The sequence below is a fragment of the Antechinus flavipes genome, chromosome 4 (assembly GCF_016432865.1).
Source record: "Antechinus flavipes isolate AdamAnt ecotype Samford, QLD, Australia chromosome 4, AdamAnt_v2, whole genome shotgun sequence".
NCBI classification, from domain to species: domain Eukaryota; kingdom Metazoa; phylum Chordata; class Mammalia; order Dasyuromorphia; family Dasyuridae; genus Antechinus; species Antechinus flavipes.
In genome coordinates, this window is record NC_067401.1 from 137,325,799 (window position 1) to 137,469,977 (window position 144,179).

At 38.9% G+C, this 144,179-nt stretch overlaps 3 protein-coding genes across 7 annotated transcripts; 2 read left to right on the top strand and 1 right to left on the bottom strand.

The window, feature by feature from the left end:
- Positions 1 to 34,282: 34,282 nt before the first annotated feature.
- On the bottom strand, positions 34,283 to 83,254 carry TTLL6 (tubulin tyrosine ligase like 6). The gene is made up of 16 exons (XM_051994739.1): positions 82,267 to 83,254; positions 62,268 to 62,348; positions 60,593 to 60,784; positions 59,746 to 59,786; positions 57,854 to 57,972; positions 57,561 to 57,691; positions 56,505 to 56,661; positions 55,658 to 55,801; positions 53,356 to 53,441; positions 49,939 to 50,164; positions 47,612 to 47,787; positions 45,812 to 46,000; positions 41,472 to 41,631; positions 40,318 to 40,599; positions 38,375 to 38,729; positions 34,283 to 37,585 (listed from the first exon to the last, which is right to left on the bottom strand). Exons 5-16 carry the CDS (start codon positions 57,872 to 57,874, stop codon positions 37,326 to 37,328), a joined length of 2,187 nt encoding a protein of 728 aa, XP_051850699.1. The 5' UTR covers positions 57,875 to 57,972; positions 59,746 to 59,786; positions 60,593 to 60,784; positions 62,268 to 62,348; positions 82,267 to 83,254; the 3' UTR covers positions 34,283 to 37,325.
- Positions 83,255 to 83,421: 167 nt separating this feature from the next.
- Positions 83,422 to 110,394, top strand: CALCOCO2 (calcium binding and coiled-coil domain 2). Of its 4 annotated transcripts, XM_051994740.1 has the most exons (13): positions 83,424 to 83,538; positions 90,795 to 90,985; positions 98,137 to 98,239; positions 98,525 to 98,658; positions 99,579 to 99,704; positions 100,813 to 100,940; positions 101,501 to 101,591; positions 102,193 to 102,315; positions 102,584 to 102,670; positions 105,575 to 105,670; positions 107,607 to 107,742; positions 108,764 to 108,792; positions 109,341 to 110,394. In XM_051994740.1, exons 2-13 carry the CDS (start codon positions 90,806 to 90,808, stop codon positions 109,512 to 109,514), a joined length of 1,407 nt encoding a protein of 468 aa, XP_051850700.1. In that variant the 5' UTR covers positions 83,424 to 83,538; positions 90,795 to 90,805; the 3' UTR covers positions 109,515 to 110,394. The 4 variants fall into 4 exon arrangements, with proteins under 4 accessions (XP_051850702.1, XP_051850701.1, XP_051850703.1 ...); XM_051994742.1 differs by lacking the exons at positions 105,575 to 105,670; positions 107,607 to 107,742; positions 108,764 to 108,792; positions 109,341 to 110,394 and adding exons at positions 104,382 to 104,540; positions 104,754 to 105,016 and having other exon boundaries at positions 83,422 to 83,538; XM_051994741.1 differs by lacking the exons at positions 105,575 to 105,670; positions 107,607 to 107,742; positions 108,764 to 108,792; positions 109,341 to 110,394 and adding exons at positions 104,382 to 104,540; positions 104,821 to 105,016 and having other exon boundaries at positions 83,422 to 83,538.
- Positions 110,395 to 135,555: 25,161 nt separating this feature from the next.
- ATP5MC1 (ATP synthase membrane subunit c locus 1) lies at positions 135,556 to 138,500 on the top strand. 2 transcript variants are annotated; one of them, XM_051994744.1, is made up of 5 exons: positions 135,556 to 135,731; positions 136,609 to 136,660; positions 137,446 to 137,526; positions 137,719 to 137,897; positions 138,280 to 138,500. In XM_051994744.1, exons 1-5 carry the CDS (start codon positions 135,571 to 135,573, stop codon positions 138,392 to 138,394), a joined length of 588 nt encoding a protein of 195 aa, XP_051850704.1. In that variant the 5' UTR covers positions 135,556 to 135,570; the 3' UTR covers positions 138,395 to 138,500. The 2 variants fall into 2 exon arrangements, with proteins under 2 accessions (XP_051850704.1, XP_051850705.1); XM_051994745.1 differs by having other exon boundaries at positions 135,604 to 135,645.
- Positions 138,501 to 144,179: the final 5,679 nt, after the last annotated feature.

Genomic DNA, 144,179 nt, shown 5'->3' on the forward strand with positions numbered 1-144,179 from the left:
ATCAATTGAGGTTCTCTGTCTCTCTCAATTTCTCTCACACATATGTTTCTCCTCTTTATTTTTTAAAAAAAATTTTCTTTAGTTTTCTTTCATCTTTCTAGTTCTTCCTTTGTTTCCTTCTTTATAAAAATTTTTTTCCTTTATATTTCTCTGACATTTTCCCCATCATTTCTTCTCTCTCCCTTCTTTCTTCAGCTCTCTTTTCTCTTTCTTTCCTTGATCCTCTTTCCTTCTGGGTTATTCTTGCAACTTTCCATTGTTCTTACAGGAAGTGAAAAAACAAATATCCAAAGCCCTGCCCTGCCCCCCCCCCCCCATTCGGGCCCCAAACATCTGCTTGCCAAACCTCCACTCAGCTCTTACCTGATTCGGAAATGGGACTTCTCTAAAAGGCCCAGCCCAGAAAATTGATATTTATCCCAATCTTTAATTCCTTAAAAACTACGGTTATTAGTTTGCTATTCCAGGAGACCCAAGACTCCTTTATTTCTGTTTATCCACTAAGGCACATGGACCAAGCCAGATGGGTTTGGTTTTGAGATTTTTTCTTCCACCAAGAAAACCCTCCTACCCACGATCTGGCCGAGAGATCTGGCCAGTCTAATCCAGGGATTGAGCTGCCGAAAGTTTTCAGGAGCCACGAAGTAAACTTGGTTTTCGGTTACAAAGAGTTCGTTTGAATTTTCGAGTCTCTAATACCTGTCCTGGAAATTTCAGAGTAGCCAGAGGAAATCTCTGAAAGGAACAGCAAGTCAACTCTTTTCCAACCCTTCCCCGAGTCCCCCCTTGGCCTAGATGCACAAACTGCGATCGTCAGGTTTCCAGACTGGTCCATCGATACCCTAAAGTTGGACCTCTTCAGGCAAAGGCACGCACGCCAAGGGTGCAACAGAAAAACTACGAAGCAGGGAGGCAGAAAATTTAAGACAAAATTCAAAAAGAGGAACGTAAAAGAGGAAGAAGGAACATCAATGCTCCATCCTCCAGATTCTCCTAGCGAAGCTCGGGAAACCCCGGGGTAAGTAGGATCCTGGAACACGACATATTCCCCAATTCAGGCTGCAGCCTGTAGGAGCTGAAGGCTCCACAGCCCGGGCTCTTTGTTTTGGGAGTGGAGAGGCCAGGCCAGGGGACAGGGGACTGAGCTCCGAACCCACTCACGAGACAACGTGTTCCTTTCGGTCACTCAGGGGACTGTCACCCGGGAGGAGACTGACAAAGCCCTCATCACATTTTCCTGCCACGTGTGAACGGAAAGAGCTAAGGAGAGTTCCACCCCCACCCACCCACCCACCCCTTCCTTCCCATACTCCCACAGCTCTTGCGCTCGTCTCCTTTCCAGACTCGGGGCTCGGCAAGAACCTAAGAGAAAGGAACGGGAGAGAAGTTGGGTCAGGTCCCGAAACACTGGGGTCATGCCAGAACCCCCTCCTCTTCCCTATCTCCCTCCCCCATCAATCAGACCAAAAAGAAATAGAAATGTACTCTTGACGGGATTATTCAGGATAGACAGGATCTATTCGCATAGATTTAGTTTGGAGTAGGATTGAGCAGAGGGCAGTTATGAACGGGGAGAAGGGGGAGCAGTTGAGAGCCGTTGCAAATCTGGAGGAAACCAGAATTGGAGAGAGCCGGGTATTAGGGAAGTTGACGTTAAGGCTTCGATTTGAAGTTTGCAAATAGCTCTTTATTGGGTGAGAGGGTCGAATCAGACATAATTTATTCTACAAAATACAAACTTTCGGAGAACTGGGTAATCCATAAAGACAATAGGATCTGGGAGGAAGCCAGCTCTCGAGCACAGAGAATTCAGGATAAAACCTCCGCAGGTTGATTTCGGGTGAATAGTTCTGTACCGGGTTTAAAATCATTTCACCTTCATAACAATACTAAAAAATTGGCCCGTAATTTTGGGGGATAATAATAACCCCTTCAGCTATCCCATCCTAAATGCAATGTGTAGGTCAGTTCGAAAAGAAATATTCAGATTAGGTTTGTAGACCGAAGGGAATTAGTTGGGGTCAGGGAATGGGTTTTCAGTTAATATAGAGAGACTAAAGGGCCTGCAGCCACCTTCCCTGTTCACGCTGCAGGCCACAGTTTTCTCTAATCTCCGTTATTTGTCTGTTGTTCCTCTCCCGGGTCAGCAAAAATCCTAGTTCAGACTGGCTCAGGTGCTAAAAGAGATGAAGCAAATTTCCATTAAATCAGATTCAGGGACAAGACCCATATCATTCAAGACTTCTAACCTCGCTGAGCCCCGAACACCTAAACTTTTCCCCCACGAGGTGTTTATCTTGATAAATACTCACCACTCTTCGTTCTCCACCTCTAGAATGCAAGATTGGCCAGAGATAGCGTTTAGATATACATTTTCTAAATAAATGAAGTGGAGAAGAGCTCTGATCACATTATTCAAGCCCAAAGCAAAGTCTTTTGACCTGAAATCAATAAAACTTCCAGGACAATGTGTAAATTATATTACTTTGGGACAGATTTGCTCAGATTCTTGGAATCTTCTCAATTATCCACTCCTTTTGTCTCTAACAAAACAGAGAAATTCCCAAACTTGACAATGTTCCCAGCTTCCCGGGAAGAAATGACATTTTCTATTGTCCTTCGTTCTCTCCCCAGGTTTCACCATATCCTTATAGGGAAAAAAGTTCAACCTTAATGTATCACCAAGTCCTCTTTTCAAAGAAACAGAGGAGAGAAATGGAAAAATTATTTATATCGTATTGGGGGAGGGGAAGGGAATAGTTATCTGTTCCAAACCTCCAACCACTCATGCTATCGGTGATTCCCTCTTGTTCTCTTCTCCTAAAGAATCTAGCCCTAGGCAACCCACCACCACCACCACCACCAAAGATCTGAATCCATTTTTTGAAATCCAGCAGAAAAATTATTTTAAGACAAACAATGCCTCCTTCCTTTTTTCTTTCATTGCTAGCTGATTCCCCTAGTTTTCTGATATTTGCAGATTAATCAATACCAGATATATTTTGAGTATCTTTGAACTTTCCTGAAGAATCTATGCCAAGATAAGAAAAGTGACTACTCTTTGAATTCAGGCAAATCTGAAAAATCTGAATCTGCTCCCATCCCTTAGCTCATGTCTTAGACAGGCATTATTTGAATCATCCAGAGACACTGTTCTATTATTCAGTGGGAGTCCTGATAGTTCAGTCCCTACTATGTCTATATTGATTGTCTCTGGGACTGTAACATCACTTTCCTCTGGAAAATTATCTTCATTCCCAAATCTCATAAGTGGGTCTTTGATTTATTCTTTTGTCTGCCCCAAACAAATAGTCCCACTGGGAGATTTCCAGGAAATCCCTTTAGAGAGAAAGCTAAGGGTGGGAAGAAAATTAATCATACCTGTTATATTGGGAATTCCTGTTCCTTGCTCCTCCAGTACATCTATCTTGTGATTATGTTTGCACAGACTGAAAAAACCTAAAGTAACAATTCTATTCACAAAGATGAGAAAACCCTTGAGCCAGGAACTTCAATATAATTAAGTCATTGAATTATCTGTATCTTTCAATTCTCAGTATTCTCTACTTTTTGTTATATCTCAATATGGCAATCAGTTTCTCCCTTCTAAGGAAGAATGGTACCTAGTACTTGAGATCAGGAGACTATATATTCATATATATGTATGTATATGTGTGTGTGATAGCCTATCATAGTAGGTAGTCTTGCAATATCCTTGAACCCTTGAAGCTTGTATGTCAAGTACTAAAAATTTAAAGTGTGCCAGGCCTGTGCTAATTTCTGGGAAAAACAAGGAAAAGCCAAAAAAAAAAAAAAAAAAAAAACAAAAAAACAAAAAACCACACACACACACACACACACACACACACACACACACACAAAACAAACAAACAAACCATGGATCCTGTACACATTCTCATGGAAATAAGATGCAAATGATTCCTTTCATACAAGTGGAAATGGTGGATCATCTCAGAGAGAAGGCAGTGGGGGGAGAGAGGATAGAACAGAAAAGTCATCTTTCAAAAGATGGGATTTGAACTGAGGAAGAAAGAATTTGAGCTGAAGGAAGCAGAAGTAAACAAAAGCATTTTAACCATGGGGGAAAGGTGTCTATTTGAGAGTCCAGATAATAAGAAACTTTAAATAAGGATTTCTCTAAGATGGGTCATCTTGGTTTTTCAGATTCTTCTACAACAATTAAAAGGTTATGTTCCCCATAGTTCCAAGAAGAACAGCATTATCTGACTAGCAGTGTAACATTACAACAAAGCAAATTGACAAACATTTCTTAATGCTATACTCTAGACACTACACATATACAAAAAATGAGACATTCTAAACCCTTAAGGAGCTCATCTTCTAATTTACAAAGGGTCTTCAGAGGTCAGTTAATCTAAACTCATTGTATAGATAAGAAAATTGAGCCTAAGGAGGAAAAAGAATTTTTTTTCAAGGGACTAGGATGCTTATCCTTCTAGACTGCAAAGATAGTGTGTCTTTGCCTTCACCAAGCTGCCTCTATATGGAGATTTTTTCCCTCCTATCCATATTCCAAGTGAAATTTCTGGTGCAAAACCCTATCTACCTAGATGTTGCCTATGTCAATAAGAGGTTGATGTAATTCATGATCCCATTCCGACTATATGTCTGAGGCAGAATATGAACCCAAGTCTTTTTGGGCTTCAGGGGTATTGCAAGACTGCCTACTAAGATAGGCTGTCACACACATATACATAAATACACGTATACTTATATATTAATATTGTTATACTAATATTATTATATATTAGACTATGCTATGTAAATTATTAGATAATAAATTAATTTTATATATTGCACATAAATTTGTGCATGCATGTGTTCTCCATTTATAGTGATTCCCTCCTTTCTTCAACTAGTGTCTCAATGTCTCAATCAGGCAGAGACTTACCTATGACTCCTTCACTTTCAAGCAAGATAGAGAGAAAGGGTATGGGGGATGGGGAGGGAGGTGGGCAGAGAGAAAGAAATAAGGGGGAAAGAGAGTCCACAGAAACAGCAAGTAGTGAAATGGGCCAAAAAATGGGAAGCCCAGAAAAGGGGAAATCCCTTAGAACTCAAAAAGATAGCCATCGTTTTATTTTGGTTTTTCCCTCCATCTTCTGTTGTAGATGTAGATGATAAATCCTCATTACATCAAGGTCATTTCTTATTCTATAATCCCCAACTACAATTCCACCTCCTCCTCCAATCTTTCTTAAGTCCAGGGCCTTTCCTCTGTTAATTATTTTCTATTTCTTCTGCATATAGTTTGTTTTGCAAATATTTGTTTAAATGTTGTCTCTTCTATTAAACTTCAGACTCCTTGAGGGCAGGGATTGTCTTTTGCCTCTTTTTTGTATCCCCAGGATTTAGCATAGTACTTGACACATAGTAGGAGCTTAATAACTGTTTATTGAATGAATGAAGGAATGACTATTATATAGTCCTTTGTTCCTGCTGTTGGAGCTGCCTTCAAAGCTGGGGACTAAGGGAGAGTTTCAAATCTGAGTCTAGACATTCGATGTCACCTAAGCTGCAGAATCTCAGCACAAGGGTAGAAAGTTCAGATTTCTTCCCATCACCCTTCCTTAAAAAGAAAGAGGAGCATGACGAAAAAAAAAAAAGCAATTTGTTTTGCTGATATATATATATCGAGGCATGTATATCATATATAGTGATATGATAATAAATGTCTATAAAATGTTGTTTTTCTTGATTTTATAGTAGGTGTAGGGTAGGAAGGAAAGTGTGAGAAAATATGGACATGAAAATAAAACAAATTTTAAAAATATAATTCACACACACACATACACACATGAAGATAAAAAGAAAACTCTACCCCTAGGGTGGGCTGGGCCTAAGCCAAGGAGAAACAAAGTCCCTGAAGGATTTTCAAAGAGCAAAATATGAATCTAATTCTCTTCCACTTCTCTTTTCTTACTCTCATCCAGAGCACCAGTGAGTGCCTCAAAATGATTCTACTCCAACCATATATTCCCTCTTCATCTCTTGCCCAGTACAGCTGTTTTTCCCTTAGGTCCAATTAAAAATACAAAGTTGAGATGTAAGGTGTCCCCATTTCTAAGGAGAACATGTTAGCAAACTAATTCATACACACACATGCACATACTTCTGTTTACTCTCAGTTTTCCAGGTTCTTTGCCCTACTCCCTCTGGCTCTGGTCCCTTGGGGGAGAGAAAGAGAGAGAAAGAGAGAGAGAAAGAGAGAGAGAGAGAGAGAGAGAGAGAGAGAGAAGAGAAGAGAAGAGAAGAGAAGAGAAGAGAAGAGAAGAGAAGAGAAGAGAAGAGAAAATACAGAGAGACAGAGACAAAGACACAGACATAGAAACAGAGACTGAGAGACAGCGAAGGGGGAGGGAAGAAGAGAGAAAGAGGTTGAAAATTGAGAGATGATTCAGATAATTTAATTCAAGGGAGTAAATAATAGTCAAGTCAGATATTTAAAGAAACCCCAAGATTTTTTTCTACAGTAAAAGAGGGAGGTGAGAAACTAGTTCAAGCATTTTTTTCTCTCTACCTTCCCCTAGTTTTTTTTTTTCTTAAACTTTGTCTATGTAAATAGATCAGGATCTGTAGGGGTGTGTGTGTGTGTGTGTGTGTGTGTGTGTGTGTGTGTGTGTTGTGTGTTTATTGGGGAGAGGGGGAGACTGGGAGATAGACAATGGAGACAATTGTCCCATGAATCCAGGCAACTCAAGCCAAAAAACTATCCACTTGCCATCAATTATGAAGTAATGGGTCATGAAGAGTTTGCTCTGGGCCAAGCAGTTTAAGAGGAGATAGTAGGTAGTTCAGGTTCTGATAATCCTTATCTTAGGGTTAGTATCTTTGTAAGCAACCCACTGGACCATGGAGTGCTTCCTTCCCATATTGAGCCAATGTAGGCAGGCAGAATAGTGGAAGAAATTCTCCATGATTAATCCTTGTGAAAATATTCCCAACTCTTTTTCTCCTAACTCCTTCCAGGACCACAAGGATTCCCCTTCAGGTTTACTTGTTGGAAAGGATGAGACTAAGTTGGAAGTGAGGGGAGCTCTATAGATTCAAAACCTACTTATTATGTGGGCTCTCAACCACTTATTGAGAGACCCTTTGCAAGGTATTTGTCCCAGAGTGAATATTCTGGTGAAGAGATTTCTCGCCTTCAGCTTCAACTTCAACCCAAAGCAATGTTTCTTTCAGATTTGTTTGTTTATTTTTCAATTTTCCCCTTTTCTTTTCATTGAGATTCCCTTCCAAAGAGACAGAGAAGATGGCAGGGACTTGTCTAGAATCCCTGAGAATTAGGCTTCAAGAAAACTGCCATCTGGGCCCCAAATATACCTTAAGTAAAGATCTATGCCCACACTAAGAAATGGAGAAGATGTAGCACTATGGAAAATTCCATTTACTAAGGCCCAAATCTTTTTATTTTCAGATCAAATGAAATATGTGCAAAGTGCTTTTTAAATTTATTCAACCATGTTCATAATTGTTTAAGCAGCTACATTATCTTTCCAAATTGTTGTAGTCACAGAAGGAAAATTCTTTCTCTGGTAATAAGGTGCCAAAACATTAAAAGTCAGCAAGAAGACTCAGAGACGGAAGAAACCTTAAAAACCAACAAGTCCCACCTTTCAAGTTATAGAAAAGGAAATTAGGACATAGTAAATGACTTCTTCAAAGATACTCAGACTGTGAGTAGCTTGGCTGAACTACATAGAAACTATGCTTATTCAGTAAATTAATATTTTTGTCTACTAGTATCCCCAAACCAGTCGTCTCTCCCCATGTTGCTCTCTGCGCACACATGCAAGCATTATTAGAGAATTTTTGTAGCTTCTGTTGCAGTTATGTAACTTCAGAGTTCTTTCCTCCCCCAATAAATAAAAGATAACAAGTTAGAAGATGCTCTGGTCTTCGTATCTCACAGAAGGAAGGAGAGGTGTCCAAGGATACTCTATAGTTCGAAGGAGATTTTACCAGACTGATTGAAGTTAAATATTCCGTGTTTTCAAGAGGATAGGATATTGGGACAGATTGCCGAGAATAAAGAGAGCTACGCTCTGTCATCTGCTTCCGCCTACCTTTTCCTCTACCTCCTAACAAAAAGCTTAATCCCAAATCTATTTGGACACTGCTCCCGAAAAGAGTAGAAGAAAGTTTGGAGGGGGAAGAAAAAACAAGACTTCTAGATTCCTACTTGATGTATAGATAGAAACCCCTGTTTCTTCTCTTCTGATTGAGGAGAGGAACGAGTCTATCTGTCAGCTACCCCTAGATTCACCCTTTGCCAATCTTCTGGTATGCATCTGAATAGAGCGTGAGCTTCGTGAGAGTAGGTATTGTTTCTTTGGTTTGTTTCTGTATCCCCAGAACCTTGGTATTGTGTTTTACACATAGTAGGCGCTTCATAAATGTTTATTGAATCCAGCTAAATAATATCGAGTCCGTGGAGAACAAGAGTGGGGAAAAAGATATTGGTTAGAAAGAACCTAGATGCTTTTTTTTGTTTTCCAATTTCCTATAAATATTAAGACCAGATTCACAAAATGTCTGGTCCAGAAGTTGGCAGCTTTAAAATAATGTCGATAAAACATTTTGCTTACTTTAAAGCGCTATATAAATGTCAGCTGGTTTTGCTGGATAAGCTACGTCTTCATACCTGGACACCTTATTCTTGCCCTCCTTTTTCTCCTCGGTTATAACTCTCCCTATAACATATTTAATCACCTACCTCAGTCTCAGAATCACTGGGCGGGAGGGGCTATCTGCAGATAAATTGACTCATGTTTTTAACAGAAGAAAAATCGAGCGGAGGCGGGTACTCAGTGGTTTGAGAAATGAAGTGGAGGATGGAAGAGGAGTCTTCCTTCCCTTTTACCGAGACTTTAGAATTCAGAATCAACCTTTTCCTTGAAAGCTTCACAGAGCTGTTAGGAGACACTGTCATAGTGGAAGTAAATTAGCTATTAGCGACAATGTGTTCTTCATTAATTATCTGCTATCTCAGGTAACTCGTGTATAAACCCCAGACTTAACTCAAAACACTCCAAAAGCTGCTCTCTGGCAGCGATTCTTGCGAGCTTCCAAAGGAAGCTTGTTTTTCTTTATTAGTGGCTGATTGCCAATACAGGACAAGAACACGAAGAAAAAGCGGCACTTAACTCTGGAAAATGCCCTAATATCCAGTCACCTTCCAATCCTTGTAGGAGATTATGTGGAATTCTCATTAGAAAAAAAAAAATGGGAAGGCAGAGTAGAATTCTTTAGACTCATCATCCAGATCCTGTCATGTGCCTTCGCTGGGTTCCTTACTATAACTGTTATGCAGGACAATTTTCTTTTTCTGTTGTGATTTTGATTCTATTTGCAATTCCCTCCGAGAAAAATTAGCTGCCTACAGCCAGAAATCAGACTGTCCCCGCCCCCAAACCAGGGAGATTTTACACCCTAAAAAGAAGAAAAGAACTAAAATCTTACTACACTGTGTGAGCCTGGCCAAGTCTCTGAGCCTCACCTGAAAAACGAATATAATACCTATAGTATTTAGTCTCACGGGGTTTTTGTGAGGAAGAAATAAGATAATGTTGTGCAATATTCTTTGCAAAACTTAAATTCATATACACACATACAGAGTTGCTATCATCATTATCATTGTTATTTTGATTCAGGCCTGTGATTTCATTGTCATAGGGAATTCTCAGTGAAGTGAATTCCTCTAGTTTTGCAGATGCTGAGAAACAAAGGGATTCATTAGTGTTACACTACAGATTTAGTCATATATTCCTGACTCAAAAGTCCACTTTGTGTACACTAAGCTACAATGTCACTTTCCATCATCATTGTTTCCCAGAGCATTGCTTCTTCCCTGTTCTCATGAACATTGTCTCAATAAAAAAGAAACCTAGACCCACATGTGCAAAAATGGTTGTGACAGCAAAGAACTGGAAAACGAGTAGATGCCCATCAATTGGGAAATGGCTGAATAAATTTTGTTATATATATGAAAGTAATGAGATATTATTGCTCTATAAGAAATGACTAGCAGGATGATTTTAGAGAGGCCTGGAAAGATTTGCAGGAAGTGATGCTGATCAAAACAAGCAGAACCAAGAATAGATTGTACACAGTAATAGCAAGATTGTGCAATGATCAACTATGAAAGATTGTCTTCTCAGTGGTTCAATGATCCAAGGCAATCCCAACAAACTTTGGATAGAAAATGCCATCTGCATCCAGAGAGAACTGTGCAGACTAAATGTAAATCAACAATGCTTTATTCAGTTTTTTCCTTTTTCTTTCTTTTTTTCTCTTGTGGTTTTTCCTTTTTGTTCTGATTTTCTCTCCCAGCATGATTCATAAAGAAATGTGTTTTTAAAAAATGAATGTACATTAATAAACAGAAAAAAAATAAAAAGAAAGAAGAAAAAACAGTCATAAAAAAAAGAAAAAGAAAAGAAAGAAATCCAGCATGGGAAAGGATCACTCTGATGGCTATTTTAGAGATGACATAATGTATATAATCCAGGAATATCCTCTCTTGTCTCTGACCCTACCGGGACCTTCTAAAATTTAAGTGCATTATTAAACTGCATGTACCCTTTGACCAAAGGAAACTACTGTTAGACCTTTCTGGTGCTTACTTAGCACAATATCTGGCAAAAGTAATCACTTAATAAATGGCTTATTGACTTGCTGACTATATTGCAAAGAGCTCCAAGACAGAAAGGATCACTATATAGAAAAAGATTTACAACAGATTTTTTTGTTGTTGAAGTAAAAAATAAAACTGAAAACATGTTGGTGTTCATCAATTGGGGAAAGGTTTGACAAATTTTTGTATATGAATGTGATGAAGTATTAAGAAATTGACACTATTGAGGAAGTCAGAAAAACCCAGAAATGTTCTCATGAATTGGGAGAATAACTTACATCATCATTATAATAATTAATAATTTAAAATAAAATCACATTGAAAGATTACAAAACTGCTCAATACAGTAACTCATCATGATTTCAGAAAACTGATGATTAATCATGCTTTCTCCTCTTCACTGAAAGATAATAGACTAGAAATATAGAACAGGAATCCATTTTCAGACATGGTAAATGTGTTGATTTGTTTTGCTTCATTCTACTTATTTATAACAAGGGAAGACTTCTGTGGAGAAGGAGAGGAGAGAAATTTGTTGAGTAGCTAGGTGACACAGGATAGGGTAGTGGGCCTGGAGTCAGGAAGATTCATTTTCCTAAATTCAAATCTGGCTTTACTAGCTGTGTGATTCTGGGCAAGTCACTCAACCCTGTTTGCCTCAGGTTCTTCATCTGTAAAAATGAGCTGAAGAAGGGAATGGCAAAAAACAAAAACCCTCCAATATCTTTGCCAAGAAAACTCGAAATGGGATCACAAAGAATCAGACACAAATTAAATGACTGAATAACAACAAAGAGATACTTGGGGGGGGAAGGGGGAGACAGGAAGAGGGGGAAGAAAGAAGGAAAAGAAAAAAAAAGTATTATTAATGAAACACTAAACAAAATAAAAACGGCACAAAAAGAAAGTTCTGAAGACTTTCACAGTCAAACAAAACATTCCAGATACTGCCATGCTTAATTTAATATGCATTTTTTAAAAAATCTATATGACAAAAGTCCATAGCTTTTTAGATAATCTTCTTTTTCTGTTCCTTGCTAATGCTTTCACGTTGGCTGTTTGTAATTTTTTTAAAAATGTTTCTATTTTAAAAAATCAAATGCATTGGAACCTACAAAAAAATAGCTTCAAACCACAGCTAGAATTGCTTATTAGTTCTTGCTACCTTGTTAATTATCTTTTTACCATGCAACAGAAATGATGTTATGAATGCAAGGCAAGAAAGATTCATGATATTCATCTCAGGCTTGCTCTTCATCAAAGACATGGTGGGGAGGAATATCCTCCATGTGAGTATGGGCAATGGAATCAAGGTAGGAGGTAGGTAAGAATTCCAGAGATAGGGGTCCCAGTTCCATTCAATGCCCTGTGGTCTTTTTCTTTCACAGACAGTTTAAAAAAGGAACTTTTGGTTGAAGTCTCTCCTGTTCATCCCTATCCCTGCCCCAGACTATTCCAGGCTGGAATAGAGTCATATCCAAAAGCCCTGCTTCAATTCAAATGGAATTTTAAATCAGGAAAAGCATTCCTTCTTTCTCTTCTTCCTCCTTCTGCTTCAACACGTTTTCTCTATGTTTTTTACTTCTTTCTTTGAGCTGGAGTTAAGATTTCTGAATGACAATGAAGCTGTATCAGAAATTCAGTTGCCTAGGTTTTCTGATCTTCTCCCTCCTAGAGACCCATGTCAGTGGAACAGACTACTCCCAAGGTGGAAAACATCTGCTAATCTATGACTAAGATTTGAAGATAACTGAAATCTGTTCTTCAGTGTCAAGCTTTCTTTGAAGAAAAGGGTCCTCAAAACCCACGCAGGCCAAAGAGATTAGGAACAATTTTCTAAAAATCTTTCTCTCTCTCGCTCTCTCAATCTCTCTCTTTGTCTGTCTGTCTGTCTTATCTTTTTTCTTCTCTTTGTCTCTCTCAATTTATAAATTGAAACTAGAAATCTAGAGATATAGAATGGTGTGTATATAATACACATGCATATATGTATATTCAGACACTCATGTACACATAGGCAGAAGGGAAACCTGATGGATACATACACACAAATCGTTTCCTACTAAACTTTCTGTTCAATACAAACACCTGGATTTGGGACCTGGCATTGAAGTCTCAGTGGTTTATGATATATCTACCTGGCCCCCCACCTCCCACCCCCAGCCTCCCTAAAAGCAGATGTAGCCAGCCAAATAGATGAATAATAGACAGGCAGAAATTTGGGTAGAGGCTTTGACCTTTATAGGAAAAGGTGACAAAAATAGAAGCAAATAATTACCTTAGAAGCAGTCCAACTCCGAAGGCATTACAGAAAGGGAGGGAAGAAGTTCAAGTTAGCATGGGTTACTTGAACTTTCCAGGTAAGCCATCTGTGTGCACAGATAAGATTCAAACGACACTTGCCTAAAACTAGATGTCCAAGCTGGTCAAAACAGCCACACTCAGCCTGTTCAGTGGGGTGTGGGATGGGGACCCTTTCTTGTTTGGAATTGGAAATCAAACAACAAGCGGATTTACCAGTTCATAAGTTTCTTTTGTGTCACAAATCCCATTGGGAATCTGAAACCTAATGGACCCCTTCGCAGAATTTATTTTAAATTCAAAATTGAAAGAAAAGCTAGAAGTGGGGGGAGGAGGTGAGTTTTTTCCTTCTCTATCCAAGTTCATCGATCCTCTGAAAGTATCCATGAACCTGGTGGGTCCCAAAACTACTCCTAATCTAGATTTTTCATCTTTTAAAGGATTTTTGTAGTTTGGTATAAAGAAATCCATGGCTGTGATCTTGTCCACACCTTGTAGGGGAAGACTAAAGAGAAAGCAAAAATCTGCGTCATTCTTTAAGGGAAACACTCTCAACATTTTGGAAGCCTGGGGTAAAAGAGTTTAACATTGTCCTTCAAAACCCTTACCACCAGTAAGTAAATCAGCTATTTCAACGCCACACTTGTCTGGGTATATGTAAAAAGTCTTCACTGAGCTGAGATAGTGGGATTTATGGAGCTTTGGGAAGTTTCCAGCGATATAAAAATTATCCCCCCCTCTCTCTGTTTTATTTCCTCTAGTTTTCTCAGGTTTGCTTGATGAGAAGGGAAGCAACCTGCTTCTCTGCTCAAAAGAAACTTAGAATTAAGGCAGCATTGTGGAATTTAGAGGTCCCCTGACTGCTATGCAAATCTAAACATACACAGGCCAAAGCAACTAGGTCAATTACACCAACCACATGATCAGAATGAGGGAAAATTCCTCAGACTGGTTACTGATGTACATGTAAATTTAAATTTGTTTTGGAATTTGAGGGTCTAAAGGAATTTAGATCTTTGTTTCAGTTTCACTCTATTTTTGCTGTGTAAAGGATGAGCATGGCTTTGAATTTATTTATCTGTGGGCATCTATGGCTTCCCTCCAGTTAAAATATAGGCTGCTTGAGAGAAAGGATTTTTATTTTTGAACTTGTATTCTCCTCAATTAGCACAGAGCTTTTCTAGCACAAAGTAGATGAACAATAAGTGTTTATTGAATAGACTTTGGTGAAAATTTTCTAGAACTGAAAACATGAATAGGAAAAAGATTTGGGGAAAGAACTAAAGGGATGATTTTGAAGTGAGGAGGGAGGTGTTTATAACAAAAAGTTTTGAATTTAAGTAATTATCAGAATCACAGAGTCTTCCTGAGGATCTTTTGGACAATGACTCAGCTAATTTGTAATTTGGTCTTCACATTACAAGAGAGGAAAGGAATACAGGGTAGTTGAATTCTAGAAACAGAAAGTTCCTGGGCCACAGAATCAAGAAAGGAATTCGAAAAATAGGCTCCCAGATATTGGAAGAGAGCTCTGTTAGGGATTTTCAGAATGGATCTTTCCTCAACAAATGAAAGTGTCCTGGAGAGTCCTGGAGAATTGGAGTTCTTCTCCCACTGAAACCTGAGTCTGCAAAGTGTGGTGCGTTGCTATATTGTCCAAACCAAATGATTCTGAATCCCTCTTACATGAACATTCAGAGGGACCACCACAGGGCCAGGAAAGCTGAGGTTCCCTTACTATAATTTCTGTGCCCCTTTTCTTTTCCAGCCCATTTATGCCAAATCTCCCTTCCCATGTCCTTGCCGCCAGCCTCTAAATAAACCTGCTTTCTGAGATCACCTCAATCGAAGTCACCCAGGAGGTATCAAAGTAATGTGGGATAAGTTGTAGAGTTGGGGTAAATTGAGATCAGGGAGGAAGAGCACTCTAAAACCTCGGAAGGCAGGGTCCAATTTTTGTACACACACGTACACACACACACACACACACACACACACACAAATACAAAGAGATCTTGTGGCCGCAAGGATAAGGATCTGGCAAGCAGAAAATATCCCTTCCAGACCGCATCCTGTCTTTGTTCCCTTTTCTGTTCCCGTTTATTGTAACACCTACCTCCTCCGCTTCAACCAACCACCTATCCAATTCCTATGAAACATTCGGATAATGTTCTACTTTTCACCTTCCTGGCGAAATCCCATAAGGCAAAAAGACTTGTGCACCAGATACTGAGAAGAAAGCGACCCTCGAGATTGACTTGTAGTCGTCCAGAAATCTTTTTCTCCTCTGTATTGCGGCTATCCTCCCGGTTATCAGACCTTTCCTCTGACCATCCTCTAAAAGATAGAAAGAGGCGGCGATGTTGGGAAACCTCTTTTTCTTGACCTTTCAAAAGTGTTTTCACTTAGTTAAGAAAGGGAAGAGGAGTGGGAGGTTCAATTGGTGTGGAAAACGTCTGACTCTTTAATTTCAGATTAATTTGCCTTGAATTTTCTTCTAGGCCTTCTCCATCCCCAGGAAGTAATGAACCCTCCTCCCCTCCTCCTCCCCGGCTATCCCCACGGGTTGAGGGTAAAGAAGAGTGAAAAAAAAGTTCCTTCAAGCGCCAGTTCCGGATTCGCATCCTGGAAAATTATCCTGATTCGCGTTCCACCCTATCGAGTTTCGTGAAGGTCTCTAACCGTTATGAAGGTCTACTCAGCCACATATTCGGAAAATTCAAATGTACAACATCAGCAATAAAATTCTTAAGCATGAATTTCCTGAAACTTTACCTAAGGATACGATCCGAAGACGTCGAAAGCTTTCTGGCTTTGTGAGCAGCTAGCTATTTGAGCTGTAAAGACCCAGTGCGCGAACAAAATTTCCAAATATTGAGACTAATAGTTTAGTCGGAACTATACAGACAAGACACTTCTCAGTTCCCTCTCCCACCCCTTAATCAGTTGAGACAGACGGTGTAAACTCAGTTAGAAAAAAAAATCCTGTATTTTTAAAACATGTTCATGATAATGATAATTTAATCCAACCCACTGAAGTAAGAACTATAGAGTCCCTTCGTTTTGTTAGCGAAGAACTAAGTCATGTAGCTTCATCCTCAAATAAAACCGTTATTTTAAAATAACATCCCTGAATAACTCTGGCTGTGAAGATCATTTATTAGTATAAACTCTGATAGGAAAAAACAAGTGTTTGAAATATATGTATTAAAGCATAAAGTAAAAAAAGTAATTAATAAATAGGAGATGGATTATTGTGGGGGGAGGGTTGGGGGAAAGATGGCAGGTTGCAAATTATCTATCATAGAGAAAGGGAATCTAGGTCGTTCTTTCCCTTGGATGGCAAAGTCCTTATTATTTTGGTTTTCCTGACTCCAGGACTTGTGCTCTATCCACTAAGCCATCTAACTGCCCCAATTTTTTTTATTGGGCACTATGAGTTTGGGACAGGGTTTTACACCCCACCGTCTCCTTTGCCTACTTTTAAATAATTTCGGCAGATCCCTTCCTGAGTGCTCCCATAGACCAGGGAGACAAAGGCCCAAATCTCTAGTCTTGGGTTCTCAAATTCTTACTTACTTTTGAAGCAATAAGAACAGAAATCAGTAAACAATTTATTCCGTCTCCAACACCAGCCCCCTCCCCATCTAACTACTTCATACATTCCCTTCTATCAATGGACTCGGCTGTCTAACCCCAAGAATCCAGGGTCCAGTATCGGAATAAATTAAAAAAGAATGAAGAGGAAATCTAAAAGGTCAGTTCCACTAAGCTACTATAATGGCAGGAAGTGTATTTGGGGATCTTTTAGAGTGCACTTCACAGTTCAAAGCCTGAAAGGGGAGCACAAATGTCTTCCTAGACGTCTAAGCAGCCTGGTGGACTCTCCCAGATCTTCAATCTTCCCACGGCATAGTTGGAAAGAGAAAGTTAATAGCTATGAGTAAGCAGCAACTCTGGGCTCAGGTTGTGAGGAGCCTCAAGTTTCGGAGGGATTTGGACGAGTAATGAGTGGGTTCTCCCCATTTAGCTAGAAAGAAGTTTACTCACTTGGGACACTTTGCTCGATTGAATATCAGAAATAACCCACACATTGAGGGATATGTAGGTGCAAAGGGGGAAGCTGAATATGCAAATATGATGTGCATCAAGCCACTGTTCTGAACATCCCTTCCCCCACCCACCTCACCCCTTTCCTTTTTCGATGTCTCTGCTGGATAAAGTTTCTCAGAGCAGTGGAACAGCTTTCGTTGAAAACATGGTGAAATTTAGAGATACTTCTTCCTAGGTGCCTTATGCTAAACTGGAACATAACTAGCCTAGGGGTTTCTGATTCCATTTCTGGAGACAGGCTCAGGAAAAAAGACCCTTTTTCCCAATTCCCAGTTCTTTCTGGAAGCCCCTCTCCAATGAAGAGAGATGGACGTTGACTTGATCTAGTTTGGAGTGGAGGATCAGGGAGAGAAGATTGGAGTAAAGGTAGTAGAGAGAATATAGCATCTTGGGTTCGCTCATTGCTTTAGAATTCTGACTTTGATACTTATTACAAGCTATGGGGAAATGTCACTTCACTTCTCGGAAATGTTTTCTTCATTTGTAAAATAAGATAAGGCCGTTTATAAAGTTACTATAAACTCCTGGCAGTATGAAAAGGAATGAGTTATTCAAGGCCATGTATATGTGCTTCAAGTAGGAGAATGATTTCATTTTGTCACAGCCATAACAGACAACACAGCAAAGTCTTAGCCGTTTATCTACAGGCACACTTAAACACACCAGAATGATCAAGGTGCAATTTCAACACTCTTTTTAAAAAGAGAGTATTTAAAGAATTTTCTTATTGTGATCCCCTGTACTTTAAGTGTTAGGCAGCCGCCTATCCTGAGAACTGGCTCAAGAGGAGACGTCCATAGGACGGTACCAATAGAACTGGGAGAAGAAAAGAAAAAAGAGAAAACGAGCAAAAAAAGAACTCAAAGGAGGAAGGAAAAAAGGAAGGAAAGGAGGAAGAGAGAAAAGGAATGTGAGAGGAGAAAAAGAAATATTTCAGTGGGGGAGATGGTAGAAAAGTTTGAATTGAATTAGGTTTTTTTTTTTGTTGTTGTTGTTTGTTTTCCTTTAGTTACTTTGGAAAATTGTCTCAATTCTCTATTCTGTTTTGTGGCCAAGGATACCTCAGTGTGGAAGCAATGAGGAATACCTCATATTTAACATTTTGTTTGTAATGATCTGGACATTTCCGACGAAAGATGTTTTTTGGGGGAGGGGGCAGAGAATAAGGCAAGATTCATCAAGCAGTCTTTTATTGAATTGAATCCAATCCATTCAATCAACTTAATTCATCATTCTTCAGGGCTAAAGTACCATACATCTTAGTAGGATGTGTACTTCTTCCTTGGTATTTCTCCAAGATAGTGACTAAGGTTAGGAGTGGACACTTTGAGAACCATCCTATTAGTCTCACAGAGTGAAAGTGGATGAGGCCTTGAACTGACCCTCATGCTCCTCTTTTTTCGGCAATCCCAGCCCGGAATGAGAAGACTCTTTTTAAAGAGTTCAGAAAAGAAACAGAAAAAGAACCCAGGAGTTCCGACTGCAGACAGAGCAAGCTTATTCCTGACACTCATAAAAACAGACTCTTCCAGACAGCAGTGAGAACTGCTTGTTCTCATTAGCCGTCAAGGATTTAACAGCTTCAGTCCCTCTTCTCTTTGTTAGTTTCCCACTGCCACCGCCCACCGCCAGCCCCTGCCACCAGATGCATAGACGAACGGCAGGTCACAATATTAGCCACCAATACTATGAACCAGATTGGATTTAACTATGGAATAGATAACCAGAAGACTTGGTTGAGTAGAAACAAGTATCCCCAAGAGCAGTATAGACCTGGTCCTAATCTCCCATCAATGACTTTCCGGGAGGACTCTTCTCGCCTCAAAGCCTACCTCCCCAGTCTGAGACTGAGCTCAGGGGCCAAAAGAACAACAATCCAATCAGTGTGTTCAAGATTTCAATTACAGGGGCATTTTCGGCAGCACCAATACAAGGACAGATCTTAATATTTAAATTTTTTAAAAGATAGCGCCCAAAACCAAGCTCCCCATCTCCACTCTAATCCCACCTCTTCCCATTGAGAATGTGATTCTTCAATTTCTGGAATATTTGTAGGAAGTTTCTGGGTTCGACTCTCGGATTAACACGGCGAAACTAATTTTCAAAACACCTCGGAGCTGTTTCCAAACCAAGTCTACAAAGGCAAAGCGAATTAAAAGGAGGAAGTGATTCCTGGAGCCACTTCCGAATTTGCTGCGGAGGAAAAATGAGCAATTGATCTCGGAAGTAATAATGATAACACGCGTTTGTCTCCAACTTCAAGATTTATAAAGTACTTCCACGAGGTGGGTCGTCTACAAGGGCCGCATTCGCTGGAGAAATACTCCTTGCCCGAGTTTATCCAGTGTAGCCTAATTCAAGTTAGTAGTCTTGGCCCGGGGGGTCGGGGAGAGTGCAAAGGGGGAAGTTCCCCACAATACAAAGAAATTAACGATGTTTGGCTGTCTCGGATCCGCCGGCTGGGATGCAAGAAACGAGGTCAGCTTCTTATCAGCAGATGTGGGAGTCAACTTGGGACTTGAAAGACGTTTGCTTTCCTAGAGGATCCCAGACAAGGCCCGGGGCTCTGTGAGAGGCGCAGGTGCGCGGTCTGACTAGGGAACAGCCGATTTATAAGGTCAGAGGTGGCGGGTTTCACCAGTCTGACCTCGCCACACCCCCTCCCACCTGCTTGGGTTGCATACTGGGTCAGCTCCGGCTGCTGGGAAGAGAGACTCGGAAGCCCCCCACCCCCACTCAGAGAAGAGGGGTCGGCAAAGGGCCTCCTGGTAAAAGATTAAACCCTCAAGAGGTGCGGAGAGCGGCTGCGGCGCCACAGAGAGTCAACTTCAGAGTTATTCCCGGGGAAAGACTGACTATCTGGAACAAGGGATTCAAGGCCAAGCCAGAAAGAACTCGTCTCTCCTCCAGATTTGATCCAATCCATAAAATTTACCCTAATCTGATTCCCATCCCCAGGTCATCTCCCCAAGCAGGAAACTTTCACTCTCTGCCTAGGACTCCCGACTCCTATTCCGTCTGGGGAACGAAAGATTCTACCTCGTCAGATCCAGGCGCTCTAGACACATCACAAAGCAGCCTGTTACACTTCCAAAAGCGAAGTGAACATTGGAGGGTAATAGTAGATAGCCTTTCCGGATTCAATCTGGCCCTCCCCAAACTGGATCGAGCCATCACATTATCCTGAGTAGAGTCTCCACATTTTAACTTAAACAACCTTACAGGGAAAGGTGTTAATCAATCCTATAGACTTGGCTTTCCTCGCTGATATTCGAAATTTTCTCACGAATTAGTGGGCACTAGAGATTCCGGAAACTTTTTTTTTTTTTTTTAATAAGAGATGTGTATCATAAGGTCCTGGAGCCTAGCTTCGGAAAAGCTGTAGTGGCAGAGGGAGATAATTTATAGAGGGGAATGCTAATTTTAAGTTCACACCAGAAGAGAGGGTGGAAAGCAGAGAGGAAGGGAGGAAAATCTATTTCTCTTGAAAACAAGAAATAACCTATTGTGGAAATTTTAGTGGGAAGTGGAGGAGAAATGATATGGTTTTCCATATTTCTTTCTTTCTAAAACAAATGCGTCCTAATGGACAAATTTTCGTTTTCAATTAAATGGAAACACGTTAAACGAGTTTCAGAAATGAAGGCTATTGAAAAAGCTTGTGTGGACAAAGATGAAGATGGAAGATGATCGTCTGTACTGTTACTATCGATCTGCGTCAAGTTCTGAACTGCTTCAAAGGGAAGACATTCTTATAATAATAAAAAAGCTTCAGAGCTGGGGAGGATAAGGGACTAGAATAGTTTTGGAAAAAGAAATAGAGGTTTCATTTTTCGGTTGTGAGAGAGGATATCATCGGGTTTTAAGAAAATAATTTTGGTTGTACTCGTTATTGTTAATGCAAAGATTAAGTGGGAGAATATTTTATTTGGAAATCGAGAATAAAAAATTCGGACAGCACTTAACATCTCAGAAGCAGCTCTGCAGACAAGCCACGGCCTCGTCTCTCCTTTGGTCGTTCTGAGATTTCTCTGTAGCCTTGGCTGCTTCTGGGTTTATCTGAATCCCTGCACCTTTGGAATATGCTACCCCGAACTAAGTGATTCAGTGGCTAGATTTGAAGTCGGGAAGACCTATACTGGAATCTGACCTCGGACACTTAATATTTACTTGATATCTTTTGGCTTTAGAGGTTCTTCTATTGTAAAATGAAGAGGTTGGATTCGGTGGCTTCTGAGGTTCCCTTCAAGCATTAAATATAGCGTCTGACGGACCGACAGATTTAGCCCCTTTCAGTGACTGAGATGCATATATAAATCCCTTATTAAAGGTATCCCCAATTCTCGGTTGTCTTTCGCCTATAGCCTGCTGCACAGTGGGACACACGAGACTCGCTTTTCCAACCAGGCCGACTCTAAGAGTCAGGAGTGGATAGGTCATCTAGGCCCCAGAAGCCAGGTATCTCCTGTGACCCAGGTTTTTTCTTTTGGATGACGGCGCTACAGGCAAGATTAGTGGTCTGCGGCCTCAGCATTCCTCTCAGCTGCAGAAAGGACACCAGCCCTAGTGCCCTCATTCTATGCTTCTGGTCCTTAGGAAGCAAATTTATTCTGGAAACTATCAGGGTCCTGGGATTTGAAATATCTGGACAGCCGCCGAGTCCTCTCCAATGCTCTGATATAGCAAGTTCCAAGCTTGCGACAATTGATGGTCAAGAAAGGAGTGGGGGATGGGGAGTGAGAAGAAACGAGGTGGGGAAGATTTGACCGAACTGGGTATGTAGAAGAAGGAGACGTAATAGAATTTGTAGGGAGACACAGACGTTTTGCGTGAATTGCTAAGAATTTTCTTGGATTTCCGCATAGCCTCGCTCCTATCCCCTTTCCATAGAAGTGGAAATATAATAGGCAGAAAGAGCGCGCTAATTCTCCGCCCACCCCCTTCCCAGTCCGGGTTGATCACTCAGTGCCCGGCTGCCCCGAGGAACAAAAAGCCTTCTTTCTACTGGCAGTCTTTCCAAAGGATTTGTCTCACTTTATATCCGTCTGCAGCGTTTCGTGGAGGAGTTCGGTGAGCCCCCCCACTCCATCCCCGCTCCCCACTGTCCCCGCCCCTGCTCCTGTCCGGTCCCAAGCTCTTGGGACGCCCTCTTCTTCCACCCCGAGCTAGGAGCCGAGCAAAAGAAACTCCCTCTTTATTGATCCGATGCTTGGCTGCCAGCCTCGCAGGTAAATCAACTCGAGCGTAAGTACACATCACTGAGAGGAGAAAGCGAGAATAGGATTGGGATCTGGCAGTTGCGGAAAGGTAGGCCCTTGGCCATAGAAGTTCCTGACTTTAGTGTTTAAATTGTGAGGGGAAAGCTACATTTCAAAAGTTTGTTATAATGTTACCCCGTTGATCCCTGCAAGAAACACACCGAGCTCACACTGTTTCCCAACTACACCGGAAAGGGTGAGGATTGACTCCTTCCCCCTCCCCACCTCGGTTCTGCCACCCGCAGTTGCCTGTCTGTAGCTTCACCAGTCCAGCTATCACCGGATAGAATCTAGCCCGGGGTTCTCTAACTAGGGGATTTCCATCCCCCATCCCCGCAGCATTTCCAGGAAGACTAGATTAGGCAGCTCACTCCGACTCTGCAAAAGTGTCTGGAGAGTGCACAAAGAAGAAGCGAAGAAGAGCACTGGGAATTAACTTAATCCATTGATTTAATGTATTCCACCCACTTGAATCATTCTGCAGTTCTCACTTTCCTTTAGTTTTTCTTCTATTCCATTAATTTTTTCCCCCTCGATTGTTTTAGTCTGCTCCATTTCAAATAGATATGTAAAAGAAAGGGGGGAAATAAGAAACTTGGTAATTGTTTTGGTAGGCTCATTGAATAATTTTAAAAAATGTTAAAACTGTCTACACAATGTGATCTATATATGTCCATGGAGAAATCAAGGATTCTTAATTCAAGATCTCGAAATGGCTTTGTAGGAAAAAAATTTGTTAACTATTTCAACATAATTGGTTTCTTTTGTCATTCAACTATTTTATTTTATGAATTTTAAAACACTATTCTGTGAAGCAATACATGCGTTTCATTAGATTGCCGAAGGCCTCCAAGAGATTAAGAACTTTTGCTCCAAATGGATATGCAACCCTCCCAACCGTTTATGGAGCGGGAATAAATGCTTAAATGCGGAAAATATAGTCTCCTCTTAGAAGTTATAATGTATATACTTTAATAGGAACATAGATCATCCCCAGAAGACACCCAGTCATGTCTCCCATAATGAAGGAATTAACTTGAGACTCAGTCCACCACACAAATACCTACCAAATGAAGCATAGATTTGAAGTCAAGATCAAGATTAAGTTTGTTTGTTTTTTTAAAGCAGCAAACACGTGGTTAAATACCGCAAATAGCAGGTTATTTAAAATACCTCTCCAATTTTCTATTTTGTGGGTGTAGAATAACAGAATACATTGGTAACATTCCCCATCTTCCCCAAATAAGACTTCTTTTGGGGCATCTCTCCAACAGGATGGAAGGAAAGAGCCTGTTTTAGGGTAATTAGTTTTTGTGGGAGGCCTGTCTGGAAAAGAACTGCAGAAATAGTTTTGGAATAGAGATAGGTTCCCGGGAGGGGTAGAGTTGGGGTGGAGGCTGAGAAGAAGGATTACTCTACTTTTTAGGGGCACAGGAATTGGGGGGGGATGTAAAAACACATATGACATGATAAAGTCTTCAGCCAGAGCTATTCCAGAGATTGGAGACCAAAATAGAAAATGACCTAGGAAGGTCATCTATTCACCAACTTCCTAACAATGTCATCACCTGTGCTGAGCTGGTTCTTCAGCTCAATCTGTGTCCACTTCAAGGGGGGCGGGGAGAGATGTAGGCGTCTCTTGCAGCAAATCCAGAACTACCCTTATTTGTCTTGGCAAGATTGCAAGTGTTCGGCAGTAGTTGCCAACAGGATTTTTGTGTTTGCTCTCCTGCCTGGCATGGCTGCTGAGGCAGCTGGCATTCTGCTCCATTTTATCCTTGCTGGCCAATCCCCTGTTTGCTTCCCTACCCCAGGAGATAATCTGAACCAATGGGATGAGTCTTTGGTGCCCTGGATCCTGGTAATTCCTCTTTTTCAATCTGGGTTGGTTTCCTTTTCTTTGGCCTCCTGGAGACAAGCTTTTAGGCTTGGAAACTCTCACCCACTAATGGAAAAAAAAGTAGGAATCAAGGGGACCAACATTACCAGATCTCAAATTATACTATAAAACAGTCATGATAAAAATATCAGTTGACTAATAGAAGATTTGATTACTAGATAAAACTCAGAAGAAACAATTGACACATCATTAATATTCAGTAAATTCAAAGTCATGGACTTGGACAATAGCAAGGACAAGGACAAGAGACATGATCTCTGTGAGAGAAAAACCACTGAGACAACTGGAAATCAGTTTAGTAGAAGTTAGATACAGACCAACTACAAATGGATATATGGCCTACATGTAAAAAGTCATATCACTAAAAAATTGTTAAAAGGAGGAAATTTACTTTAATGTCACCTTTGATTAGGAAAATGATTCTCAATAAAGAATAGAAATGATCATAAAAACATAAAAAATTTTAAAATAATATTTTATATCTTTCCAATTGAATGTAAAAACAATTTTAACATCTTTTTTAAAAAAATCTTGAATTCCAAATTCTCTCTCTCCTTTCTTTATCCCCTCCCTAATATGGTAAGAAATTTTATACATATATACAAGTGCAATCATGTAAAACAATTTCCATATTAGTCATGGTGTAAAAGAGAAAACACACACACAACCCACCACAATACACACACATGCGCATGTGTGCACACACATATATATATAGACACACACACACACAGAGTAAAAAATAATTTGTTTTGATTTGCATGTAGACTCCATTAGTTTTTTCTCTGAGGGCATATATAATTTTTCATCATGAATCCAAGGATTGCCTTGGATCATTGTTTTAATGTAAATAGCTAAGTCATTCTCAACTGATCATTATACAATATTGCTGTTACTTTGTACAATGTTCTCCTGGTCTGCTTGCAATTGGGGTTTACTCTGCATCAATTGATACAAATGGTTCCAGATGTTTCTGTCATCCTACTTAGCATTTCTTATAGCACAAAAGTGTTCCATTATAATTATATACCACAACTTGTTCAGTCATTCCTCAATTGATGGACATCCCCTATATCTGCAATTTGTTGCTACCACAAAAACAGGCACTATAAAATATTTTTGCACAAATGGCTTATTTTCTCTTTAAAATGGAAATTTTTATTATGTAAAGTTTAAAGGCTTTTGCATGACAAAAATCAGTGCAGCTAGAATTAGAAAAGAAACAGTTAATTGAAAACATTTTGTAGCAAATATATTTGATAAAATTCTATAGGCAAGATATGTAATCATTGATACAAATTTATGAGACCAAGAGCCATTCCTCAAAGGATAAGTGGTCAAATGATGTGAACAGTTTTCAAAAAAGGAAATGAAAGTTCTCAACCACCATTTTTTGAAAAAAGGTTCTAAATTACTAACTAAAACATAAGAAAAAATGCAAATTAAAACAACTGCGGGATCACCTCATTCCTGTCAGATTGGCATGACAACAACAATAACAAATGACAGAAGGGCTGTGAAAATATATTCTTGTGAGTTTGTCCAATCATTTTCGAAAAGAATTTGGAAACACACAAAAATATCACTGTGGCATTTAATTATAAAATCCCTACTAGGTATGTACAAGAAAGGAACCGCATCCCTTTTTTTTTTCTTGAGGCAATTGGGGTTAAGTGACTTCCCCAAGGTCACATAGTTAGGAGGTGTTAAGTATCTGAGATTAGATTTGAACTCAGGTCCTCCTGAGCTTCAGTTTTATACTGATAACAATAATCCAAACTGTTTCCTCAATGCCTGAAATCTATTTATGGACCAAAAAACTATGGCAAATCTCAACTACTCAGTGCTAATGGAGCCACACTGATCAATGATAAGGATATGCTCTTGGAGAGATAGGCTAAACACCACCTAGCTGCCCTATCCCTTTTTTATAATAAAGATTTTGAAGGAAAACGAGTGTCTGGGGAAAGGTTGAATAAAGTGATGTATGAAACTATTGTAAAGTTATTGCACAGGGAATAACAGTGAATATGAAGAATTAGAAGTAACTTGAAAAAAAACCTGAAAGAGAATGAAGTGGAACTAAGAGAACAATTTACATGATAAATGCAATAAGGTAAGAAGTGCGGGAACCATTGAATTCAGACTTCAGAAAACTAATTAATGCAATAACCAATCATAACTTCAGAGGATTTAAGCCTACATTAGTTCTCTCAACAAAAAGGTAATGGACACAGCAGGTACAGAATAAGGCATATATGTTCAGCTATGATTTACTTTATGTGACTATACTTATAATTTGTTTAAAAGAAGAATCCCAGAGGCCACACCTTAGTTTTGGCTCTGTCATACCTTTTTCTTAAAGCTTTTAGAAGAATGGGAAGGGGGGAAGGGGAGAGATTGAGGCTTGGACATTGATTTCTGAAAGCCCGTTGGTATATCAGGTCAGTATATGGAGAAGAATATATTTAGCAGAGAGTCCCTGTAAAATATTGGCTGTCCACTGGTTTTGTAGGAGCAGGAATCCATCTATCTAGGAATCCATATCCTACTTTCCAACCACTGCTCCCTGGGTTATATTTCCTTTCAACTACTTCTCTACAATGTCCTGGTTTCTTTTCTGCGGGTGTACAAACACACACTGTATATGCTGGGGAAACACTGAATAACCATCATATGGCATATTGCCTTATTGGCTTTCTTGAGACACCAGTTAATAGCATGAAGTCATGACTGAAGAATGCAAAATAATTGAACATCATGCTTAGTAAATTACAGTATTGCCCTACCCAACAATTTTCAAACCTTCTTTATTGCTTTAACTGATTTTCCTCCTGAAAATGGCTGTGTTTAAAAAGAGCCATTGTACCAGTTAGTGAGGCAAGACTGCTATGAAAAAAAAAATTGCTGTGAACAATTACCTCCTTTAAATCATTCAGCATTTCAAAAGCAGAAGAAAAAGTGTGAGACTGATAAACGAAATACTGCTTAGGTTAGATTTCAGGAACACCTTCTTGCCAGAATAATTGACCCTCCCTTCACCCTATTTCCACCCCATCCCTGAATTTTGATTTCTTCCACCTAAAAAGTACTATAATCAGAGCATAGTGATCAGGGTCTTGTCCCAGCAGATTTGGAGAGAGAAAGAGAAAGAAATTCAAAAAGCATTGACTGCAGGACAGAAAAAAAACTTAGCAGTTAGACAGCTAGTTGTCAAAAAAGGAAACTATCAAAAGGCTGATGATAAGAGCTCCTCTCCTATTCTCCTATGCTTACAACTTCCTCCTACACACCCTCCTGGACTATATCTGTTCTTCTTTCATTTGGTGCTTTGACTGTCCCCACATCAATTGAGAGCATTTTCCCTGTAGTTTGTCACTTACGTTACTTATGGTACTTGATCCAGGCACAGAAATTTACAATTTGTCTCTGGATATGAGTACTCCTTCTAACAATGAAGATTGCAATTTAATTCAACACATTTTTGTTTTTATTAAATATATTAAATTTCCCCCACTTTTTTTCAATAAAGTGTAAAGCTAGTTTTCAATATTCATTGTTATAAGAATTTGAGTTCCAAATTTTTCTTGTTCTCTCTCTTCCCTCCCCCTTCCCTAAAACAGCAAGTAATCTGTTACAGGTTTTACTTGTACAATCATTCAACACACTTTTTAAAATGAAAACTCCCTGCATCTATGGTGGGATGGGTTAATTGTAAATGTAAAAAAAATTTAGACAGCTCTACCCTCATGGAGTTTATAACCTAGTCACAAAAAAAGACAGAATGTATATAATGATAATATAAGAAATAATAAATTGCCAGACCCTGAAACACCAAGAGGAAAGAGTTCTCCTTAAAGCTTAAACAATACAGTCTTAGGTCAGAAAAGAGAAAGTGCACAAAATACAATAAATTTATGTTTCTTCTTACCTTGAAAATAATTTCAAGAAAGATTAGACAAATTAAAGGACAATTAAATTCATAATAAATTCTTATGGAGGGAACCATAATCTTGTAGAAAGAACTATCAAATTTGGGATCAAAAGATCTGAATTACATCTAGGTTCTTGATTGAGTCATTTAGTTATTTCTCTTCCATTCAGAATCTCTACTGGACATTCTCAATGACTGTGGCAAACATCTTTGACAACAATCAAGATTATCAGAATAACTTCTTCTTTAAAAATTATTTTTGGTTATCTTTTATTTTTACTTTCCCCTAGCTTTCTCCCTCTGTGCCTTCCTCTTCCTCTTCCAGAGAACCATTCCTTCTAACAGTCTTTTTTAAAAAGAAAAGAAGTGGAAAAAAGAGGAAGAGGAAAAAATTAAGCAAAACCTATCCACACTGACAAAAATCTGGTGTAGTGTTCTATATCTTTTAACCTTTCACCTCTGCAAAGGAGTAGAGAGAGATGTTTCTTGATATTTCTTATTCTTTGGAGCCAAGATTGTTATTTATATTTTGGCAATTTTTGTTATCCTTTCTATTCTTTATATTTCCATTAGTAATCATTGTATATATTTTTTTCTGGCTTACTTCCTCTTGCATCAGTACACATATAGTCTTTCCATGTTTCTCTGAATTCATCATACTTATTTCTTACAACATATTACATGCATATACCACAATTTATTTACTATATTTACCATTACCACAATTTGCCCTTCCCCAATTGATGGGCATTTACTTTGCTTCCAGTTTTTTGCTGCTAGATGGCACGGTGCAAATCACTTAATCTCTGCCTGCCTCAGTTTCTTCTATTGTAAAGTGGAAATAATAAACACCTACTTCAAAGTGGTTGTGAAGATCATCTGAGAATATTTGTAAAGCACTCAGCACCATGCTTGGCATAGGTGTTTAATAAATGTTTGTTCCTAAGCTATAAAACTATGCATTATCCTTTGATCCAGCTGTATCACTGCCTCGTCTATATCCTAGAGAGATCATAAAAGGAAAAAGGATCCACATGAGCACAAATATTTGTAGCAGTCTTTTTGTGCAAAGAATTGGAAACTGAGTGGATAATCATCAGCTGAGAAATAGCTGAATAAGTTATGGTACATGAATATAACGGAATATTATTGTTCTTTAAAAAATGATGAGCAGGCTGATTAAAAAAAAAAAGCCTAGAAACACTTACATGAACTGATGCTGAGTGAAGTGAGCAGAACCAGGAGAACACTGTACACAGTAACAGCAAGATTATGTGATGCTCAACTATGATAGACTTAGCTCTTCTCAGCAATTCGGTGATCCAAGACAATTCCAATAGATTTGGGGTGAAAAGTGCCATCTGCATCCAGAGAAAGAATTATGGAGAGTGAATGTAGATCACAGCATAGTATTTTCACTATTTTTTTGTTTCTTTGGTTGCTTTTTTTTGGGGGGGGGGGCAGGAAGAGCCTTTTAAGGAAACATATTACCATACTGAATTAAATGCTTATTAGGAGTTTATTTAAAAAAAAAAATGAGCACAGATCTTCTATTTTCTTCACCCTTTTGGTCAGTAATATAATTGAGAAGATAGTGCTTGTTGTAGAATATCCTGCTCCTGCTCCCCAAGTTATTTTCAAAAGTACTGCCATCCTTTTCCTGTCACCCAAGTTCTTTACATCTTATGTTTTCATCAAGGATGCCCTTAATTCATGTGTAAATCATTTTCATGAAGATTTTGTAGAGAGAAGTGGTTATTGACAAACTCTCAACTGTCTTTTAGTAATACAATAACAATAGAAATAGAATCTGTAATTTCTCTCCTAATTTATCCCCCAACTTATCCCTATCTTTTTTCATATTTTCACAATGCAATCAAAGTTCTGTCACTGCCAGCAGGGACCTCTTTATCTCTGCACTAAATCTGATCCAGCTGCTCTTATATTTTCTTTCATGTCATTTCTACTTTCTCATGCAATGTACCAGGGACTAATCATGTTATAAAACTAATTCATTTGTTTCACTGTGTTTAAGCATGAGGAATGTTAGTCTGGTAGGGAAATTATTGTTGGATTAGTTGAATTTGGGGAGGGATGGATAAAAGAAAAAATAGGAAGACCCATTTTAGTTTCCATGAGGGCTTATCCTATTTGACTATTTGTACTTCTAAACAATAGTGAGAATGAGAGAAAGAGATGACTGAAAGATATTTTGTCCAGATAACATTAACAGAACTTAGTACCCAATTGAATATGTGAAATGGGAGAGGAGAAAAACAAAAAAATGTAACAATTTTTCTAACAGAAAAACCGAGTCAACAATGGTAGTGAAAGCAGCAATTTTAGAAGAAGGATAAACTCTGTATCTGTTAAACACCTAAAAAAAAGCAATTTATTTTTCTCTCATTGTTATCTAAGCCACCGGCAATATAACTTCCAACCTCAACATTCAATTGAAATTTTCTTCAAAGTTAACAATTTCTTACTTGCCCCATTAAATGACTTCTAAATTCTTATCTTCCTTGAGCTTTCTGCAGCATTGTATCCAGCCGTTTTGAGCACTTGTTGAGCACCTTTTCAATATATTGTTGAGCATTTTTCTTCTGCATATTTTCTCCTCTCCAGGTTTTCATGATATTATTCTTAGTGTTATTTATCTGACCATTCTTTCTCAGGGGCCTTTGCTGGATTATTTAAACTACTAACTTTGGGTGGCCTTCAAGGCCCTCTTCTAATTTTTCCTCAGGTTCTCTCACTTAGTGATCTTATTGGTTCTCCTGAGATCAATTGTCATTCAAATGCAAATAATTCCTCGACCTAATTATCCAACTTGGGTTGTCTCCTGACCTTTAATATCATCATCACTTATTGTCTTACTGGGGCTTTCTTAACTGGATGTTCTCAAGATGGTTCAGACTCAACAGTCCTAAACAGAACTCATATTTCTCCCCAGATTCACTCCTGCTCCCCAAGTTATTTTCAAAAGTACTGCCATCCTTTTCCTGTCACCCAAGTTCTCAACTTTAGATAGCATTAAGTTATCCAAGTCCTCAGTCTCGATCACCTTGTATAACCAATTGGTTTATCAAATATTGTAATTTTTCTCCACAAAATTTTCAGATACACCCCTTCTTATCATTCCCATTCACCCCTCAGGCCCTCATCACCTCTTCTCTGAACTATTACAATTGCTTCCTAATCAGTCACTTTGGATCAAATTTCTCTCCACTGCAATCCATTCTCCACCCAGCTGCCATATTGAATCTCCCAAACATAGGTTTAACCAAGTAACCTTATCACCTAACTCAATAAACTTAGTGGCTCCCAATTACTTCTAAGATCAAGTACAATCTCCGTTTTGCATTTGAAGCTCCTGGCCCCTTTCTGTCTTTCCTGGCCCCTGTCTTTCTAGTCTTTTTTCACATTATTAATGCACTATATGGTTCAGCCATACTGTTCTACTTGCTGTTCTTTGAGCATCCTGCCTTTGTAATGGCTGTCCCCTATTCCTGAAAAATTCTCCCTCCTCTCCTCCATATCTTAGAATTCCTTATTTCAAGTCTCAAAATCATCTTTTGCAGAATTTCTAGAAAACCTAGGATTCCTCCAACTATAGCAAGTACATTTCTTCCATGGTTTCTAGGTCTAGGTCTAGGTCAGTTCTTCTGAACTGTTCTGGTAAAGGGGAAAGACACTGAAAGGACTATTCAACTCATTATTTGAATTGTAAATTGCTCATGGATCACTTTGATCATCCACTTGAGTTCTAGTGGATATCTGTATATCAGGAGAAAATAGAAGTCTCACAGAGAGAAAAGACTTGATTCCAATATATGTATTCCAGAACTAAACACAAATTATTTGAGGATAATTCTATTTTTATTATTCATGCTTATTTGCTTTTATGGAAAATTAAGGCCTTAATTAGGTTGGTGGTCTTTAGATTTCTGTTTTCTTGGCTCATCTTAACTGAGATGACTTCCACTCAGAAGCCTTACATAGGTAGCATACTTAACTGGCCCAAATATGGTCTTTAAGCACAATTCCCTTCTGCCCCTCTTTTGGTGTTATAGTGGGTGGGGAGGGGAAGCAGTGATTATGGAGTAATGGAACAACCGGATTCAAGTGTTGCCTCTGAACCTTACTGTGTGATCTTGAACAAGACCAACTCCCTGTGCCTGTTTCCATAAATTTTAAGGGGATTGGATTGGATAACTTTGACATTCTCTTCCAATTATTTATGGTCCTGTGATCTTTATTTTCCCAATCTTTCACCACAAAGAAAACCTATAAAAACCTGTTCTCAGATCTTTCAGACTACAATGTAAATGTCAAATTATTTCTGCAAAAAGAATTTTCATATAAATCATTAGTAGGGTCGTCAGCTTAGGGTTGGAGGTTTGATTGTTAAAACAATCAATGGGTAAGTTCACAAAAGAGGCATTCTACCTTAAAGATGGCCTTTGGAAGAACTCGTTTACCTGAAATTAAGAATATTACTTAGTTTCAAAAAACTAAAACCAATATACACTGAACAAGATGGCAGCAATAGCCATTAAATCACTGGCAAATTTTTCTGCTTCCCAATTTCATTTCAGATTTTGTGAAATCAAAATGAGTTGTACAAGAGTAGTGATGCTACTGGGATGGCGACAGGAATCAGGTGTCATGGTCCTCAGTCACATTAAAGCATGGTAAGCCAAGGGTTAGAGCTTTCAGTCATCAAAGGAACAAAGGGGTCCAGCCACTGTTTGAGCATTGAGAATAGGAGTCAAGACATCAACACTTGGCCTAGAGGCAGTGTGGGTATAATGGAAGGTGTGCTAGATCTGTAGGAGTAAAGAGTTCTTGGGTTCATTTTCTTAACTTTTCAAAAGTTTTTTTCCAGTACTAGATCTCTGGTCCTATTATACAACCTTATGATTCTAGGATCCCAGAGTTGGAACATAGGGAACTGCTCTTGCCAATAATTTGCTTTTCTTTTCTATGACTTTAAAAGAACTGCAGTTCCTTCTGTGTCTAAACTGTATTTCATAGTTCTAAGATTCTAACCTAGAAATGGATGTTTTGTCCCAGCTAAAAGAGTTGTTCCTTATACTTGCTTTCCCCCTTTATTTGGGAAACTGTGCAAGGGATCTTCCACTGTCAACTACCCATTTGGTGGTCTACTTGAGAAAAAGAATAGGATGGGTCTTTTAACTGGGTTTTCCCTATGAATCATTGGTTCTTGACACCTCTGCAACTAATGTATACCTGTCTTATTGAGAGAAGACCATTTTTCTTACCACATCCAGGGGCCCAATCTCTTTAAGCCCCATCCCTCCCAATATTTAGAACTTAAAAAATTTCCCCCCCCAGTATTTAGTACTTTTAAAATTTTATTAAATATGTAACAAGAGCAGGCAAAAGGTTAATTTTCATAAAATAAAACTTTTAGCTGCTTTATCTCACTGACAGCACCTTCCCTTTCTCTTTCCATTCTTTTTTCCCCATCCCTCCCCTCAAAAAGAGCAGGGGAGGTCTGTAGCAGAAAGATGACTACCAGATTAAGAGCTAGTCACTGAGCTTGGGGAAAGGAGCTAATTTTTTACCTGTGTACGACCTCCCAAGAATTTCTCATCAAGTCTCTGGTCTTGTACCTTTCCTTCAAACAAAGACATAGAACTACCAAGAAATTTCTGGAGAGCATAATTCTTTCTCCAAACCCTTTCTAAGTGGGAAATTGCCCCCTCGGACAAAAGCTGGGCTGATGGTGCCATTCAAGGGGCCAGTAGGCTGATTCTTGTCAGCAATGCTGGAGATTTCCATAGGCAGCAGCTGCAAAGTTGTAGTCCCTGCTCAGTCCAGGAAAGGCATCTCCTCCAAAGAGTTACATTTCTACAAGACCAGCTTAAGTCTGGCCAGACAGCTGTCAGGATGTCAAAAACACACCCACTGGCCTCAGTGGTACTGTTCTATGCTATAGGTAGTAGCTACTAAGGGAGTTATCTACAGTTTCAGACTTTTGAAAGAGAAAAAGATTTTGTTTGTATGCACAGTGTAGGAACCCTAGGAAAAGATCTCAGGCCTGCGGGGAAGGTGAAAGAACACGAGGGTTGGAAAACAGCAGCTGGGATTCTTTCATCAAAACATCCATACAGCACTTGGTTTTTGAACAACACAGACACAAAAATGAAAAATAGTCCCTTACCCATAAAGAGCTTACAATCTAATTTGACTTCCCTTTTCTGTTGGTTGTGTCCATAAATCATAGCCTGGTCTGTTGGTCAGAAGAACTGAAGCTTGCCCCCACCCCCACCCATGCTAAACCTTAGTGTTTTGGGGTGCTCATCCCAATTTGTTGTGTTCTAAAGACCCTGGGAACTACTAGTACATTGACTCCAAGGCAAACTGGTTTGGTATTTCCAAGGAGGCCAAAACCCATCTGACTCCCTAAGCCCCGAGATATTCCCGCCCCCAATCCCAGAAATAGCGTTGGGGGGGATAGCCTGCTGCTCCCACCCCTTGTAGCTGAGAAACTGTGAAGATAGCACTGGAGAATCTTCCTCGGTAGACCAACACAATAGAAGGTGGAACATGAGGAAGTCATAAGAATGTAGGGGAGAAAGCGTTGCACTTAAGTGTCAGAAAACCTGGGTTGGTCTCTCAGCTCTGCTTCTTCTTAGCTGCTTGGACTTAAGCAAGTCACTTTACCTCTGAGCCTCAGTTTTGCCATCTGTAAAATGGAGATCATTTGCACTACCTACTGCACATAGTTGTGAAAAAAGTGCTGTGAATACTTTAAATTGACATGGAAAGCATGGTTATTATTATGAGAAGCAAAGTATTCAAAATATTGGGAAAGGGCCTAAAGCAAGGTGTGACATTCATTAAAAAAAATTATCTTCAATTGACTTCTGCTTTCTCTTATTTGCTCCAAATTCATAGTAGAGAAGGCAAGAGGTTCCCCACTGAGATGAACCCCTAAATCTAGGGCACATTGAAACTCTATGCAATTCAAAGGAACCTCCCACCCCTTCCCAATCATATATTAGTTCATCTCACGCCAATCTTCCCAGAAGTAGGCAATATTGTGGTTTGGGAAAAGATTACTAAGGATATAAGATTCCTCTTATGTTTGGGGGGTGAGGGGGTGGTGGTGGAAATTCCAAACAGGTCAACAAGAGAGCAGATGACTTGCAGCAATAAAACATAAAATTCTTAAACTTGGAAAACTTATATTGTGTCTCCTGACACTGTAGCTCTAGAAGCTAGGTGGGACCATGGATAAAGCCTGGGAGTCAAGAATATATACTGCCTTTATGTACTACTTGAGTTCAAATACAATTTCAGAGACTATGATTCTGAGCAAATAATTTAGTGCCTGACTCAGTTTCCTCAAATGTAAAATGGAGGTTATAACAATACCTACCTTTTCAAAGGAGCTATATAAATGCTTATTCTGGGACAGCAAAGTAGAGTGGATGGAAAGGGAGCCAGGAGACCTGGATTTCCCTTCCTGTTGGACCCTCGGCAGGTACATGACCTTGATCATCATTTCACCTTTTTGAAAATGTTTTCTGGGATGGCTAGGTGGTGCAGTGGATAGCACACCAACCCAGAAGTCAGAAGTACCTGAGTTCAAATCTTATCATAGATATTTAATACTTGCTGGTTGTGTGACCCTGGGCAAGTCACTTAACCACAATTGCCTCAGCAAAAAAAAAAAAAAAAAAAAAAAAAAAAAAGTTTTCTTATCAGCTAGATAAGAAAGTGACAAAACACTACACACCTTTTTTGGGGTGGGGTGGACTAAGATATTAGTGCAGGTCAAAGCCCCTCCTCTAATACCAATTCTTCACTTGCCCAAGACACTGGTACAGGTTTTCGGAGGGTAGAGCTTTAACCCACTATACTATTCCATTTCTAATATAAATATAGGGTTGTGATTATTATTACTCTTAATGGTGCTAATTTAAACTCACTTTTCTCTATAATCTCCTGATCTAGAAATCTAGTCTCCTAGTATGAACTTACTGGATTGGCTTGCCATTTCCTTCTCCAGTTCATTTTACAAATGAAGAAACTGAGGCAAACAAAATTGAGTTGCTCAGGGTCACACAGCTAATAAGAGTCTAAGGTGGGATTTGAACCCAAGAAGGTGAGTGTCTTCCTGACGCCAGGACTGGCACTCTAGCCACTGCACCACCCAGCTGCCCTCTGTGCCCATGAGAAATAAGCAAGTGAAAGATGGACACATCAGCTTATAAATCTGTTTAAGGTGAGTCAATCATCCAAAACCTTACTGAAAGACAAATTTCTGAACTTTCAAAGGATGTGGATCTCAACTTTCTTACATACTTCCCCAAGTAAGGGGGAACCAATCCATGAAGTCCAGCTTAAAAGAGCTACCCACCCATACCAGAAAATCCTAAAAGCCATCTAGGCCAGTTAATGAAAACATGGTATCAATAGGGCAGAGAGCACAGGTCAGAGTTCTCGAAAGGGTTGGATAGCTTTGCTTGACACCTGATCATCTTACCATTTGTGCTGTTGTTCACTTGAGGGAACAGGTAAGATGGTCAGTTTATAATGGCTCAGCAAAATTCGCTTTCAATATGGAGAAAAGCCACCCCAAAATAAATGCCCCACCTTGATGACATTGGTAGCAGCATCTCCAGATATGTATGATGCTCTTAAAAAAAAAAAAAAAGTTCCATACATCTTTATATACTGACTTCCTTCAAATGTTCTAAGGATTTAATAGAGGTTGTTGTTATCTCCTCCAATCTCCCCATATTCTGCTGTATGATAGATAATGGCACTTCTCTAAAGTCTCCGTCCTCAGACTACCCCTAGCCTGTAAAGTCAGGATATTTATTATGCCCACCTGCAAGCCTAATGACTTGGAGGGCCAGGTTTTGGCCACCCATCTCTGCCCCTGTCCACAGTACCTCAAGGAAAGAGCATCAAAATCACCTCCTCAACTGTGGGCAGAATTTGGTCTTTGTGAAATGAATTCCTTGCATTCCTGACTTAGGACGGACATGAGTGAAAGTGAGGTAGTGGTTATTATGGAGTGGGGTATGATCAGTAGTACAAGGAAGGAACTTCCTACAGAAAAATTCTAACAAATGTCGGCCCTGCCTACCTAGTCTTTTAGGTAGCTTCCTTGATGGAGGATGGGGAGCCCTTGGACGGTGCCCGGCCTTGCCCACCACTGCGCTCCCTCCCTACAATCTTGCTGTTTTTTCGAGGCCTTGGATCAAGTCGGGCTGGTGTGGCAATCACTAGCAAGTCCCTCTTAAGTAAATGCTGGCTCTTTGGCCTCTGTAAGAGCAGCTGTAAGGCAGCATCCTCCAAGGATTTCTTCTCTGTGGAACTTTGGCTCCTACAGCCACGGTGTTGGAAGGTGGCTTCTGGAAAGACAAATATCAGCATCATCTTCAAATCATGGTGCTGGAAAAGGTGCCGTTCAACACAAATTCATACAAAGGTGGGATCCAGGGCTGGGAAGACCTCTAATCCAAGGGCTCTTAAATTAGGTCTTTAATACTCACATATATATATGCATATATATGTATATATATATTATACATAAATATATATATATATAAATAAACACATATGTGTGTATATATTACATACACACACATATATATTTTATAATTGTGTTCAATATAATTGATTTCCTATGGATTTTATGCATATAAAAAAAACTTCTCTGAGAAGGGATCCATAGACTTTACTAGACTGTCAAAGGAGTTCTTTGATGTAGAACACCTTCTCACTTTACAAAAATAATCTCAAGCCCCCAAGTCTTCAAAATAAGTGGTTGATCAGGGCTTAAGACTGGATCCTCCTTCTTCCCTTGTCTAGTTACTTAAGCCAGGGGAATAACCCTTGCTGCTAGGAAATCATCATCAGTCCAAAAGGTATCAAGATCTGAAATCACCACTGATCTACTTTCAGGGAAGCTTCAAGCCATGTCCCGGCTTTCACACCATTCACTGCCTCTAGCCAGAGCAGACTCAGCTAGTTGGGCCCTATAGAGAGATGAGCTATCTATAAGTGCACCCTGAAAACATGATCCCATTCTTATCTATTTGGTCTCCCCACCAAGGTAAACTGTTAGCTCTCTCAGATAAGGCACACAGAGCCCTTTCCTCCAGGGAGGTGAAATAATCTCTAATGGAGGGATAACTCACTTCTTTGTTTGTTCAGCAATAGCTTTGCATTAGAGCTGTTTGATAAGGAAAATTTTGTCCTTGCGGGGATTACATTAATCAACTTGGATACTAGGAACTGTGTCTTATTGCTCTCAGAAGTCATTGAGTTCCAGTTTTGTGGCAGGTCGCACCACGAGTTCTGAGGCTTGATGGAAGTAGATGCTTTCTCTTGGTAGTCCTGTGGTTCGTAAATTATCTCGATAGGATTGTCTAGCTCCAAGTGCACGCAATTAGTTGACATGGGTCTGGGGGATATGCTCAGAGTTGGAAATGGCTGTGGGGACTCTAGGGAATAGCCACTGGTCATAGATGAGGATTCCATCAAAGCAAGAAGCTGAAAGAAAAAGAGGGCAAAACTCAGTTGGGAAAAATCAGCCTCTTCCTGTGGGTCCTCGGTAGGAACAGAAAGATGAGAAATTGATTTAATCAATGATATAAGAACTTAGAAGAATTTTCTGATCACAAAACTGGGCCATTAGAACAGACTGACTGGTTTACAGAGACTCCTCCAGAAGTCTTCCCCACTCCCTACCTCCCTGGGGTCTTTAAATAACTGGCCTCAACTGCCTGGGTTGAATCCTACCTAAGAACAATAATTATACTGATAGGCAGGAAGAGCTTAAAGTGGCTTGCCCAAGATCACACAGCAAGTGTGGTTTTGTTCACACCAGTTACAAAGCACGGAAGGCAGGTTTTGAACTTGGGTCTTCTAGACTCCAAATCTAGTGATCTGATTACCCACTGCCAAACAACTAGCTACCTCAGTAAGGACAAGGAGATGGGTAAGTCACTCCTGAGCCTACGATCCTGCCCACTCATGACAGGCATAAAAAGCTATCATTTAAGGTTTACAAAGTGCTTTATAAATTTATTGTCTCCTTTAATTCTTATAATCCCCCCCAAGGTGGTTTGGTGCTATTTTATAGGCGAGAAAATGTCCACTACACCATTTATTTAACTAGATTGAGTATGCCATTTCATTATCTAAGTTTTAAAACTAGGGAGGGAGAATTTTGAAAAAGAACAAGTATTGGTCCTGGGTTCAAATTCCATCTCTGATACCTATTAACTGTGAAACATTGGGTGTATGTCACCCTCCCTGGATGTTTCCTCTACTGAAATATGAAGCTTGACCTAATGGCCTTTGAGGTCTCTTCCAGCTCTAATATCTAGATATTTATATCTTATAAATATATCACAGATTTAGGATTTTATGAAACGGAGACCTGAAGCTGTTAAGTGATGTTACAATATCACAAAATAAAATGGAATAAAAACTAGAGTCCAGAGCACTTGACCATCGATCTAGGAGTCTCTCCCCTTGGCTTAGCCTCAGACTCTAGGAACTTCAGCTTTTGGATTTAGTCTCATACCTTTAGATCTGGAAGGGTCTACAGTAGCCATCTCCCTCCTGAGGCCCAGAGAGAGGAAATCACTTTCACAGATTTACCCAAGCAAAGGTATAAGTAATAATTTTTATACCTAAAACAAATGGCGAAAAAAGGTGGAGGGAGCAGCTTATTTGAGATATGGATGCCAGGGGGAGGAAACTACTGGGATGGTGCTGTAGTCATAACCCAAGTGGCCCTGTCCGGGTCAAGGACCTGCATAGAGTTAAGTGGGTAGGACTACAATTTGAAGCTAGGTCCTAATGTTAACAATAACTACTATTACACACCACTTTCAGGTTTGCAAAGAATTTTATCATCTCATTTCATCCTCACAACAGCCTTGGGAAGTCGTACTTCCATTCATGTACAGATGAAGACTCAAAGTTTAAGTGGCTTGTCCTAGTTGGTACCTGAGGCTACATCTGAAGTCATCCTGTCTCCAGCATTCTCTCCACTAGCTGCCCCCAGCACCATCCTACTCTACAGCATCACTGTGCCTTCCTTCCCAGAACCACTTGAGAACATGCTCACATCAGAGAATGACTTGGATCCTTCAGCCTTTGCAGAGATGGGTTTCCAGGGCTCCTGCTTTTCTGTGCCAGCGATGTGTGTCTTCCTGAGGTCCGGCACAGAGCTGTAGTGACACACTCCAGCTTTCACCGGTAAGGTTGCATTGACCTTTTGCTTGGGGATCTCCTCATAGAAGTTGAAAGGTTCTATGCATTTCAGAGACTCATTTTTCTTTAGCTTCAGCTTTGACTTTGAGACCAAGGTGGATGATGGAGAGGGCATCAACATGGAGGAAGTGGAGAGCTGAGAAGGAGCAAACCAAATATATGCATGGTACTTGGTGAATCCACCTCTTATCCCTGTTAAGTCATTTGCATAAGAGGGTGCTGAGGTTGTGGGGGGCTGGGGGAAAGGGCCCATTATAAAAGCCTCTCTCATTCAGTACCAAACCTAGAGTTTTGAGATAGTAGGCAAAATAAAAAAATATAATCTGGATCTTTGCACTCATGTACAAAGGGGGAAGGTGTAATGTATAAAGGGGATGGGTAAAATGGGATTTGGAAGGGAAGCTCAAGACATAGGTGAGACAAGGTAAGACTAGGCTGGGTGGGGGAAGAGTGCCATGCTTTTTCCAGATGGGAGGGCCAAAAGAAAGAGCAGAAGACAGTCATCCCTAAGTTATGTCCTTCACGAAATCACCAGAGTCCCTTGAAATTTCCACATCTCAGAAGTTTTGCCCAGTTGTCTGGTAGCAGGATAATTTGCCAGGTCTAACAGAAAAATCATCCTCTCCTAGAGGGGAACTAGGAATGTGGGGTAAAGGTAGTCTTGGAACCAGCCCCTCCCACACCCCCCATGACTCTCTTTGTTCTGGAGGGGTGGGCAGCAGTACAGTCCTGTGGCCTTTCTAGACACCTTATTGAAGGCAGAAAGGAAGGTGTACAAGACAGGACCTGCGCAGCATTCTTTACTGTTTGGCCAGGAAAAGGACAAGGGGAAACCCTGTGCCTCTCCAGCCTCCCACCCCATTGCGGCTCCCAGCCCTCTTCTCAGCCCAACACTTTCAGCGGGCTTGGACCCTGGTCCGTGGTCTTCTTGATCAGCCCCTCCACCCCCAAAGGCAGGGCAGGGAGATGTACTGGATAATTCCGATTTTCCCGACCATCGGCATTTACTTGTCTGGCGCTGTACACGGGAGCTCTTTGTGGTTTTGTCTCCTTTGGGAGAGAGACCCTGGTCACATCGCCTGCTGATTCACCCTGAAGTTCTGTCTTCTTCTCCTTCGAATAGAAGGCTTTCTTCTCCTGCTTCAGCCGTAATTCCTGGATCTGCTGCCTAGTCAATTCAATCCAATTCAACAAATTTGTTACAACAATAACAGACTACTGTGCTAGCTGCTGGGGAAAATACAAAGTTTAGATAAGACAAGGGGACCTACCCTTATAAAGCTGGCAGTCTAGGAAAGGATAAGATACTAACAGATAGTGGTAACGATAATTCACACTAAGTACCAGAGCCACTAGGAATTCTGACACTTAGGTTAAATTCAATTATGGGGGTGAAGGGCAGGATGGGAGGCAGTGGTCCAGAGTAGTCCCAGGAGATACAATCCAATTGTACATAGTCATACCCAGAAAGGGGACAACCCATTCTCACCCCTTCTTCTCCCCTGACCTCTGTTAGTCCTTGACCCCACTCTACCAACTGTCTTTCCAGATACTGCTCAGGGGGCACAGGCTAGCCACAGAAAAGATAGTATCTGGATAAATATAAGAAAGAGGCAACCCCACAACCACCATAGTGTCAAGGCTGAGACAAATTCCCGATGACCTTGTCCCAGTTACAACTCTGAAAAATTCACCAAAGAGGTATAGATTATTATTTGAGGTCCAAAGGGAGGTTATTCCTGACTTGGTGGGTTGAAGTGCTAGGGGAAAGGGGGAAGGAGGGAGGAGTGCCCGTGGTGCAGGGACCAGTAATTAAATAGGTAACATCGTGGAGCTAACATCAGTTCAACATGAGTTGGACTTTAAAGGGTAAGAGGAAATGGGAGCATAGTATAAGAATAGGGAACAGGGTAAAAAGGCATAGGAAAAAAGTATATGGCACACTCAAGAGACAGAGAATAAGGGTGCAAACATTTAAGATCAAAGGTGGCCTTGAACACCAGACAATGAGATATTACTTGATGAGAGATGTTTTTGAATAGGTGACACAACCAGATGTATACATAAAAAGCAATCTGAAAACAATATGAAGAATAGATTGGTGAAGGGATCATTTCTCATTGTTCGTTGAGAGCACCTTCATCCTCCCAGCCAGCCAGGTTCTCATCTTTTAAGTTATACTTGATTAACTGGCTTCCTTCAAGTCACAACTAAAATCCTACCTTCCATAGAAATCTCTTCCCTTATTTCACCCTTAATTCTAGTGCCTTTCCTCTGTCATTTCCTGTTTGTATCTCACTTCTGTTTGCCTGCTGTCTCACTGGTTTGTGAGCTCCTCGAGGGCAGGGACTATGTTTTGCCTTTCTTTGCATCCCTAGATGCACTTAAGACTTTTCTCTTTCTCTCACTCCCCATGGCCAAACAATTGTTCAAACTTGTGGGGTCTTCCACCATAGCACCTTATACATCTGTGACCATTCTCCTGATTGCACAGCATCTACCCTAACTTTGTATTTCATGAGGGGAGGAAAGGGTGTATAACAAGTACACACTTCTGTAAATACAAAGCAGGAACCAGAGGAGGTCCTGTGATGTTAGTGCCTTCCCTCTATGGATAATCTCCATCTTATCCAATCTATAACTTGTTTGCACATAGTTCTTTAAATATTATCCTCCCACTCCCAGCCCATTAGTCTTTCGAGCTCCTAGACAGTGGGTTCTACTTTGGTGCCTTTCTTTGTACTAAAATCACTTTAGCAAATTACCTGGGTCCAGAGTAGGGGCTTAACAAAAGTTTGCTGACTTGACTTAGCAAACTCTCAGATGAAGTTCTCTCTAGCAAGGCAGATAGATGCCTTCTTTGGAATTTACAATCTTAAAAGTTGCCTATAAAATCAAGAGATTACATGACTTGAGCAGGGTGACACAGCCAGTGTGCATCAAGGGGCAATTTAGAACTAAGGGCCTCCTTGGCTCCCTGGCCTGCTCTCAACCTACTACACTAGGGTTGTCTATGGATAAGAAGAGCTATCGTCATGTTATGATTCTCACAATAGTCCTGTGAAATATGTGCTATTGTGACCCCCATTTTACAGATGAAGAAATTGAGGCCAGGAGAAATGAAGTGACTTGCCCAAGATCACACAGCTCTAAGTGTCCAAGGCTGGATTTGAGCTCAGGGGGCACATGGCCACCACTTCAGCTGTAATTCCCAACTTCCTTACTTCTATTCTAATGGGGAGATAGCATTCAAATCTCTTATGCACACACAAAATACATATACACGGCATAAATGAAGGATAATTATCAGAAGGTAAAGGGAGAAAGACCAGGAAAGGCCTCCTCTAGAAGCAAGGCTTAAGAAAATTGAATCTAAAAGAAGTGAATTGGAGCTCAGAAAGGAGCTGAGGGTAGGAGATACTGATTTGGGAGGCATTTTCATTGAAGTGAGAGTTGAACCCATGGAAATGGATGCAATTACTAAAGAAGAGAAAAAGAAGAAGAGAGAGGAGAAGAAAGGAGAGAGAAGGGATGAGAAAGGGAGAAGAAAAGAGAAGAGAAAAAGGAAAAAAAAAGTAGATAAAGGATAGACCCTTGGAGAATATTATGACATAAGAAAGAAAATAAGAAGTGATTAGAAAATTAAGAAAATGGAAGAATTTGGCATCAATGAGGCTGATTAAGAGGGGTATGTAGAAGGAAAACATAGACAATAGGGTTAAAAAGAACAAAGAAATTTGGTAGAATGGGGTCTGAAAAAAATTCCACTGGATTTGTTGATCCTTGGAGATCTGACCAAGAGAACAGTTTTAATAGGGGGAGGTTAGAGTAGGGTATGGAGTGGAAAGGATTAAGGGAAAACATTTGGAAATATAGAGCAGTAGCTGCATAGCACAGAGTTAGATGAGTTAAGAATAGGCTTTTTAAATTTAGAAATGAGGAGAACAAGGATGTTAGTAAGTAGGTATGGGAAGGAACCAGTGAAGAGGGGAAGATTAAAAAGACTTATGGGCAAAAACCACTTAACCTCTCAGAGCCCCATAGGACTAATTTTTTAAGACTGCACATTTCAAAACAGTTGATCTTTCTTGACAAAAGAAATCTCCCCACCAGGAGCTCTCTACATAAGTAAAATCACAGATCTGTATCCAAAAATCAAAAAGGGGAAGAAAAAAGGAGAGAATAATACTGGAGTAGGTGGGAAATAATGAAACCAAGAGTGCAGATAGAAGAGTTGATCTATCAAGGAACATACTTATTATACTTATTCCCTCCTCTGAGACCAGAAGAAAGGTGATGGGATGAATGAGGATGCTAGAAGTATTGAATACTAAAGGAGAAAACTGAAGAAAATCCTTATTAATGATAATGACAAATGGGCTTGGTGGTAGCAACTAGTAAGGGATGGTGAGGGTTTTGGCCCAGGGCTCCTCCAGTTTAAGATGGGTTTTTACCTAGATGGGGAGAAAGGGTACCTAGTTTTCTACAAGTTTTTACCCCTCTTTTCTCAGAGCAGCCCAATAATTCTCAACAACTAGTTCTAGGCAATCAGCATTGAAATCTAGAAATCTATCAGAAGTTATTTCTTCTTCCCCAAACCCCCTCATCCCCAATTTCACACAGTGAGGCTGGTGACTTTGCACAGCCCTGTCTCATTTAAATCCAATTCACTTGCAAGTTATGGAATTACCTTCATGATGTCATGGTCCTCTTCCAGAAAAGTTTGCCCTTCTTTTACAGAAGGACAAACAACAACATGCACACATACAGACACATACATATACCCTATACACACATAATTCCTAATCCTAAGATACCCTCTGGATGAAGACAGAAAATGGGAAACCATTCCCTTTTGCCAAGCTCATACTCCAACATGGTTATTGTGGAATTCAAGCTAAAGAAACTGGGCCTCTATTTCCAAGCTGCCTCACATCCCATCGTTTTTCTCATCCCTTGATTTTGGAGAAGACAATTATGGGAACCCAAAGGACACAGATGTCCAGCAGCAGACACTCCTGCCTGTTTGTCAAACAACACATTGATCCAGAACCAAGTCAGCAATACTGTCCATCTGGGTTAAGTGAGTGCCCACAAACAAGAACCCACCTATTTGATAACCGAGATTTTATACTTTTCAATCTTTCTGGGTAGCCTATGTTATCCCATAGGGTATATCCCCCTTCTTCAAATATTCTTCAAGAAACTTTAATGGGGAAAACTATGGCTACACCAGGCCTTCTAAGGTCAAAGAATAATTTATGGACACAGAAGACACTGGTGACAATCTCAGAGCCAAACCCGAGGCCTTGCCCACCCTCTGATGGCCCTGGCTTTCCTTTTCGTACCGGGCATGCACTTCCCGGGCTCTGGAGGCTGCCGTGTTTTGAAAGAGTGAATTGCTGTGATGAAAATATTTCTGATATTTTTCAAACCCAAACTCTGGATAAATCCTCCGGAAGCCACCACTTTTTTCCTTCTCATAACGTTCTATTTTCTCCAGCCACATAGCCTGATAATTCTTTAATTCTTCGATCCTGAAAGAAACAGACATGTAAGTACAACAACTTTTCTCAGAATGAGACTCAGACAATTGGGGTGTTAGGACAGCTAAAGGAAATCACCTCATCCAGTTCTCCCACCTCCAATTCAGAACTCACTTATGATCCCTCCATGATCATTACTACTAGTGGAAACATCCTCTAAAATGTAGCAAGGCAGAAGGTGCTTAAAGGATTTCATGCCTTCCTGGGTTTAGTTCTGATGAGATGAGGAATCATTCTCCTCCCAAAGACAATCTCAAGGAACAATTTGTCTTTACCTGAATTCAAGGGACTCTCTCCAAGGAGTTTGACATGCTTTTATAAACACAACAGGCATTTTCCTCAGAATCCCCCTGAGAAGGTAAAGGTCTGATAGAGAAGAGTGAAAGAACTGAAATTCAAAAGCCTTAGGTGTTAAGACATGTCCCTGCCCCTAATTCAGAATATGACTTGGGTGGTCAAGTTCCTCATTCCTCAACTCCCTCATCTATAAAAAGGGGGTTGAGCAAAAAGTTCTCGAAAGTCATTTCTTCTAAGCTCTAATATTCTGTAATTTTTTTTCTGTGTTAAAAGGCTCTTTGCTCCTTTTCAAAGCAGCAAAATCAAGGCCTACTGATATATTCAGTGAGCTACATTTGCAGTCAAACCAGAAACAAAATGCAGATTTTCTGTTTTCTACCTTCCCTCCCAACCAATTCTTTTTTTGGGGGGGGAGGGGCAACCAGGATTAAGTGACTTGTCCAAGGCCACAAAGCTAATAAGTGTCAAGTATCTAAGATCAGATTTGAACTCAGGTCATTGTGACTACAGGGCCAGTGCTCTATCCATCTCAGCATCTCAATGCCCCATTCTCCCTCACCCCCAAAAAAACTCTAAAAAGGTCTCCTTTTCTTTTGCTGGGGCAATTAGGGTTAAGTGACTTGCCCAGGGTCACACAGCTAGTAAGAGTTAAGTGTCTAAGGCCAGATTTGAACTCAAGTCCTCCTGACTTCAGGACTGGGACTCTTTCCATTGTGCCCTGTAGCTGCCCCAAAAGGTCTCCTTTTCAAGGAGTTAAAGTAATCCAGTGTTCAAAGTGACAATTCAGGTCCAATAGCTATTGTCCAATTCAGGACAATAGCTGTCCAAGTGCTATCATTTGAGAGATGCTGAAAGGCCCCTCTTTTGGGGGGGGGGTCCTACCCAATTGTCTACCATTGGGTCTTGTGGTCTACACATTGACTACTGGTGTGTGGTCTACCATTGGGAATTGTGACTCCAGAAGACCATAATTAAAACATAAAAATGGGAGAAGTAACACTAAGACATTGGCACCTGGTCAATTTATCAGGGTCATTAGACTAATTTCAGAGCAAAGAAAGGAAAGCGGATAAGGGAATGTGAATGTGACAGACTGACTGTAAAGCAGGGAGAATGAGTGGGGCAGGAAGGAAAAGATTCAGCTGTGGCTGCTGTGCCCAGCAGGGTGCCCAAGCAGGCAGCCCTGGGACCCATGGGTGCAGGAGGGGCATGGCACCGAGGCCTAGGAAAGCAGAAAGTGGGCCCGGGAGAGAGGAGGGAAGGAGCATCAAGGTCATTTCGCCCTTCCTCTCAATGAGGGCACACCTGATCTCCTTGGAACGGAAATCCTGCAGAAACCTTGCCCTGCGCTTCGCTTCCTCCAGGACTTTCTTCTTCTCACAGGCTCCCAGGTTGATCAGGACCAGGGTGTCATACAGCAGACTGTCTTTTACTTCTTTGTCTAACCGGGAATCAGTGGAGAAGCTTGGAGAGTGATTAACCTGAGAGTGATTAACCAAGATGGTGGCTTGGGGGGTTAGGTTACCAGATTGGAAAGGGGAGCAATTCCTACGAGTAGAAATTAATGGGACCTTCCATCCAAGAAGAACTCACTTGTTTTTAGAAAGTACTACCTCCCCCATATTACCTCAGCTTCCCTAAGAGTAGAAATGAATGGGACCCTCCATCCAAGAATAACTCACTTGTTTCTAAAGATCACCAGCTCTCCCATATTACCTCAGCTGGAAGAACAAGGGTTAGTTGTGAGCCAATTCCACCCTTTCTGTCCTGGGCTGGTCTACTCCTCCCCAAGGCAACCTGATGGACAACTTCCCACCACTTCTCTCATGGCTAGCCACATTTGTGCCAGACTTAGTGCAGCCTTCTCATTAGCTTCAGTTTTATAGCAGCTCGGAATTCCCAAGCCCAAAAGATTTGACAGTAGCTGGGATTAGGGGTATGGTATGTGCAAGCATACAGGGCAATGACTCACATTTACATAGCAATCTTCCATTTTCGAGATGGGGAAAGTAAGGTTCAGAAAAGTTAACTGACTTGTCCATGCTCCCACAAGCTAAGTGTCAGAACTAGGATTCAGACCTGCCTGTCTCCTAACTCCAAATCTAGAACTCCTTCCCATTAAGCCATACTCCCTTTCACCAAGGAATATCCTGGAGTCTTCAAAGAAAGGAGGCTGTTGAAGGGCAAGAGGAAAGAAAGGTATGTGAGAAAATAATGTAGGCAACATTGTTATTTGGGGTGGTTTTCATTTCATTTTACTGTAAGTGGATGAAAACAAGTTGTGAAATGCTCTCTAATTTAACTCTCTCTACTTCAGATCTTTTTTTGAGAGTGTGTACATATAGAGGATTAGTAATAATAATCCCACATTGATATTTGTATAGCTTTTACTATATGTCAGGTACTGTGCAAAGTGCTTTACATATATAATCTCATTTGATTTTCACAAAAACTCTGGGAAATAAGTGCTATTATTATCCCCATTTTACAGATGGGGAAACTGAGGCACAGAGTATTTAATTAACTTGGACAGGGTCATTTTCATTAATAGCTGTCTGGGGGCAAGATTTGAAAGAAGATCTTCCTCACTCTAGGCCCAGCATTCTATCCATTAGGAAGGTGTGTGTGTGTGTGTGTGTGTGTGTGTGTGTGTGTGTGTGTGTGTGTGTGTTGGGGGAGGTAAGTCAAGGAGTACAAAAAAAAAGGAAGGAAATAGGGAAGAAAATCACCTCAATTTTCATTCTCCTCTTCTTCCACATCAAATCAACCCAAAAGAGAACTGACCTTATCACAACATAACATTCTCACTCTTTTTGTTATAGTTCACTTTGTTTTCTTACTTCTTTTCTTTTCTTTTTGATCTGATTTTTCTTGTGCAGCAAGAGAATTGTATAAATATGTTTACACATATTGGATTTAACATATATTTTAACATGTATAACATATGTTGGATTGCTTGCCATCTAGGGAAGGAGTGGGGAGAAAGAGGGGAAAATCTGAAAAACAAGGCTATGCAAGGGTCAATATTGAAAAATTATCCATGCATATGTTTTGAAAATAAAATAAAATAAACTTTAAAAATAAAAAATAAAAAAAGAGAACTGACCCTAAAAGAAAGCATCTACATCTGACACCAGTTAGGAATGATAGAGAAAGCAATGGGACTGAGTAGTTTCAAAATATCAAATAAAGGACTATGGGAAATAAGAGACTGGGCTAAGTAAACAGAAAGGGAAAGGAATGAAAACAGCTTTATCTCTTTTCTTTTCCTGTCTTTGCCTGATCCCAATCAAGGATATCCCTTCCCAGGAGCCTCCTTTGTACCGAGAGGTGGGGTTGCCTCTGGGACTCCAGTATTTTCACAAAGCAGGAACTGGGTTTGAATTTCGAGATCAGGGTGGACTTGAGAAATGTATAATTCCCTGAAGTCTGTCCCCCTCTGCTGGTCACTTCCCGGGCTGGTCACACTCACTTGGCCCTGAGGGATAAGGCACTAGGGAGCTTGGGAGAAAAACTTGAGTGAAAAAGAAGAAAAACCAAAGGAATGACTTGACTAGAAGTGGGCAAGGGACACTTATTCCCTGTCCATCTCTTACCAAGGTGCTTATTTAAAATCTGTTGAATCGGATTACCTCCAGAAGCCAGGGTTTAAGTTTTCTATCCAGCAGAATATCAAAGCCCAAAATTTCAAAGCAGGCACTATTCATGATGTGGTTGGGGAAGCAGGTATGATAGTTGTGTTTAATTATAGGGTGAGCAGTAATCAAAGTCTTGATGATTATATCTTCAATATCTTTCCACATCTTCACCGTGTCACAGCCAAGTTTGTCCATGTAGTCATTGAAGGTGGAGAGCTTTCTATACAATGAATGTTTAAATGTTTAAAAAAAAAAAAAAAAAAGGGAGAGGGGTTAACCAAAGGTTTTCAGTGTTGTGTCAAGATTGAAACATCTTGGAAACTGAAAAACAAAAGCACTACATGATGGTATTATTATCCCTACTAAATGGAGGAAGTGGAGGTTGATGGACTGCTTGAGTTCAGGAATTCTGAGATACCATAGCAGGAAAAACAATGGGAAGGGGAAACTAAGTCCACTTTAAATCCAGCACCAATATGGTGAACCCCAGAGTGTGTGTATGTGGAGTAGGGAGCAGAAGGCTTCATAGAGGGGCAAATCTGTCCAGATCAGAAAGCTAGGAGTGCTGCTGCAATTGCAATTTGGAGAAAATAGAGGGAGAGCCAGTGTCTCCCCTTCCTCACTCCATGCCCCCATCTTCAAACCCTTCCCCTCAAAAATTCATTGGAATCTTCAGAATTTAGATTTAGAAGGGATCTAGATCTAATTTAATCCCCTCATTTTATCAATGAGAAACCTAAAAAATAACTTGCTCAAGATTAATATATAGGTCATAAGAGACAGAGTCATCATTATTTTTATTTATTTATGTTGAGGCAGTTGGGGTTAAGTGACTTTGCCTAGAGTCACACAACTGGGAAGTGTTAAATGTCTGAGGCCAGATTTGAATTCAAGTCCTCCTGACTTCAGGGCTGGTGCTCTGTCCATTACACTACCTAGCTGCCCCAACATTATCATTATTTGAACTCAATTCCTCCAGGTTCAAATCCATTGCTCTTTCCATTTCATTACACTGTCCAGTGGCTACATTGAAAACAGTGCTGCAGAAGATGAGATTCAGAAACCAGTGATGTGGGCAGAGGACATAGGACTGACAGGCTCCAGGCCAAAGTCCAGAATGAAAAAACATACAATAAAATTATAGAAATCATGCAGGATTGGAGAGCAAATGTATTGAGAATACCCTGCTACTATTCCTTCTCCCTCATTTCCCCCTCAAATGTCCAGATCAGACTAAGACTTGAGATAGAAAATAGCATTTTTACCTTTTTAATTTGTTTATTTTCCTTTGAATGTTTTTTTTTCCCTTTTGTTCTGATTTTTCTCAAACAACATGACAATTATGGAAATATGTTTAAAATAATTGCACATATTTAACCTGTATCAGATTATTTGCTGTCTTGGGGAGAGGGGAGGTAAAGGAGATGGAACAAAATTTTGAAACACAAAATCTTACCAAAATGAATGTTGAAAACTATCTTTACAAATATTTGGGAAAACAAAATACTATTGAAAAAATTTTAAAAACTAACTACTAAGCTAGAAAAAGGAGTCAAGAGTTCCAGTGTTGATATCAAAAGTAAGGTAAAACTACGCTATTTAATAATGAAGATCCAGGGAATAATATATTGATTAAAATTTTAGGATTATCAAAATAGATAAAGGCAGCTCTTATTACTCTTTATAAAGGGATTTCTGAGTCACCACATAGGGGCATTAAAATCACAGAACCCCAAACCTAAAAGCAAGCCCAAAAAAGCACCTAAAAGATTCAGAAATAATTATCCAAAGTCCCCCAGAAGTAAAATCAAGTATTTAATTTTAACCAAAAGCTCTTAGGATATCATTCAGAGCTAAATGACTCTTATTTAACAAAAAAATTTTAAATAAAATCAACCATATTTGGTTTTCAAACCCCCTCAAATAGATTAAAAGCAGTAAACTAGAAATAGGACAAGAAGATGGCTATGGGCAGGCTCACTGAGAGCAGTGAAACTTGACAGCTGACAATCTGTCAGATCAAATGTGATAATATGTGAAGTGCTTTACAAGCTTTAAAGAGCTATATAAGTGCTACTGCTATATTATTATTGACATTGACCAAGGAGATAGAAAACTAAAAACAAAACAAAACCAAAAAACCCCCAGAATTTAGCTGTACTGTGCACTGGGGAAAAATAGAATGATGAATGTTTTTAATACTGACCTCTACTCAATAGGAAGGGATATATTTTGTTCATTACCATCTGATCTGTCCTCCCTTTCTCAGTCAAATTTGTCTATTCTACAGTCTCTGCAGTCTGGCTTCTTACTTTAAAACCTTCTCCAGAAAGTGGGTAGGTGAGTAGCTCAAGAGGTAGGACATTATTAGACTTGAGTCTAATAAGAGTCAGGCTGTGCCTCTTCCTGGACATCATCATCCTGTACCTACTTCAAATTCTTGGTTTCGCCTAATGGAGGGACTTTCTACTTTAGTTGACAGGAGTTCTGGAACTCGGCTCTGTAGACTTCACCAGACCTCCACAACACACAAAAAGTCAAGAACCCTATTTAGAACAAAGTCAATCGGACAGTCATTCAAATTCACACAACTCTCCTCCTGCTTTGAAGCTAGATTACTATGTAGTAAGCTCTTTGCCTTGATCAGTTTAGCATTCTCTGCTCCCTTTTCCTAAGCCAAAAATCAGAAAATGATTGTTCAGGTTTAGATCTATTCCTGAAATCCTTATATCTCCTTTTTCTTTGTAGACTCTCAGGAATAAGTTGGTCACAGGTTTGAAACATACCAGAGTATCATATATAACAGGACATCATGACATTAGTGGAGACATATTACTGACTTAATTGCGTCACACAAAAAAACACAAATTAATGAAAAAGCACCTAATAGGGTGCTTCAAATGACCAGACAATGAAAGATATTTGTTGATTTGGGAGGAAAAAAAGAAGGAAAAAAAGAGAGAAAAAAGAAGATAGAAGGAAAGAAAGAAGAAAGAAAAAATAAAGAAAGAGGGAAAGAGGGAGGAAGAAAGGAGGAAAGGAAGAAGGAAAGGAAGGAGGAAAGGAAGGAAAGAAGGAAAAGGGCCAGTTGTAACAAGGACACTTTTTATATCCTGCTGGCAGAACAGTTCAATGTTTATCTCTCTCTCTCTCTCTCTCTCTCTCTCTCTCTCTCTCTCTCTCTTTCTCCCCCAACCTTCCAGGATTTATGATCTGGCCTCCTTTCAATGATTAACAGCTTATAGGCACAGAAGACACCATTCCACGTCTGGAGGGCAAAATGTTTCCTGGACTTTTGTGACCCAGAGGTTGGGTACACCCTTGGGCCTGGGCAGAGTCTAGATAGAAGCACAGGGAATAGTCAGCTTTCCCCACCGGGAGGTACGGTAGAAAAAGGAACATTTAACTTACCTCTTGCTGCCAGAATTTCCATCCCGTACAAAATTAGAACTGTGTTTATTGATAGAATAGTTAGTCAGGTGCATGCATATATCATCCTAAAAAGACAATGAGTTTAGGAAGTCAGAAAGAAAAATGCAATATAATTCAATCCCATTTCATAATCATTGATTATTATTATTATTATTAATTATCATATAGATCTTGCCATGTGCCAGACATTGGGCTGGGAATTGGACACACAAAAACTGAAGCAGTTCTACCTTTAATGAACTTATATTCTACATGGGGCAGAGGGGAGGGGAGGGGCATTTAAAAAATATGAAATGTATATTCAAAGGAAATACAAAGTGATTTGGGAGAAGATGGGGGGAAATGGTGCATTAACAATCAGAAGTATCAGAAAGGGTCTCAAGTAGAAAGAGGCACTGAGCAACACTTGAAGCAGCTGGGAATTCCAAGAGGCAGAAAGAAGGAAAGAAAGAAAGAAAGTGTCTCCGACCTGATTGACTGTACAAAAGAAGGGAAAGAGGATATAGAATATGGAGACGAAAGGAGGAACACAACAGTGAGAAATTCACCAGTGAGAAATTCACCTAGAAATCTAAGTCACAGTCAGATTGTAAAGGGCCTTAGAGACAAACACAGGAAGCTGGATTTTATGCTAGAGGAAAAAGAAGGATCCTGAAACAGACTGAATGGCATGAAAATGGCATGGTTATCACTGGGCCTTCAAAATATCAACTTGCTGTGTGGAGAGAGGGAGATCAAAGATTATTATTGCAAAGGATGTGAGGGGTCCAATGACCTAGTATGTTGCACACATTTTCAGACTTTTTTAGTGTATTAATCGGTTTTCTTGATCCCCCCCCCCATTTTCTTTCTTTAAAATATATATTTTTTTGTTTTATGGGATGACTTTAAGAGGGGAGAGAATTATGTTAAAAAAAAAGATACCATTTTAAAAAATAAAGATATTGCAATATTGCAGGAGAGAGGTGCTAAGATCCTGATCTAGGATGTGTGGAGATGTGTGGTAGACTCAGTAAGACTTGGCAGCTGATAGCAGGTGAGAGTGACAGGTGAAGGACATTTCCAAAGTTGCAAACCTGAGAATCTGGGAGAATAGTGGTACCTTTAAAAGAGCTATGGAAGTTGGGAAGACGAGTGGATTTAGGGAGGGAAATAATGAGTTCCATTTTAGATATAAGGCATTTGAAATGATTATAGAATAGCCAGGAGCAGTTGGTGACAAACTGAAGCTTGGGAGAGAGGTTAAGACTTTCTATGTAGATGTGAGAGGAGGGGAAGGGAAGAAAAGAGAGAGAAGGGAAGAGGAGAAAGGAAGAGAAGGGAAGGGAAAGAAGAGGAAAGGGCTCTGATATAGCACTGTTATAACATTTATACACAGGGGTCAGGATATGGATATTGATTCAGCAAGAAGGTTGGGAAGGAATAGTCAAACAGGTGAAAGGAAAACCAGGAGAGGGCAGTATCAGGAAAAACCAGAGATGAAAAAATGAGGAGGAAAGATGTGATCGACAGCCATAAATGATGCAGAGGGGTCAGGAAGGATGAGAACTGAGAAAAAAAATAAGATTATGTTTAGCAATGATTTCATTGATAACCTGGCATTTGGGTTGAGTGGTGGGATTAGAAGCCAGATTATGGGTGAAGAAATGGAATCAAGTGCTGACCACCTGTTGCAGGCATTTGATTATGAGAGGGAAGTTTGGCAGTATAGGGTAGTATTGTACAGTGGCTAGGACACTGGAACTAAAGTCAAGCAGACATACATCAGACACTCTGTAGCCATCGGACTCTGAACAAGTCCCTTACCCTCTCCAGGGCTCAGTTTCCCTATCTATAAAATTGAGGGGATTAGAGAGCCTTCTTAAGATTCCTTCCAACTATAAATCTATGATCTTGGATGACAGTTCAAGGGAACCACAGGGGGTTAGCTTCTGTCCTTTTATTTCATTAATAGATTTACATATTTAGATGGAGAAATTTAAGAAAATCAAAAGAAATTAAGAGCTTAGAGTTTGATTTTTTAAAATGAAATGCCATAGGTTTTATATCCTGCTGAAATGGACACTCTAGAAAACCTACTACATCTCCTTGCCTCCAGGATGGACTTCATCCAAAAGCTGTAGGAAGTGGTGCTGACCTTTGGAACCTTTAGCATCAGGTGCTAAGTTAATGCACCAAGTAGGGAAAGACAAGATTTGAATTGGGACCAATCTTTCCTGCCCCTGGATTGTAGCTTATTCCTGAAATTAACTGCTGGACAGGTTTTACCACCCTTACTCACCAAATTATCTGAAGAAGGATTAGAATAAGAGGTAGTAGCAAATCGAGCCAGACCCTCCTTGTACACAAAGATTCTGAGAGGATCACAGGAGGTCACCAACACATAAATCCGAAGGTCAAACTTGAATCCATCAATAATAAAAGGCTGAATGAGAGAAGGAAAGAGAGACAGGTGACTTGGGAGGAGCTGCAGTTTGTTGCTGCTCTCCTCTCTAGTCCATTCTTGAGATATGGACCAGGGCTAGTGGACATCAAGATGTCCAATCCTTTGCTCCTAACTTCTTGGGTGAAACTGGACAAGGCATTTAAGCTCAATGATTGTCAGGGTATCTTGTCTATAAAATAGTGTACTTATCCACCTAACAAAGAAGTCTGAGATTAGGACAAGCAAAGAAGAACTTTGGGGGAAAGTATCTGTGTACAACTCCACATGCCATCACTCTTCAGCACTATCTCCCTCCAGACTGTACCATTAAAAGATGGGAAGAAAAAACGATTCTTTAACCCAGGAATTCTACTGCTAAAATTATAACCCTGAAAAATGTCTGAAGATAAAAATGATCATGGAAGCATTATCTGGAGATAACAAAAAAGCTACAGATAGATTATATACCCAAAGACAGGCCTGATTTCAAAATCTCTAAAAATAGACAATCAATTAACCTCAAAATTCTGTGAATTCTTCAATGGGATTCTCATCCTCAGGCTAATAAGAGACTAGAGATTTATTGAAAAAAAGAGAAATTCTCTTGCTAAGATAGTAGCTTAGTGATTCATTAGACCTGGAGTTCTAATCCTGCAAAGATACTAATTTTTGTGGCCCTGGGTAAAATACCTTTTAAAATTACCTTTGATATATAAAGTTGGCAGATCATATCTTCTCCTGGTTTGATATCTCTCACAGACCGAGTAACAAATATACCTCTCCCTTGGCAACCAGAGTCCGGCTTACAGATAAAAGTTTTAAATTTTTTTGATCGGCTATAGTTCTGCAAATCCCCCCAACTACCAAAGGGAGTGAAGAGGAAATAGGAAATAAGAAATATATTAGTTGGGAATACAGCTTAAACCAAGACTAACTCTTTAAAAACAAAAAGATAAAAACTGTAGAAGGCAATGACGTTGATAAGATAATAAAAATGATCACTAACATTTATAGAGTACTTTAAGTTCACAAAATGCTTAAGAACCATTATAAACTTGTCCCTTCCTCTTTAAACAAACAGAAAAAACTCCTGAGTTTAGAACTAATAATAATAGTTGGCTTTTATTTAAAAAAAAAAAAATTCCTGGGCAGTAGATAGAGAGCCCAATCTGGAAGCAGTAAGATTCATCTTCCTGAGTTCAAATGTGAGCTCAAACATTTCCTAGCTGAGTGACCCTGGGCAAGTCACTTACCCCTGTGTGCCTCAGTTTTTCCCTATAAGATAAGTTTTCATCTATAAGATGAACTGGAAAAGGAAATAGCAAACCATTCCTGTATCTTTGCCAAGAAAATTCCAAATGGAGCCATAGAGTTTGAAACAAGTGGATAACTACTTTAACTAAACAGGCTTTCTTGTTGTTCCTCACAAACATCATTCCATCTCCAATGTCTGCCTTTGTACTGATTTGTTTTCTTGCCTCTGCCTGTCTTTTGGAATCCTTGGTTTCCTTCCAGAAACAAGTCTACAGGAGGCCCTCCCTCATCCCTCCAGTTGCTAGTTTTGTTTGGGTTTTGTATGGAGCTACATATATGCAAGTTGTCTCTACTATCAGAATATAAGCCCATTGAGGACAGGGAATAGTTCCTTTTTGGCTTTGTGATCCACCAATGCCTCGTACCTAGTTTGAGAAATGCTTGTTGACTCACTGATTGACTGGAAAAGTTGAGAAGACTAAAGTAGGAAAAGAATTACACTTACTCTGCTGGAAGACACCACGTTTTAGGGAAAAAATGGAATTCTTTAGGGAAAAGCTTTATCATACGACTCATATTCCTGGCCAGCAGGTCCTTTCGGCAGATTTCACTCATTCCAGGGAAGTGGTTGATCTTCTGCAAAGAAAGCCAGAAGGTATGAGCTCCAATCTCAACTCCAAGGAGGAAATGAAAATACCCATACCCAATTCTCACAGTGCCTCTGGCTTGGGTTCATATTCCCAATGCTCCCCCAGCAGATGCTTCCCCTACACTAGGGACTGATTCAGGCTCTAGTACCTGGTGACTTTTCATTTCCATTACACGTTCTAGGGACACTGAGAAGTCTGTCCAATAAAGAGTCCAGTCATCATGGTCCCCTCCCTCACGTAAGCCATACAGTCTAGCTGCCCGACGAACTGCATTAGACACACAGAAAGAGCACGTCAGATCATGAAGGAGAATGGGAGAAAACCTACATTGTGTCAAGCAAATTGCACATTGTCTGCATTTTTTTTTAGGCAATTAGAGTTAAGTGACTTGTCCAGAGTCACACACAGCTAGTACCCTAAGATCCGATCTGAATTCAGGTCTTTCTGACTCCATAGGTGGTGCTCTAACCTACTGCACCACCCAGCTGCCCTTCTGCTCTCTATTCCTTCCAGCCACCCTCGTGAGAAGCTGGCATTATCACTGAGAAGCAAAGGAGATAGGTACAATTTGAAGAATACAGTTTGTATGGCTTATCTGTGGCAAACTTCACCCTAAATTCGTGGCTTATCTTTGCTATAGAGAATAAACTGATTAAAATGATTGTATATGTATATAATTTATAGCAGATTGCCTGCTATTTTAGGAGGGAGGGAGAAAAACTTGGGAATTCAAAATCTTACAAAAATGAATGTTGAAAACTATCTTTACATGCAATTTGAAAAATAAAATATTATTGAGGAAAGAAAGAACAACAAAAAAGAACAAACTGAATTGTTTCTAAACACTATCAGTTTACTGAAGACTCAGAGAACAAAAATTTATCAGACTTGGTATCAAAGAGGACTTGGGTCACAATCCTGACTCATCTACAAAGTATCTGCATGAATCACAGCAAATCATTTAACATCTTTGGACTTCAATTTCCTCACCTGTAAAATAAAGGCATTGGACTAGATGATCACTAAGTCTCTTCCAAAATGAGATTTATGATCCTAAGCCCAAGCAAAACTTAAGAGTTTCAAATGTCTGGGGAAAAAAAGATTAACATATACTTACTAAAAAATATCATTTATTTTGGGGCTGCCCACTGTTTTTTGATTAACTGTGATTGTGGGAACTGAATGTGGATCACAACACAGTATTTGCATCTTTTTTGTTTTCTTGCTTTTTTTCCTCACTTTTTTCCTTTTTGAAATGATTTCTCTTGTGCAGCATGATAAATGTGGAAATATGTAGAGAAGAATTGTGCATGTTTAATATATATTAGAGTGCTTGCTGTCTAAGGGAGGAGGGTAAAAGGAAAGGAGGGATAAAAAATTCAAATTAGCTATGTTTGCTACTAATCTGGAGGGTAGTATAAAAAGGCAAAGGGAAAAAAAACTGTTGAATGGGATGTGCAAGGATGACTCCCCTCTAAACCTTGTGTGATCATAACCTTATTCATTTTCACACCATATATAGCTCAAAGTTGCTGTCCATACAACTGACAATGACAACTAGAGGTATAAAGTGTGTGGAAGGTGTGTATTTTGTTGGCTTCCTTTGTTGGAAACCAGGAAAGTCCTGGATATTTAGCTCAAACTATGAAAAGGGAGAAAAGCTAGGTGGTATAGTACATAACACTGCCAAGTCTTGAGTCAGGCAGACTCATCTTCCTGAGTTCAAATATGACCTCAGAAACTTACTAGTGGTATGACCAAGTCACTTAACTCTGCCTCAATTTCTTTATCTGTCAAATGATTTGGAGAAGGAAATGGCAAATCATTTCAGTATGTTTGTCAAGAAAACCCCAAATGGGGTCATGAAGAGTTGGATATGACTGAAAAAAATTGAAATTGAATGAGAAAGGAAAAATAGGATTTAGAATTATTTCCTTGGATCCTTAAGGAATTGGATCCTTAAAGTGAAATTGCTTTCACCCTTCCAAAGAATCTAATTAACACCAATGAAACTTGATACCCCAAACATAAAATGCTCACCACTATCATATCGGCAATTGGATAGATTGATCACCAATCATCTGGAAAAGAGAAAAAAAAAAGCAGCAAGACAGAGACAGAGAAACCGAAAAGGACCACGGGATGGCAAGACTCACAAATCAGAGAGCTATATCAAAAAATATTCCATTCATGATTGAGAGGGAAAGGATCCTTAAAATTTGAATTGTTAGGGCAACCTGATTCCTTACTATACTGTAACTGGTTTCCAACTGTAGGATAAATCTAAAGGCCCAAAGTGGACATAGCTGTTACAATAGTAAGTACCATAAAGATAAAAATATTTGATCCATTAGATGGAAATTTATATTATGCTTAAGAGCATATCTCACACTTCCATTATTAATATGTTATTTCTCTTCTTTCTATAGAAGATAGGAGCATGCCAAACAGAGGAGACACAAGAAATTTAGAGTCAAAGGAACTCTATTTTTTTAAAAATTATTTTATTCTTTTATTTTATTCGGAATGGTTGGAATTCCCATAGGCAGCATTTATTTGTAAGAAATTGCCAAAAAGAAAACCCAAAAGAACATAGATAATGTTAATCTGTGGTTTTCTCTATCAATATGCTTCCATAGGAATTTGGTTTAGTAGATCTTGTTTCTGAGTTTGACCATACTGCCCACATTTATTAAAGCAGATAATCGAGGGGTTTTTATACTTTCTCCCACCAGTCTCCTCTCTTTCTGGACCCTCTCTTCTTTATAACAAGCTGCTCTCCCCAGTCTCTAAGTTCCACAGTGCCTATCTAGTTTTCTGTGTTTCTAAGGTTCTTGTCTCCTGAGTCTATCCTCCCCTCTCCCACTTTCCATCTTCCATTTCTAACCTTTTTCTCTTCCTCCTTTTATGACGCTGAGAGGAACACTTCTGTAAGGCTACCACAGGATCTTTTTCAACAAAAGTCAGCGTTTCGTCTTCTCTTGATTCACCTTCTACAGAGATGTCCTCTCTCTCATCAGATTCTCCCAATTCCACTTCTTCCAAGGTCAGGAACTGCGGCATCTCTGGGGATGGAGTTCTGGGAAAATAATAAAAGTGGGGCCACTGGAAGAATAGAGAGCAATTACATGAACCCACCTCCAGGGGGACCTCCTTCCTTGTTCATTTGGATGGCAAAAGCATCCCTAATACCAAAACAAGGGCTTAATGTTAAAAAATCTCCAACCCACCCCGTACTGCAAATTCAAAGCAGGGACTGATTCCTCTTTTTGCTGCTAACTGTATGACCTTAGGGAGTTGGGCAACCAACCCCAGACCTGAATTTTCTCTCCTGTGACTCTGCAGAGCAGGCTGAAACCTTCCAATGCATGGTGGCAACTGGTAAACAAGCTCTATTAGACAGAGATTGTGCCAGGCTGGATACTACAACTCAAGAGGCAAGCTCTACCTACCAGGTGAAGGAGTTATTCCCAGAGGGTACAATTAGGTGCACTGAGGAAATCTGTTAACTTTTTAAAGCCCCAAAGAGACCAGTAAGAGAGTAAGTGGGATACTGGCTTAAGCTAATGCTACCCTACTGGCATGGAGCCTACCCCTAATAGGATCAATGATAAATTTATATATTGATTCTTGCTCCATTCACCTTCAAAATTCCTGACATGTCTCCCTATGCTTTGCTTTAGAGTCCTTTTGGTAGAATTTAGAATTCAAAATTTGAAAAAAAAAAAAAAAAAGAATGTTAGAATTTTTTTTTACATATAATTGAGGAAAAAATATTAAATTGTAAAAATGCATGACTGCACATGTATAATCTATGTCAAATTGCTTGCCTAATTTTTAATGAGAGGTTACAAGAATGAGAGAGAGAATTTGGAGCTCAAAATCTGAAAAAAGAATGTTAAAACTGTTTTCACATGTAAATGGGGAAAAAAAAAAAATATATATATATATATACATATATGTATATATAATTATAGAGTCCTTGTGGTGATCCAAACTGACTTCCTGACAATCTCCTGCTACCCCCCAAAGTTTTGAACCAATTGTCCTACATTATATAAATAACCCCACCTCTATTCCCCATCCAACACATACCCCTTTTATCACAGTTCTGAGCCTGATCCAATTTTCCTGGACTAGCCCCATTCATTCCCTATGAAGCCAACGCAATCCCCAACCTTTGCCTCTCAGACAACTTAGAAATATTAATTACATATTTCAGTTGGCTTGTATTCCCAATTATATGTGAGCTCTTTGATGGAAGGTCTATGTGTGTTATTTGAATGCATCCCAACTAGAGCATTTAATAAATATATGTGACTTACTCAACAATATTTATACTCTGTGTTCTCTGGATGCTGTACTAGACTTCTTACCATAAATTAAACCCAGGGGCAGATTTAAAATCCAGGTTCCCTCACCAATCTCTTTGTAAATTACTCCCTCACCATTTTCTTTTTCTATTCAAATTCTCTAGTTTCAGTATAATTCCTCCCTTACTCCTGTCCCCAGCATCCCATATACCCTGGCCCCTAGTATCATTTACCCCACTGTATACTTACCCCCTTTCCTCTTCTTCCAGGATGGAATCTCTCAAATCAATGATGGGGGCCCCTTTTACATTCCCTTCCCTGTTCACATACCTGCATTGGCAGATTTTATTAATAATCCCTTACATTTGTATAGTATTTTAAGCCCATTTATATATATATCTATATATATTTTCTATCTTACTTGATATATCTTACTTGATATATTAATTTAATGAACATTTATTTATTAATTATCCCTTTACATACCAAGCAAAATGCAAGATCAGGGATTTAGAGCAGGAAGAGCCTTTAAAGGTCAGCTAATCCAACTCTCTCATTTAGTTTGTTTTTTAACAGATAGAGAAACTGAGGCCTGGAAAGGTTAAACAATTTGGCCAAAATCAGTAGTAAATGGAAGACTCAGCATTTGAACCTACTGCACATGAGCACGGACTCCAAGCCCAGGACGCCATTTCTGGAGGTGTTGGGAGGAGATAAATTTGAATAAAACAGAGCCTCTGTTCTCATGAAGTGTTACTTAATCTAACAGCTTCCTCACAATATCTCTGTGTGATGAAAAGCAGGAATGAAGAAAGTCAGTTTGGATTTTCCTTAGAAAAGTTGTTGCTTATGAGGACTGGTACTCGCACTACAAACAACTTGGGTGGTCTTACCTATTTCAACAAGAAAAGCAACTTAGGCCACTGAACTGAAAGATAAAATCTCAATCATACAGGTCATAGGATCATATGATTCCATGACAATAGATTTAGAGGTAGAAAATTTCTCCATACTTATCCCCTAATTTCACAGATATGGAAACTGAGGCCCAAGAGAGATTACATCATTAGCCCAAAGCCACCCTAGAGATGACAGAGATGCTATGAACTGAGTCATCTGGTTTCAACTGCCGGTAGTCAGGCCCTCCCTCTAAGCAGGTAAATTCTGAGTCACATTCCAAAAGAATTTAATGATAAGAAATCTTTACTTTGTTTTTACTCTTCTTTTTTTTAATTAAAGCTTTGTATTTTCAAAACATATGCATGGCTAATTTTTCAACATTGATCCTTGCAAAACTTTGTGCTCCAAATTTTCCCCTCCTTCCCTCCACCCCCTCCCCTAGATTACCTGGCCTTACTCTTGTAGACATATCTTGGGCTCCACCCTCAGTTCAGGGAGTTAGTGTTTATCAAGCCTTCAAGGTCAGGTTAATACTGAACTGAGGTAAGGCAACTGACTCTCATGTCAGTCTTTTCAATTTGGGATGGGCTGTGTTCCTTCTCTCCCTCTCTCTAGTCTTCGCCCAAGTGGACAGATGTCAAAAAGAAAAAAAAAAATCAAGCCTCTATCACTAGAAACCTTCTTTCCATCTCTCTACTATCTTCTATTATTTCCTTTTTTTCCTCTCCCATTTTTGCCAGTACTGCTGGCCTTTCTTTGGATTCCACAGACATCTACTCACAATTCAGTATCAATGATGGCACTATTGGCTAAAGGTACTTTAAAAATCCACCTTGGGCTTGCAGAAGAATCTCTAGAGATCACCTGGCCCAATTTCTGAATGAGATTAAAAGAGAATTTTCTCTTCTCTTTTCAATTCCAATTAGAATTCATTTAACATTTACTACTTGCCAGGCACTGGGATTCAGACACAAATGAGGCAGAACAAAGATGCATTTCCACTTCTTACCTAACAAAACAGATTACCTAACAAAATAGATTTAGCACTGGGAGTTACTTCAGAAATCATCTAATACACAGTACCCTCTTCATTTTATAGATGAGGTAATAGGCCAGAGTGGCAAAGTTCTCCAAGATCACTATCTGATTTGCTCTTTGGACTCTGATCTGCCTACAATTATATAATTAGGATATCTCTTGTGCTTTATATTCATTCAACTGACAAACACTTAGGGGCAATGCAATGATAAAGGTTTTCAATCTATTGGGAGAGACAAGTACCACCAGTAAATAAAATACAAATTAGAATATAAGGGTAGAATTGATCAGTGATGAACAGAACCAGCTACACCTAGCAAAAGAATACTGGGAAATGAATGTGGATCACAACATAGCATTTGCACTCTTTCTGTGGTTGTTTGCTAGAATTTTTGTTTTTCTTCCCAGGTTATTTTTACCTTCTTTCTAAATCTGATTTTTCTTGTGCAACAAGATAACTGTATAAATGTGTATACATATATTGTATTTAACATATACTTTAACATGTTTAACAAGTATGGGATTGCCTGCCATCTAGGGGAGGGGTTGGAGGGAAGAAAAAGGAAAGTTGGAAAAGAAGTTTTTGCAAGGGTCAATGTTGAAAAATTATCTATGCATATGTTTTGTCAATAAAAAGCTATAATAATTTTTAAAAATAATATAAGGGGAAAAGTGTTTGTCACCCCCTTTCTCTTCCTACTATTAATATCAAGACCATTCCTAAGAAAGAAAATCCCACTATATACCCCACTCTCATGTACATTTTTTTTTCAGGTGCAATCTGGTCCAAAAGAGTAGTCTTGATGGGGAAAAAGAAGATACATGTCAAGAGGAAACATGATTGGGACCGGGGTGGAATATGGGGAAGGAGGATGAGGATACTGTTGCCAGGTAGTCAGATGAAGACTTGCCTTGTTAACTATTTTAATAGGCTCCTACAAACCTCTCCAATCCTTTTATCACACTTTGTTACCAAATTGATATTCTCAAAGCATCAAGTCTGAGTGCCCTACCTCCACTTTAAAAAATTTCAATCACTCCCTAATGTTCATAGAAAAACATTACATCTCTCAATTCAGGACTACCAGCAACAAGTCTGGAATGCTCTCCTTCTTTACATCTAATCTATGAAATTTCTAATTTCCTCCAGAGTGCAATTCAAAAAGCCACCTACTTAAAAAAAAGAGATTTTACCCAATTCTCCATCCATCCATCCAGTCAGTCATTGGTGCTCATTTCCTCACTGAAATTACTTTGTATACATTTTGAATTTGACTCATCAAGGGGAACAAGGACTAGACTGTTTGATTTTTCTCTTTGTATCTATCTCCAGTATCTGACTTAATACTTTTAAAATTGAATTTAGGTGATTTGATTATATTACTGCCTCTCTTCCAAAATTTTTAATGGCTACCCCATAGTCTTAATAGAGGAAAAATCAACTCCTTGGTCTAATTGAGAAACAAGGTCCTCAATAATATGGCTCCCAATTACCATTCTCAATTTACCTTTGGGTACTTTCATTCAATCCAACTGGAGACTCTCTGTGAGCTAGATCTTATTCTGACTTTTCTCACCTCTAGGCATTTGCATACATTATGCTCATGTGCCTAAACCAGAACTTCCACATCTACTCTTTTTCTTTCATTAAGTCCCATATAAGGTGCCATCTGTTCCATGGAGCTTTTTCTTACAGCCCCATTCATAAGTTCCCAGGCAAGCAATATGGTACAGTGGAAAAAATAGTGACTATAGAGTTATACAACAAGGCCCGAAGGCCTGCATCTTACATTTATTACCTGTCTGGTCTTGGATAAACCATTCAATCTGGGTGTCTCACTTTCCTATCTAAAATGATGAGTTGGAGTAAATGACCCCCTAGGGTTCTTTCAAGTAGAGATCAAGGACCCTCCCCAAATCTTGTCTTTCTTATGGATTTAACCATATTCTTATTCATTTATTGTATATTATATATGGTACATATGTATTGTATATATATTATAAATGATAGTTTACTTGTATACATATATTTTCACCCTCCCCTCCTTTTCCTCTCCCTCCCTCTCCTCCCCCCGGGAGAAGCCCAAAGACTGTGTATCACTTTATTTTTTCATACAACTAAACACCCAGTACATAATAGCTATAAAACAAAATGCTTTGATAATGAAGCTTGTGCTGATTAATTGTAGAAAATATGACAGCCAATTAATGTGACTATCCTGTGTGGTCAGTAGAAGCAATCTCATTTCCTCAAATTATAATAAACACCTTACATCCTCAAAATTAAAAAAAAAATTTAAAAAGGCATTACAATGTCATAGGACCTTAGGGCCTGGGAATATCCTTAAAGGAGATCTAATCTAACTCTCTCATTTTGCAGATGAGGGCTCCAGAAGTGGAACCCTTCCTCCCCAAGATCATGCCAGCAGGAAACCTTAATTTGAACCCAGGCTTCCCACTCTAAATCCAGCCATCACTCCATTGCACCACCTGATATTAATGCCCTTGTGGAAGTGAAGAAAGAAGAGGAATGGCCATTGTGAGGAATGTCACATGTGAGGAAATATAGGAGAGCAGAAGGCATGCTGAACCTTATACTCCTAAGAGTTAAAGCCAAAAGGGATCTTAAGAGATAATTCAGCCCAACTTCTCATTATCTAGAAGAGGAAACTTAGAGGAAAGTGACTTTCCCAAGCTCATAGAGGCAGTAATGGGCTAGCATTTATCTATCCCTATTTGTAAACACTTTACATATTATCTCACCTGAGCTTCACTACAACTCTGTAAAGGTTTTATAAAACAGGCAAGTGTTTTACAAAACAGGAAACTGCAGACAGCAGTTAAAATGATTTGCCCAGGCTCACACAGCTAATAAATATCTGAATTGGAACTGAAATCTTCCAAAGAGCCGCCAGGATTTTTACCCAGGTCTTCTCTCTGGAATCCTGTTCTGTTCCAATGCAATTGTGACTTCTAATGTCCAATTCCTCAAAGAAGTGAAAGGATTCACAAAGTTCAGTGCTATACGGTCTGATAATCTTTTTTTTTTTCATACATTAGTATCATATTAACATACACTCGGTTTTTCTTTGGAGTGTACCTAGAAAAAATTCCAAAGAATTCATGCATTAATGATCACTAAGATCTTTTCCTTTGGGATTTTTTGATCGTTCCTGGGAGGTGATGGATATGAAGCATTAATAAGAGTATAATCAACCTCCAGAGTGTAGCTGGGAAATGTGGTCTACAGGGATATCCTAAGAGTATTTGGACTTAAATTCCCATGAGCCTAGGCAGCCATACTCCAGAGACTAATTGTGCAAGAATAATGGAAGATGAAAAGCAAAAGCCTTATAGGTGTGTCACCATGCTAACCACAGGAGCCAAACAGAGATATTCAACTTGTTTTGGTAACCCAAAGAGTGTTTTGGCTCAGCTTTCCAAGGGGACTCCAGTCTCATTCACCTAAGATAGTTAACAAAAGCAACCCCAATGATTTCCTTCATTTTAGCATGGTGCTAATAATAATAAGATAATAAACTGGATTATTTTTCTAAAAGAAGAAGTTTTGCTCTCCCTTATCACCACATGCTAAGGAGTTCTAAAATCCTGACCACCTCTCTTTAAATGCCCCTACGAATGGACGCAAATGATTATGGGGCTGAAACAGGACAAACTCTTCAATGTCATATGAACAAAAATCCAAAAGCAAAGTCTTTATAGTTGTTCAGTACTGTCCCACTCTTTGTGACCCTACTTGAGGTCTTGGCAAAGATACCAGAATGGTTTGCCATTTCCTTCTCCAGCTCAACTTACAGATGAGGAAACTGAGGCAAGCAGAGTTAAGTGACTTGTCTAGGATCCCACAGTTAAGTGAGTGTAAGTAAAAGCAGTAAGCATCTGAGGCCTGATTTGAACCCAGGAAGATGAGACTTCCTGATTCTGGGTTCAGCGTTCTATCTACTATGTCACCTAAGTAATCCTGGAAGAAAAAGGCCTTCCTGGAAAGCAGATGGGAACCTGTGAAATCAGAATTTAATTTCAATTTGGCCTTTGGTTCATTGCTCAACAGGCACTAAATAACTGTGTCCTTTCTATGCCAGTTTCTTTAAAACAAAAAAATCTGAGCAAAGCGACTATAAAAACTTTAACCTTAAACTATCAAAGGGACTGATGAGGCCACAGCTGGAAAGTGCTTTAAGATATTTTTTTCTTTGGGGGGGTTGCTTTAAAAAAAAAAAAACAGCTGCAATACATGAGACAACCAATGCCAGGAGATAGAGCTGAACCTCAGACCTGGGAGTCTGTAACTCTTTAGCTTCTATTTCTGGCCCTTGCACTAGTTCAGCAGGAGACTTGGAACAATCCTCTGTAAAATTGGAAACCAGCAACATGGGGAGGTTTAAATAATTGCTTAAATGTTTTGCCAATGTAAAGTGCATATTAATAATACTGCCACCTACCAAGAGCAATAATAATACTGCTGAGTAGCTCACAGTCCATCTTTTTATACTGCTGGATGGATATATTAGAGAATTCTTCAGATAAGGTTTTAAAAAATGGAATTGCTTGGCTGAAATTGTATAGTGGAGCACTGGACTGGGAATTCAGTGCCATTTTCTCATAAATTCTCTTCTGATACCTCTCAATAAACTATCTTGTACTTAAGTTGTATATATTTATATGTGTACTTGTCTTCCCTGTAGAATGGATAATCCCTGAGGGTTAAGGACTTTCATTTTTGTCATTTGTACCTAGTGCCTAATATAGTGCCTAGTAATCAGCATAAACGTGATCGATTGTTGATAGACTGATTTGGGGATATTTCATTCAACCTCTCCCAGCCTTAGATGCTTAATTAGACAAGATAACTATCAAGGTCCCTTTTAATTTTGTGATTCTGTGTGGCCAACTTTGCTCTCAATAAGGCCTAAATATATTAGAATTATCCAACAAATGGATACTGGGTCTCCAGGCTTCAAATCTACTATAGAGCTTTTATTTTAGCTCCAAGAATTTTGACCCAAGATGAGAAACTAGTATGTCACCTAGGGAGGCGATAAGAGAGTGCACTGAGGAAGTCCTAAAATTCCCCTTCTGGGAAGGTTCCTCCAAAGAAATGAAGGTAGGTATTTGTTGCAAAGGAATCCTTTGCACATAGGAGATTAAGACTCTTGAGAAACATAGGCTGCCAGAAACCTTTTTTGTGGTAGAATGGAAGGATTTGGTAAGATTTGGAAGGCTAATGGAGGAGGTCCACAGTTATCATAGATCTAGAGCTCATTTTGCAGATGAGTAAACTGAGGCACAGAGAAAAGGGGTTGGGTTTGGTCAAGAAAGAGCATGTGGGGATGAAGAGAGTCAGAAACGTATTTTAGAGGGGTCTACAGAGATGGAGAATAGAGTATGGGTACAGGAGTGAAGGGAAGGTGAGGAGTTAGTGGAAGGACTCGAGGGAATATGGTGAGTTTAGGGATTATGTTTACAATCATGGAATATGCAGCAAAGGGCTGGCTGCACAGGTGGGAGGGGGCCGGAACGGAGCTAGGAGGACGCGGTGGGATGGGGGCGCGGTGGGCTGCAGCAGGGATATCCAAGGCAGAGAAGGGAGAGCAGCGGGCACTCTTACCCACGGCTCTTCATGCGCCCGCACGCCCCCATTCCGCTGTCCGTATCACTCTCGGCCAAAGTGGACGCAGCCTCCCTCCCCCACTCCATGGTCTGCAGGTGATCGTTGTGCCCCATCGCCTGCCCCAAATCCTCTCTGCGATCTCCGAAGCTTTGGGTGGGCCGAAGCTTAGTTTTTGCAAGAGCCAGATCTCGGGCTCTAAATTGGCCTTTTCTCCTGACCGCTCTCCCCAATAAATTAACCGCCTTTTTCTTTCCATTGAGAAGAGCTCGAGGGTTGTCCCGGGAGACGCTAGGACGCAGAGCCCTCGAGAACCAGCGCGAGTTAAGAAGGGGTGGTTCCCAGCTCCAATCGCATATCTGGGGAGCGAAGAATCCAGGTGCGCAAGCCCAAGGCCGGCTAAGCGAGAGCGAGAAGGGGGGGCGGGTCCGGGCCAGGGCTTGGAGTGCAGCCAATCAACGAGCTGGCTCGGAATATTCTGATATACCACCCTCTGCAAAAGTGTGAATAAGTTTCCAGCCTCGAACTGGCTCTTTTCCTGAGGGCGTGACGCCATCCTCCGAACATTGTGATGTAGTCAAGTGGGATCCTCCCATTAGATAGCCCAACACAAAGTGGAGGGAGCCTTATCCCAGACAGCGGAGGAAGACCGATGGTGATAGGCCACACATGTATAACACTTTACGTTTCTTTTTAAATTATTATTATGCTTTTTTTTTTTTTGGATACCAATCACTTTCCAACAAACATTCTCCAGTTATGCATTTCCCCTTTATGTACTGTCTTCTTCAGTAGAATGTAAGCTCTTTGAGGGCAGGGACTGTTTTGTTTGCATATACTTGTTATCTCAACACTTAGCACAGTAAGTACCTGGCATATAATAATAAGCCTTACTAAATGCCTCAGTCACTTTTTCTGTGTCTTTTCTTTGTGTCTGTCTCTGTAAGTGTGTGTCTCTCAGTTTCTGTCTCTTTCCCCTCTTCCCTCATTCAATTCTTTTCCCTTCTCTTCCTCTCCTTCCCTACCCTTCCTTCCACCTATCTATCCATCTCTCTCTCCATCCATCCATCACTCATCCATCTATCGATTATAAAGTTAGTGGTTTAAGTTTTACGGATCACTTTTCTTATAACTTAATACAAGGTTAAATGACTGTACTGAACACACACACACACACACCCTTCCCTGATAAGTCCAGAAAAGAGCTCTAACTAGGGTTTCTGACGCCAAGTTAGTGCTCTTCCACCAAACTACATGGTACCAAGTAGCTGTTATGCACTTAAGCCTAGGTGTTTGAGGAAAATTAAAAGTTTAGCTCATGGGGCAGCTAGATAGCACAGTGGGCAGAGTGTCAGGCCTGAAGTCAGGAAGACTGTTCTTAGGTGCATTCAAAACTGGCTTCAGACACTTACTAGCTGTGTGACCCTGGGGGCAAGTCATTTAATCCTGTTTGCCTCTGTTCCTCCTCTGTAGGAAATGGTGAACAACGCCATTATCCTTGTCAAGAAAAACCCAAATGGCATAATGGAATCAGACACAATTGAAGAGATTCAGCCCTTACCCTCCTAGAGTTTTAATATATAAGGGAACTAGATGTTACACTAACAATTATGAAGAAGTCACTCCCTATGTTAAAGCAAAAAATGTGCTTTCCTATAATATCCATCTATTGCATATTCCTATTTCTTCCTATCCTCTAGGACCAAGCAGAACTGTCCTGCTTTTTTGTCATAGAGTCATTGAGAAATTTTAAACAGAAAGATTATATAATCAAATTGCTGCACAAAGAAGATTAATCTAGCAGTGAAGGGAAGGATGAATTGGAGGGTAAAAGAGAAAGGTGAAAAGACAAATTAAGAAGCCATTATATCCATATAAAATGATCATCTAATAAGTGGTAATCAGGGTCTCAGGGTGGGAGGGAGAGCGGTGATAAAAATACAGAGGCAACCTTGTATTTGAAAGACTTGTAAAGCTAAAATTGAAAAGACTCAAAAAAAAAAAAGTCAATGTAGGAGAAGATGGAAGAGCCATAGTAAAACATAAGGCAAGTTTAAGCTTTCTTTGGGCCTTGAATTCTTTGGAACCTCTACTCAGAATAGTGTCTTTAAATGTACAAAACAAAATGCACAGGAGTAAAAAAGATATATTGAAATACAGTTATCAAATCACTTTAAAAACATTTTTATCAACCCAACACTAAGAATTTCTGAATAAGTTTTTAAACTATTTTTTAAACTATTTTTAAACTATTCATCACTAATTTTTAAACTATTCATCACTAACTGATGAAGCCAGATCAAAATAAAAATGTCAGAAGAAGAGCAAGTTTAGGGGAAAAGACTCAGGTAAGAATATTCCAGGAGAATTTGAGATTCTTGACCATTTCATTTTTGTTTTTACATCCATTTTACCTACATACTGGGCTAACCAAATGATTACTGAATTAAACTGGAATGAATAATTAATTTGGTTTGGAGACAAATGTTAAGTTTGAAGGGCCAGTGAAATATCCAGGTGAAATGTCCTTTAGGGAACTGGAGGTTTATGCTAGAACTTGTAAGAAAGGTCAATATTTAAATGGGTTAGTTATCAGGAAAGACTTCCTAAAAGATGTAGTCTTTCAGCAGATGAATTGAGAATGTCTTGACTGAGAGATTAAAATGTAAAAACATAGCACTATCACAGGAACAGTCTCTTAGGTACAAGAGGAATCCCCATCCTGTCATCACCACCATCACCATTCTCCATGACCAGGAGTCTCATATGCTAAAGACCCAGGTGCTAGAGGAAAGGACACAGTTTTCCCCACAGACATGAAATCCCTTTGCCACATGGCTTTTAAATTTACTATGGGATGAACAGAGGGCCCAAAGTAGAACTATCGGCACATCTGCCACTCACCCAGAAGCCCTTCTCCCCCCCCCTCCCTGCCTCAGGCTACTGGCTAAACTGCCCTCACTACCCCCACCAACATCTTCCCATCCTGGAAAGGGGAGAGATTGGGAGAAGAGATGCAGAAGAGACCCAGGTGACCATCATCAACTGGCCACCCAGCAGATGCTTCAGAAAGACCAATTGTTCTAGGCTCTACCCCCTCCCAAGCTTTTGCATCTTTATTTCACCTCCCTCCCCAGTGTCCTACCAATCTGTGTTGCTTCAGTCTTTGCTCCCTCTGGAGTGATATTGTAATGGAAATGAAGGTGGGGGCATAGGACTGAGAGGCCAGGATTTACAGCTTAGAGAGGGTTTCCATTAAAATCCCTGACAACTGGTTATTTATGGTTGGGCTGGCTGAAACTGAGCTAATATCCCAGACTAGATCTGGCACCAGCGATGCCCATCAGGAATGAAGAAGGGAGGAACTGAAAAGCCAGCCCCAGTTAACCAAAGCATAAAGTATATGATTGAATCAGATACTCCCTTCCCTACTAGGGAAAGGATGGGAAACCTTTAGAAGCATTTGTGACTTCTGCTTTAAAAAAAAAAAAAAAAAAGCCACATGGTCAAATGATGGTAATAGTGGGGGAGGGAGGACTTTGTATGCTTGGGGTAAGAGGTTAAAGAAGAACTGTGAGGATTTCTTTCCACCACCAATACTGCCAATAATGTCCACTAGTCAGTAACAGAGCTAAACCATGGCTATTTGTCTAAACTGGACCCGAAAAGCTAAGACCCAGTAAAAGTAAGGTCCTGGATGCTAGAATTGTCTTATTTCCAGAACACTTGATTCTTTATTCTTATGGGAAATCAATAATAAAGCAACACATTATATTGTTATATAACTTACTGTTATATAATAATGTTTTGTGATTCTATTGTTATAACACACTATTTTTGTAATACTTGTCTGAATTGGCTTTTCCATGGAGCCTACAATAAATCATTTTCATCCATTCACTCTGTCCATTATGGGACCCAGAACTCAGTGTTATTGAGAGGAATACCATTTATAATAGTTAGCATTTACATAGCACTTGGCAAATATTCTCTCATTTTATCCTTCATATAACAATCCTGGGAGGGAAACTGAAAGGTTGACAGAAATTAAATTACTTCTGTAGGGCCACATATCTAATAAGTGTCTGAGGCTAGATTTGATTTCTTGACTCCAAGCCTAATATGCTGCATTCACAGAGCCATCCAGCTGCCTCTTAAGATTTGTGGAATCTTAGAAATTAGGGGAAAAAACCCCAAAACAAAACAAAAACTTTCTACTTTTGAATGAACACTTGAAGAACTAAAATTGGTTAACACATTTAAAATCACCTTATATGTATAAAACAAATATTTTGTATTTTCCAAGTCTTGTCTAACTATCAATTACATTGGAATCTATATATTTCCCTGTGCTCACCAAAATGAAAAAGCCTTAAAATATGGGGAGGTGGTTAACCAGGAGGGTAACCTTGAAATGTACTCAACTCTTTGGACCTGCAGCAAGAATAGGCAAAGAATTTCAGCATAATGAAAGCTAACAGACTGCCCTCTCTCCCATCCCCATATGTGGGCCACATGTGAGCTCGGTTCTGAAGGACTTGCTTTAGCATAAAATAGCAAATAGTTTGTTTCTATCTCACCCCTATATCTTAAGCCTCTTCCTATCTCTCCCAACTATGATGACAGTAGAAGGATGCCTTAGTTTAAAAGGAGAGACAGATTCTACTCTCACTTCAAAAGAAAAGATTTAGAATTCTCTCTCTCATCTCTCCCTCCCTCTCTCTCTCTCTTCACACACACACACACACACACACACACACACAAATATACATACAAACATACACACAGACTTGCGGTGAGAGTTGTGGGAGTCTCCCCTACTCTTACAGAAACGGTGACTGCTTGCATGTAGCTGGCTACTAGAGGAGGGGCTCATACAAGTAAACCCACATTGGGATTCCAAACCCCTGGCAGCCTTTTCTATTTTGTGTTTTTGGGTTTTTTAAATACTGGGCAGAGGTGCCCAAATAGAGATTTTGAAAGATGAACTTTTCAGCAGTAAACTATCTTTTGGATGTCTCATACAGTTCTGGTTGCATTACTAAAACACCCCTCTACAACTACTACTACTACTATGTACAAGGCTCCTGAGGAAAGATGTGATGTTAGAAGGAAGTGCATAGTATCAGAGCAGGAGTTGTTCTAATTGTACAGAGACGCTATATGGCTATTAACTAGATGACACTGGAGGCTTAAAGTGACCCTACAGGGAGCTGAGCAAGGTCATCATATAGATGGTAATATATCCATATTTGACCTTGTTTGTTAACAAGGGGGGTGGGAGGCAGGAGATAGTTCAGACCGCAGCAGGTAATGTATTGATTTCTAGTGGCGAGGTAGGCACTTTCACCAATAATCATTGTGGTATAGTTCTGCTCAGTGATGTAGATAGATTCATTATAGCCCCTTTTGCTCTGGAATGCAAAAGGCAATTCTATAATTGCCCTCTATCCAAGAATTTAAGAAGCAGAATTATTGGGAAGTAGTTTGGCTTTGGGGGGGATGGAATGGGATGGAGGTGTTTAAAGGGTGGAATTTGAGAGGGTGCTTTACTTTCTAACAATTCAGGGGAGGCGAAACTGTTACTACTCAGACCCATAGAACAAGGAAATCCCTCAGAAGCTTCAATAGTCTATGGCAGTGGTCCTCAAAGTGTAGTCCAAAAAATTGTTGGGGTCTCTGAAACCCTTTCAGAGGGTCTATAAATTCAAAATTATTTTTTATTTCTAATATAATAGCTATAAATATAACCCATGTGAACAAAAACTCTTTGAACAGATCCTCAATAGTTGTTTAACAACATGAAGATACTGAGAACAAAGGTTTGAGAACCACTGGTATGGTGTAAAGGACTCTTGCCTTTCTGAAGGGGGTCTTAGAGGCAATCTAGTACAATCCCCTTGTTTTACAAATGAGGAACCTGAGTCCCCAGGGAAAGGGAAAGGATTTGCCCCCTTTACACAGTCAGTTTTTGTTTTGTTGTTCAATATCATTGTGCAGTTTTTCATCTTGGAATTTGTCAGAAGATCCAGATTCAAGCATTGGTTTCGCTGCCATTCACTGGCAGTCATGACTGTACCAGCTGTACCATTATGTAAACAATTCATTTAACTTTCTTGGTCTCAGTTTCTTCATCTGTAAAACAAGGTTAATAAGAGCCCGTTACCTCATAGGGCTGTTGTGAGGACGAAAAGAGATAATATAGGATTGTCCCAAAAGTCTTGGTGCAGCTTTTAAGCTTTGTTTCTAAATGTACTAAGACCTTTGGTGTATAAATGTATTCAGATTCATCAAGACTGTATATAAAAAGCACTCTGCAAACCTTATGTAAATATTAGTTAGAATTAGGCAGTTTATGATAAGATTATATACATTTGTGATAAATGTAGGTGTGCCCTGTTTTAAGAAAATATGACATTAACAGAGAGGAAGGATGACAAGATAGAAGCAGCCCTGGACATGAAGTCAGGAAGCCCCATAACAATCTCTCCTCTCTCTAGAAGCTATGTGTCATTTTTCTAGTCTCAGGCATTCTTGAAGCCTAAAAGAGAGACAGGCCTTTTAAGATCATCAGTAGGAGAATGCTATCAAAGTCACATTTGTAGAACCTTTTGAAGTTCTGCTTTTCCCAAAACCACCCTAAGAGATAGACATTCTGAGTGTATTGTGCCCATTTCACCAAGGAAGAAACCTAAGGATCAGAAAGTTGATGGTCTACCACTTCAAGGATGGATGGCAGAATGAGGGTTTGATTCCTCTGATTCCAGATGCCTTTTTTCGTTTTTATTAGAGACTGATAACATTTGAAAATTCAAACTTAGAAAATTATAAACTACAATAATTCTTTTTTTTTTTTTTTGCCTTACAAAAAGACTTAATTCAAGAGTCCTTTAAATGATTAGCATATAACTCTTCAGAAACAAATTTGTTCTATAAATCAAGGGCTTTTGCTTGTGCTATAGGACAATCAGCTCCATTTGTACCTAATCAAATTGATGGTGATAGTTATAGTTACTGTTTATCTTCCACTAATCCCTTTATCCTTCTTCTGAACCAGTATATAATATAGAAACAATTTATAATAGAAGTGATAGCCTGTTCAGACCTAAGATTATTAGGAGTAGCAAGTTTCAGAGGTGAACCTTACCCATCTCCAGTTCTAGTACAGTTTAGATTTAAAGTTCTTGAACTAATTGATTTTGCTGCGTGTTTTTTCTCCTTTTCCCTTTTTTTTTCTTAAAATGAATATTCTTTGTTAAATGGGATAGCTTTCTGGGGGAAGGAGACTGGATACATGGAGAAATTTAGGCTATAGAGAAGGCATCAATAAAAATGTCTTTTTAAAAAAAAATCTTAAGCCAGAATCCACGGTGCACTCAGCTGCTGAGCTGGGCTGGATTGGACTAAGAGAGAGAGGTGTTAATTCATTCAAGTGAACTTTTGTGAGGGTTAAACATAAAAGCTGGGAGATACCCAGCAGCTGCTCTGGAGCACTGTCTTCTGGCCCTGCTTCCTGGCTTGACAATCAGGGCCTCTCTTCCCAGATGGCGGATTTTCCCAAGGTCTTGTTACCAACTCCCATTCTTTTTATTGTAAGATCTATATAGGCAGAGACTAATTCATATCTTGGTTTCTCTCTGACACATAGCACCAGGTCCAATGGCCACCATTCTGGGAAAATGGATACCAATACTGGCTTTGAAATTAGATATCTGATAAGCAAAGTTCTCCTAACAACCTCACATAGGAGAATATATATTCTCAAGGGGTGTTGAAGGCTCTTTCCTTTCCAAAAAGAAGAAACCCCATTTGGAGTTCCTGATTGCTCTTATTTCCCCTGGCTATCACCTCACATAAATAAGGACTTTCTAACAACTTGAGCCGTGTATAGATCCAGAAGGGTCTGCCTCTTTAATTAGTGAGTTCTACACCACTGGAGGGGGTTCAAATAATCTAACCCTTTCTGACTCAACACTATGAAATGGCAACCAACTTCCCCTGTGTATTGCTGGCTTCCTCCTTACTTAGCTTTTCAAAGTAACTTTGGCAACACACACCCTCTAGAGATTATGCACAGGTGAGACTCATTTTTCTTTCCCTAGCAACTCTGTGGAGATGGACAATCCAGAGTTCCAAACCTCCCAGAGTACCTTGGACAACCTATGAAATAAATATTGGTCAGTTTTTCTACTGTCTGAGGATAGAAGTCCATCCTAATCGTTACATACTAATCAATCAGTAAACATCAAGTGCCATTACTCTCCACAGCTGCCATACTAGTCATATATCCAACCACCAAGCCCCTGATTCAAGTGTGTGTTTGCATTTTTCTCCCTACATTCTTGGGCCTCCCCCTTTTCTGTTTGCAAGTAAACAATGGCTAGCAATTATATCTGAGGCAATTATTTACCTTCCCCCTAGGATCCTCTTAAAGAACCAAGTCTCTGGGCAATATTTCATGACATCTTGGCTTATACCTGTCTCTCCTTTATTGACCATAAGGACAGAGATTTCTTCAGACTCCTTCACTTTAGCCAAAAGGGGATAAATTTCAATCATTTTGGATACAGGGTGTGCATTGAATTTGGCATAACAACAATTCTTTTTACTATGGATTATTTTATCCTCTGGCAAAGTGCATTGCTTTGACCAGCATCAGGTGTTCATTGAGGGAGCTCTCCCCATTTCCCTTAGGGGACCTAAGAGCCAGAAGCAGGTGATCCATTACAACTCTTCATGTGCTCTCAATCCAGTGCCAAATGAACCAAACCAGGTATTGCCATGCTAACTGTAGCCTGCTGTGAGACAATCAACTTGGAAACTGTTCCCATAAGACCCAGGAATGTCTGTATTAATTCATTCTTAAGGCTGCCGTGAAAAGTGCTACTTATAAGACCAAAGAATGATTGTGTCATTCTGGCCCACTTATGTATATAAAGTACTGCTTTTGCTCCAGCTATGTTAAACTCTCCCTCTCAGGACAACTTCTGATTTTCTCACTGAGAATTTAAATTTGTTTTATCCCTGACTCTCCTGCCTTTACTCTATTTGGCTCCCAAAACCCGCAGGTTAGAAACTGGTCTAATTGACAAATATTTGGGAACAAGAATCAGAAGGTACAGGTCTCTGCCACTCATCAAGTATGATGACAGGGGCAGCTAGGTGGTGCAGTGGATAGACCACCAGGCCTGCAGTCAGGAGGACCTGAGTTCAAATCTCACTGCAGACACTTAATACTTCCTGGCTGTGTGACCCTGGGCAAGTCACTTGACCCCAATTGCCTCAGCCAAAAAAAAGGAAACTAATAGTGTCCTTTGGACAAAGAACTTACTCTCTTAATTTTTTCATCTATATAATGTGGTATTTAATACTATTTGTCCTAGAGTTGTAAATTTTAAAGCACTATTAATTCCTATAGTTTCCTAGAATTAGGATATGATTTAGTAGTCTACTAGACTATAAGATCAATGAAGATAGGTTTTGTTGTTGTGCAGTCCTGTCCAATTCTTTGTGACCTCATTTTCTTGGCAGAGGAATGGTTTGCCATTTCCTTCTGCAGCTCATTGGAGGAATTGAGGCAGACAGGGTTAAGTGACTTGCCTAGGGCAGGTGGCTAATGTCTGAAGCCAGATTTGAACTTAGGTATTCCTGACTCCCAGCCTAGAACTCTTTTTAGAGCACTACCTAATTGAGTGGTGCTCTATTCATAAAGCACCTAATAGGCACCTAATTGCCCTATGAAGAAGAGAGTCATATTTATATTTACTAGCACTCTAGCGCCTAGCACTGGAGTACTTAATGTTTCCTTTCTCATCTTTACAATACTTTGGAAATTATAAGCATCCAATCCACCTCCTATGTGAAAGATATTCCCCAAGTTGTTTCTCAGTTACTATTGGTTGCTGTCCTCCTCTTCTGATTACTATGCATCTATTGTGTATATATGTATGAGTGTGTATACATATGCGTGCACACACACATGTGGTTGTTGTACTTATGGATGTACAGTAGAATGTAAGCCCCTTGAGGGCAGGGACTCTTTTTGTCTTTGCATCCCCAGGGCTTGGCACAGCACTTTACACATAATACTTAATAAATGCTTATTAAATTGAAGCTGAAGCATAGCTGTCCCAAGTATAGCAAAGCAAAGACCAACTAGTCACTTTTGCTCCCAGCAAGAACACTTGCACAGAATAAATACTGGTTGGTGTCTTGACCCTCCTTCATTGTGATTAGTACATATAGACAAATGGCTAACTTGGAATACACCATGAAAACTCAACCCCAAGAGGACAACTCTACAATGGAGTAGAAATAAATGTGTAAATACATATGTGTGCATGTGTACAGACATGTACAGACACATGGCTATTGCCCTGGAAATCATCTGAGTCACCAAAAGGCTAGAGTGGACAAGCATAACAAAGCTGTCTGAGATCTAATGTCACCGTTTTTTGAGACAGCCCTATTCTTTTCTGGCTTCTATAGTTATAAAGCGCAACTCTCCCACATATACTCCCACAAAGAGAACCAGATTGAATAGTGATCAAAAAATACAAAGAGAAATAGCAATGACACACTTCATGCAGAGCAAGCCAAAAAGAAAGTCAGAAGTCTGTGTGAGCACTGAAATAAGAATTCCACCATGGAGATGATATTTGTTTTGTTATTCAGTCATTTCAGTCATGCCCTTCACCTAGTCTTGCAAATATTCTTCTCCTTCCTCAGATAGGTTTTTTCCTTGATTCTGCTTTTATTACCTTATGCCAGAAATCATAAAACTTCAAAATATACTTCAGAAGATGAGAAAGAATAACTCTTCATGACCCTGGAAACCAGTATAAACACAGGTAAACAGGAGAACAGCCTGCCAACTTTTTGACCAGAGGCAATCCAAGAATATCTAAAGTCTGTGGAATGCTGAAAGAGAAGCCCCAGGATAGTGGAAGCTTATTACCCTCTTACTAAAGTACTGTGAGGTTGGGAGGGTTAGGATGTATAAATCCACAAATCATTGAGGGCCAGTGCTCCGGTGGAACCTAAAGAGAACTCCTCTTGTTCAGGGAGTCCTTTAGACCTCAGCACTCTGATCCTGGATACCTCAGGAAAGCCTGAAAAAATCTGCCAGCATTAAGAGTGTAGACACATCAGAAAAATTGGAAACCAGCTATCCAGGAGTCTAGGAAATCAAGTTGAGGGCCAAACCCGGCATGACCATGTTACCCAAGTGTTTCCAAGAAGGAGCTTAGCCCTTGCATACAATCTCAAACCAGGAACTGAGTCTAGAGGCATGAACAAATAAAAGACCAAACACAATAAAGAAATAAATGTAATCAATCAGTCAAGAGACTGCCAAGAGGTAAACCCAGAAAAGGAAATTAACTCTACAAGTACAAGCAGAGCAGAGTTGGGAAAATGGCTTGGCCACAAGGACTCTCAAAAGTGGTTGGAATAAATGAAAAACAATTTTTAATGAAATAAGAAGTAAATGGAACTAATATAAAGAGCTAGAAACTTAGGGGACATTTAAGTAATGAATCTACTAAAAATTGGAGTAGGACAATTAGAACTCAATGATGCCAGTAATAAGAGTTATAACAAAATCAGAAGGAAATGTATTGAGTTTGCTTCAGGAAATAGTCAAATTAGATGTAAGGAATCCTGGTTTGGGGGAAAGAACTCTGGACTTAAAACTAGAAGAACCAGATTCTAGTTCTAACTCTACCATTCCCCATGACTTTGATCAAGTCACTTCCCCTCAATAGATGACCCACAGTATTTGAAACATAATGGGGGTTTAATATTTATGCATTGATTTATGGTCTCCAAGTTTCCTTCCAACAATAGCATTTTATGATTCTATGATTCTAGGTAGCATGATCATGTAAAATCAAAAACTACACCTGACAGCACAGGTGTGTGACACTGGAACCGATGTCTCAAGAGAGTTTGGGAGTCTTCTATATAGATAAGATAAAATGTAGGAGAGTTTCTTATCTATTGAAGATATTTCCTTCTTGGTAAAATGAAAATGGCTTGTCCACAAGGACTCTCAAAAGTGGTTGAAAGAAAGGAAAAACAAATTTTTTTAAATAAAATAAGAAGTAAATGGAATATAAAGAGATAGAAACTAAGGGGAACATCTAAGTAATGAATCTACTAAAAATTGGAGTGGGACAATTAGAAATCAATGATGCTAGTAATAAGACATAACAAAATCAGAAGGAAATGATTTAGTTTGCTTCAGGAAATAGTCAAATTAGATGTAAGGAATCCTGGTTTGGGGGAAAAGAGCTCTGAACTTAAAACCAGAAGAATCAGATTCTAGTTCTAACTCTACCATTCCCCATGACTTTGATCAAGTCACTTCCCCTCAATAGATGACCCACAGTATTTGAAACATAATGGGGGCTTAATATTTATGCATTGATTTATGGTCTCCAAGTTTCCTTCCAACAATGGCATTTTATGATTCTATGATTCTAGGTAGCATGAGCATGTAAAATCAAAGACTACACCTGACAGCACAGGTGTGTGACACTGGAACTGATGTCTTAAGAGAGTTTGGGAGTCTTCTATATAGATAAGATAAAATGTAGGAGAGCTTCTTATCTGTTGAAGTTATTTCCTTTTTGGTAAAATGAGGGTGCTGAATCCTACAGATTTGGTAAGGAAACATACCTTTCTCCTCACAGCAGAGGGGCAGGAGAGTGATGGCAGAATGTTGTTTATACATTGTCAGAGATGGTCCTTATGTCTTTGCTTACCCATTTTTGTTGAATTTAAGGGGACTGTGTGTATGATGTATGCATATCTGCCAATAACTGTGATGTAAAACAAAAGGCATCAATATTTTTTTTAATTAAGGGGTTGGACTAAATCTCTTGAGCTCTCTTTTAGCTCAATTTAACAAGGCATTTATCAGATGCCTATTATGTGCAAGGTATTATGCAAAGGTCTGGAAATACAAAGGCAAAAATCAAACAATTCTCTGCCATAAAGGAACTTAAAAGGATGGAACATGTAAATACTAAGATAGGAATAAGGATTGGACCTATTCGTTTGAATAAGGAACTTCAGGAAAAGGAAACTCCCTCTAATCAATTGTGATTAATTTAATCAATTAAATTACTTATTCAGGATCACAACTTGTGTTAGAGGGAGGAAAGACATATAGACAGAAACAGAGCAAAGACAGAGAAGCAGAGAATTCATAAAGTGCTTCCAATCATGCTTGAAGTGCTGGGGCTTAAGTGTTCCTGGCTTCAAAGCCTGGAATCTTGTCCCCTATTCCATATTTCACAAAATAATTTCAAGAGGGAGCCAGCATTAACAACAGGGGGAATTAGAAAAGATCCCTGTAAGAGGTGACACCTACTTAGTGCTTTGAAAGGAGAAAAGTGTCCAAGAGGCTGAGGAGATGAGGAGAGAAGGCATTCCAAAGGTGGGGGACCCCCACGCAAAGCCGCAGAAGCGGGAGATGAAACACTGTATCACTGTCATTCTATGATCCCAGAGAGGATGCTCAGCGGAGCCTGGGTAATAGACGCGATGACCTTTCAGTGGAATTCTGTGGTCCAGAAGGATAAAACTAAGTTAACAGCACCATCTAGGGGAAAGAAGATTCCAAGTGCCCCAGGATGAGTCGACAGTGCCGGACCCTCAAGACTGCAGAAACTGGAGGTAGGAGAGGCCCCTATACTGTCCGCGTTTCCCCACCCCTTCCACCCCCCGCCCCTTCCACTTTCCTCCTTCTACTCCCAGCTCAGACAGAACTACCAGTCCCAGGAGGCCTTGCGCATCACGCTGAAGAGGGGAGGAGGATGTGGACGTTGTGACGTAATGAAGGGGGCGGGGTGGGTGTCGAGAAGTTCGCCTCAGGACCTTTGCCTGGCCCCGCCCCCGCCCCTGTTGCTGTTGCGACGCAGCTGCTTGTGGCTGTTGCTGCAGCGGGTGAGTCTCTGAGGTGAAGGTGGTTGATGGAGTGGGGAGGAGAGGGGATTTCGGGTTTCCCGCTTCGTATCCATAAAGGAGAAGAAAACCCGTAATCGGGAAGGAAGGGCCGATGGCTCACTGCACTTCCTCCGGGGGCGCGGCCAAGGGGGTAGTGGCGGGGGAGGGGAACGTGGCCTTCGTTGCGCCCCTCTTAGTTCTCCGGGAGTTCATGGGGACTACCTTTACTGGAAGAGAGCGAGACTGATGGGTGCGCGCGCACCGAGGGGTGGAGGGCGGCTGTATGGACTAGCTCCCCGTTTCTCTTGGGGCTTACGTCATGTCGTCCCAGCGGGCACGGAGATTCGTGACGTCACGTTCTCGCTTAAGGATTGGACAATCACTTCCTTCCTCCCCACCTCGCTTCCATCTTCGACTTGGGCTTCTTGGCTTTTGGTTCTAGTCTTGATTCTCCTTGCGAAGAGGTGGGAACCTAGAAAGAAGGAAGAGGAGCCGAACCCCTACTCTTTTACATTACCTGCTCCTCCTTTGAGAGGCAGTCCCTTTCCCCTTTCCCCTTCTACCTCAAGTAGACCTCAGGTCTACTACTGACCTCGGATTTGAGCCTAACTAGAAACTTTGCTTTTAAAGCTGAATGAAACTTTGTATATCCTATAGGTCAAACCCCTCATTTTACGGATGGGGAAACTGAGGCATACTGAAACACTGAGGTGAAGTGACTTGTCCCAATATCAGACAATTAAGTGGCAGAGCCCAGATTTAGTTCACTATCCACTGATTTCAGCAAAAGTATTCATATGTGAACCCTTCTGGGGATACTGGACAGGATCTGAATGATATATGGAAAAAGAAGAGAAAGTCCCCAACTCACCATCTGGTGGATGTATTGTTATTTTTGCTGAAGTCACATTATTAATATCTTACTAGAGAATTGTCATTCCTCTGTCTACTTATTCTGACCTTGACAGCTGTTGAATATACAGCTCAGTACCATTTTGGATCAGCTATCTCTGCTCCCTTTCTTAGCCAGTACAGTATACATTTGAATATTTTCTCCAGACCTGACTTCTTAAGTAGCTTACAATTTAAGGAGAGGAGAGGAGTAATACATAAATAATTGAAGCAGTAATTAATAACAGCAGCTCACATGTCTTACTGTGCTAAGTGCTTTACAAATATTATTTTATTTGATCTTCAGAATAACCCTTTGAAGTAGGAGCCATTATCACCATTTTATAATTGAGGGAAAAGGTTAGAGGACTTGTCCCATTTCTCCCCCACCCCACCCTCTACCCCCTAGTGTCTGAGGCCAGATTTCAATTTAGGGTTTCCTAGTTCCAGGCCCAATTTTTTACCTACTGTTCCTCATTGCAGTAGATCACTGTGATGCAAGAGAGAAAGATAAAAACAAAGGAATGAATGGGGAGGCAATTGGGAGGCTTGGACAATTGCTTCATGGAAGAGTTCAATAGATTTGAGATGCATGGAGTTATTTCAAGCATGGATTATGCTGTACATAAATGGAAGAGACATCAGAAATGGGAGAGACATCAGAACAGTTAAACCCCAGAGTATATGAGAGGATAGTTTAGAAAGAACATAAAAGTAAATGAAAAGATAAAACTCAGTACCAAAGGCTGGACATACATTATAAATAGCAGGCTGGAAGAAACTTAGTCCAACACTCTTTCTTCACTTTAGAGATTAGGAAATTTTATGCTCCATTATGTTAAGTATACTGATTCCCAAATCCATCACTTTTCCCTCTGCACAACTAATTTATGTAACTCTTTTAAGACTTGCAAAGTGGCTTCTTTCCTCAATTCTGTTAGATAAATGGTACAAGTGTCATCACCACTTTGCAGATGAGGAAACTGAGGCTCTGAGAGTTTAACCTCAAAGGTTCCAGCATTCCCTTTACCATACTGCTGTGCTTTTCAGTAGGCAATAGAGAATTACTTAAAATTTTTTAATAGACTTAAATATGAAATACTGTAAATGTGTTAATAGAAAAAAAAGGTTACTTGTGCAGCAGTGGAAATTGTGGTTTAGAGAGAAAATTCTCATGCCTAATGTCGAAGTAATCTATAATCACTTGGAGAAGAAAGAAGGGGGAAATGGGAAAATGAATTAGCACAACCCATTCTCAGTACTAAAAAAGAATTCTAACCAATCCTACAGATCTTTAAAGACTAATGAAACCTCACTTGGGAAGTTTGAGAAGCCTCAATTCCAGATCTTTCCAGCAAAGCCTGATATCATATGACTTAGCAGACTTGCTCTTAAAATACTGTGCATATTTGGAAATAGTCTTTTTTTCCCCCAAAGTGATACACATTTGACCTGAAATGGCAAACTTCCTTTTTCACTCATATTAAGTACTTTCATTGCCTGAGTCACTTAGGAATTTAAAACCATAACCTTTCCCTAAATAGAGAAGTGGTCAAAGGATGTGAACCATTGATTCTCAAAAGAGGAATTGTGAACTATTAACAACTATATTAAAAAATGCTCCAAATTACCATTAATAAGAGAATGCAAATCAAAAAATACTTCATACCCAGAAAATTGACAAAGATGTCAAAATAGGCAGTGTTGGAAAGGTTGAGGAGAAGCTAGTGTATAGTTAGTGGGACTGTGGATTGGTATAACCATGTTGGAAGACAAATGAAGTGATTAAAAGATTCCTATCTTTTTTGATATAAAATTGTACCCAAAGAAGAGATTACAATAGGATATCTCCCCCTGCTACTTTGCAGAAGTGATGAAGGATCCAGGGGTGTGAAACATTACAAATAACCACAATTTTTTTTTCTATGAATTGATGTTTTATTGAAATTTTTTCTCTTTATTTCAAAACATTATCTCTTGGAGATCTAAGATTTTCTTGCTGCAAAGAAAGCCGAGTTAATCCAAAGTATAGTGCTGTTTGTGTCCTAAGCCATGATTTTTTGATTTAATTATGCAGGATCTTCCCAAGTCACCATTTGAAGAATTAGTACATATTTTTTTGCTTATGCTCCCTCTCCCATAGCTATTTTCCAAGTCATATTCAGATTATTTTGGCCACAGCTGAATACATTTAAAACACAACTATAGTTTTCATGGACCATACTGTCTGAACAATATTTGCAACATTGTTGTACATATTTATTCCCTCAGTCTGGGAAAAGTGAGACTAACATGTTTATTTATCTTAACAACTAAGGAAAAAAAAGAGTTTTAGTGGGCAGAATTTTGATACTTTTATATAAAAATGACTTTTAAAAAAATACATCATTTGGAAGTTTTAGTTATTCATTTATCTGCCCAAATTAGTACAGATAATTAAGGATTGATTTGTTCTCTGACTTCCTGAGCATGTTTCACTTTATGAAGTGAACCAGAGGAGCTTCAAATAGCTTTCATTTTTCTTGAGATGGCAGTTTCATTTCTTTTGAAACAACCCCACCCACTGGGTTAAAGGGTAATGTGAAAATTCTTTCTAACCATTTAAAAAAATTATTGATATAATTTGTTCTGATACAACAAACCTTGCCCTACTAACACTACAGAGTATATTCCCCAAAGCAGTTAATTAATTTAATTGAAAGCAGTTAACTTGGGAATGTGTTCTTTGACAGTATAATAATAATGCTTATTATTTTACTTGATTAGAATTTTGTTGCTTTGTGTATTACCTTGTAGTTTGGCCTTTATATTGCTAGAGAGACAGCTAGACAGAAAGGGAGGGAGGGAAAGAGAGAGAGGAATGAATGAGAATGTGTGTGTGTGCATACTGCTCTCTCCATTTTTATTTTCAGCTTTGAAAAAAAATTGACAAATGCTATTATGAATGTTTTGTACACATTGGACTTTTCTTGTTGTCTGACTATTCTTTAGGACATTATTTACTCTATTTTTAACTGTGTCCTTCCAGGATGGCAGTTAAACATCCATGAGGTTGAAATTGCAATTGAATTGATTGCTTTTTTAGTGAAGGCAGAGTTGGAAGCATAGTACAAGGGAAGTTTTACTAATTAATTATATGGGGCACTTCTACCTTTTTTATTCCTAAAGAAATATAAACTCAAGCATTATCTGAATTTGTAAGGTCATACAGAAGGACTAGTTATTTATTTATACCTTGTTCTGTTTTTACAGAATTCTCCTAAGGACAGAGCATTATTTTTGGATAGCTAGTAGGTGGAATTGTGTCAAACTTGGTTAGAAATCAGGAGCTGAGCTATTTAAATAATGAATTTGCAAATATATATTCTAATATTACCTTATTTGGCTAATTTATTCCAGCAATACGAAGCTTCCTAAGTTTTTATTTTAACTTATGTTCACTTTTCCTCTTGTATTTCTCCCTTCTTTCTCAACTTGTGTCAATTCTAAGAAGGTAGTGCTAATTGTCAATCTTTGTTGGTTTTTTACAATCCATTTTTTAAAAGCAAATATTCCTTTAAAAGCCCTGTTTTTCTCTCCTTTGCCTGTTCTACATTTACTTTTCATTTCTGACACATTTTTTGGGAGAAATTATTTCCAACATCCAATGTTTGATTCCATTTGTCCCAGTCTTCATTACATTTATTGAAAATTAGCAGATACCACCAAGACTAAAATGGATTCTTCCCAACTGCCTTAGCTGAGTACCATTATGTTCCAGATACACAAAATGACCCTCTTTTATTGTAAAGGAGGAAATCAGCAACTTAACTGGTTTATCATCATACTTATCACCATATCATTACTCTACTTGCTTCTTCTTCCTTACCTTCTAGTCACTTGGCTTCCTATCCAGGAAGATATGGTTCTGTATTTCATTTCAAAGTTGGTTAAGTTCCTTTCAAATACAAGGAGCTCTGTTTGGTGTCCTCTAAATCATTTCGTGACATCTCTGAAACATGAAGCTTCACCCTAGGAAGTCTGTTAAATTTTTGATAAGAAGGTTGGGCTCTTGGCTTTTCTCAGGACAATTGATTTTTAGATGACTAGAAAGGAGATTGACTTGTTTAGCTTCTTTTTTGTTAATGGTATGTCTTCCTTTTCTTCCTTTTTTTTTTTTTTAAAGTATTGTTATTTTCTTCATAAAACACCCAAGTGATCTATTTTCAGTAGGAATTGGACTATGAGTTGTTGGGTTTTTTTTCGTGATGGATGATGTATGAAGACATATACTTTCATTAACTTAGGTCCCACCATACAAAAGTGATACACAATAGTTTTTTAAGTAATAGTTTTTAATTATAAATAATCTTAACAAATAAGCAAAAGTAAGTATCCCCAATGAAATGGTAAATTTCAAACAGTTGTGTTTGTGTGTGTGTGTGTGTGTGTGTGTGTGTAACACTGACAAAATAATATTCTTACGTGCCTCTGTCTGTTTTAGCATCTGGATTCTTTAAAAATTTTGTTGCTGTCATCATATTGTTATAAATGAGTATGTCCTACTAATTCAGCTTTTTTCTGTACACCTTTCTATAAACTTTCCCATATTTTTTATTCCTATTTTTTCATTTTTATAACAAAAATATTTCAATGAATTAATATACTAGTTTTCTTCAGTCGTTCTTTAATTGTATTTAATTGTTTCCAGTTTTTTGCTATTACATATAAAGCAAGGTTCAATATTTTGAATAGTTATTTTTAAAAAACCATTTAGTAACATAACAACAGCTAGGACATTATGTTTTAAGTTTTGCAAAAGCACTTTACATTAACTCATTTAATCCTCACAACTCTGAGGCAAGTACTGTTATTATCCCTGCTTTTTAGATAAGAAAACTTGAGGCTGAGAGAGATTAAATGACTTCCCAGAGCTACACAGCTAGTAAATGTCCCTAGCAGGATTTGAATTTAGATATTTTAAATTCTAAGTCCAACACTTTAGTCACTGCACCACTTAATTGCCAACATGCTCAGGATATATAATCCTAATAGTTGAATCATTGGGTCAGTTTTTTAACTCTTACTATAAATAAATGGCATCCATTTGGAAGAGAGATTGACAATGTTTAGAAGTAGATACTAGAGGAGTTGATTCAAGTTTTCTTCATGTGAAAGCCAACTGATAGTTGTAGAGTGCACACTTGTATGTACCATTACCTCATTCAACTCAAACAACCAGCCACCTCATCTTGTATGTCATTTTTCATTTCTTTCTCCACCAACATGACAGTATTGTTCTCGTTTTACTGGTGGCAGAGTCTTAACCTTCATCCCCCACAACTCCTTACCCCATTTTAAGTAGTTTGTTTCATACTAAGCAGTCGAACTATGAACAAAGCTTTTATTTCTCAAATTTTCTAAGTAGTTAAAACCATCTTCCTTTGAAATTATAGGGAATGAATTATAGTGACTGGCACTTTGATTATAATGGGAAGGACCCATTATCAGATTCTGACTACTAGGTTGCTCTTGCCTGCTGGCTTTTTATGCTTTAGTAGGTAGGGGAAAGAATTGGACAATATGTAGTGCTCGACTGGATTGTTGTTACTGAGACTAAAGAAAAGACTTACTGAATCTGGAATACCTTGAGGAATCAGTGTAGATCAAGAACATTCATAACGCCACTGAGAAATGCTAATCATACGGGCTGTGGTTTATCTGCAAGGAACTAGTTCTAACCTCATCCGGAATGTGGCTTTCCCTCCCAGAAAGGCACATCTAAGATTAAAGTTAAGGATGTGGGCTTAGGCATAGCACAATATAGACACTGGATTGAATTGTACTCAAGCCCAAGTACAGAAGACAATTTATCACATGAAATTCTTCATTCCTGACCCTCTCCTTAACAAAATAGAACAACAACAACAAAAGTTTTTTTTAGAATACAGAGAAGATTGTATTAGATAAGACCAGAAAATAGGCTACGTGGGGCCAGCCGACTGTTAACCCAGCTTTGAAAGAACAATATATGTTTGTTTGCTTTTTTTAAGCCAACTGTTCATAATAGATCTTAGTTTTATACAAAATCTTCTGCTCTATTTCATATGTGAAAACATTCATTTTCTTTCCTTTTTTATTTTAAGTTCAGAATTTTTTTAAAAAGAAAGAAAATAATAGCAGGTTTCCTTTAGCAGTGGAAATCATGAGTGAAATGCCCCAAACTGAAATAGGAAAATGGTTGTGTTCTATACAGTCATCAGGCTTGTGCCTTCTGGATTCACCTCAGATGTGTACAGAATGTTCCCTGGGTGAGGGCCCAGATTTCTGTCTTATTGCAACCAGCTACTTCCTCATTTCTTACCATATCCCTCGTTTCCTAACAGGACCGCCCACCATGGAAGAGACAGGCGAGGAGCCCCCAACATCAGCTGTCCTGCTGGATCATTGCCATTTCTCTCAGATCATCTTTAACAACGTGGAGAAGTTTTACATCCCTGGGGGAGACATCACATGCCATTATACCCTCACCCAGCATTTCATTCCCCGCCGAAAGGACTGGATTGGCATCTTTAGGGTAAGAGATTGGAACTTTTACGTACTAAGAGCTCATGAACAATAGTTGAATCTCAATTATTCCTGTGTATGTGTGGATTTTTGTGGATTTTTTTTAAAGCAATTAATTTTTAAAATCCTAGACTAGATTTCTCATGTCTGCTAATACAAACTTATTTTCATTATTAGTCTGAGTCATACTCTGATACAGGATATTTGGTTATCTCAAAATATCAAAAGTGTATTCCAAATTTTTAAAAAATTATTTTCTCTTTTGAATTTTCCATTCCTCTCTTCCATCCCTCTGTTTTCTTTGTTTTCCTTTACTAGCCTAACAGAGAATTCAGTGTGTCAATTCTTTCAGAGATGACTTTGCTCCTTTGATTTTGTTCTTCTGCCTTTATTATTTCCAAAATTAAACCACTAGCTACTTAAAAATTCAGTTTCATAGAACTAGAAGGGACCTTGGGTAGTAATCTAGTACAGGTCCTTGCCTCTACTGAAGTCTTTGTCTAAATCACTTTAAATAAGGTAATTTCTTTATTTTTATAAGACATCTCCAAAGACAAAGAATTCATGATTTCATTTGGCAATCTTTCCCAATGTTTAATCACCCTGAGAGTCAAGAAGAGGAGCTGTTGATTTTTTATAACAGACCTCAAGCCATCACTACTATCCCTGACAAATTTGTATATTTTAGAGATGAACACTAAAGGTCAAATATTTGTTATTTACACTTAGTTAGTTACCAATGGTAGTGACCTTTGGTTTGCCATCTGTGTGTTAAATGCCTTTGTGTTGATGTAGCTACTTCTGAAACTAAATACCATTCTTGATTGCACGGTGAAAGAAAAGGAGCTTTCACTTCTTTGTGCACAAGCATGCATGCACACAACACACTCTTCTCCTTAAAAAGCAAATACTCAACTTCTTTTCTTCACTCTTTTAGTCATGGAATACTAAGCTCATTGATGGAATGAATCCAGAGATAGTAAGACAGGTATCTCTTTGGGTGGAAATTTAGCCAAAATAGTATTAGCTTCTTTCGTGGTACCTTCTGAGGCTTCAAAGTATCATGAATTTTCTGCACCTTGACTGTCATTTTAAGACCTCAGCTGAGTGTTTGCTGTTTCACAAACAAGGAGCAGGGGTAAAAATTTTACTCTCTTTTCCGGCTTTTTATGTAAAAGTACCATAATTCAGACTAGGATAATTTTTTTAATCACTTAATCAGTATTGGGATACTTTTTGTGACTTTATTTTGTAGCAAGAAACATTTTGAAATTTTCATTTGCTGAGACTAATGTTGAAAATGGTTGCATTTCATGAACACATAATAACCAACTGATATTGAAAATATTATAAATAAAGATACTTGAAACCAAATAAGAATCTTCTGTAAAAATAACAAAACCCAAGAAACCAAAGAAATCCCTTCCCTGTATATCTGCATCTGGGATGCTGCACATAATATCATTAAAGAAATAAGCACTCTAAAAAAAGTTCAGAGAAGAACAACGAAAGTGGGTCAGGGGGATAGAATAACTTCCACGTGAAGACAGATTATTGAGACCAAAGACAAGACAACAAGCTCTGTCTGGAAAGATAAAGGTTGAAGGGAGGAGGACAGCACTGTTTTTATTGTCATGCTGAGATTTTGACATTTGCAGTATCCTACTGAAAGACAAGATGATATCTAGTTTAGAGTTCTGTTTCTGGCTATGATCATCTGAGACCCAGTTTCCATATGTGTAAAATGACATTTATAATACTTGTGGTGCTTACCTCACAGGGTTGTTGAGAAAGATATCCTTGACACACCATAAAGCACTACACAAATATAAGAAATTTTAGTGTATTCAGTGATACTCTTTTGGTAAACATGGCTTTATATACCAGATTCACAAGAGAGTCTGAAAGAAAAATTTTGATATTAAAAAAAGAAAAATTTTTATATAGAAAATGTATATTATGTGGAAGATTGGTATTGTTAAAAAAAAAAAAAAAAAAGCAAGCATACTTAGACTGGAATCAGGAAGCCTGGATTATAGTTTAATCATTACTTAGTTGATTAGGATGGGTGGCTAATTTCTACTGACTTTGGACAAGTCAATTTGTTACCTCAGTTTCCTCAACTGTTTTTACAGAGAAGATTAGTTCATATGATTCTTCATATCTATTTCAGCTCTGTGGTTTCATGATATTGGACTTTTTATCATAAAAGTTGATAGAGATGAAAATATAAAAACATTTGAATGATTCAGATAGATAAATTTAATTTATAATAAATCTATGACTTGTTAAAAAAAAAGGTTAGGGATACATTTGTGAAGTACTATTGCTTCACTTTACCATAAATTTTCCCTTTGAGCCAATGTGAGAGACAGAAATGTGACTCCAGTTGATCTCTGATATGAATCAGTGTGGTGTTTTTATTAACCCACATGAGTGAAGCTCATATGTGTGGTGTAGGTATCATGTGAGTCAAAATAGATAATTGAGATTTGACTGTATCTTAAAAGTTCTATCCTTCATTTCTGGCTTCCAGGGATTTCTCTGTAAGAATTCATTTCATTCTTTGAAGCAGGATGTGAGAATTGTTGTGGTAGGAACCATTTTATAAATAGAGAACGCCACAAACCAGTAATTGACCTGATACTAGGAATTTTAGATCTCCCCATTGAAATCCCTGTTCGTTCTACTGTTTCTGTTTCCTGGCTAGGCTCCTGTTTTTTTAGCCACTTGACAATGGCTAAGACCCCAAAAGAAGGAAATGAATTTGTTTTAGAGGTAAGAGTCATAAAGTGGTAGCATAGAGACTAGAGATTCTCCTCCTAACTCTGGCCCAGTGAAGAAGCCAAAAAATAGAAATCACACACAAATAAAAATAATCCTTCTGTTTGGAGGAAGCCATAATTCTGAGGCTTTTCAACTTGATATTTTGGACACAAGACATTAAGAAACTGCAGGATATGAATGAGGACTCTAAAATCCCAGTTTTTGTAGACCTCCTCAGGTTGTGATGTCTCCTATATATAACAACTGGGGTGTATGCTAATTAGACATTAAAACATGCCTTAGTATGTTGTTAACTTTTCAGTGTGGCCTTTTCAACTCTACTTTAACTTTTTAATAAACTAAAGTTGAATTTATTTTTAGTTCTCCTTTCCCCCACTGGGCCTGGGCAGTTTCAAAATATAGCAAATGAGCTGATTTAGTTTATTTTCTGCTGTGCAGGATCTCTGAAAGTGTAGTTGCAGTATACCCTTGCCTTTCTCTGACAGGCTCTTCTTCTATAACTAATTTGGGTGGGTCTTTTACCTTTGGGGCATCTCTTGGGGGTTCCCCCTTTTCTACCTAAAGTCTTCTACCATGAGATGTTTATTTCCATCAGTGTCTTGAAAGGCTTTTTATAGTCACTGAATCATAGTCATTGTCACTAGAAAACTTTTAATTTATGTTACATATTGCTTTATACTTAAAAAAATAAGCAAATCTAGATGTCTGACAGCTTCTAGGTTGAGGCATACTGCAAGCATTGGCTTGAACAAGTATGTACAATATAAAGTGTTAGGATGATGGATCCATGAGCTCCCGAGGGTGGATTTTCTTTCTTCCAGTTGTTTAGATCAGAACCCATTCATGACTAATAAATTCTGCCAACCTTCTCATCATCTGTGTCCCTGCCATAACTTTTTTCCAGGAAATTATTTCTGTTCTGTTCTCTTGATATTCCACCAAATGTGGAAGAGACCTTTCTTTTGATCCTGTGGCATTGCACAAGGTACCACCATGGTTGTTTATCTGTTATCCCCTATTCATCATACTTGCTAGGCCCAGAGAGTGCTGGATACAAAGTCCAACTGTGACACTTAGTACAAGTGTCATCCTGGGAAAGTCACTTCATCTCATCTGTTTCCTCATCTATAAAATGAGGAGATTGGACCAGATAATTTCTTAGGTACTTTCCAGCTCTAAATCCACAATTCTGTTATAGACAAATACCTCTAATAACTTTTTTCAAATTATTTTTTAAACTAGTGTATCATTTGTAATATGCTATAGTCTACCTATAGGCACCATGTCTTTCCTTATTACTTTTAGGATGACCTGCAATTTTAACTGCCAGGAGATTGTGGTATCCCATGGCATGAAGTCAGATAGTCTTACAAGCAGAGCATTGGCATTCAAAAGCCTTCATTTCAGTTAAGAGATTAGAATCATTAATGACAATGGAACCACCACATTGGGATTCCTGTCATAGTCCTTGATGTACTTACATGAGAAAGTAGATATGTTACTAAAATGAAAGATAAGAAGACCACAACAGAACAGGCATCTGAAGAATTGATTTTCATGATATTTGAAAGAAGAGAAAAAAATGAGTTGATTAGGAAAAAAAAAAATCACACTCATAGTTTCAAAAAGGGAAATTGAGAGGCTATCAATAACTACCAATTCATACTTTCTTGTGGCTACAAAATCTTCAGGAAAATAGGAAGAGTTAATATGCATACTAAAGGCATCTTTAATAAACATTTGAGAAGGAAATAGGCAGATTTTCATGAACAGCGTCACAAAATGGGGTAGCTAAGTGGTTCAAATCTGGACTCAGACGCTTAACACTACCTGGCTGTGTGACCCTGGGCAAGTCACTTAACTCCACTTGCCTCAGCAAAAAACAACAACAATGTCACAAAACTAGTGAATGTCTGAAGCCAGATTTGTACTCAGGTCTTCCTGGCCCCTGGCTTGGTGCTCTATCCAGTGTGCCACCTAGCTGAATCTAAAAAATTCTGGTATTGGAATCTTCAATATACATGGACACCTTCTTCCCCAAAGGCATTGGGGTGGCGTCATTTTTCTTCTTTAGTTTGTTATTTTTATGTAGTCATATCCTATTGCTCTGATTCATTTTTATTTATTTCACATTATGTCATGTAAGGATTTTTTTACATTCAATTTATTCCATTCGTTAATTATTTCTTAGGGTACAATTATATTCCATTACATTAATATATTACAATTTATTTAGTTACTTCTATCATTTGACATATGTATACTTTCCAGCTTTTTACTGTTAACACATAAAAGTTGCTTGTTTAGCCTTTCTCCATACTTTTTCAAACATGATTAGGATGTCTTGGCAGTGGGATCATTGGTCAAAGTGATAAGTTTTGTATTTTAAATTTCTAGATTGCTTGATTTCTAAAATGTACCAGTCAGAGTTTTACTAACAATTTAATAATATGTGATTACAATTCCTACTAGTAGTGAATTTTGTCATTTTAAAACTTATTGCCTATTTTGATAAATGTAAGAGGATATCTCAAAGTTGTTTAATTTTGACTTTTTAAGTTTTTTAATCTCTGACTTTAGAACATTTGATTAAGTGATTATCAGTAATTTGTATATCTTCATGAACTCTTTGTTCATATCTCTTTTTTACATTTTTTATTGATACCTTTTAATTTTAATATCATTTCTTTTTAAAAAATGCTTTCCTCCTTTTAAGTTTCTTCCTCAATGGGCTTTTCCTTTGTTTATGTCTTTTGACTGTTAATCATCTATCTATTAAGCAGCATATTTGAACTTTTTAAATTCACGTCAGGTCTTTATAGCCTGGATGCCATCTGTTTTTTAATCTGGTGTATTTACTGCAAAGATTTTCTTTTCCTTATCTTGAATACCTTTATTTTTACATAATAAATTTCATCTCTTGTGCCCAGAAATTTTTAACATTTGTGTGATAAATAAGAATCTTTTTTTTTTTTTTTTTTGGCTATTGCTGTGCATTTTTAATTTTTTTATTGCTTTTTATTTACAAGATAGATACATGGGTAATTTTTCAGCAATGATCCTTGAAAAACCTTCTGTTCCAACTTTTCCCTTCCTTTCCCCCACCCCCTCACCTTGATGGCAGATAGACCAATACATGTTAAATATGTTAAAGTATATGTTAAATATAAAATACGTATACATATCCATACAGTTATTTTGCTGCACAAGAAAAATCAGACTTAAAAATAAGATAAAATTAACCTGAGAAGGAAATCAAAAATGCAAGCAGACAAAAACAAGAGGGAGTAGAAATGCTATGCTGTGATTCACACTCATTTCCCAGAATTCTTTTACTGGGTGTAGCTGGTTCTCTTCATTATTGAACAAATGGAACTGATTTGGTTCATCTCATTGTTGAAAAGAACCATGTCCATCAGGATTGATCATCAGATAATATTATTGTTGAAGTATATAATGATCTACTGGGCCTGCTCATTTCACTCAGTACCAGTTCACGTGACTCTCTCCAGGCCTTTCTGAAATCATCCTGCTGGTCATTTCTTACAGAATAATAATATTCCATAACATTCATTTACCACAATTTATTCAGCCATTCTCCAGTTGATGGGCATCCGCTCAGTTTCCAGTTTCTTGCCACTACAAAGAGGGCTACCACTATCATTGTTGCACATGTGGGTCCCATTCCCTTCTTTAAGATCTCTTTGGGATATAAGCCCAGTAGTAACACTGCTGGGTCAAAGGGTATGCACAGTTTGATAACTTTTTGAGCATAGTTCCAAATTGCTCTCCAGAATGGCTGGATGCATTCACAATTCCATCAACAATGTATCAGTGTCCCAGTTTTCCCCACATCCCCTCCAACATTCAGCATTATCTTTTCCTGTCATCCTAGCCAATCTGAGAGGTGTGTAGTGGTATCTCACAGTTGTCTTAATTTGCAGATAAATAAGAATCTTTCATCTTTTTCTACAGTTGAGACAAAAGTATTTTTTTTCTTCTCATTTTTTATAGTGGTATATGTTGACTTTTTGTAGAAGTATACTTTTTTGTATTTAGATCATGAATCCACTTAGCATTTGTCATATATAGGACAAACAGATCTAATCCCATTTTTCACCATCTTCAGTTTTTCCAGTATTTATTATTGAATCATTGTTGTTCATTCCTGAATGTTTTGTAATCTTGAATTTATCAAGCCATCATGCATCATTTTTATTATAGTTATTCATGTATTTGAATTATTTCTCTTACTATAAGGATAGGAATTGTGTTTTATTCAAACTTTATAGCCATTTCAACTTCTGCACAGTGCTCTGTATCTAACAAGCAAATTTTTGCTGAATTGCTTTTATCATTCCTTTGTTACTCCAGGTAGGATGGAAGACAACCCGAGAATATTACACCTTTATGTGGGCTACTTTGCCTGCTGACCTCAATAGTAAATCATCCTTGCAGCAACAAGTGCAGTTTAAAGGTAAGAAGCAGCGCTGAGTCAGCAGCCCTGCCCCCTTTTGATAGACCCTCCTCCCCTGTGTTCCTAGCTACAGATAGGCCTTGGAAAGAACCTCTCTTAACCATAATGGCATCTACATTAGCCAAGCAGAGCTCTAGCTATAACTAACCATAGTTAATGTTGTTTCCTCTGATTGTAGTTTCTACATTAAATTTTCCATGGAGAACACAAAATTCTCCCAGGTTTTCAGGATTTCCTGCTATAGAAAACTCCCTTTTGAGTTAAGATATATGACTATTTTTTCAGCTTACTACCTACCTAAAGATGATGAATATTATCAGTTCTGCTATGTGGATCAGGATGGTGTTGTCCGGGGAGCCAGTGTCCCTTTCCAGTTCCGTCCAGAAAGCGAGGAGGACATCTTGGTGGTCACCACTCAGGTGTGCAGATTTGTCCTCTTTCCTCTGCTTCCCTATACAACCACCACTTCTCCCTGCTTCTCCCTCCCCCCCAGTTTCTCCTGTTCAGGTTAAGAGAGGCACTTCCAATTTGGAATTAGGAAATAATTTATTTCCAAATTCTAGATTAGAGTTCATATGCATTTTTTGAGTATTGAATAACTGATCCTAAAGAAATAACAAACAATGGCTCCTGCCCTGAGAGATCTTCTAGTCTAGTTGGGGAGCCCAAATTGTACATCTGAAATAACATAAAATCATTACAAGCTAAATAATAGTAACTGCTCTTTATCTTCTCTGAAATGAATTTACTGCCCACTGTGTCTGACTGTGTATGTTTCAGGTTCCTAACTGGACGATTATGAGTCCTTTGAGGGCTAAAATGGTTCATTCTATTTATTAACTATTAACTATTAGCACATTGCATGTGTTCAATAAGTAGGTTTTTACTGATGCAAAATAGTGAATACAAATAGTATAAATACTAAGGGAGTAGAAAAATTATTCATAATTAAGTGAGATTCATTATAGAAGACAGTTTGGAGGAGATAAATTTTTGAGACAGGTGAGCGGTATGATTTGGTGGATAAAAGAAGGGAGAGCACTTAGCATATAGGAAATAGCATTAGCCAATATTTGTGCCTGATACTCTAGATTTTTACTCTAGAATGATTACTCTAGAATTGTTAATAGTTATCAATCTAGAAGGTTTTCTAGCTTTTGGATTACGAATAATATTTAGAAAATAAAAATGCTCTGTTGGATTTCATTCTCCATTTTATTGAGGTATGATCAGTAGCAGAGAAGACAGAGTGAATCTCAGTCAGGAGTACTCCATATCGTTTTTTGCTAATTGGAATTGTTATTTTCCATTTTGGATCTAAGCAGATGTTGTTTTCCAGGGAGAAGTGGAGGAGATTGAGCAGCTCAATAAGGAACTTCGCCAACAAAACCAGGAGCTGAAAGACAACTGTGTTAGTCTCCAGAAACAGAACTCAGACATGCATGCTGAACTTCAAAAAACTCAGGTATGGTGGCTTCTATGAGAGGAACTTTGAGCTCCATTTTTGGCAGGCTTGTGAATTTAGCCTTTCCTCATCTCCTGTGTGTAAAACAACTCTTAGTGTATCAGAAGATTAGCTAAATCGCATCATTTTATAGTGATTGGGATGCGATGGATAGCTGAAGGGGGGAGAAAATAATCTGAATCTGAATAGCTGTTTGACAGGCATATCCTAAATCATTACAGATTGACTGGAATTTAGAGATTGACCTAGAATATGAGTGCGTAAATATAGACTGTATTAATACTTTAAAGTGTATTAACTAACAAATTTCAGATTCTATAAAACACTAATAATTTCTGAACAGAAGTAGATTATGAAATTTAGGAGAAGAGATGTTTAAAAAAAAAAACACAAGACAAGGAGTAGAAAATTGGAACTGTGATGGAAAAAATGAAGGATATAAGACAAAATAAACCCTAGAATCACTGGGTCTTCCTCTCCTACAACTTTATATATTTTTTTCTTTACTTCTTGAGCTTTATTGCTAATAATCTTGAGGCTTTTTCATAACCCACAGTCCAAATTTTATAAAATTCTGTTGTAGGATTATTATAAAAGGCTATTAACAATTTTTGCTTCATCTTTCTAGGCCTTTCCCACTTCATAGAATTTCTGAAAGAAATAAAACATAGTGCTCATTGATAACCAACTTTCCCATTGAAGTCCTGGAATTGTTTCAATGCTATATAGAGCTAAAAAGCTTTCTTCCTCTTATTTCTCAATTGTGATCTTCCTTTCATGAGTTCCTTTTTATTGCTTCCTCCCTTTTGGTCTTTTTTTGTTTTTTTCTTTCCATGTTCTTTGTTCTATTTTCAACAAAGTTCCCCTTTGAACACACTTAAGAGAAGCTGATCATATCTTGTGGTCTGTATTGTCTTTCCCATATTGCTATATTCCTCAGAGTGGAATATTGAAAACATTTCAGGTCTGATACATTTTTGAAGATGAGACACCGAAAGAGGGCAGGAATGAGCAGAGATATACAGGATTCTCTGAATGAATATTAAATACTGTAAAAATTCCTGGGATGAAGTGGCTATACTCATAGCCTTTATGTATTCCTTTTCAGGAACTGCAGGAGAGACTAGAGTCGCTGACAGAGATCAACAAGACATTGGAGCAGAAGGTCACTGTCCTGAATGAAGAGAACAAGAGTCTGAAAGTACAGAAGGGCTGTTGGGAGACAGAATTACTTCAGTGAGTATGCCTTTATGGACCTCTGCAATACTAACAGATCCCTGATGATCCTGAATAAAGTGTTAGAAGCCATTGGAGAAGAGTAAGACCTACAGAGCATTTAATATGCCAAATTTCATGTGATCCTCACACTCAGCTCTGTGAGGTAGGGAGTATCTGTATTCTCCCTATTTTATATAAGAATAAATTGAGTCTTAAATACTAAGAAGTGTCAACTAGTAAGGGTGAGAGATGAGATTCAGATCCTGTCCCAACTTCATGGCTCCTCCTACTCTACCATACTGCCTCTTTTAAGAGCATGTTTATTCCAAAAGCTAAGAGGATGGATCCCCTTTCAAATGGGATGTTCCAGGATTCTGGATCACAACTCAAGAGTCAAGTAATCAATACAACAAAAAGGAGGAATTAGTGGTTTTTCATGGGGACTGGGCAGGAATAAGGTGAAGCTGCCATAGTTTAAACCATTCAAGACATCTATAGGACATAATTGAGCTTGCTTTCCTGAACTTTATGAATGAGGCACAAAGGCAGATGTTGAAATCCATCTTTTCTTTTCTTAGATTTAAAGTACAGAACCAGAATGTGGCCTCAGAAAATGAGAAAATATGTGTCAGGCTGAAGACTACTCTTGATCATCTTGATCAGCTTCAGGTGGGCAAGAAGTTGTCCCTATTATTTAACATATCTCTCTGTTCTTTCTCTCCTCAAAGACTTGATGATGTAGTTTGGCATAATAAGCATTTAGGCTTAAAAGGCACTAGATCAGAATATGTTTGCATTTCCATTTATACAATTCTGATTTGTCCCACCTCATGTCTTTTAAGGCCTGTCCCACATATCCTTCCATCCCAGAGTCTACAAGTAGTTTAGGTATTTGGTTATTTTAGTTCCTGTTTAAAATGCATGATACTGCTACAACTGCATACCCTCCCCTCCAGCCTCCTCCATGTGATCTAATCTTGAGGACAATTTCTATGTACAAAGAAAGGCCAGGCCCTACAGTGAGAGCCCTTGGGTTCTCATGAGCGAGGCTAGACTCTGTCCCCTAAGAGCAAATCTCCCATTTGGGAGATGTCATGGAAATGTATGGAGATAAAGTCATGAATAAGGTGGAACACTGCCAAGAGATGTTTTATGGGAGGGTCTGGGGTCTGCATTGCAAATACATATCTTTTGAAGTGCTTCACAAAATATCAGCCTTCTTTCATCCTACTCCTTCTCTGTTTTTGTCTTTTTGACCTTTTTTTAATAGGCACAGATTTCCATACAAGAGAAAGAAATGGAGAAGCTGTCTCAGGGAGATCGGGACAAGACAGAGCAGTTGGAGCATTTGAAGAAGGAAAATGAACAACTACTTCTCAGTTTGACAAAACAGGTAGAACCATGGGGAACGATAGAAATACACAATTTGTGTTAACCTTTATAAATGATAGGCTGTTTTGCATATTGCTGTTATTAGCCTCTTTATCTGAATGTGACTCGAGGGGATGTCAGGGGAGCCCATCTGGAATGTTGGTGTCTCAGTGGATTTTTTTTTCTCCCAGAAGTTGAGGAGGAGGGGCCCCCTTGAATTCTGTTCACCCACAGCCCCTCTCCCCCTGCCCCAGTGATGATGCTTGGCTTAAGTTTGTGTTTTTGTGCAGAGGGAGCACCAGCAGAAGCTTGAACAGACTGTGGAGGAAATGAAGCAAAAGGAAACTGCATCAACCCGGAAGCACCAGGAACTCACGGCATGTCTGAGTGGTTCTGAGGGAAGGGGCCTGAGAGAAGAGGATATGGAGATTGTTTTAGGGAGGACAGCATTGTCTTTCTGATCATCCTATTTCTGTACAAGTAGGGAAAGAGAGGCTATTGAAGGCAATAGAGGGTGGTGAGGGTTTCCCTGTAGAAAATAAGTGATGAAGATATTTAGAAAGCTAACTGTTAACTCATGATGTATCCTGAACAAGGAGGTAGGAATCCTGGATTCCAGTGCTCTCCGCTTCCTTGTTCACACATTGTGTGAGTTCCCCAAGTCCTCTGCCTTCTGAGGGCTTTGGCTGCCCCACCTGGAAAAAGACGGTCACAGTCCTTTACTTTCTCCTCACAGAGATGGTATCAGGACATACACATTTAATGTACTGTATGTGAAACTTGTAACTGTTCAGGAGAATGAGGTTTGTAGCATTCCAAGTAGTGAGAATTTTTATAAATGAGAAAGAGAGTGTGTGTGAATGAATGAGAGGCAGATTAACGTAATGACTAAAGAGCCAACCTTGGAATTGGGAAAAGCAGGTTTCAAAGTTGACTACTGAGTGATACTGCCCATGTGACCCTGGTCAAGACAGTGAATCTCAAGCAACTTTTTGACACAGTAACTTGTAAGTTTGTGATTTGTGTAGTTAGAAATTAGATTCCTTCCTAGAAATTCTTTACCCAGATGAAATCACAGGACAGACACTGACACAACACACAAGGTTCAAGAATAATTTTCAGAACAGCTGCCAGTCTGCTTTGTTTAGGAGGAAATTCTTCTCCCCATATTCCCTATGCCAATGAAATCATGTCTGGGCTAAAATTATACAAATATGTAAATGTGTATGTATATGTATCTGTACATTTCAGTGTATATACACAAATACACATTACCTTACAATGCTGTATAGTCCAGCCTTTTCTGACCATAAATTGGCATTGTAGTATAACATTTATTGGGCAATCGTTTGTACTACTTACCTATCTTGTTTGTCACTTTAAAAATGTGAGCTCTTTATTACATTACTGCTGTCTGACATGGGGAATACAACGTGTCAAAGAGGAAGAACTATTAAAAATTGTTTGGCAAGCATGGGAGAGATCCTGAACTCTGAGCTATTTTTCTTGGATTTGTAAAATCAAGAATGGAGTTGGTTGTGATTCTCTTTAATATGATGCTATGCCTTGTATTTGGGAAGACATGTGATTTTATCTATGTGGTCATTCTCTTAATTGACCCAGATGGCACCTTCTCCATGTTTTATAAAGAGCCATGGCCATAAAGGCAATGTTCCATTTCACGCTTAGCTACTTCGATTCAGAGAGACAGTCTCCTTGGAGATCCAGACTCTTTAAGTCTTTATCTCCTTGGTAAAGACTAGCCAGAGCTTGTGCTTTACAGAAATAGTCTTTGAATATACCTAGTCACTTCCAGGCCACAGTAAGACATTAGAATAAAACGATAAGGAAAGGTTCTACAGTCTATGGCACAATAAATTATTGAATTAGATTGAAGCCTGATGATTTAGCCTGCTGTTTTGTGAAAGGTAGGTCTTATCGTGGCATGCTTCACAGTGCCTAGGTTTCCTTGATTTTTATAGCTATATATTTTGGGGCCCTCTAGCCCCATCACCTCTCGGGTACCAGCACCATATCCCTCCCTCAAAGAGGCAGCTAACCCTGGGGGCAATGTATCTTGTACTTCAGAGACCTAGGGACAAGAAAGCGCCAGTGGAGAAGCAGTTAGTACAGGAGGTGGAACGGCTGAAGGCGAAGGTAGAGGCTGGGAGAGCCTGTTTCATAGAGAAGTACAAAGAGTGTCAGCGCCTCCACAAACAGATCAGGCAGCTGAAGGCTGCTGTGCTGGTACGTGACCAAGGCAGGGGTGGGAAGGCAGGGGGAGTAGGGCTTGGGGGTCTTCAGGCAGCTAAGCTGGGGGCTGTCCTCTCAGTTGCAGAGTAGAAGGGAATTTAAGGGCTGGGGTGGGGGTAGGGAAAGGAGCTCAGTATGTGCATATATGCGTGGCTTTGGGGTCCCCTGAGACCTACTAGCCCCATTCTCACTAAAGATCTCATAAAGGGTTCCATCATCGTTGGGCAAGTTCCTCCACAGGCTCAGATGGTACTTTTCATTTCTGCCTTTTGAGGAAGCGAACGGGGACAGACAGAAGGACAAGAAAAGCCAACAAGAGCCTGTGGGGCTGGGGAGCAAGGAGCCTGCAGTCACCCCTGCCATCGGGTAGACCCTTTCCCCCTTCCTACCTCAGGGCCAGCTAAAAGCACAAAGCAGCTTGGGCACCAGCATTCCAATAAAATCCTTAATAAAAAGGAGAATTAATTTTAGTGTTTTCTGAGGTGTGTGCATGTGTATGTATGTAGGAGGAGGTGGGAAAAGCATAAATGAAAAATCCCTAAGACTCCAGCGATGGTTAAGCTAATTTGTCATGCCTTCAGCCAGGAAGGGGACACCACCAAACTGAAAAACAGAAGACTTCGATCCTTTTTCCATCTGTGACTTTAGATTAAGACACTTTCAAATTTTTTCGAATCACTTGGTAGTCTTAACTGGGCACTTACTAGACAGGTAGGCTAAGGTAGAGGATTCACTGTAGAGTGTGAAAACTCTTGTAATGAGGTATTCTTTCATCACAAGGATTATTGTGCTACTGCTCTTCCAGATTTCCCTTTGGTCAGTTTTAGGGTTCTACCTCACCACCCACTTTCCCCTTTCCCTCACTTATATCCCTGACCAGACCAAAAGGATCAACATTTGGGTGCCAACTAGCTCTTCCCTATGCCCCAGTCTTACCCAGGAAAAGTTTCTGCTGTCCTCCATGTCACCCATGGGCCCAGTTCCCAAATTGAAATCTGTTCTTAATTTGGTCTCATTTCTCCTGACAGAACCAGATCAGTGACCTGATGAAGAGGCTAGATGAGAACAAGTTTTTCTATCAGGAGCTACAGAGGGAGAAGACCAGAGTAGAAGGAGAAAAAGATGTAAGAAGATCCTGAAAAGGGGAGAATCTTTTTTTCTTTTATTTTCTAGTCCTGCCCCAAATGTTGATCTCTGCATGACACCTGCAGCTTCCTATGGCAAACTGCAGAGAAGTGGTTTAATTTGAAACAGGTCATTTGTTCATTTGAGCTTCACTGGTTTCTTCTCATCTGTTCACTGTCATCATGTTGGGTGGTGGGGAGAAAGCTGGAATGAAGGGTTGGATACTAGTACTGATTTCATGTGAATAACCACTGATCCCCTGGCTCAGTGTTTCCATTGCCAAGCTGTGCACAGAAAAGACAGCAGCTATCTTGGTGTGCTGGCTTATCATCAGTGATTTCTTATTATTCATTTCACCAAAATTTATTGAGCCCTATTTTAGTGGATCAACATTGGTGGCAAATAAACAAAAGGGAAGTTATTTGGCCTGTCGATCCAAGGCCACAGAATGTAGGATGTGTACATGTGAACACATTGTTCATGTTCTGGCTACTTAGGAGTTCTAGCTCCTTTCTCCTTGCAGCTAGATGCCCAGTATCTCTGAAACTCTTAATTTCTCTAGTCCTGTTACCTGTCTATAAAATAAAGTAGATAAGGTACTCTTAGAGATTCCTTTCAACTCTGACAGGCTGTGATTCTGAGCTATACTGAACAAGAGTAGCAACATGTTGACCTCAATCACAAGTATACCCTAGGAGTTTTGTGAGGCTCTGAGAGGAAAGCACTTTGTAAATCTCAAAGTACTATAAAAATGCCCATTGTGGTCATGATCATTCGCCTATAGTTACCAGCCTCCAGTCTGGTGGTGACTTCATTCTCTGAGCTTTCTACCGCCCTCCTATAGCAGTGCAGGGGCATGCTACTCAGTATTTAACAACAAAAAAATGGATGCAAACACATTGGTGAGTTCAACTTCCATTATTAACTCTTAAGTAACAGGTCCTGATTTGTAGATTGCTATTTTGAAATGTAAATGCTCCTATAGAAAATTTAATCCCAGTGTCTCCAGCACATCCTTTGTACTCTCATTCTGTTTCTTTTCACTCAGACTGACTGCCACAGCTGTTTCTGGGTTTGGAATTGATTTTTCTTGGCTGAGGGAGCTGGTCTTGTAGATCTTTGATTGGAAGGTAGATCAAAGGCTAGCCATCTATTGCAGCCTCCCCATTTTATAGACGGGGAAACTGAAGTTCAGGGAAATTGAACTACTTGCCCAAAGTTGCCAAGATATCAAAGGTCAGAGATGGGACCTAAACTCTGACCTTGGGGGTCATTATTCTTCACCGTTCCACAGATGTCCCAAGATTTTGTTAATAAGTGGAGAAATAACATGTTTTAAGCTTTATTCAAAATGGATCTTGATATTGGCATAAATCACCTGGGGAAATATGCTGCATGTAGAAACATAGGAATATTAGCAATTAAGTTAATCATATAACAGTTAAAAGTAATTCTTCCTGACTTTCCTTTAGCTCTATCCCTGTTCTGTGGTTGCTTAAAGATGAGACAGAGAAAAAAGAGAAAGGGAATTTAAATCAGTTTAACAATATACAATGTGCAAAAAATTAAAAGTGTTATCTACTGGAGAAATTTGAATCAATAATGGGATCTATAGCAAATTTTCAGTCTTATCGTCCCATGACACAATATGCCAAGGCCACTTTGTTCCACTGTTAGTAGGTTTAGCATGCTAACTTTGTGTTTGTGTTTTATAGGATGAATAGAATAACCAATTCATAGCCAGATTTTTTAAAAATTACCTAGATTGCATAGAAATTGTTGAATGTGTCAAGATTTTGTTGCTATGGGCTTCCTCACCCCACTCCCATGCAATGGATAATTGAAAGCCAGTGGTTGTAGTGAAGCTCCTTCCTGATAGCACTGAAGAATTTATCAACTACTTCCTGTTACTTCATCCAAATATTCTCTTTATAGCTCTTGCAGAAGGAAAACCAGAAGCTACTGTGTTATGTCTGTGAGAAGTCTGACTCTAAACTGCTCTCTAACCCTGCTCCTGTTCAAGAAGCCCTAGAAGAAAACACTGGACTCATCTTTGGAAATCCTTATTCTGGTAAGGCCCCTCCCACATCATCCCAGTTGGAAATGTTCTGCCTTCATCCCTGACTCCCACTAAATCCTCTCCCTTCTGCTCATTAAAATAGCAGCCCCGTTGGCAGGACAGACATGCGGAGGATTTGCTTGTTGGGCAAAAGCTGAAGACCCAATAGAAAGATTGCTTGGTAGAACGTGTTAATTGAGAAATAAATCTGGACCTGGGAGACGCAAATCGGATCATTCGCCCAGAGGCAGCAGACACAAATTGAGTCCCGTGGCTATAGACCCCATTTATAAATCAGAGAAATGTCTTTAGGTAGAAGATATACACTAAACACCAAAGCTGGGGAAGCTAATTAAGGTTCAGAAATGGGAGGAGAGATGAGATGTACTGTCCAGTAACAGGCACCTGAGGAGGAGATGGAAGAGAAGGGGGGAAACCCCCTAACAGATCTTAGTAAAGAAAAGGAGGTATGGAGTTCATTAGATATGCAGAGAAGATGGGAAAACAGAAAGGAAATAGACGCCAATTTGGCTTGCCTTTCAGGACTCTTCAGTGAACATGCTTTTGAAGGAAGGAAGGAAGGAGTCTGGTTTTGGTTTATTGGCACAGCTTTCTTTAGGGTCCCAGAGGGCTACCTGATACCTGAGACTGTGCCATTGGAATTATTTTTCAGCCATTTCCAAATGTGTGAAACAGGAAAGGTCACAACATCTGTTTTTCTTTTTTTTTTTTAATTGCATCTTATTTGCATAAAATATATTTGCATCTGCAGAATTTATGTAATCTGATTTTGGTTTAAGGTGTTTTTGTTTCTGGTAGGATATCTCTCTTTGGTCCTTCTTGTCTCCTCTTGTCATTCTGTTCCTTTATCGGCTTGAACTCGGCTCTCCCACCGCAGTCATACAGAGAGGTGTTCATAGAGAGTTAAAGATAAGGGGGGAGGGAAGGGAAGCATATAAGGCCTAAAGGATTGGAGTTGGAGAAGAAAGGAGAAAATAATTTCTATGAATGAAACATTTTTGTTTTTTTCCAGCTACACAAGATATCCATGTCCCCAGCCTGGTAAGTATCTCATTGTTAGGCTTTCTCATAGTAAATCCTAAAGGGATTATCCTTCCCGGCTCAAGTCCAATAACATGATCCTGACACTTATTAGATGTGTGACCCTGGGCAAGTCACTTCACCCTGTTTACCTCAGTTTCCTCTTCTATAAAATGAGCTGGGGAAGGAAATGAACAAACAATGTAGTATCTGCCAAGAAAACTCCAAATGGGGTCATGAGGAGTAGGGCACAACTAAACAATAGCAAAGAGCAGAGTAATTGCACAGATGTGGCTCAGATTGAAACAGTGTGCCTTCTGAATTGGAAGCCATTTCAGTGAATCACTAATCCTAAACATCTCCTGATGGAGAGACAGAAAAGATCCATCAGAGGGGAAGAGTGCATAGTGTGGTCTGGGACAGGAGATGGGTTTAGTTTTTATATCTTTTTCCAAATCTGAAACAGCTCAAGCTTTGCTTCTATTTGGGTAACTCCACGTGTGAATCACTAGGTCCCTACCCCTTAGGTGACTAAATAGTTGTTGATCTCTGTCTCTCCCTCTTCATAGCCCTCTATCAAAAAGTGCCCCATCTGCCATGGGGTCTTCCCTGATGATGTGGAAGAAACCGTCTTCCAGCAGCACCTGCAGACCCATATCCTGGACTGTCCATATTGTGATGAGGTCTTCTCAGAGGCTGAGCGACAAGTGTATGATGACCATGTGTTCTGCCACTCACTTTAAAAAGTGTCACAACTGCTTGGCCTCAGGTAGAGTAGGCCAAAAAGCCCCTCTTAAGAGTAATGGGTCAAGATTGATTCTAAATCTGAAACTACTAAATCTACTCAGTCCTTCTTTCTTCTGGGGATGGCGTCCTGATGACCCATCTTTACGATACTCTTTAACCTTCATCCTTTTGGATCAGTCTTTGTTAGTTCAGATAACAGCTCAGGTTTTACCAGCCTGTAGCCTTTACTTTTCTATAAAGGGACTCAGTGAGACAGCCCCAGAATGAGGCTGTCCTGGCTTTACATTCCAGAGCTGGTCTGGGCACTGAAATGATTAGCCCTCTCTGTCACCTAACTGCTGTTGAATTGGTCAAGCCAAGATGAAGCGAGTCCAAGTGAATTTGCACTGCTTTCTGTTATAGCCCTGCATCTAGAGGTCATTCAGAGAAATGACTGGGAATTTCCTTTTGTTCACTAACCCTTTATCTCCAACTAGCTGCTTTGGTTGGTCACATTTAGCAAAGCAGAGAACTGATGCATCCAGGCTCTCATCTGGCCATGTGAAGTATCTTGCCCCAGCCTCCCCCTTCCTCATAGAAGTAACTTTTTTAAAGAAGCAAGTAGGGGGAGTTCTGTGATTTTGAGCACAGGAAATCTCAGGAGATACCTCTCTGGCTGTCACTTCCTGATTTTTGGCTCTTTTCTATGCAAATATACAACCCTTGCTGTAATGGCCTTTCATAGTGAGTAATTAGAAGCCAGTGGTTTGGAATTGTTTTCCTGAGCAGCAGGTGGATTTGAATTATTTTGGATAAGCAAGAATAATGGATACTGAGTTCTGTTAATCTCTTGATTGCTAAAGTCAAATAAAATCTTCATCTATTTCTGTGACTGGTGATTTTAGTCCATGAAGTTGTGACTTTTGTTGGATGTGGGGAAATGGCCTAAAGGATGCTGGGAGGCAGAGATCTTCTAATCTATCCCATCCACCCCCATCCTCATTCCACTGTTTGACAAATGAAGGGCCCAAGAAATACATACTGTAGAAGTGGGAAGTGGATCAATCATTATGAGACCCCAGAATCTTATTCTTACTCCCATATTCCAAGTTTCAGAGACATAATTTAGAATATAACCATCATTTTGTGAACTCATTTATGCCTCTCTGTCAGGATTTCTAACCTTACTTCCAAACCCCATAATAAATCTCTTTTATCAATCTAGGTTTTTGGGTCTGTAAATTCTTTTACAAGAACCTCTGTGCCGCCAGAAGGGGGTTCCCCAAAACTTCCTACCCTTGCACCAAATCCCAAGGGGATATAGGGGAGCCAAACCTCTCCATTTGGTTCCCTGAACCCCAAACCTGCCATTAGACTTTATCATTTAACTCCTTGACCACCAGAAACTCTAATCTCATTTTGGTTCCCTAAATCTAAACCTTATCATACTGAGTAAGATTCAAAGTCTTTTGGGTGAAGAACCTTATTTAGGCTGCTATAAGGTGATAGAAAATAAATACTATTTTTACTCTTGTTAAAATTATAAGATGTGTGAGTTCCCATGTAAAGATATGTGGGTCCACTTGGGTTGTCTGAACACAAAGACAAGCAGCTTGCAATTTAGAAATCCCAGTTACCTCTGCCTCCACCCTATCTGAGGAGGTAATATGTGGCCTGCAGCCTCTCTTTTCTGCCTATTCTGATCATCTGGTTATCTTTCTCCATGGTATAGATAACATTCTCTTCTGCTCTCATCATGGAGATGGATGTAACTAATAAAGCTGAAAGGATGATTCCCCTACTAGTCCACAAATTTCAAGTAATCATATTAAGGGATCTGATCTTTTCTACCTAATATTAGTGACTTTTCCCTCTAGAACAAAAGTAAATGTGACTCCAGAAGGGTAGCTAGGCCTCTTGCTCACACAGAATCAATCATTATTTATTAAATGCCCATTATGGTATTTCAATTTGGAAGATTTTTTTAAAAAATGTTTCATAACTGTGCATACCTTTTGATCCAGCAGTATGTCTACTGGGCCTGTATCCCAAAGAGATCATAAGAAAAGGAAAAGGACCCACATGTGCAAAAATGTTTTTAGCAGCCCTTTTTATACTGGCAAGAAACTGGAAACTGAGTGGATGCCCATCAGGTGGGAACTGGCTGAATAAGTTATGGTATTGGTATATGAATGTAATAATTACTGTTCTATAAGCAGGGTGTTTTCAGAGAGGCCTGGGGAGACTTCCATGAACTAATGCTAAATGAAATGTGCAGAACCAGAGATCATTGTACACGGCAACAAGATTATACAATGATCAATTCTGATGGATGTGGCTCTTTTCAACAGTGAGGTGACTCAGCCCAGTTCTAATGGTCTTATGATGGAGAAAGCCATCTACATCCAGAGGGAAAACTATAGGGGCTGAGTGTAGATCACAATAGCATTTTCACTTTTTTTGTTGTTATTTGCTTGTATTTTGTTTTTTTTTTTTCCTTTTTGATCTGATTTTTCTTGTGCAGCAAGATAATTGTAAAAACATGTATAGAAAAATTGCACAGGTTTAACATATATTGTATTTTGTCTGGGGGAGTGTGGGGGAAAGGTAGAAGAAAAAAAATTTGAACACAAGGTTTTATAAGGGTGAATGTTGAAAATTATGCATATGTTTTGAAAGTAAAAAGCTTTTAAAAATTTTTTTAAATGTTTTATAGATTGGTCTTCTAAACCTGGGAAAGCTTTGAGGTAATATAATAGTTAGTATACTGAACTGGGCATCTAAAAGACCTGGATGAAAACCTTCCACTTCTGACACTCACTCTATGACCCTGAGCAAGTTATTTAAAAACCTCTAAAGCTCAATTTCTTGTCTGTACAGTGAGAGAGTTGGATTTGCTGACCATGATTTCTAAGAATTCTTCTATCTATAAAATCTACAATCCTATGAGGCTAATGGAAATGACGGTTTTAGACCTCCAAGTCTCTTTTGACCTCAGTCATATGGGGAAGAGCCAGTCTTTGTTCTCAGGAAATTCCCACTGTGATGTGATTCATTCCCTATTGGGGAGCTCCAACTGTTAGAGAGGTTCTAGTCTATTTGGATGGCATAGTCTTCATCTGTTACTATATTCTCATCATCCAGTACTGATAGAGAAGGGAGGACACACACTGCTGAAATTAAAGAGTATTGACAAAATTAGGATATATTGCAAAGAATCAATAGGCACTTGGGAGAATGAAGCCTGGCCAAGAAATTTAAATACAAATTAGGAAATGAAAACCTAGTGGAAGTTTTAAGCTCTTATTTGAAAAAGTACATAGGAAGAAACAATCAGATGATTTCAAAGAGACCTGGAGAGACTTATATGAACTGATGCTAAGTGAAATGAGCAGAACCAAGAGATCATTATACATGGCAACAAGATTATATGATGAACAATTCTGATGGACGTGGCTCTTTTCAACAATGAGATGATTCAGGCCAATTCCAATGATCTTGTGATGAAGAGAGCCATAAACACCCAGAGAGAGGACTGTGGATCACTACATAGTATTTTCATTCTTTTTGTTGTTTGCTTGCATTTTATTTTCTTATTTTTTTCCTTTTTGATCTGATTTTTCTTGTGCAGCAAGATAATTGTATAAATATGTATGCATATATTTGATTCAATATATAATTTTTACCATGTTTAACATATATTGGATTACTTGCCATCTAGGGCAGAGGGGAGGGGGAAAGAGGGGAAAAATTAGAACACAAAATTTGTTATAAAGGTTATAAAGGTTAATGTTGAAAAATTATCCATGCATATGTTATAAAGCATAAAAGGCTTTAATAAAAAAAATTAAAGAAAAGATACCTAGGAACACTTTGGTAAAGAGGGTTTCTTAGGTAGAAAAAAAGAAAAAGTTTAAAAAAAAAAATTAAAGAAAGAAAAGGGTACCTAGGAACACTTTGGTAAGGAGGGTTTCCTAGATAGGAAAAAAGGTCTTGTAGTGCTCCTTATGAGAAGTTTAAGTCTGGGATTTCTTTAAATTCTATCATAAAATTATTCCTAGTTTGACTTCAATGATGACAGAACAAGATAAAATTCAACAATGATTTTAAATGGGTTCACGTGGTTCAAGAATAAGGTTTTAACTGGTTCCTAGAAAGAAATTGAATCAGCCCTGTACACTCACTCTGGCTTTTCTTCTAACCTAAACTATAGCAACCAGTTCTGTTTATACAAACAAGCGACACCTTTTTACAAGGTCAGTAATGTATATAGCTATCTAATCTGTTCATGAGTGGCCTCAACACCTGCTTCCTGGGTTCTCTGCCCGACTTAGAATAGATGAATCTCATATCCTGAGCCCTCTGAATTTGTCAGTTCTCTCCAGTATGTCTTCTCGGCCTCCTCTTTCCTGTGCCATTTTCTCTTTTCTACCTCTAAGCTTTTGCCCAGGCTATTTCGTAGGTGGCTTCCATTAATACATTTCAATTCATCCTTTCTATGATATCACCATCTCCAGAAAATCTCCATTCACAGTTCCTAGCCACTCAGATACATATTGATTGGATTGTCATTTCCAACCTACTAAGGTAATCAAAGATTCTCTTTTTTCTACTTAATGCACTTTTATAATTATATAGTCTCTCAATCCTGTAATTATTTGCTGGTATTTCCTTAGGTAGGGCAGATACCTCTGGAATAGCTTCCTCTACAAGCCAATGAATGCTTCAAGGCTTTTTCTCCTTTTTGTGAGCTAGTTATGCTAAGAGCATACAAGTCATCTGAATATCATAATAAGTAGAATTAACCTAAAGTTCAAAAAGAAAAAAAAATATATACTTTGTAGCCAAGATAATTTTTTTAGTTATCTGGGCCTCCGCTCCCATGAGCATTTTACTACATTTTTGTTAATTTCATGCATGTCTGTGCTATTACAAGATACTAAAAATTCCTTGAGGACAGAGACAGTTTTCTTAATAAATCTGGAAGCTCCCTGATATAACTCTCACCAGACTAAGAATCTCCCCAGGGATAGAGACTTTATTACTGGAAATCTGGAACTTTTACTCCACCCCAAAACTGGTCTTTGAGCCCTGGAATATCCAATCCAGACTTGTGGCCAGACTTAATCCCAAGATCCAAGTAAAGAGAAGAACTTTGAAAATTCAGCACAGGACAGGGTCTGGAAAGCCAGTCTCTTCTATTCCCCATCTGAACCATGCCAGCCAGCTGGGCATCTTTCCCGGGTGTTCAGTCCCTCAGAAAAGAAAAGAAAAAGAAATCCCACAATCTTCTGTGAATGACATGGTAGAATTGTCTCGGATTGCTGTGTTGTCATGTCCAACCCTTAATGACCCCATTTTTGGGCTTGGCAAAAATACTGGAGTGGTGTGCCAATTCTTTCTCTAGTTCATTTTACAAATTGGATAACTGAAGCAAACAGAGTTAAATTACTTGCCCAGGATCACACAGCAAGTGTCTGAGTAAGTGTTGAACTCAGGAAGATGTCTGCCTTTATTCCAAGTCCCGTGCTCGATATATCCACTGTGCCACCTAGATACCCTATACCAGGGTTCTTACACCCAGATTCAAGCTGAGATCTATCCATTACTAGCACATTTGGAACAAGTCACTCATCTCTGAGCAAGTTACTTAAATAGGCAACTAGATGACTCAGGGGAAAACACTCAGAATCTGGAATCCAGAGAACCTGAATTCAAATTGGACAAGTGGCTTAATCTCTCTGCCTGCCTTCGTTTCTCCATCTGAAAAATGGGGATAATAATAGCACCTCCTTTCCAGGGTTATTTTGAGAATAAAATACTTCAGTCTTTATAAGGCACTTCACAAATCTCAAAGCACTATATAAATGTTAGCTATTTGCTAACATATTGCCTATCCCTTCTGAGCCAGTTTTCTTATCTATAAAATAGAAGCTAATCATATTTGCCCTACTTACCTCACAGATTTGCCTTGAGAATCGTAGGAAATATGATATATGAAAATGCTTTTGTTTAATCTATATTGGATTACTTGCTGTCTAGGGGAAGGGTGAGGGGAGGGAGAGAGAAAAATGGAATACAAAGTTTTGCAATGTTGAAAATTATCTTTGTGCATGTATTTTGAAAAATAAAAAGCTAATATTAAAAAAAAGGAAAATGCTTTGTAATGACATCATATAGTATATTCCAAAACTACTCTTAGTGCAGTTTTAGCTATTAAAGTTTAAGCTATTAAACTCCACTATGACATTTGTGACATAACATATAAGAGGAATTATCATAATTAATAAAATCATTTCCTCCCTACATCCCCCCTCCTTTCTCTCTCCCTTTTCTCTTTCCATCTTCTCTCTTCATCTAACAACTTCAGCAATATTCTTTATAAACTGAGAAGAGGAAACAGTTATTGCTAGGCAGTTCCTGCCTATAAATAAGGATGCTCAACCTAGCCCAGAAGAGAGCTATAAATAGAGACCTTTGGAAGCAATGGTGTGCCATTTCCTGGCAATAAACTTCAGGCAAGACCTGACAGAGTCTTAAACAGCCTTGCTTTGAGATCAGTTGTGAATCCAGGATACTGTCTAGAACTTCACCAGAAGAAATCACCAGCAAAATTTCTTAAGGTCATTCTATATAGCCTTCTCCCTTGTCCTCTGAGATAGATGAAAACCTTCCTCCTTTGGAGATACCCCTTTAAAAAATTACCACATTTTGTCCCAAGGGCCCACACTCTTTGCCACTGGAAAATTCTTTAACATCAGTTTTCTGTCACTGCATTTTCCCTCAGTACTTTTTAAAATGTCAGAATTATTTCCCAATATATATCTTCTTGGATCCTCCCTGTGCCAAAAAGTTTTTTGGTTCTTGCAAAGCAGGACATCCATCTCTCCCAATAAGGAGAATGTCCTAAAACAATGGGCTTTGGGATGGGGGACTACACTCAAAATGAAGAAAAATTTGTACCAATCCTAACTGACCAAGCAACTACATCTGATGATATGTACATTATTCTCACTCTAAATTCTCTACCTCTTTATTGAGAGGATGCAACTATGTCTTCTCTTTTTTGTTTTTTCCTGGAACCAAGTTTTATTGTTGCAATTAATCAGAATTTGACAACACAGTGATGTTTTTTGTTTACACTTTTGCAATCCTGTTGATGAATATTAATCCCAGTTTCTCTTTTTTGATCTGATATCCCTTAAGTCTTTCCTTCTCCAGGCAAAATAATGTAATTTCTTAACATTTTCCCTTGATAGTTGTACTTATGTTTCTATTTTGGATGTTTGCAAGTTGAATATTCTGCTCATATTTTTCCTTGGGGTTTGAAGGGAGAGTAATATCTCAGATGAGGAGGTTGGATGGACTATGTAGGCTTCTGGCTCTTTCTTCCAGATCTAGACTTATTGTTTGTTCTAAATCCCTCTCTGTTTAACCCCATCATTTATCATTGATGATTACACTCAGGTTTGTGGAATATGTCATTTGGGGCTGCAACTTGAATTCCTTTTCTTTTTTTTCTTTTTTTTGGAGGGGAGGATATAACACTATTCCCTTCTTTAATTTCTTATGAGTCTGGAACAATTTTGTGTTATTCAAATTTCCTTTCCTTCATGTTTGAAGATCTTTCACCTATTTGTAAAATTGTTATTTGTCGCTGAATTTAACTAATTAGTACATGTTTTGAAATTTGAAGCAAAAAAGTTGTTGAATGTTTTGGGGTTTTTTTTTCCTGGCAGCCAAATGTGATTTTTATTTTGTTTGTTTGTTTAACAGATTGTTGTCTATGTATTCAGAAATCTGGACAATTTTCTTAGGTTATTTCTTGCATCACAGTGTTCAGGTTTTTTAATTCTATCATTTTCTTTTAAAAGATCTATGATCCATAAAGTTGTTTTTGAGTAATCTTATATTCAGGATCATTTGTTTTGGTTTGTATAGAATTCATGTGTTTTCTAATATTATTGGCTTTTGCTTCTTTTCTGACAAGTTATTTTCCATGTGTTTTTTGTGTTTCAAATATATTCATCTCTATATTACTTTTTTAGAGAGATTATCCATGGATTTTAGTTTCTCTAAGATGCTAATTCTGTTTTTCAATTCTCCATTATGAGTTCTAGTTTCTTACCTAAATTTATATCTAATATCTTCTTTTGTGGATTTGATTTCTCTTTTGAAGCATTTTAGAGTTTATTTTTATTGTTCCATGTGCCTAAACCATTGGATTTATATCAAATTCATTTTCACAATCATGTTATCATTTTCCTTCATATTTGTTATTTCTGTGGATTTAGTTGCAATTTTACTCTACATAGCATGACTGTTAGGGACAGTGTTGGGGACAAAGGTTTGAAGTGACTGATCCATTTTTCTGGTTACATGACTTCTCTTTAATCTTTTCCACATTAATTCCAATCTTTAGGCCTTTGCCTTTTCAAGATCTTTCCTCACACTCATCCTTAACCCCCATTTCTTCTTACTTTGATATGGGGATATTGGAACTGATCTCAAGGACTCTGACCATTGTCTAATTCAAGATAGCCGGCTTGCCTAGCTTAATCTTAAACCAATCATGGATCAAGGCCACATCAGCTAAATATTATGCATTTCTCTTTTTGATTGAACATTTCAGAATAAAGACTTCTGTGAGTTTTGAACATTCTCCCTTGTCCTGGATGCATTTCTATTATCTCCTATCATCCTTCCCATATATTAATAACATATATGCAATTTAATTCCAATAGACTTGTGACCATCCGCATCCAGAGAGAGAACTATAGAGACTGAATGTAGATCAAAGCATAATATTTTCACCCTTTTTTGTTGCTGCTGCTGTTATTTTTTCTTTCTCCTGTTTTTCCCCCTTTGATTTGATTTTTCTTGTGCAGCATGACAAATATGGAAATATGCTTAGAAGAATATGCATTTAGAAGAATGCAGTTACTGAACTGCATGCTGTTGAGGGAGAAGGGGGAAAGGAAGAAAAATTCGGAACATAAGATTTTGCAAAGGGGAATGTTGAAAACTATCTTTGCATGTATTTGGAAAAATAAGATACTATTAAAATAACACATATACAATTTATAATAATGGGATCATAGGATTTCGGAGATGGAATATAATTAGATATTATCTAATTGGACCCTTTCATTTTTCAGAAAAGGAGAAAAGACTGAGGTTAGAGAGATAAGAAGCAAAACCAGGATATGAAGCCAGTTCCTCTGATTTTTTTTTTGGGGGGGAAGGGAAAGGCAATCAGGAGTAAATGACTTGTGGAGATATAGGGTTATAATTTATAACTTTTGGATGGCAAATCCCCTGAGGGCAGGAATCACCTTATCTAACCCTCTCTAACTTCTAGCACAGTACACTGCAAGCTGAAGAGACTTCATAAATATATTTTCTATCAATTTGTATTGTACCTGCTTCACAAGGCAGGGGGGAAAGCAACAACTGTGAACTGTTGTTGGTTTTGCTATGGTTACTATTGTTATTGTTTTTTATATTAATATTTCCACTTGCCTTAGAGGGCTGTTGAGAGTCTTCTTTAAAATAATGTATAATGTAGTATAAAATGAATTGGATTTAAAATCAAAGGAATTAAAGGTAGCTAGGTCACCCAATGGATAGAGGACCATCCCTGGAGTCAGAAAAACCTGAGTTTAAATCCAGTCTTATTAGCTGTGTGATCCTGAGCAAGTCACTAAACCCTACTTGCCTCAGTTTCTTCTCTGATGAGAGAGAGAAGGAAAGATCAAAACCGCTCCAGCATCTCTGAAAACCCCAAATGAGATCATGAAGAGTTAGGACGACTGAAATGACTCAACAACAACCACTAAGCCCTACTCTATCCTCCTGGATAGTCTCATCTCTTTCCAGGTTTATATAATACCACTCATTATCTTCTCCCTGACTGGCTAGCATTCTTAATTAAATAACTTGATTATCCAGAAACTATAGCTCTCAAACTTTTTTTTAATGTCATCTTTATCATCTTTCCCCTAATATATTGCAGTAATCTCCTTGTCTCAAGTCATTTCCTGCTCCAATCTATCCTCCACAAACTGCCAATATGATATGCCAAAAGTGAAGATGTGACCATGTCCTCCTTAGTAAACATAAGCTTTTAAAACCCTTCCCTACCTGGTCTCAACTTATTTTTTTCAATTTCTCTACATATTATTCCCCTTTCAACATTCCCAGCCAAATTGTTATTCTATTCAAATGGCACTCTATCTCCCACCTCTGTGCTATTTCCCCTACCTGGAATGGATTCCCTCCTCAGCTCTTCCTCATACTCTTCCTTCAAGACAAAGCTCAAATGCTTCCTTCTATAGGAAGCCCTTTCTGATTTGCCCCAGTTGCTAGTGACCCTCTTTATTCTTTTTTAACTATCTTATGTTTATTCTACACATACTCTATATTTTATTGCATCATTTATATCTGTGCACATTCTGAATATTTATATTCTGCATATTCCCCTTCAATAGACATAAGCTTGGGTGTAGGGATTGTTCTACTTTTTTCAGTTTGTACTCTTACAATCTAGCCCAATCCAGGTACATAGCTTATTGATTTATCAACCATTAGAGAGGTATCAAAGTGAAATCTGGAGTGGGAGAAAATGTCATTATCTACCATTAGGATCAGGAAAGGCTTCCTGGAAGACAGGACATTGAATTGGACCCGTTTTCTCATCTGCAATGGGTTTTACTAAACCGTACATAGAGGCAAGGAATTGTACACGGGTATCGATCCTACAAAATGTCTCGTGAGCTTAGCCGAACTAGGCAGCAGATTGAGACACTGATGGAGCCGGTTTAGCCGAGAAGATGCTGGTTTGCAGGGGTTTCTAACCCCTAAGTTCTACTCTACTACAGAGAGCTGACACTCACTGGTCTCTCTGCTTGTTTAAGAACCAGGGCGTATTTCACCTTTTGCTCCTGGGGTGGGTCTGTGCCCATCTCCATCTCCTCCTCCAGCAGCAGGAAAGAGAGAGCCCCAGATTCGACTAAAGGTCAATGGGCAAAGAAAAGGAAATGAATTGAGTAGATGGGCAAGGGAAGCTAATTGTTGTGCGATAGTGCCCTCTAGGGGTTATTCCTAGAGGTGCAAGTGACTACTGTTCCTAAGGGCAAAGCTCTGTGCTGGGAGTTCCTGGGCTTCAGGATTTCACAGACTTCAGAAGTTCTGTGAATTAGATGTGAAAAAACAAATGCATCTTTATGTTTGATAATCAGTGGTTTTCTTTGCAATCCTATGTATTTTCCGCATTTAAAAACATTCTGAGGAGGGGGTCCATAGGCTTTCCCAGAGTGCCAGAGGTCTTTGGTATATAAAAAAGTAAGAACCGCTGATAAAGGAGAAGTAGAAAGAATATAAGTTGGAATTTCTCATCTAGGAAAGTCTCTGACTTAGAGAAACATTCTCCTAGCCATAGGAACATATATCTAGAGGTGGAACAAAATAGAGGCAATATAATAATAGTTAACATATATAGAGTGCCTTGAGGACAGCTAAATGGCAAAGTATATTGAATGCCAGAGCTGGAACCTCAAACACTAACCAGCTGTGTGATCCTGAGCAAATCACTCAATTCTGTTTGCCTCAGTTTCTCTGTAAAATGAGTTGGAAAAGGAAATGGCAAGCCACTCTGGTATCTTTGACAAGAAAATTCCAAATGAAATCAAAAGTTAAACATGACTAAAATAACCAAATAGTATGCCTTAAAATTTGCAGAAAACAAAAAACCTTTATATATGCTGTTTCACTTGATCTAGTATGATGACTCCTTCATTTTACAGATATAAAGCTTGCTATAAACAGCATAGTGTGAGAAGCAGAATTTGAACCCACATCTTTGACACTAGAGCCAGTGGAAAATAGTGGGAGAGCAGCCTTCCAAGAAACTCAGGCATTTGGAAATCAACTCCTTACTTCCAATGCACAAGTGAAGAAGACAACTATCTTTCTCCAATCTGCAACTTGCAAAAATAAAGTTGGAAATTTTGAAAACAATAATAGTAAAAGAAAAAATAATAGCTAGCTTCTATATGGCACTTTAAGGTTTGCAAAGTACTTTATAAATATCTCAATATTGCTGTCCCAAATTTATTCTTTATATGGATGTGACAGTTGTCAAGACTATGATAGACAAATCAAGAAGCTTATAGAATCAGTAGAAAACTCAGGCAAAAATTGAAGCAGATTTTAATGGTAATTGGATCTAGGAGCCACATAGACCTCAGAGAGCACAGGGAACCAAGATACATAAGAATCTGGAAGATCTGAATTATGGTCAGTACATAAGAAAAGGAAATTTAGGTTTTAAAACTTCAGATGACAGTTATGTCTGCATTCTTACCACTAGTAAAGACAGCAATCCTTGCATTGCATATCTTAATAGTTATCATGGGTTTCTGTGATGAAAAAAATAAAAAGTATCACCAATTTTCTAGTGAAAAATGTCTCCAAATTTAGCTAGGGAATCCATTTGATGACGGAAACAGTCTGTTGAGATTCTGGAATAGTCTTTGAAAACTCCAGACCATTTGTCATGGTGAAGTTACTGGAGAAGAATTCTGAGGAAAATTGATTTTCAACATAAAGTAAAAAAAAAAAAAAAATTCCCAACTACCCAAATGCAGATTCGGGAAGATGTGACTTAACAAGAATCCATGTGGAAATGATCTGGGGATTTTAGTGAACTAGATAGCTAGGTAGCACAGTGCATAGAGTATCTGGCTTCCAGTCAGACTGGTTCATCTTTCTGAATTCAAATTTGAGTTCAGACACTTCCTAGTTGTATGACTCTGGGCAAATGAGCTAGAGAAGCAAACTGCAAGCTACTTCAGTATCCCTGCCAAGAAAATCCCAAATGGGGTCTTGAAGTCAGACATAATGTCTGACCAACAATAACAATAGTTATGAATCAATAGTGTATTGTGGTTTCAGAAAATTCTAATTTAACACTAAGTTGCGTAGAGGCAGAACATCCAAAGCAAAAGAAATGGTAGTCACCTGGTGCCCTGCCATGGCTGACTACCTCTCAAGTATTGCATTCAGTTTTGAGACAAATGATTATTAATAACCAATGATTGGAGGAGATCCAGAGTTTCTTCCTTTTTTATAGTCTTCATTCCAAAGTTCAGTCTCTTGAAGGATATTACTGATAGTGAGATTAAATTAACTCTACTTAGTCTTGGTCAATCTCACCCAACCTAACACTCAGATTTGGGTCGGAATAAATTCTATGTTTAGATTTTTCAAAGCTGGAGATAACTTAGAAATAAATGACATAATCAAAATTCACTAGAATAAGTCCAATCTCATGATTATTTTTGGTATTTGAGAATACTGATTTTTTATTAAAATGTTACATTATTAATAAAATGACTAATTACCTATCTCAAACTTTTTAGTGTCACAGGAACACCACATTTTAGGGATGGCAAATGGTTTATGACAGAGTAGAGTGAAAACAAAAAACCTAAAATCTTATCATATAAGGATTGACAGAAAGTGGGATGAAAAGGCACAGGATACGAAGTATAATGCAGAAAGATTTATTTTATATAGCCCTCAGTGGGGCACAACTAAGACCTGTACAAGGAAGTTACACAAGGGATCCTTTAACAATGAGATCTTTTCTGTTTTGGGATGTATTGAACTGAATGTTCTCAGGGTGCTCAAGCATAGTCTGGACAACTATCAAAGGCCTCACAGGTAAGATTCCTGCATTGGGAAAGTGATTGAACTAGATTACCTTCAAGATCTTTCAACCTTATCCCTCCTATTTTGATGAGACAGAAAAAAACATACCCTAAGTCATGAAAGGGCCAGATGAACAGAGGTCTGACTTCTAAGCCCGTGTATTCTGAAGAGGAGATAGGGGGAATCTGGGAAGGTTTCCTGAAGCTGGAGACTAGAAGAATAAGAGGGATAGAAGGGATAGAAGGAAGATTACAAAAGAGATGAAACAGAGGAAAGGACTCATATAAAAGCATCCTGGATTATGAATGAAAGACTAGGATCCAGTTTCCCCATCTGGAATGGAGAGTCCAAGTCAGAGATTCTTGCCACTCAATTCAATAAGCATTTAATATATGCCTGGAACTTTGCTAGGCATTGAGGATTCAGAGACAAAAATGAAATTGTTTCTACCCTCAAGGAGCTCATATTTTCCTGGGGAAAATCAACATCTATTTAAATAAGTAGATAAAAGGTATTTATATGTTGAGGTGGGATTTGGTTTCACTTCCATCTCCACAACTGTAGTCACAGAAAACAAAGAGTAGGTAACAGAAGTAATGAGGTATATATAGGTAGCATCTTACACCTATCAATATGACAGAAAGGAAAAATGATAAATGTTGGAGGGGATGTGGGAAAATTGGGACCTTAATACACTGTTGGTAGAGTTGTGAATTGATCCAACCATTCTAGAGAGCAATTTGGAACTATGTCCAAAAGACTATAAAACTATATACCTTTTGATCCAGCAATAGCACTACTAAGTCTGTGTCCCAAAAAGATGAAGGAGGAGGAAGAGAAGGAAAATATATTTATGGCAGTTCTTTTTGTGATGGCAAAGAATCAGAAATTGAGAGGATGCCCATTAATTGGGGAATGGCTGAACAAGTGGTGGTATATGATTGTAATGGAATACTATTGTGCTATGAAAAATGACAAGCAGAATAATTTCAAAAAACCTGGAACGCTTACATGACCTGATGCAGAATGAAATGAGCAGAACCAACAGAAAACTATACACAGTTACAGCAATATTGTACAATGATCAACTATGAATGACTTAGCTATTCTCAGAAATACATTGATCTAAGACAGTCCCCAAAATTTCATGATAAAACATGCTGTTTATTTCCAGAGAAAGAACGGATGCAGTCTAAATTCAGATTGAGGCATACTATTTTTCATCCTGTATATATGTGGTTTAGTCTGTGTTTTCTTTCATAGCCTGCCCAATATGGAAATATGTTTTGTATAATTGAACATTTATAGCCTATATCAAGGTTATTTCTCATCTTAGAGGTTGAGGAAGATGGGAGGGAGAGAATCTGGAACTCGAAATTTTTAAAGATGAATGTTTAAATTGTTTTTACACACAATTGAGGGAAAAGAAAATAATTTTTTAAAAAGAAGTAATGAGGTGTCAAGATATTAATCATATATTCACTTACAGTACTTTTTTTTATGAAGCATGAACATCTTTCCTAAAGGTATCAGAATCCTCCATTGGTCATTATATAGCACTAAAGCTACTCACCCAGCAGGAAGCAACACCCACACAAATCATTTAAAATTCATTCAAATTCATTTAATTTTTTTTTTTAAATTTCAAATGTGTCACTCCTTTCTTTCTCCATTCCCTCCTGAGATAGTAAGCAATTTTATATAGGCTACACATGTTCAATCATGTAAAACATATTCCATATTAGTCATGCTGTAAAAGAAAACAGGCCAATAAAAAATGAAAAATAGTATTCTTCCATTTGTATTCAGACTTCATCAGCTTTTTCTCTGTAGATGGACAGCATTTCTCATCATGAGACCTCTGCAATTGTCTTAGATCATTGTATTTCTGAGAGTACTAAGGTCATTTACAGTTGATCATTGTGTAATACTGCTATTATTGTGTACAATGTTCTCCTGGTTCTGCTCACTTCACTCTGCATCAGTTCATGTAAGACTTCCAGGTTTTCCTGAAATCATTTTGCTTGTCATTCCTTATAACACAATATTTCATTACTATGATATAGCATAATTTGTGCAACCATTGCCCAGTTGTTGGCCATCCCCTAGATTTCCAATTCTATAGCCACTATAGAAAGAGCTGCTATAAATGTTTTTGTAACATATGGGTCTTTTCCCCCTTTTTCTTTGTCTTTAAGATACAGACCTAGTAGTGGTATTTCTGGATCAAAAGGTATATACAGATTTGTAGCTCTTTGATACTTATTGTTCTTGATATGCCACTTTAGTAAATATCTTTGCAAAAAGCTGTTGTGTCAGATGATTAATATGGAAATATGTTTTGCAAGATTGCACAAATCTAACCTATATTAAACTTCTTACTGTCTCAGGAAGAAAAATGGGGGAGGGAGAAAGAATTTGGAATTCACAGGAGGACCTGAGTTCAAATCTGGCCTCAGACACTTGACACTTCCTAGCTGTGTGACCCTGGGCATGTCACTTAACCCCAATTGCCTCAGGGGGGAAAAAATTTGGAATTCAACATTTTTTAAAAATGAATGTTAAAAATTATTTAATTGAGAAAAATAAAACATTATAATTTTATTACCAAAAAAAAAAAAAGCTATTGTATCTATTGGAGAATTGTTAATAGGAAACAGAGATTTGGTGTTTGTGAGCTATGGTAATAGAAGCAGGGACCCAAAAATCAGTCCCTAAAACCCAAGGTAGTAGCAGCTACCCTATGAAGACCCAACTTTTGAACACAAATGCAAATTTGGAAAGTAGTCTAGAGAGAGTACTATACAAAAATAAAGACAAAGTTATTTTATAGTTTAATTTTTAAATTTACTATTTTTCCCCATTTACATTAAAAATAAAAACTTTTTTTTTTACATTTGCTTTTGAAATTTTTGAGTTCTAGGTTCTCTCCCTTATCCTCATCCATAATTTAAAACCACATGTGAAATTATGCAAAACATTTCCATAAAAGTCAAGTTGTAAAAGAAAACATATTTTCTATCCTAATGAAAATAAAAATCCTCAAGAAAAAGTTAAGTTAAAAAGGAAGAGAATATATTTCAATATTATTCAGACACAATCAGTTCCTTCTTTGGCTATGGATAGGATTTTTCATCATAAGTACTTCAAATCAGTCCTAGATGATTGTACTAAAAGTCATTTACAGCTAGTCATCCCAGAACATTGCTATTACTGACAAAATAATTTTGAAGCAATAGTAGGAAAGTAGCAATAACAACTACAGGAATCAGGAAAACCCTTTTGTAGACTTCAACTCTTGATTTAATCTTATTAAAAAAAAAAAAAAAAAAAAAAGGAGGAATTCCAAGAAGCTGAATATTTTAAGCATTGAGGGACAGTCTGCATGAAGTAAGAGAAGAAAAAGATAAAATAGAATATTTTACACAGCAAGTATGAGAAATGCCTTTGGAAATGAGCATTATTTGGCTTGTTATCAGCCTGGCTTTGCACTTTGCCTCTTTCATAGGAAGTAATTTTGCCAACTAAGGATTCTCAAGTTTCTAACTGAGCAATCATTTGTCCTTGGTTCTCTCAAAGACAACCAGGATATCAGGGAGATGTTGCCATGAATGCAAGTGAACTGGATTTGAGTGAGGGAGGGTTGTGCAAAGTCATCTGCCTCACATTCTCCTCCAGAGCCAAATGGGTCCAGTGGCCAGACACAGATCCGGACAACTGGGGATGGCCCTGGATGCAATGGGGGACCGTGCGGGGACTGATTGAGGCAAAACCCATTCAGTGATTTAGACTGAGCAGGCTACCTTCTCCCTAGCTAGCCTGGCAGTTGTCCTCCTTTCCAATATAATAAATCCCAGCTTTCCCTGAAACAAAGGATCATAGATTTAGAGTTTCGAATCATTCAAATTCAATCCTTGGCATTTTACAAATAGGGAAAGTGAAGCCTTTAGAGGTCAAGTGAATTGCCCAGAATCACAATAAGGAACCTGAGACAGCATTTGAACCCAAATCTCCCTTAATTCCAGGGTTATGGTGAGGTAGTGCAGTGGATAAAATCTTCATCTCAAGAGTCATAAAGAACAAAAATCTAGCTTCAGGCACTTAGTAGCTATATGATTCTGGGCAATTCATTTCATCTTTTCTTTGTCACAGTTTCCTCATCTATAAAATCCTAATAATAGTACCTATTTCATAGGGTTATTATAAAGATCAAACAAAATAACATATGGAAATTGCTTTATAAAATTTAAAATTGCTATATAAATACTATTATTATTTTTATGATTATCATGATTTCCACTATGCCACGCTGTCTCTCATGCATTCTATATTACTTCAAATTTTTAAAAATACTTCCCCCCTACAGAGATACAGAATATAAGTATGGAATATAAGCATATATGGCTGTGGCTGTTCATATTGTTCACAGGAGTTCACTGGATTGAAAAATGGAAAAAACTTTACAAATCTCCTGACTCTAGAATGGATCTAAGCCCCTCATTTTACAGAGAAAGAAGCAAACATTTTAGTTTGCCAAAGGTCTCATAGTAAATGTCAAGACATGGAATCAGACCCCCCCCCCCCAAGTTTCCTGACTGACTCCATAGGTCACCTTCTTATTTTATTTATTTATTTATTTTGGAAATAATTGGGATTAAGTGACTTGTCCAGGATCATACAGCTTGGGTCTGAGGACTAGTCTGAACTCAGGGTCTCCTGATTCCATGGCCAGTGCTTTATCTATCTACCTGTCCCTGCCATCTTCTTTTCACTAAAACCAGCTATACACAAATCTGCATTCAGTGCCAGGTAGAATATAAGTCAAAAACAAAATTATTGCCCGTCATCCAGGAACTTTTATCTGGGAAGTAGACATGAAAATAGCAACCAAGTTAACAGTAAATAGTAAAGATAAGTAAATAGACCAAGTTAATAAAAGTTAAACAGATCTGTAGAGGGTGAGGGGAATGCTAGCAGTGGGTGGGGAAGAGTAGGGAATAAAGAAAGGTGGAATGGCCTTGAACTGAACTTTGAGGGAAGCCAGAGATTCTAAGAAGCTGAGATAAAGAAAACGTGCTTTGAAGCTTGAGAGGACAGTCTGTACAAAAGCTTGGAGACAAAAGATGAAGTATTATGTGTGGGAAAAGGAAAGATCAGTTTGACCAGAACTGTAAATTTAATAACTTATAAGCCTGTAAAGGTACATCAAAACCATATTATGAAAGGCTTTACCAACAGAGAAGTTTGGATTGTATTTGTAGAGATGGCTAGGAAATACTGGACATTAGTGAGATTGTGACATGGCTGGTCCTGTGCTTCAGGAATATTATTTATTTTTTTGTTTTTTGAAGGCAATCAGATTTAAGTTACTTGCCCAGGGTATTGGAGTATCTCTACTGGGCCTGTATCCCAAAGAGATCCCTGTATCCCAAAGATCACAAAGAAGGGAAAGAACCCACGTGTGCAAAAATGTTTGCAGCAGCTCTTTTTATGATGGCAAAGAATTGGAAGATTAATGGAAGCCCATCAATTGGGGAATGAATGAATAAATTGTGGTTTATGAAAGCAATAGAATATTTTTGTTCTATTAAAAATGATGAACAGGCTGATTTTAGAAAAATCTGAAAAGATTTACATGTAAATAATTTTGCTAGGAGATATACTTTCTTACTTTACTTTAAGCAGACAGAGCCACACTTCCAAGGGCCAGGCAGGCTTCACTAATCCAGCTACAAATTGATGGCTTTAAAATGAAAATCAATGAAGTCAATCCCTCTATTATTAAAAAATCTTATATATAAATCTTACCTATTTTGTCTTATTTTTTAAAAAATCTTAATTTAAGTCATAATTTATCTTATATTAAATCCCATATCTAAATCTCATATTTTATTAAATCTTTATATTTAAGTGTATATTAAATCTTATATAAATCTTTAAATCAATGTATCTAGTGAAATCTTTTATTTTTTCCATACCCTTATTCCAAAATAAAGTTTTCCTCTCCTTTTTCTTCCTCTTCCCAGCAAACTATCCCTTATATCAAAGATTTTTTTTTATTTTAATAGTATTTTAGTTTTCCAGTACATGCAAAAATACTTAACATTCACTTTTGCAAAACCTTATGTTCCAAATTTTTCTCCCTCTCATCTTCCACCCCACACTCCAAGACCACAAGCAATCTGATACAGGTTAAACGTGTAATTCTTCTAAAAATTTTTCCATATTTCTCATCCTGTACAAAAAAAAAAAAGTAGAACAGGCAAAAACAAGAACAAATCAGCAGCATTATAATATTCCATCCTTCTAATTCCCCACTTCCTAACTTCTAGCAAAAAGGGGGAAGAGGTAATATTCTCAACTTTTCTATGGAGTAGATAATAATGTTGTTATTACATAGTGGTCCAATTTTTTTTGTTGTTGTTCTTTACATTTACATATACTGTGTATATTGTTTTCCTGGTTCTGCTTAGTTGATTCTGCTTTAGTTAAAATTATTCTCATCTTTTTTTAGAATTCATCATATTCATTATTTCTTAGAATACAAAAATATTTCATTATATTCATGTACCATAATTTGTAATAATAATAACCAAAATCAGAATTTATATACAATTTTAAAGTTTGCAAAGCCCTTTATATAATGAAGCCGTTAAGTCAAATCACTTCATTTTTTTTGCCTCTGTTTCCTCATCTATAAATTGGAAATAATAGTAGCTCTCAAGCCTCTAGGGTTTCTGAGGATCAAATGAGATAACTGTAAAACATTTTGCACAGTACCTGGTACATAATTCGGACTATAAAGTGTTAGTTATTAATTTTATTTGCATATATTATCTCATTTGATCTTCACAACCCTTTGACTCATTTTACAAATGAGGAAATTAAAGCTCTGAATGTAAGTCTAAATTTTACAACTTTAAAATGAAAATTAGTGAAGTCAAACCCTTTATTTTAAAAAAAAAGTATATTTACTGATAACCACTGGGTTTTTTTTGTTTTGTTTTGTTTTGTTTTTCCATCCCCTTCATTCCCAAATAGAATTCTCTTCTTTCCTTTCTCCTCCCCATCCTGTGATTTGAAAACAAGTCTTCTGGACCTGGTCAGAATTCTATCTACTGTTTCCGCCCCTTCCCATCTCTCCCACACTGTCTCACCATCCACCTTGTTTCGGATTTCTAAGTTGCTATGACTATTTTGGTGTATGTAGGACCCCACTTTTTGTCTTTAACCCCCTGGAATATACGCCTAATAATACAGCTTCCCCTTTACTTATATCTTGATCCTGTACCTTCCTCACCTCCAGCAGTTTGCCATCACCCACCATCACGCAAATTTCAATCTTATTTTCTGTTTTATCTTGTAGTTCCTTTCCCAGGAAAACAATATACACAATAATGACTATGTAAGTGTAAAGAACAACAACAATAACCAAAAAAAAATCCAGATCACAGTATAATAACAATATCATTATCTACTCCAAAGAAGAGTTGAAGAGTTGACAAGACTTTCCCCTTTTTGCTAGAGATTAGGAGGTGGGGAACTAGAAGGGTGGAATATTATAATGCAGCTAATTTTTTCTTGGTTCTGCCTACACTCCCAGATCTTCCCGGTTCTTAAATTACTCAATGCTAAAGGGCAAGAAATCCCCTCATGTTCATCTAGCCAATCCCCTGGAGGACTGACTGGGATAATGGCTGACTGATTTTGACTGTTAACCCAGCCTTCCTTTTCTAAGGGAAATACTCTCTTAAAAAACAAAACAAAACAAAACTTCACTAAATCGCATCATCCCTGATAATTCATTCTATATTTATATTTCTCTTCCTTTTCTTAGCCAAATTCCATTTGGTGCCTCTACATATTTTCTTTTCACTCTCTTATTTACTTTTTTGTTTTTAATTTAGACACCATTAAATGTCTTGCTCAGGGTCACAATAAGTATCTGAGGCCATATTTGAACTCAGATCCTCCCAACTTCAGGACTAAGGCACTATCCACTGGACTACCTAACTGCTTTCAGCCTCTTCTTAAACTCTTGCAATCTATCTCCCTCAACTGAAACTTCTCTTTGTGAAGATATCAGTGATTTCTTAATTGTCAGATCGAATGACTTCTTCTCAATGTTTATACCCCTTAACTCTGCAGCATCTGACACTGTTGTTCACCTCTCCTCAGGGATACTCATCTCTGAGTTTCATTGACACTCTCTTCTGGTTCTCCTCTTACCTGTCTGACTGTTCCTTCTTAGTCTTATTCTATGTCCACTAATTGTGGCTATAACCCCAAGTTCTACTCTGGACCCATTCTCTATTATCTTTACACTTTTTCACCTTATCAGATCCTCTGAATTCAATTATTTACCACCTTATGCCAAATCCAGCTCCAATTCTATAATTCCAATTCCTTGGGAACATTTTGAAATAAATGTACCTAAGACGTCTCAAACTCAACATGTCCAAAATGGAGCTCAAAACTTTTCCCCACCCTGCTCTCAATTTTTTCCCCAATTTTTAAAAATGTCTTTTTTAGTCACCCAAGGTCAAGACTTTGGTATCATCCTCAATAAATCACTTGCACATATCCCACATTTTTATTCAATTGTCAAATCTCATAATTTCTTTCTTTTTAATTTTTTTCTCAAAAGTATTTTATTTTTTCAAATCCATGTGAAGATAGTTTTCAACATTCATTTTTGTAAGATTTTTTGTTTCAAATTTTTCTCCCTTCCTTCCTTACCTCTCTCTTCCCCAAGAGAGCAAGTAATTGGATATAGGTTAAACGTGTACAATACTTTTAAACATATTTTCATATTTGTTATATTGTACAAGAAAAATCAGACCAAAAAGAAAAAAAAAAACATGGGAAAGAAAAAGCAAACAAACAAAAAAAGGTCAAAGTATTTTCAATCCACATTCAATCTCTATAGCTCTTTCTCTGGATATGGATGACATTTTCCATTTTAAGTCTATTGGAACTATCTTGGATCACCACATTGCTGAAAAGAGCCAAGTTCATCACAGCTGCAAATATTATCATTTCTATCTCTATGCCATCTTTTACCCATATCCTTTTTTTTCTTCACTAACAAAGTGCCCACAGTATTTCAGGTTCTTATTAACTACTGCTTACCTGGATTATTGCAACAGTCCCCTATTTGGTCTCTTTGCTTATTTCAAGTCATCCACACAGCTACCAAAGTAATTTTTCTAAATCATATGCCTCACTATGTTACCCACTTACTCAATAAGCTCCAATGATCTCCTCTTGATTTAAGGTCAAATAGAAACTCCTCTGGGCAACTGGGTGACATAATGGATAGGGCACTGGGTTGGGGTCAGGAAGACTCATTTTCCTAAGTTTAAATTTAACCTCAGACATTGAATAGTTGTATCACTTTGGACAAGTCACTTAATACATTTTGCCTCAATTTCCTCATCTATAAAATGAGCTGGAGAAAGAAATGGCAAACCACTTCAGTATCTCTATTAAGAAAACCCCAAATTGGGGAGTCTATTTGCCAGGGTACAAAGCCAAGAACTATATGAACACAATTATAAAACACTTTTCATACAAATAAAGTTAGATTAAATAATTGAAAAAATATCAATTGCTCATGGTTAGGCCAAAGTAATATAATAAAACAGGACAATTTTACCTAAATTAATCTACTTATTCAATGACATACCAATGAAACTGCTAAAAAAAATTATTTTGTAGAGCAATAAAAAATAATAAAATTCATCTGGAAGAACAAAAGGTCAAAAATATGAAGGGAATTAATTTTTTAAAAATGCAAAGGAGAGTGGCTTAACTATACTAGATCTAAAACTACATTACAAAGTGGTGGTCATCAAAATCATTTTGGTACTGGCTAAGAAAAAGAATAGCAAATCAATGGAATAGGTCAGGTACATGAGACACAATAGTCAATAACTATAGTAATTTAATGTTTGATAAACCCAAAGACTTCAGCTGGGATAAGAACTCACTATTTGACAAAATTGCTGGGAAAACTGGAAAATATTATGGAAGAAACTCAGTATTAACCAACATCTAACACTCTTAACCAAGATAAGATCTAAATGAGTTTATAATTTAGACATAAAGGGTGATACTTTAAGCAAATTAGTAGAGCAAGGGATGGCCTACCAGTTGGATCTGTGGAGAAGGGAGGAATTTATGGTCAAAGAAGAACTGAAGAACATTAAAAATATAAAATGAATAATTTTAATTACATTAAATTTAAAAAGCTTTGCACAAATAAATCCAATGCAGCCAAGATTAGAAGGAAGCAGAAAACTTGGGGAAAAATTTACAGCCAGTGTTTCTGATAAGAGACTCATTTCTAAAATATACAGAGAACTGACTCAAATTTATAAAAATAAAAGTTATTCCTCAGTTGATAAATGATCAAAAAATATGAAAAGACAATTTTCAGACGAAGGATTTAAAGTCATTTCTAATCATTTTTAAAAATGCTCTAAATCACTATTGATTAGAGAAATGCAAATTAAGATAACTCTGAGGTGTTACTTCACACCTGTCAGATTGGCTATGATACGAAAATATAATGACAGATGTAGGAAGGGATATGGGAAAAGTGGAACACTAAGGCATTATGGTGGAGTTGTGAACTGATCCAAACATTGTGGAGAGCAATTAGAAACTATGCTCAAAAAGTTATCAAACTGTGCATACGCTTTGATCCAACAGTGTCTCTACTGGTCTGTATCCCAGCAAGATCATAAAAAAAGGAAAAAGACCCATATGTGCAAAAATGTTTGTAGCAGTCCTTTTTATAGTGGCAACAACTGGAAACGGAGTAAATATTGATCAGTTGGAGAATGGCTGAATAAGATATGATATATAAGCATAAAAAAAATTACTGTTCTACAAGAAATGATGAGAAGGCTGATTTCAGAAAAGCTTGGAAAGACTTACATGAACTGATGCTAAATGAAATGAGTAAAATCAAGAGAATATTGTACACAGCAACAAGATTATGTGATGATCCCCTATGATGGACTTGGCTCTTTCAACAATGAGGTGATCCAAGGCAGTTCCAATAAACTTATGATGGGCAGAGCCATCTGCATCCAGAGAGACAACTATGGAGACTGAATGTGGATCAAAGCATAGTATTTTCACAGTTTTTGTTTATTTCTCGGTTTTTTTTGCCCTTTTGGTCTTATGTTTTTCTTGCACAATATGACAAATATGTGTATACATTAAAAAGATATTTAACCTACAACAGATTGCTTGCTGATTTGGAGGAGGGGGAAAGGAAGGGAAAAAATTGGAACACAAACTCTTACAAAGGTGAATATTGAAAATTATTTTTACATGTATTTGGAAAAATAAAATACTATTGAAAAAAACAAACTCTCCTAACAAAACAAATAAATGTTTGTTGACCAATCATCACACATCATTTTCCATCACCAACCGCCCGGTCCCGTCACACTGGTCTTCTTACTCTTTTCTACCCAGGACAATTCATTTCCCATTTCCCTGCCTTGAGCCCCATCCTCGGAATGCACATTCCTTCTTGCTGAATCCATTAAAATCCTCAATTTCTTACTTCACTCCGTTCTAGTGCCACCGTCTGCTTCAGCGCAGAAGGTTCTACCACAGGTCAACACAAATAAGAACATTTAGGAGGCAGATGTCTCTAAAGCTGTGCATCAATTAAATTTACAAATATTGAAGATGCATATTGAAAAATATTTTGCTGATAGGGATATGTTATCAAAAAAAAGTTCCATGTAAAAATATGCTTCTTAGGTTCACACAGGTAGCCCGAGAGATAAAACTTAACCCCATTTCTTTTTGACCTCAAAGGTGGCAGGCTAACCATTTTGCAACACTACTCTCTCTGTACCTGGCATCCATTCAACCAAGCTTGGGAAAAAGGCTCCAAAGCAGGCTCCGGAAGCTGGTCAGAGCAAAGAACCACAAGTCCCAGTCTTCTTTGGGGCCATAAGACGACTACAGATCCCAAGAGGCAACACGCCCACACAGGCTGACGGGAAGCCTCCTTTCCAAGGACAAGTGACGTCCCTACGCAAAGGCCATCTCCCGTCTTTTTCTCGGCTCCCATCTTGGCAGCCATTTTGTGCAAAAGATTATGGAACCACCGAATCCTTCTCACTCTATGGTCGGAGCATTTAGGAAGTTCCACCAATCGGAAGCCGAGTGCTAGAGGAAGACCCCACCCCCTGCCCCGGGCCGCAGAGAGGCGGGACTCGCTGGAAAGATCCAATAAAGGACGAAGAAGCCGCCCGACGAAGAGCCAATAGACGCATCGAGTCGGTTGACGGATCCCAGAGGGGAAAGGGTGGGCTGGGGCGGCAGCCAATGAGAGCTGAGGAACCGCGGGACACGTGGGTAGAGGAGCGGGGCTCAGGGGCAGAGAAGCGCTCAAGCCGGGAGGTGAGTCACCTTGAGCGGAGCTACCGACGGCTGCGGCGGGCCGGGCTTTTGGGGAGCAGGGCAGCAGGAAGGAGCGCGGGGCACAGGTGACCGGGGCTGGGGGCTCGCGCGCAGGCGGCAGCTGGGGGGTCGGCTATTCCTTACATATGCCGCTTACGGGATTCCAGAGCATGGAACGGGAACCGTGCGGCACTGGGTGGAATGGCTTCCCGGGCCAGGGGGGCGCAAAAGCGGGCTTCACAACGCCATGGGCAGCGAGGAGAAGCGAGCAGGCGGCTGGTACAGCAGAGGCGCACGTTGCTGCTGCCATGGTCTCCCCTCCGTGGGCAGTGTGGGGGAATGGCTAAAGCCCTAGAGTTGGAAGCCAGAGGAGCTGCCTTCAATTTCCACATATGCTCGTTAACTGCTGTGTGACCTTGGGCTCGACACAACCTCTCTGGTCCTCTCCAAAACAAGCAGACTGAACTAGACTAGGTGACCTCTAAAAGTCCCTTGCGGTCATCTCTAGATCTCAAGACTTGGGTTTTATTTCAGTCTTGTTTCCCGGTGCGGGGACAAGTCTCTCTATTCCTCTGGGCTTCACGTTTCTCCTCTTTAAAGTGAGGGGCTTTCATCAGACAGAATCTTATGGTTCTGTGAACAGCACTGGCGACCTGGGACCCCCAGCCTGTCTCACGTCTCCATGGGAGCCAGGGGGATTGGTTTCCATGTCACCCTCAATGACCTTACCCCAAGTGCACTGGGTGGGAGGAGGGATGCCGAATCTGCTCCACTGACCTCTAATTCCCTGCCCTTATCCCTTCCTGTGCTTGAGGAAGGGCAAAAGGGCGCAGGATGAGGGTTGGGATATGTATGGTTCCTACTTTGAGAGGAAGTACAGGTGAAGAGGGAGGCTGCTTCTGAAGCTGGTGTATGGAAGGCCAGTGCTGTTACCTTGAGGTGTGTTATTTTTCTCTCCGTTAGCATACAGAGCAGAATGCAGACCACGGGGGCTCTCCTCATTTCTCCAGCCCTGGTAAGTATTGCCTCCTGGGTACTTTGCACTATTAACCTGGCAGTGCCATCCATGTAAAACAGATCAATTGAAAAGATGGAATAACAGCAATCTATATGAGAGCTCAGAAAGTAGAGGTGGAGTATAGAAAAGCCAATCTTTGATTATTTGGTCAAATACAAGCAAGCAGGATCTTAGATAATTCAAAAAAGTAGATGACTTAAAGTGGATTTCTTTTTAGCCTTGGATGTGATCAGAAGATCAATGACTTTTGGGGGTCTTCTCCAGTGAATGAGGGAAGGAGACTGTGAAGTAGATAGAAGTTACTCTCCTTTGACTCGGGGGTGAGCAACCTCCCAAATAAATCTCTGTCTTGGAAGTGGAGCACTGAGTCTTAGCAGGACTGGCCTTCTCCATTGTGGGGACTCTTGAGCTGACTTGAGTATCAATGTCTTCTGTCATTGACTAGACTCCTTGTATACCAGATAAGTATGCACCCATTAATGTGAGTGTTAAAGGGCCTTATTGATAAATAGGCAAAGGTTCCTAGGACATAGTATGGCTTTCTAAACTGTTTAAGAGAGAATATTAATTTTTGAGGAAGGAGATGAGCTAGTTGATTTTGTAGGCTTTCTGTGAATTGTACAGACATGGAACTTAACCTTGATTTAAGGGCTCAGTAATTGGCAGGTTTGTTTTGTGTTTGTTTTTTTTTTTTAAGTTTATATATATATATATATATATATATATATATATATATATATATATATATATATATATATATATATCTCTATTGGATTTTGCAGATCCGCTGCTGTACCAGGGGTCTGGTCAGGCCTTTATCTGCATCTGTCCTGAATAGGTCAGAGATCCGTTGTTTTGAACAGGTAAGAAAGTAAGGGTCTTCTCCAGAACTGGAAACAAGTTGCTGAATTACTATTAAACTTGAACATAGTTTCCTGTGGGCCTTTATCATTGTACGTAGAACAAATTGCCAACCAGGGTTTAGCTTTACACCTGGGTTGGGGAATCTATTGCCAAGCATGTCTTAACAGTTTGTGAATCCGTTCTCTTTCCAGCCTACTTCTAGCAGTACCCCGCTTCAGGTGGCCCGTCGGGAGTTCCAGACCAGCGCCGTTTCCCGAGATATTGACACAGCTGCCAAGTTCATTGGGGCTGGGGCTGCCACTGTTGGTGTGGCTGGCTCAGGGGCAGGAATCGGGACAGTGTTTGGCAGTTTAATCATCGGCTATGCCAGGTAGGTAGAAGTAAGGATAGCACTGAAAAATTTTTGTCCTTGATCCTGCTAGCCTTTCCATTAAAAAAGAGAGACAGGTAAAATGGGTGACCTCAGTAGCCTCCTTGTTCCAGTTTTCCCAATTATTTTTGATCAAGAATTTATGGGACAATCTCTAATGTGTACCACACAGCATCCTGTATTAGTCAGCCCCAGTAGTCACTTGCTGTGATTACAGGGGACTGACTTCTTATGACTTGCTCTTCTCCCATCAGGATAACTCGTCCAGGGAAGCGCCCTTTCATTTATATAACTCACAGGAACCCCCACCCCCACCCCCACTCCCATTCCCCTAGTTCATAACCTAAGCGGCAACTGTTGTCTCTTTCACTATTTCTTGCAGGAACCCATCTCTCAAGCAGCAGCTCTTCTCCTACGCCATCCTGGGCTTTGCCCTATCTGAAGCTATGGGGCTCTTCTGTTTGATGGTAGCCTTCCTCATCCTCTTCGCCATGTGAGGCTCTGTGGAGGGTCACCTGTCTCCATCCTGCTGCTTTGACTCCAGCCCCAAGCCCTTTACTGGAGTGTTCCGAGCTTTAACATTAAACACCATGTTTCTCTAAATCACATGGCTAAGCCCAGTGCTTTGGGGGACCCTAATGGGGAGAAAGGAAGGATGGGTGAAGATTTTGTTGTTCCAGTATTTTCAGTAGTATCTGACTTTGTGACCCCTTTGGGAGATTTTCTTGGCAAATATATTGAAATGATTGCTATTTCTCCAGTTCATTTTACAGATGTGGAAACTGAGGCAAATGGTGTTAAGTGACTTGCTCAGGTCTTTTCTTAGTCCAGGCTGGGCATTCTATCCACAGTGCCACCTGGGTAGAGATGGCCCTACCCAACAGGAATGGTAGACAGTAGCACATTATGCTGGGCACCAGAGCACCTTTACCTAAAAGCAACATTTTGCTGCTGCCTTATAGCAACAAGAATGGAGGGACGGACACACTGACTGAGAACAAATTCTATTGTGGGTAGACTTGCATCCAGCTCTGACTTGGAGCACTTTGAATCTCTGAGCCTCTGTAAAAGAAAGTGATAGCCTTTGAGGTTCCTTCTGTTCTATCCCCTATGAGGAAACTAGTCCAGAAGGTTTTTACAAGGAGATTTTCATAGTTAAGAGTTAAAACCAGATCCCGGGTTTTAGAGCAAAAGCCCTTGTAAACACAGTACTTACAACTTTCAGTTGAGGTGAAGAACCAATTCAATGTGGTTCTTTTTGACAGCTTAGTTCCCCTAGCTATACTGTAGCTACTTTCTTTTTTTTTTTAAAGACAGGGCCTCATTTTCTTGCCCAATCAGGAAATTCAGGTGCTATTCATGGGTCGGTGCCTAGAACCTTTGACCTGCTTATTACTATCTTGGAGATGGATTTGCCACTCCTTAGGCAACCTGTTGGCTCCTCCTCCTGGGGATTCTATATTAATGCCAAACAGTGCAGATGCCTGGTGGGCATAGTCCACTGCAGCCCAGAACACCTGAGCTCAGGAGATCCCCAACTTCCACCTCCCGTGCAACTGGAATTACAGGAGTGAGCCCTTATGTTGCATCACAGAAAGCTAGATGGGACTAAAGAGTCTGCTTTGTGCAACCTCCTGGTTTTTACAAATAAGGAAACTAAAGTTTAAGTCTGGTTATAACTCATCCATGTCTAAGAGCTAGGAAGTGTTAGGTGGGATTTGAATTGTCATGAACCCAATGTGTTATTTGCTGTACCATGCTGCCTATTTTGTGGGGGTATTTAATGAGACTATCTGCAGAGGTTGAGTTTTTTAGAGTAAGCTAAAGATGACTGCTTTTGAGGCAGCTGTGATAGGTCTCACAAAGGTAATTTTATTTGGTTTGGTTTGGCCTCAGAGATACTGTCATCAGAACAAGGTCAAAGGCCATGATCACTGGATTGAAGATTATGTAGGGAACCTAGAAAGGTAGGAGGGGGCTAGATTATGAAGGGCTTTGAATTTTAAATAGGATATTGTATTTTATACTGGAGGCAATAAGGAGCCACTGGACTTTTTTAAAGTAGAGGGGTTGCTGTGGTGAGACCTGTGCTTTAGGGAAATCACTTTGATGACTAAATGGAGAATAAATTCCAGTGGAGAGAGACTTAAAGCAGACAGACTTGCCAACAGGTTACGGAGTAATCGTGTGAGGTGATGAGGGTGCTTGTACTCAGAATCTTTATTTTACCTTATTTACCTTTTCTTCCTAATACAAGTATTTGTCTTAGGGTCAGGTCCTTGATTACTTAGCCTAGGGAGAAGAGGGGGTACTAGAGGAAGTATAGAGAACTATTATCAAATGAAGGTGTTGGAAAAGAAGATAATTAGAATGTAAATTACTGTGGAAGGCTTTGGTTTATAGACAATTTTTAAAGGAGCCTATGCAGTATATAGAAATGTGATTCAACGAACAAGGAAAGAGGCCCAGAGGCTACCTTTCCTATCCTCCGTAAACTGACAAATTAATCTCTTCCCAGTGCACAGGTTGGGCAGTGGTGCTCCTCTGACCAATAATATCCTTCAGTAGCTCCCTAGGGTCTCCTTTAGCTTTGCCTTTCATAGTTGTTTGCTTCAACCTTCTTAAGTCTTATTTCATGTTACTTTTCTGTTCTATACTTAGAATCAAACTAGACTTTTTGCCATCGCTCAGATTTGACTTTTCATTTCCCTTGTTCAGTTTGTCTCATGACTTACCCATATGGAGTTTTCTTGACAAAGATACTGGAGTAATTTACCATTTCCTTTTCCAGCTCATTTTACAACTCGGGAAACTGAGGCTACCTGATGCTCTATCCACTGTATCACCTGGCTGCCCATCCATGCACAATTCTACCATACTGGAAATGAGCCCATCCCTTTTTACTTGAATCCTAATCTCCCTTTGAAGTCATACTCAACATACTCTCCCTGAAGCCTTTCTTGGCTATCCCCCTCCCACCCCAACTCTCTTTTTATCATTCATCTTTCCTTGTCCTTTATTTCTCCCTACTCTCAATTATCTTGATTGGGTTTTTCTATATTCTACGTAGAATACAGGTTCTTCTGAGTTCCTCTATAATTTCCCAATGTCTTCCACACTAGCTACTGGAGTTTGCAAGATGAAGCAAATGCAACTTCCTGGTCTGAGATTTGAAAAGAATTTTGTTCTTTGTCCCTAGCCCTCCACTGTTGTCCTTACCCTTCTAGAATATAAGCTTGAGGGTAAAGAGGGTAGAGATTTACATTGTGTAACTTCTGTAATATCTAATGAATGGGGAGTCAGGAAGGGACTTGTACTTCCTGAAAGGAAATAAGCCTTTGGAATTTCAAAGATGTGTCCACTAACCTAGGCACCCATCCTTGCCAGAATGTAAAATCAGTCTTTTCTACATTCAGCAGTGGGTAAAATAAAGAAAATACAATCACTGCCCTCAAGCTTATAGAATTGAATCTTGGAGGAAATTGAGACCAGCTGTTTAGAGACACAGACTGGAATTACCTTAAATCCTCCAGTGACTGGTCTCACAGATATATAAATATTCCTTCAGTGGTAAAGGTCTTAATGTATCCATTTCTACCTAACTTTATGCAACTCTGGCCCATGTTCTTCCATAAAATCACCATAAAAGAGAATATATCCAAATATATTGGGGGACTTTGTCACCATCTCTGGCATGGAGCACATGAATCGTCCACTGACTTGTACCTTGTTCTTACTTTCTGAAGGATCCAATTTTTTTCTCTGAAAACATCCTGTGTATTATTGTTTTCACTATGTTACAGCTTACACTGTAAATCATTTCTTAGATGGGGAAATTGAGGCCTAGGAATGATGAGTGATTGACTCGTGTATGTAGAATAAATCCACAGCAGATCCAGTACTGGGAACCAAGCCTCCTGATTATGGCTCACAGTCCAGTGACACTGGCCTCCTGATTGTTCCATGAGCAAGACACTCAATCTCTTGATGGACATTTTTTCTGGTCATCTCTCATGTTCTTACCTTTACTTCCTGGTTTTCCTGGATTCCAAGTTCTAGCTAAAATATATCTTCCAAAGGAACCCTTTCCCAACTGTTCTTAAGTCTAGTGCCTTCTCTCTGTGAAATGTCCTATTTTTCTGATATATAGCTTGTCAATACATATTTTATTTTCTTCTTCATTAAACTGTGAGCTCCTTGAGGGAGGCACTGTCTATTACCTCTTTTTGTATCCCCATCACCTGGCACATGTGTTTAATAAATATTTACTGACTATAAGACCAGTTGGTTTGGTGCCTGCAAACTCACTTTGGGTCTAGGATTTGGGATACTTTCCCTGTTTTATTAGAACCTCTCCCTTCTGTTCAGGACCAACACCCATTGGGGGTTCCAAAGGAAAGGGAAAAAAAGACAAATCAATTTTTTCCATCTTTAAGAGAGCTGAGTCCCTAGTATAATCCCAGATCAGGTGAAACTGCAGAGATTGGGGTTAGAAGTCATCTTGTTGGGGTGCAGAGGAAACCCAAAATATATTGGGGTTTTTGTCCTAAAAGAATTTGGAGGCTTAGATAATTTCTAAGTCAAGAGGCAAAGCGTCAGTAGGAAGCAAACAGGTTAACTTATAGGGATTTGAGGAGTACAGAACAAAGAACAGAAGAGGGCAAATGTCATCATAGGATTGGAGTCAACATTGGGGTGGAAAGTTTGGTAATGGGGGTTAATAACCACTCCCTTTCATGAAACTAAGAAGTGCTCATTGTCTTAAGTCCAGGTGCAAAATAGCATCCCAGACTTGTATGACAAACCAAAAGAATAGTTTCTTAGAATAAAGATATCAGACCCAACTCACTTTCTTACATATACATTCTCCAAGACTGTCCCATCATTCCCAATAGCTACATTCCTAAGGTGACTACATCATATCCAAGGCTGGATGATCTTGAAAAGTACTGGGGTTTCTGCTCTTATCAGTCTTCCCCTTCATGTGAGAAACCAACCGTCCTGGCTTCCAAGATTCCTTGACTGCATAAGACCATCCATTTGGACTATGGACAAATTTTCTATGTGTCTATCCAGAACTCACCAAAGTTGCTCTTTGGGTCATTATGCCATAAGTAATTCCTTTAGAGACCCTGGAAAACTTCCTTTGGGTTTTTATTCCAAGAGATCCTCCACAATAAATACCTACCACTGTAAAATTAATCCAAGTGAAATTGCCAATTCCCCTGCCAGGACAAAAAGGGTCAGTAGAAAAACCAGCTAAACAAGGTGGGGAGAGCAGGGAAAAGCCTCAAAAACTGGTGGGCTCCCAATAAACACTCTGTTGCTTACTTGGGATTTTCAGTCCCACAAGCAAAGTTATGAACTTGCAAGGCATAAGGATCTTACAGTAAGATAAGCTGTCAAGCTCTGTTTAACATTTTTTTAAAAAAGCGAACCTTTCTCAACATTGGGAAATGAATGTGGACTACTTGCATTTTTGTTTTTCTTCCCAGGTTATTTTTACCTTCTGAATCTGATTTTTCTTGTGCAACAAGAGAACTGTATGGATCTGTACACATATATTGTATTTAAGATGTACTTTAACATGTTTAACATATATGAGACTGCCTACCATCTAGGGGAAGGGTGGAGGGAGGGAAGGGAAAAGTTGGAATAGAAGTGAATGCAAGAGACAATGTTGAAAAATTACTTGTGCATATGTTCTGTCAATAAAAAGCTATAATAACATTTTTTTTTAAAAAAGGTTAACCTTTCTCACCAGCGTTCTAATGATGCAGATTCTATATTTCTCATGTTAGATTCAAGGATTCAATAATATAACAGTTCATTCACCTAATGCAAGAATCTGCAAAATCACTTCTTAGAATATGCTTGTGAGAGAGACAAAAAATCATAACCTGGAAAACTAACTACACTTATAGTTAATTTTTAAACCCGATTTCTCTAGTATCCCACAGAGTGGATATCCAAACTTGAAAGTCCAAAGAATCTCTCTAGAAGTGCCCACTTAAATTTTTTTTTCACCTTTATATAGATAATCTCATTTGTTCCTCCCAAGAATCTTGAGGCAGGTGCTATTATTACTGATTTATGGATCAGGTGAATCATAGGGTGAAGTGACTTGCCCAAGATCATAGAGCTAGAAAAAGTCTGAGTCAGGTTTTGTACTCAGGCCTTCCAGAGTCTGTCCTCTGGCCAAACAAATAAAAATAATAGCTCTCATTTATGTGATCCTTAAAGTTTGCAAAGTCCTAGATAAGTATCATCTCATTTTATCCT

Coding starts and splice junctions, on each gene's coding strand:
- TTLL6 (XM_051994739.1), bottom strand. CDS start 57,874: ATGGAAATGAAAAGTCACCAG. Junction 55,802..56,504: donor GCCAACTTTATATATCAAAG/GTAATTTTAAAA, acceptor TCTCTCATTCAG/CCTTTTATTATTGATGGATT. Junction 41,632..45,811: donor GCCCGGGAAGTGCATGCCCG/GTACGAAAAGGA, acceptor TGAATTGACTAG/GCAGCAGATCCAGGAATTAC.
- CALCOCO2 (XM_051994740.1), top strand. CDS start 90,806: ATGGAAGAGACAGGCGAGGAGCCCCCAACATCAGCTGTCCTGCTGGAT. Junction 107,743..108,763: donor CTTTGGAAATCCTTATTCTG/GTAAGGCCCCTC, acceptor GTTTTTTTCCAG/CTACACAAGATATCCATGTC. Junction 108,793..109,340: donor ATATCCATGTCCCCAGCCTG/GTAAGTATCTCA, acceptor CCCTCTTCATAG/CCCTCTATCAAAAAGTGCCC.
- ATP5MC1 (XM_051994744.1), top strand. CDS start 135,571: ATGAGAGCTGAGGAACCGCGGGACACGTGGGTAGAGGAGCGGGGCTCA. Junction 136,661..137,445: donor TCCTCATTTCTCCAGCCCTG/GTAAGTATTGCC, acceptor TGGATTTTGCAG/ATCCGCTGCTGTACCAGGGG. Junction 137,898..138,279: donor TTAATCATCGGCTATGCCAG/GTAGGTAGAAGT, acceptor TATTTCTTGCAG/GAACCCATCTCTCAAGCAGC.